This window comes from Schistocerca serialis, chromosome 1 (genome assembly GCF_023864345.2).
Source record: "Schistocerca serialis cubense isolate TAMUIC-IGC-003099 chromosome 1, iqSchSeri2.2, whole genome shotgun sequence".
Classification (NCBI taxonomy): domain Eukaryota; kingdom Metazoa; phylum Arthropoda; class Insecta; order Orthoptera; family Acrididae; genus Schistocerca; species Schistocerca serialis.
In genome coordinates, this window is record NC_064638.1 from 141,996,095 (window position 1) to 142,140,273 (window position 144,179).

Below are 144,179 nucleotides of genomic sequence, written 5' to 3' on the forward strand. Positions count from 1 at the left end.
TTTAGTCCAGCACAATCAGCTATGACATAGCATCAGAGGGCAGTCGCCGAGCACAGATGTGGATGTATCTCTCTGCAGTTCCATAACTTCTCTGGAACAAACGATGTCAACAAACAAATAACATCTCAGCAAGTAACTATTTTTACGAAGTTTATCAGATTTAAAACCGAAATGAATGTTTGTTTAACCAAGAATTACTGGAAACACTCATTCAGTTAAAAGCCTGTAATACTTAGCAGAGGTATGTTTTAAAAAGTTGAATACAGCAAAACAGTTCTACTAGATTATATCACATCATACAACCGGAGAACGCACGTTGCTTTACAGTTTCAACGCTTATTGAGATTTTCGAGCGACACATTTCTCAAATTAACTGACTTCTAACAGTCATTTATTCTCATTAGACTAAGAGTGCAGAATGAAGTCATATTAAAGGTGATTAGAGCCGGAACTCATACCGACACCGCCTGAAAAAAAAATGAAGGGCGCAGAAGGGGAGGAGGAAAAGAAGTTAAACTTCACGGACTAAGATAGTACATGATGTTACTTGAGCGTTGACAATATCGAGTCAAATTTACAAAGAACTTGGCAGTATAAACTTTCTTACGAGTATGACTTTACATTCTCTCTGCCTTGGATACAAACTGATTCGGTTGAGAATGGTGTCACAGATCCATTCCATCGTCCCGAGAGGCAAACTGGCCCACATTTGTTGAGACTGATAACTGAAATCCTCGAAAACGGTTGAGCTGAAGTCCGAGCTGGTCTGAGCTGGTCCCACACGCGTACTATCGGGAACAGATCAGGAGATCTTGCTGGTCGCAGAAGTACCTCAAAACCACGCAGATAATCATAGAGATACGTGCCACGCTTGGACGACCATTCTCCTGTTAAAAATATCACCACAATACTGTCACTTGAGAGGTAACACATGAAGACGCAGTATGTCCGTGACGTACTGCTGTGCCTTCAGAGTTCCCTCAGTCGCTACCAGCCGAGAACTGAAGTCATACCCAACGGCTCCCCACACCATGGGGTCAGGATAACACCTGTGTGCCTCCAAAATATTGGAAGACTGGGATCTCTTCCCAAGTTGCCGCCATACTCACCGACGACTGTCATCTTGGTTAGTGCAGAACCACATGTTATCACTGGACATAATGTCACGCCATTTATCAGCAGCCAATTCTCTGCGATCACCTCATCACTATAAACGCAGCCTTTTATGTTGTGGTGTTAACAGCAGCCTACATACGGGCGTCTTTAATGCAATAAAGGAAATGAGTTTTAAAGAGATTTCTTTAAACACACATCGAATTTGTATGCTGCTATTATTAACATAAAACTTGTTACACGACATTTACATTTGAACGTCCGAGCCTCAAGACGGATGAGACGAAGTAATAAATTTAACAAACGACGTGCGCTCTAGAAAAGGTAAATGATTTGCAAAATGATGATATACATGAGTAGATTCTGGCTGTAATTTTATATTATCAAGTGTTTGCCACATAGTGCTTGTTTCTACAGATTTTGCTCTTTGTACACGGTCACACGTGTATTACTTGTGCTTGATGGAGAAAATACGAAAAAAATTAAACAAAATAGACCCGCTACAACGCCCGATCCTACGTGAGTAAAATGGACGTGATTTGATTAACGTTCCTATGTGAATACAGCCATGTGGCTGTATGCATGCTGGTTGCTTGCCAAAATAATCCTTGTTGTGCGCCATTGTTTCTCTTGCAGGTTTTCATTTTTCTTGCAATACGGAAAGATCAATCATTCTTTTTGAAAATTACGTTAGACCATTGGGCATACAATGATCCTTTTACTATCCGTGTCATTCTGTCCCATACACAAGTGATCAGTTTGAGTTATTGTACAAAATGATGATATTTTGTGTCCAATGAATATGGGGCTTAAAATCATATTAATGTGCAGTGTTAAACGCAAAGGATAGAGCGGATAGGTGGAAAGAGTGCACTGAAGGCCTCTGTGAGGGGGAAGATTTGTCTGAGGCGATAGAAGTAGAAACCGATTTAGAAGAGACACGGATCCACTATTAGAGTAACATTTTAAAAGAGGTTTGGAGGACGTAAGATCAAATAAGGCAGAAGGGACAGATAAAATAAATAGGAACGTCTAAAATGATTGGGGTTCAAATGGTTCAAATGGCTCTGAGCACTATGCGACTTAACTTCTGAGGTCATCAGTCGCCTAGAACTTAGAACTAATTAAACCTAACTAACCTAAGAACATCACACACATCCATTCCCGAGGCAGGATTCGAACCTGCGACCGTAGCGGTCGCCCGGTTCCAGACTGTAGCGCCTAGAAGCGCACGGCCACACCGGCCGGCAAATGATTGGGGAAGTGGCAACAAAACGACTGTTGACATTGGTGTGTCGACTGTAAGAGACTTGAGATATACCATCAGACTTTCGGAAAAACGTCGTCCATACAATTCCGAAGACAGAAAGAAGCGAAAAGTGCGAGAACTGTCGCACAATCAGCTTAACAAATCATGCATCCAAGCTCCTGACAAGAATAATGTACAGAACAATGGAAAACAAAGTTGAGGATCTGATAAATGATGATCACCTTGGTTTTAGGAAAGCCACCAGAGATGCAAAAATGGTTCAAATGGCTCTGAGCACTATGGGACTTAACTTCTGAGGTCATCAGTCCCTTAGAACTTAGAACTACTTAAACCTAACTAACCTAAGAACATCACACACATCCATGCCCGAGGCAGGATTCGAACGCGCGGTTCCAGGCTGTAGCGCCTAGAACCACTCGGCCACTCCGACCGGCCCAGGAGACAGTTCTGACGTTGCGGTTGATAATGGAAGCAAGACTGAAGACAAATCAAGACACGTTCATATGATTTGTAGACCTGTGAAAAGCGTTCGACAGCGTAAAATGGTGCAAGATATTTCAAATTCTAAAAAAAGTATAGGTAAGCTACATAGAGTGACTGGTAGTACGCAATATATACAATGATGAAGACGGATCAGTAAGAGAAGGAAACCGAGGATGAAGTTCTCGTATTAAAAACGGTGTAACAGAGGGATGCAGTCTTTCACCTCTATTGTTCAGTCTGTGGTGTCACCGCCAGACACCACACTTGCTAGGTGGTAGCCTTTAAATCGGCCGCGGTCCATTAGTGTACGTCGGACCCGCGTGTCGCCACTGTCAGTGATTGCAGACCGAGCGCCGCCACATGGCAGGTCTAGAGAGACTTACTAGCACTCGCCCCAGTTGTACAGCCGACTTTGCTAGGAAAGGTTCACTGACAAATACGCTCTCATTTGCCGAGACGATAGTTAGCATAGCCTTCAGCTACGTCATTTGCTACGACCTAGCAAGGCGCCATTACCAGTTAATATTGAGATAGCAAAACATGTACCGTCAAGAGCGATGTACACCAATTATAGATTAAAGTTAAGTATTACATCAACTACGTACTTTATTTGCTACTATTAATTCCCTTAACTGTTCCAGACCTCGCGCCAGCCTGCGTGAGCTTAAGTGCGTGCCTTTCGGCTTCACCTCATAGTGACTTGGCTGTCTTGCCAAGTCACAACACAGTCTATACATCGAAGAAACAAAGACAGAAATAAAAGATCGATTCAAGTGCGGGATGAAAATTCAGAATGATAAGATTCGCTGATGACATTGCTATGCAGAGTGAAAGTGAAGAAGAATTGCAGGATCTATTGAATGAAATGAACATTATAATTGGTACAGAGTATACCGGAGACAGACGAAAATAATGAGAAGCAGCAGAAGTAGAGAACATCAAGAATTGGGAATCACGAAGTAGATGAATTAGAGGAACGCTGTTGCGTAGGCAGCTAAATAACCCATGACGGACGTTGCAAGGAAGACATAAGAAAGCAGACTAGCACTAGCAAAAAGAGCATTCCTGGCCAGGAGAAGTCTACTGACATCAAACATAGGCCGTAAATTGAGGAAGAAACTTCTTAAAATGTAAAAGTTTGGAGCAGAGTATTGTAAGGTAGTGAAACATGGACTGCGGAAAAACGGGAAAGGAAGAAAATAGAAGCATTTGAAAGGTGGTAGAAAGTAGAAAGTTGGCTGATGAAGTAAGGAATGAGGAGGTTTCCGCACAATCGGCGTGGAAAGGAATATATGGAAAACAGTGACAAGGAGAAAGGACAGGATGATAGGACACTTGTTAACATCAAAGAGTAGGCTGCATGGTACTCGAGGAGCTATTGAGGGTAAAAACCACAGAGAAAGACAGAGTTTGGAATATATCCAGCAAATAAACGAGGACGTAAGGTGCCACTGTGGACTGAAAAGGTTGGCACAGGAAAGGAGTTCGTGGTGGGCTGCGTCAAACCAGTCAGAAGCACGATGGCACCAGAGAAAATAGGAGAAAAAGCTTACTTTCTCGTTCTGTAACCACCTTGAATAAAATAAACCTCAAAAGCGGTTTTTTGAGCTGTTTATTAGGTCCAGGCTTGCTTTTTATTACTGTAAAGCTGCTGTACTAGCTCGTACCTCCAATCAGTGACCACGTCGGGCGAGCTGATGAACTTGTCTTATCATATTCTTAAAAATAAGCAAGCTGATGTATTCAGTCACACAAGAGGTAAAACAGAGTAGCAGACCTCATTCGTCCGACCTGTTCTGGTACCTCTTTTAGTTGACAGATTATGAAGTGTGTAGTCCATTTGAGTCGCCGGAGCTGCAACTGTCTCGGCTCTGGCATGGCAGGCACCGCCGTTCGCTTCCCACGCACCGTTCCGTGGTCCTCCGCCGTGAGTCACGGCGCGCAGCCAGGCGGCCAGCCGGTGTTTACAGTGGCGGGCCGGCGGGCCGGGCGTACGGCGGCCACTGCCACGGCCAGGCCATATCCGGAGGCCCGCACGCAGCCGGCAAAGGAGTCGCTCGCCCCATTTGTAGCCGCAAATGCGCCGACACGTAGGCGCGACCGCGCGCTCCCAGATGTGCAGCGCCGGACACCAAGCTGGCTCACTGGTAGCCTAACCACCCAGGCGCGGATCCAGCCAGCAGTTCTTGGGGCGCCACTGTTTGTCACTGTCATCTCCCACCCCCTCCCTCCCATTTTAAATTGCTGTCAGCCTGCAGCGGCGCGGTTCCTTCCGTCCCTTTCGACGAACCTGCACCTACCTGTGAACATTGTCTCAGCAGATCATCAGTAGGGAAGCCGAGCAAAACCTACTGTACTTCGACATGAACCAGACTGCAATTAAAGTCACTAATCTACGTTTCGGGGGAAAGTTTTCACACGAAATGAAAGGTTGGAAATTTTGTCCTTAATTAATATATTCTGAAACTTAGGTGAACAAGTATCACTGCCAAGCCGTGCTAGTCTTAACACAGTCACAATTCCTTTCACTCACGTTAGCAAGTTTATGGTGTTGCATTTCCCGAAAACGTAGTAGCTACAAAAATACGGACTGTTTTTGATTGAGAATGCTCGACAAACATTAAGTCTGTCGGTACCTAATGCAGTCAAAGTTTTTAGCCACCGACCTGCTCAATACGCCACGCGGAATTTATGTCTTTTCTCGTCACAAAATTCACTTAAAACTTCCGAAATTTCCACACACCCATCGGAATAATTATGCCGTCACTTTACAACACTTTTGATGTATGAAACACTGCTAGACCCGCCAACTTATCATTTCCATCGGAACTACTACTACACACGTCCGAACTGTTTCATGGATAGGCTCCGACTCCTCTCTATAATATTCCAAGTCTTCTCTACCAGCAGAGAAAGGCGCTCGAAGAATATTGCTTTCCCATTGGTCAGTTTACTCAACAGCCAATAGCAAAACAACATTCTCCAGCGTCAGTCCGCGCTTTTCATCAACAACCAATCGCAAAATAGTAAACCTAACGACTGCACTTTTTACCGACGTAATTATCTAATATGCTGAAGTTTTGTTTATGCATATAGTTATTTACTATTGTTATTTATACCTGAATTAACTTTCCCTTTACCATAAACTTACTTTACAAATCTATTCTACAAAAATCCCCTTTTTCCACATCTATACTTCTTTGAAATGTTCCCACACTAAATCCCACTACATAACTCGTTAAACAATTATCTTCATATTAACCTTAAACCACACTCACGCATCATTCATACTGCAAAAACACATTTACAACATTTTACATACACAGAAAGACATAATAACACTTTCTGAAAATACTACAACAGTTTATCAAAAACATTCTGTTACTTTAGAGCACTCTAGTGGGCACAATCGAAACTAAATCACAGTCCCCTATCCAATACTGTCCTCTATCGGCTGATACATAAACTACGTGCGCGTCCAGTCTCGCGCCACTATCTGTCACTATCCAGCTCTGAGACACATCTCCCACTTAACCGCCTCCAAGGCAGGATCGGTATACGGCGCTACGGCTCAAGCCCCTACTTTTGATTCGTCGCTGCAGACTGCAAGGTTACTAATAACAAAAGTTAATTACGACTTTTTAATATAATAACAGTAAAATATCTAATTATAATAAATATACAAAATGTTTTAATACTATAGTTGTAACCCTTTGTTCACATTAATGCTTTAACATACTTTCCAAGAAATTGAAATTCAAAGATTTTCAGCATCTGAAAAGAATTCGTACTATAATAGGACATTAAAAATTGAGAAAAAAAGTCCGCAGCCTCTCAAGTATCAGAAACTATTGACTTTGACAGTATTAATAGTAATATTTTCGTTATGTTTTTGTCTGAAAACATTTGGTACTCCCGACTTACTTCTACATCTGCATCTAAATACATACTGCGCAAGCCACTATAAGGTGCGTGGCGGAGGGTACCATATACCACTGCTAGTCATTTCCTTTCCTGTTCCTCTCAGAAATAGAAGGAGCGAGAAACGACTGTTTATATGCCTCCGTACGAGCCCTCATCTCACTTTATCTTCATGGTCGTTACTCGAAATGTACGTTGGCGGCAGTAGAATCGCTCCGCAGTCAGTCTCAAATGGCGCTTCACTAAATTTGTTCAATAATTTTCCTCGAAAACAACGTCGCCTTCCCTCCAGGAATGTCCATTTGAGTTCTTAAAGTATCTCTGTAACACTTACATGTTGTTCGAACCCACCGATAACAAATCTAGCAGCCTGCATCTGAGCTGCTTCGATGTCTGCCTTTAATCCGAGCTTGTGCATATCCCAGACACTGTGGTCTCCTTTACAGATAAGCCACATTTCCCTAAAATCCTCCCAATAAACCGAAGTCCACCATTCTTCTTCCCCACTACAGTCTTTACACGCTCATTCCATTTCATATTGCTTTGAAACGATGAGAGATTGCAGGGCACTCTCACTTCTGATTCAGTGTTATGCCACTTCATGTTCTTAGGGAATATGATCTTTATTGTGATTTGAGTTCATGCATTATGATGAAATGGTGGGCAGTAGTTAATATCCTTGCTTGCGTGCTCTAGGGAAGGAATAACGAGCTTTACCTGCGTTCAGAGCAATAGGGTGCCGATTTAAAAGACTGCAGTAAAAGCACGGCGATGGTGGGTCGAGGGAAGCGCGTTCTTTCTGCGGAATCTGGGTGGAAACACTTCCGGACGGCCGAGTTCCATGGTCTCATTGTGCAGGCACGTTACTTTGCGGTGGTGGGAGGCAGCCGAGTCCAGGTATAGTGACTAGCGCCGAAAAGTCGCCGCTGCAATGGCCAGTACATTGTAGACTGGCAATAAAGTAGGGGATGGGCTCTTGTTAGACAGGAAGCCGACTAACCAACTCTGAGCGTTCAGAGAATTTCAGTTGGCGCCCAGAAGCCCAGACTGTTACAAAACATATTTGTGAAAGCATGAGGCTTTTAGCGAGTTCATGGCCATTCTTTGGAAACTTTGAAATGGACGCAACAGGGGAAACAAGCTTTTTATGGAGGGGTGTGGTCCCATCCTGGTCATGTTGTTAGCAAAAGACACGGTGTAAACTCGCAGGAAAGAGGCTGCGAAGCTGAATCTTTTTTCCTTTCTACCAATTAACTTTAAAGTCTCTGATTGGTCAAATCGGTGTATGCTGAACAAGTGGCGCTCTCCGAACTTGGAATGCCACGCTCCAGCTCGTGAGTGGCTTGTGCTAAAGTGGGCGAAGTCTAAGACGTAAATTGGCTTTTGCTATCGAGCTGAGGAGGAAAGTGGACAGAAAGAGAAGATCACTCTGGTACTGGCGCTTTGCTAGTAAAGCACTGCAGATCTCTACCTAAACGGTGAGACTTGTGTACTTTGCTACTGTACCACTTAGAGCCTGTGCCAGTCTCCTTCTGGACCATCAGAGGTACTACTAATAGCATCAGGCACACAACGAGTGATGTGTGGGTGTACTTATTTGTCTTGAGTCGGCTGTCTAAACATTTGACATATTCCGACACGCATAGTCGTGGCACGGAGTCAAATTGGTTTGGCAGACCACTGGAATCCACCGGGGTTTCAGAGGCTCATACCTGCGTTCCGAATTAACTGAACGCGAGACGGCGTACTTGCATTTTTCGGGCGCGCGCCATTAATAACAGATTGCGGCCGTCCGTGACTTCAGTCGCCGAACGCATCGTGGTGTGCTGCGCTGACCAGCTAGAGGGTAAGGTATTCGCTACTACGACGTAGAGCTCCAATATATGTTTCTCAGCACCGTGTTCTTTCGAACTATATTTTTCTTTTTGGAATGGTAGAATATAGATGCTAGATGGTGGCGTAGTTTTTGTGCCATAACCCAGATTCACGTGTACGAAGTCAGATAAAGTGATTAGTCTTCCGGTTAGTGTCGTGTTTTATCCACAGCTGATCACTTTGTCCACCATAGACCTGATGTTAGTGAAAGTGTTTGTCAAATAAAAATGATTGTATGACCTTTCTTTAGTAATTTTTGCTGTCTTGTGATGTTAAGGATGAGTAAATCTATTGTCATTTAGATCACAACTTATCCCTGAGTTCTGATAAACAATACCTTTCCATTTTATTATTGAAGTCTATATTTGAAACGTAAGTAGAAAGCTTTCGACGTTATGCATAGATATTCAATCGACGTGACTGTGTCAAGCCAGACACTATTAATAGTATATTCCAACATCATAGGTTTGTTTTTTCTACTCATCTGTATTAACTTACGTTTTTCTGCATTTGGAGCTAGCTGCCATTCATCACACCAACAATTCATCTTGTATCCTCATCTCGTATCCTTGTATCCTCGTAAAGTCACTCAACGACGTGATCTCCTAATACACCACAGCATGATCAACAAACAGCCACAGACTGCTTTTTCTCGTATCGCTTGTCTCTTGGTGCCTTATTTGTTTGCATGGATAGCAGAAACTTACGCTGTTGTGTAACTTGGATTAATTACACTTGACTTAAAAATGATGTAACGAGGTGTAATGTTATTAAAATTTCCTGTGATAACCTTGTTTTTGAATGTATTATCCGGAGCCGTAATCGTTAGAAGTTAACGCCGTTGGTGTTACTAACACAGTGATGCAATTGATCGGCAGCCCTTGCTGCGGTGCATACTGCATGATCAATAGAAGAACATGCCTGTTTGTTAATATTAATCTCCGATGCCTGATTAGTTGAAAGGAGTATCGCTCTTCTAAGCTAATACTAGCGTTGAAATACTTACATTACTTTCGACGGTCATGCATCACTTCTTTAGTAGCAGACTAACAATCAGAGATTGTGCTGATCCATGGAAAATTCGGTTTCATCATTAAGATAATTCCATCTTGTTTTCTTACTTGCTAATTATATGGAACAAATAACATTTAATCATTTACCCAAGAGGGAGGAGGAATTGTAAGCCGAAAATTTGAGACCTACGTCTATCATTCAGCTGATTTAGAAACTATAATAGCAATAAATACATCACTTTGGCGACGTGACCAATTCACAGAATATATTACCACAGTGTGTACTAGTGATTATTAGTATTTGACTTAATACTACAATCATTGCGAACACATGTCTGCAGACTGTGTCAAGTAGAGCGTGTAAATGACGGCAATTCAAAGTGGTTCGCAGATGAACGGCCGGATCCCATTGTGCAATGGGCACAATATTTCGGCAAAAGAAGTATTGTGTCCGTTGACCACTGACATCCTGCCGTTCATTTCCGAACTGTTTCGTACTAATGTAGATGCAATGGCAATCACAAAGACAACAAGTTGCGTGTGAAATGTTTATTCATATCTTTACCTAGGTTTCGACAGTTATAAACCTGTCTTCTCAGAAGTAATAACACCCAAAAATAGGATATTTTGCAGCCCGTACACTTCAGTCATATGTGCAGCAAAAAGAAACATCAAAATGACATACAGTGGAAATATAAAATAAACTTACGTGTTACATATTGCATAAAAATAGAAATAAAGTAATAGGACTTAGTCAAGAATAAAATGATCCATAAAATGCTGTGGCATATCCGTTTAAAATGTAAGGTAGACTTATATCATACACACAAACAAACAATATACAGGACAGAAGGGACACAGCTGGGAACTTACTCCCACGTGGCACTGACCTAAGAAGCGTTACCAACAACAAGAGACATCCCATATTTTCATAAAAGTGCATTACAATAACATTACAGACACAGAAACATAATAAAAATTATAAAAACGCAAATAAACTATGCGGATGGTGCGCAGAAAACCCGATACAACTGCTATATAAATGTAAGAACAGCCCGAAACCCATCCAAAAAGTTTCTGTTTTCAAACTGTAGTTTATCAATAAAGAGAAAGGCCACTATACTTGAAATTCTGCTTACAAATCTGAAATTCCTCCAGCAACTCTAGTCTAAAACCCCTCACTTCCCTATGTAAAATAACTTTGTCCACCCTATTTAATAGGAGAGTACGCACATTGTATAACATGCTCGGTCACGAGCCATACCGCCTCCTTTACCCAATAAATGTTCTTTGAAGCTAATTTTGACTGCGCTTCCTGTGTGCCCTGTACAAAGCTAGGGACAATCATTACACCTTATTTTATAGACGGAAGAATAAGAAAATCGTTCGTCATTATACTTTAAGGTGTGAATTAAATTTTTCTCGAGATCGTTGTTAGCTGAAAACGAAACTTGATAACTTGCTGTAGGCAAGCTGAAGAGTCGCCAGTGCAATACAGTTCCTTTCAGTCATTCTGCCTGCGTTGGTGAGGACAGCCTTTCTGACATTTTTTTCTCAGTCAAGTATCTTTCCTTTTCTGTCAGTGGACTCAGAAACCGCGCCAGATTTGCTGTTGACAGTACGAAAGTACGGTCGATGTTTGTAACCGCGCCTTATACTTGGTGCAACGTTCTCTGCGGGCGGTCCTGCCACAAGCACTTCCACGTGGGCTGGCAGGCCCTCACACAAGTAACTATGGAGTACTCCACATTTAACACAGCTCGTTACTTATAAAATTCCTGTCATTTTAGAGCTTAGTTTTTATGCTACTTCATTCTGTGTCATTTATGTGATAATTCTGCAAATTGGTATGTGTAAAAATACAGTGTGATTCAAAAGTAACTGTACACAATTCGTGGGTGTAGTGTATGTGTCAAAATAAGAGTAAATTGTTAAATAATGTTTTATCCCAAATTGATTTACTTCAGAGTTATGCACTAGAGTAGGGATCACAAGAGCAACACAGGCAACACAAAATTAATTCTTTTCAGGAAGCATCAATACGAAAGACCCGAAATTCACCACAACTGCGTATTGTGCATTTACCCCAGAACATGTTTAAAATGATGTCCGTGTAGACGAAGAGAGAGACGTGGTCTACGTCTTACCGTAGTTGGAACGATGCAGGCTCCGTTCATCGCATTATGCACAGTTGCACAGTCATTTTCAGTTCGCCCCTGTACTTGTGCTACATTCTCACTTATAACGCCATACACGAGCTCTTTGAGTCTGCCCCAAAAATAGAAGTCCAGTGGTTTATCACTAGAACGGCAGTTTCTGACATTCCTAAAACGGCGGAAATATTTTCATATTTGACTTAAAGTACTATTTTTAGTGTTTGTTAATCCATACTTTATTTCTAGTAATCACAAGAATTATTTTCAATTATATATATATATATATATATATATATATATATATATATATATATATATATATATATATAAATTACTAATTTATCTGAAAAACAATGTATAATACAAATTTATTGTTGCTATTGCTAACAAGTTTCTTAACTACAGATTTTAATTTATTAACTTTTCATACAACCTTCTAGACCGATTTAGTATATTTGGTCCATTTTACTCTCACATGTGTTTTACAAACAGTTCTGTATTACTTTTCAAAAAAATGGTTCAAATGGCTTTGAGCACCATGGGACTTAACATCTGAGGTCATCAGTCCCCTAGAACTTAGAACTACTTAAACCTAACTAAGGACATCACACACATCCATGGCTGAGGCAGGATTCGAACCTGTGACCGTAGCGGTCTCACGGTTCCAGACTGAAGCGCCTAGAACAGCAAGGCCACACCGGCCGGCCTATTACTTTTCACTCAAGTCATTTTAAGCTGCTAGATGCACTTAGCACAGCTGATTTTGTTTTACGTGCACATCTTCCACATAGGGTTTTGTGGCACTTTACACAGTTTTCGTTGGCCTTGTTGCCTTTGCAGAGGGTGATTTGGCACTTCCTCCGCTTTCTAGGTGATTTCAGTCCAATATCCTCTTCCTTCACCTGATGTTCTTGCTCTTTCGTTCCCTTGAGTTCATTTGCCAGCTGAAGTATGAACCTCTTCCTTTCCATTTTCTTGTTCGTTACTATGTTGTAGATGACCCAAGCATTTATTGCCGCCGTGTCCAGTATGTTGTAGAAGACATGCATAGGCCATCGCCTACATGCAACCTTCGTAGTATATTTACGGGTCATTTGATCAACCTCGTCCACCCTGTAAGTTGTTGCGTTGTAGAACGTTACTGTTTCAGGTTTTTTCTTTCCTCCCTTCCTTATTGCTACTTCAGCACGTAACGTACTCAGAAGAATGAAACTTTTATTCTTCTTTCCTTGGTATACAGTCAAGGTATAGTCTATGTTGCCACTACTGTGCAGTATTGTGGTGGAGTGTATTTCCGCATTCGGCTTCTTGACTTCATTGGGGATTTGACGGCGGATCTTGTTCATTATACCAACTAATGAAATTTTCTTTTCTTTGAGTTTTCTAGCACGTTGACGAGACGTAAAGAAGTTGTCTGTAGTCACATTTCTTCCTTGATTTAGAAATGGCTCCACGAGACGCAGAACGATATACTCTTCAAGTGGTTGTTTCTTTCTATGCGTGTGCTCTTTGCCGAGGTATGGGAAAGCATTACATATATACTTTGTCGTTACATCAACAGTCAACCAGAATTTGAGACCATGTTTGTTTGGTTTGTTGCACATGAACTAAGTAAACCTGCATCTTGTTTTGTTTGGTAACAATTGCTCGTCAATGGTTACATTTTCTCCAGGGCAGTAAGCGTGGTACTGTTTTCAATGAACTTCCCCAAATTTCAGACACAAGACCGAATTTGCTGACTGCCAGGCATTCAGCCCGGGTTGATTTTTCATTAGAATGAAGAAATCTGAGAAGCTCCTGAAATCTGTCCCTTGTCATAATGTCCTTGATAAAAGCAGGTTCCCAAGAGTGCGACCAGAGATCATACACATCCATACCTTTTGTGCACAATACACCCCAAACATACATGGTGGCAATCAGTTTCTTCAGTTCCTCAAGTGACACAGTCTAGTTATTGTTTTTAGCACTTTTCGAGCATTTGATTCTGTGTATTTCTTCATGAGACATATCATTGTTTCCTCTAAAATAGGACGGAAGGCACTGATTACAGAGCTGTCTACTCGTTCGCAAGCGTACACATTCGGACCTCCACTCTTCTTCAGAACATCCACGGCTGACCGCCTTCCAATCTCCCACACGGGTCCATCCCTTGCAATCATCTTTGTAGACGCTTCCAACTGCATCTGCTGTCGTGAAAGAGGTGACGATTAACGTATATCACCATATGAATCATATTCCTCTAATCGCCTCTCTTTCACAATGTCTTCATCTTCACTTGAGTCATGAACATAATCGTCATTTTCATCAGTGAAGTCAATTTCCGATAGAACATCGGAGTTCTCTAAGAGATGTAACACTTCTTCATCAGAAAGTCCACGCTTACGACACACGTTCGAAAACGTGTTTCGCGGACAAAGACTGCCTGAGTGACACAACAAAGGCATTGGCGGACTCGAACGTACACGTGCCAAGTTGCAACAATGAGTAGCAACTGCTCTGCGTTACTGCTCACAGTTGCCACTGTAATGTTATATTCAAAAGAGAAATTACAGTGGGGTCCAATTGACCCCTTCCGTCATTCTATGTATTCAGAATGGAATGACGAAGAAAATTATAATATTTTGTAAATACTAAAACATCTCCAGAAAGAGGAGAAAAAATTAGAAAAGTCATATACTAATTTCACTAACGAAGTAAATAAATTGGATATGACAATGAACTAAAAAATATGTCAGAGGTCATTTTGACCCCTTCCGCCGTTATAGTGTTAAGATCCAGTGATCTGGCGGGCCAAGTAACCGATCCAGCACGGCCTGTCCACTCAAGCAACTCTCTTGCCTCCCGACCGATATGTGCAGGCTTACCGTCGTGCACGTGCCATAAGTTGGTTCGTGTAGTGAGTAGGACACCAAGAAGCAAATCACTCAATTCATGTTCCAAAAACGTCGATAAACTCGGCCAGGGAGGCACCGTGGAATAAAACGCGGTCAGAGTAACTAATTGTCCACTGTACCACACCAAATGTTCACTGCAAAACGATGTTGATATCCTTGTAGTACAGTTAAGCAAGGATTCTCATACGCCCACAAGGCTCTCGTCCGTAAACAGTACACGAGGACCGAACAGTGTATCAACAGCATGGCGTTCGAGTAACCACTGACAAAAAAAATTCAAATGGCTCTGAGCACTATGGGACTTAACTTCTAAGGTCATCAGTCCCCTAGAACTTAAAACTACTTAAACCTAACTAAACTAAGGACATCACACACATCCATGCCCGAGGCAGGATTCGAACCTGCGACCGTAGCAGTCGCACGGTTCCGGACTGCGCGCCTAGAACCGCGAGACCACCGCGGCCGGCTCCACTGACAAAAATTCTGACGCTTAGGGTAGTCAACCAGTGTCAGCTCCTGTACTTTCTGCAGATGATATTGGTGTAATTGCTGTCTCCGAAGCAGGCGCCATACAGTTCATTGAGAAACCTGTCCAGTAGCATTTATACGGCAGGTACCTATGGTCGGCTCTTCATCTACAATTTTCAGAATGTTCTCAACACCCACTCCGCCCAATTGACGCCGACATATCTATGGCCGACCACGAATGTCATGTTGACATAAACGCTTGGCCATAGCCGTGAAAGTCTGATGTTTCGGTACTTTTCTGTCTGGAAATAATTCCATGTAGCGTCGTCTTGCTGTTCGTGCGTTACCTTCTGCTGCGCCGTATAGGAGGTGCCTATGAGCGTATACACCATCGTACCGTACACAACAACTGCAGTCTCTTACCTACGATCGGAATGAATATAAGTAGTAATTCTGGTGCCGCTACATTGCAACAGCGCCATAGAGTACAACGGACCACACCGAAGCCTAGAAAAAGAAGGCATTTTGTGGCAGTGTAGAGGGCTGTACAAAGCAACATCAGTAGATATGAGGGGTAAGACGTCACGCAAGAAGCCTGTACTGGCCCACGATGTAATGCGTACCACAAGTGAATTATGTATCACAACTCGGAAAAAAGTAATTTAAGATAAAACTTTACTTAAGATTTTACTGTTTATTTTGAAGCATACAGTACACTCACGAAGTATGTACAGTTACTTTTGAATCACCCTGTATAAATCTTGTACTAAAGTATTTTCTGAGCATAAGGGATGATGAAGGCCATGAATTGCTCTCACGTTTGTTGCATGCATCTCAATAGCCTTGAAGTCGAAAGGGCTCGAACCGTGAAAATGAGTGCTAAGGTATCATTGTCCATTCCAGTGCACAGTAAAAAACCGCACACAACACAAAATATGCACAAAGAAATGTATTCCTGTTGTTGTAAAAGTACCATTACGAAGTGAAATAAAAATTCAGGGCCAAAGACTGTCAGTGATAAGACTGCAGACCTCTGTGACAGTGAAAAACAATTACAGGGCCTTTTGAATGGAATGAACAATCTGCTGATCACGGAACATGGATTAAGAGTACACCAAAGTAAGATAAATGTACTGAGTGGCAGGAAAAATTGTGTTAGTGTTAAACTAACTCCAAAATTTGAGACCATGTCGAAGAACAAGTGAAAGGATTCCGTTATCTTGCAAGTAAAAAACGCACGAGGGAGGATATAAGACACAAACTAGTTCACGCAAAGAGAGCATTCCTCGCCAAATGAACTCTGCTCACATCAAATAGAGGACTCAATGTGAGAAAGAAAGATGCTCATCTTGTTGCTTGATTTCGTTTAGTGTTACTTACTATCAAAAAGCAATTCCCACAGTCTACATTCGTCATTTACAGGTTGATGAATTTGTTTCTTTGTAGCTTTATGTGTATTTTCATTCTATAATTATTGCTTTTGGCGTCGACCTCTTGATGTAAATAAGAGGAGTGTTGTATTCAATAATAATTTTACCCCCACGGACTTAATAAATAGATCACAGTCAATCAGAAAATCACAAGTTTCTTGATGTTTAAGTTCCAGACTATATAAATATACACAGTAAATTGCATCTGAGAAGAAACAGATTATCCCACGGATATCAACTGTGTTCTAAGCTCAGAGCGATTCTGATTGACGGAGACGTTGAACACGTTTGCTCTTCACAGCATGATTTGCTTCCATGTAACGTAGGTATTTCTGTTCTCAACTGTGTATCCCATCTGTATGATTGTATAAATGCTGGATCCTGTCACTATATCATGATGTGTTACACGTCGACAATAATCATTCAGTTGTGGATAAGCACGTTGCAGGCTTCAAAGGAAAGCTTATAATTGAAAGAGACTTCCTGGAAAACGTTTGTACAACTTACCTCTGGATATTGCTTACACACATCAGATCTGTAGCAGAGAAGCTTAAAAAAATATCTCATGTTCACAGACAAAGTATCAATAACGACTTGGGGTTGGGTAACCTGTCAACCTCTCATGTAAACATTCAATAACATGACACTTTCGCACTTTGGTTTAACAATTAATGTTTTTGGCTACTAATCCCATGTGAAAAACTTAGCACGGTGTGTACATATACTTCAAACTCTGATGGAATTATAATACATCTAGGAAAATCGAATGTGGGAAGTTGTAATCGTAGGTAAAACTACATCAACTGTTGATTCATTTAGAACACATTATCATATTTCTTGAAATGTTTTTAAATAAATTAACTCTGATAATTGAAAAAGAACAAAAAATGAAATTTACCTGACCGTCGTCCAGCGGAAATAATTAGTTTTTCAAGTGAAAATGGGTGGTGACGTGCCGGAAGTATGTGATGCCTTATTTGAAGTGGACGTACTTATTCGTTTTTACATTTATTTACTTTTTTGTTGCACTTAAGTGGCATTTTAATAAATTCACAAATTTACACTGATTAACACGCTGTGCTCGCCTTATATATCTAGGTTTTTCGCCATTTCCCTAAATCGTTTCCAATGAATGCTGGGCTGGTTCCTTTGGAAAGGACGTGGCCAATTTCCATCTCAAGCATAATCCATTCCAGGCCTTAGCTTCGCCTCTAGTGGCCACGTCGTCAGTGGGTCTCTAAACTCCAATCTGCCTTCCTACTAGATAAAGATCGCACTTAAGGCGTACTAAATACTCCGCGATCGTAAATTAGAAACACAAAAGTTGGAATATACTGCAGAGAGTCTTCCGTCTCCATTCATGAGATCAACTTTTCAGTAGGTAAATTCCAGATGACAAGTGGCTGTACCTTGAATTATTCTCTTTCAGCTAACCAACCGTTTCTTGCTGGAAAATGTGAAGCACATTCTAGTGTTGCAATGACGTAATTCTCTTTAGGGCTAATCAATAGTGAACAAGATTTTGAAGATGCACTAAATGTATAACTTCAGTAAGTATGTGACCAACCCACCGGAAATCACAAGATAACTCTGTCATTTTTGACAGATTGCAGAGGTCAGCAATAAATGTTTTATTTCGGTGTTAAGGTCAGAGCTGTCCAAAATATGCATTTGGAATGTTAAAATTGGGGAAATAGGTAGGACATGAAAAAGAGAACGTCATTTTAAATTCAAGGTATTGTGTTAAGAGAGATGGAAATGACTATAATCCTGTAACTGCTGCCTAATGACAGTGCATATTGACAGTATAACCCTGTATTAACAGGTGACGGTGAGCCTGAATTCCTAATCGAAGGTTAGGTTATCAAAAATCAGTACTTTTATTAAGACACTTGAATAAATGTACAATGCATCTGAATAATTCAGGAATAGAAATAAATGAAGTGACCGTGACTTAGGTCATTACATTCGGAGAAATCAACTTGAATAAAACATTTTGAATAATCAGACGTATGTAACTAAAACAAATACCGTTCGGCTTCACCAAGACAGCACTCTGCCGCATTTACAACTAGATGTGATATTAAGCCTCCTGAAAGAAAAATGTTTCGGTGGAGAAGAGAAATCTGCTGCTCGACGGTACAGAAAAACCATTAATGCCCGCGCTGAAACAGGAGTCAGACTCTCTGGGAGAGTATGACGAGAGAGCACTTGCTAGGATACGCTTTATTCCAGAAGTAGGTTTGTAAAACTTTGTAGGATATTCCGATATGAAAGCGGGCAATTCCTCAATTGATGAAAGTTTCTCCCGCCCAAAGAAAAGTTTACGGAATCTGAAAATTTCGGAGATAAATAAACAGAATAAGTTGGATGGGGAAGCACTGTCAATCCCAGCTGAAGTACTTTTACCATTACGACTGCTGACGTCTGGGCTGAAGTCACGTTCTGGAGAAAGGCAGCTGTTTTAGTCACTTGTCAATCAGCTAATATTTCTCACAATGCTCTACTGTAGCATAGGAGGGGCCAGTTACAGTTTTGTCGTTGTCTAAATAATCCGTCAGGGTTACATAATGGGAACCTCAAAAAGCATTGCCACTAATTTCTATGACAAAAAACTTTCTCCGTCTGTTATGGACAAAGCTTAGTATTTTTTTTCCATTGTATTCTTTATAGCTTCGGTTCAGGCAAATGACAAAATTTCATAGTTTCATAGGAGCTCACACTTCTCCGAAGAATTTGCTACAGATTGCGCCTCGACATCGCCAGATTATGTGCTGAAATGTTCTTCTTCGCCCCGTTTTTACCAGACGTAAACAAACGTAACTCCAAATGGACACCTGGTTCTTTCTGGTCGCGTTTTTCGTAAAGATCATAGTACATCGTTTCAGTAGAGATGCCTAGAACATAAACGATCTTCCGAACATTAGTTTTATAATCTTAAATTTCCATACCATGAACTATTTTAACAGTTACAGAGCGCACTGTCTATGTTTATAATACAATACAAAAACTCATTTACCCAGAAACCGTCGTTAGTAAGTTACAGTAGGGAAATCGCAAGAAAGTAATGAAATTAGGTTTCCTTATTATACCTGTAAAGCTCCTGAAACTGGATTGTTTAGTAACAGTACGAAACACTATCTATTTTAAATTTTTTATGCCGACTTCCAAACTGATCTCTTCAGATAGCTGCCGACATTTGAAACGTCCAACAATGTCATTACCAGAATCTTGTTTACGATCGCTGGTTTGGTTTAACAAAATGCTTATTCTTTCATAACAAATTATAATTTCTTGCAATAAGACCTGAGAAAGTGTCGAAATAAAAAGAGAACAAGAAAACTTTGGAAGATATAGAATAAACGTATGTCGTTAACATTCCACTGTACCTACCGAGAAGGTAGCAGTTACTGAAGACGTATTTTTTAAGGTAAAAGAGCGTGTCATACCGTAATAGCAGTTTAGTTGTTATGTTTGTCCTTTATTAATGCAAAATAATATTCATCATTTATTAAAGCATGGTTGAATTTCGAACTCTGATGCCAGAATTTATCGATATATCGTATTTATCACTTAATATCAATTGCGTGTGCATCAACGTTACTGCCTAGGCAGAGCATAAACTCTTGAAGGTCTCTGAATATGTAATGTATATTTGAAAAGGAGAGCACTGTTTAATTCCACATTACTCTAGGTAGATATTACATTGATTCCGAGAAGGAGTATACATTAGCATTACTGCGGAGGCATTGGCAGATCAGTGCCTGGGGTGTTATTCAGTTCACCGTTTAAGCTATTGTGACAGGCCGCCCGTGATCTCATTAGCTTGCAACTTTGTTACGCCTTACAGAGCATTTAGAGTCGGTGATCACATGCATCAAATTTCTCTGAAATGGACCTGCACAATGAAATCTGAGCTGTTTACAATCAAAACTTTTATTATGAAGCGTCGTTTATACCAAAATTTAAGTGACATACGTGAGGTAGTAAGAGAAGGCAGATACTATTACATACACTGAGGTGAAAAAAGTCACGGGATAGAGACATGAACGTATACAGATGGAGGTGGTATCGCGCAAACATGGCATAAAAGGGCAGTGGATTGGCAGAGCTGCCATTTGACCTCATGTGATTCATTTCAAAAGGTTTCCGATGTGATTATGGCCGCATGACGCGAATTAGCAGACTCCGAACACGGAATGGTAGTTGGAACTAGGCACATATGACACTCCATTTCGGATATCGTTAGGGAATTCAGTATTCCGAGATCCACAGTGTCAAGAGTGTCCCGAGAAAACCAAATTTCAGGCATTGCCTCTCATCACGGGCAAGGCAGTGGCGGACGGCCTTCGCTTAACGACTGAGGGCAGCGGCGTTTGCGGGTGGTTGTCAGTGCTAACAGAGAAGTAACACTGCACGTAATAACCGCAGAAACCATTGTCGGACGTACGACGAAAGTATGCACTACGACTGTGGTGCGAAATTTGCCGTTAATGGGTCATGGCAGCAGACGGCCGACGCGAGTGCCTCAGCTAACATTACGACATCGACTAAAGCGCCTACTCCTGAGTTCGCGATCATATATCTGTTGGATCTTTTTTTTGGTCATCGGTCTTCTGACTGGTTTGATGCGGCCCGCCACGAATTCCTCTTCTGTGCCAACCTCTTCATCGCAGAGTAGCACTTGCAATCTACGTCCTCAGTTATTTGCTGGATGTATTCTCGTCTCTGCCTTCCTCTACAGTTTTTGCCCTCTACAGCTCCCTCTAGTACCATGGAAGTCATTCCCTCATGTCTTAACAGATGTACTATCACCCTGCCCCTTCTCCTTATCAGTGTTTTCCACACATTCCTTTCCTCTCCGATTCTGCACATAACCTCTTCATTGCTTACCTCATCAGTCCACTTAATTTTCAACATTCGTCTGTAGCACCATATCTCAAATGCTTCGATTCTCTTCTTTTCCCACAGTCTATGTTTCACTACCAACAATACTGTTCTCCAAATGTACTTTCTAAGAAATTTATTCCTCAGATTAAGGCCAATATTTGATATTAGCAGACTTTTCTTGGCCAGGAATGCCCTTTTTGCCAGTACTAGTCTGCTTTAGATGTCCTTGCTCCGTCCGTCATTGGTTATTTTACTGCCTAGGTAGCAGAATTTTTTAACCTCATCTACTTCGTGAGTATCAATCCTGATGTTATGTTTCTCACTGTTCTCATGTCTACTACTTCTCATTACCATCGTCTTTCTTCGATTTATTCTCAACCCATACTCATTAGACTGTTCATTCCGTTCAGCAGATCATGTAATTCTTCTTCTCTTTCTCTCAAGATAGAAATGTCATCAGCGAATCCTATCATTGATATCGTTTCACCTTGAATTTTAATTCCACTCCCAAACATTTCTTTTTATTTCCATCATTGCTTCCTCGATGTACAGATTGAACAGTAGGGGCGAAAGGCTGCATCCTTGTCTTACACCCTTTTTAATACGAGTACTTCGTTCTTGGTCGTCCACTCTTACAATTCCCTCTTGGCTGTTTTACATATTGTATATGACCCGTCTCTCCGTATACCTTATCCCTAGTTTTTTCAGAGTTTCGAACATCTTGCACGATTTTACATTGTCTTGATTTTTCTTTAGTCTTGCTTCCATTATTAAACGCAACGTCAGAATTGCCTCTCTCGTGCCTTTACCTTTCTTATAGCCAAACTGATCGTCATCTAGCGCATCCTCAATTTTCTTTTACAGCCTTCTGCGTATTATTCTTGTAAACAGCTTGAATGCATGAGCTGTTAATCTGATTGTGCGATAATTCTCGTAATTGTGTGGATGATGCTTTTCCGAAAGTCAGATGGTATGTCGCCAGGCTCACACTTTCTACAGAACAATGTGAACGGTCGTTTGTTGCCACTTCCCCCAATGATTTTAGAAGTTCTGATGAAATGTTGGACCTTACACTACTGGAAATCCATGGTCTGGTCAGATGAGTCTCAGTTTCAGTTGGTAAGAGCTTATGGTAGGGTTCGAGTGTGACACGGACCGCTGGAAGCCATGGACCCAAATTGTCAACAAGACGCTGTGCAAGCTGGTGGTGGCTCCATAATGGTGTGGGCTGTATTTACATGGAATGGATTGGGTCCTCTACACCAACTGAACCGATCATTGACTGGAAATGGGTACGTTCGGCCACTTGGAGACTACTTGCAGCCATTCATGGACTTCGTCTTCCCGAACAACGATGGAATTTTTATCGATGACGGTGTGCCTTGTCACCTGACGGCAACTCTTCGCGATTAGTTTGAGGAACATTCTGAACAGTTCGAGCGAATAATTTCGCCTCCCAGATCACCCGAGATGCATCCCATCGAACATTTGTAAGACATAATCGAGAGGTCAGTTCGTGCACAAAATCCTGCACTGGCAACACTTCAGCATTTATGGGTGGTTGTAGAGGGTGCATTGCTCAATATTTCTACGGAGGGATTCCAACGACTTGTTGAGTCCACGTCACTTCGAGCTGCTGCACTACCACAGGTGAAAGGAGGTCCGACACTATATAAGGAGGTATCCCATGACTTTTGTCACTTCTGTGTAAATATGAGCCGCGCGGATTAGCCGAGCGGTCTTGGGCGCTGCAGTCATGGACTGTGCGGCTGGTCCCGGCGGAGGTTCGAGTCCTCCCTCGGGCATGGGTGTGTGTGTTTGTCCTTAGGATAATTTAGGTTAAGTAATGTGTAAGCTTAGGGATTGCTGACCTTAGCAGTTAAGTCCCATAAGATTTCACACACATTTGAACATTTTTGTAAATATGACTGCTTATGTATCACTGTACTGAATATACGTCGCATACGTTCACAATCTGACAAATTATATACACTAATTTTTGTGAAAATTGCAACATTTGAAAAGAATGGCAGATTGAATTTACACACGCTAGGTCTGCAGAACAGTATATATTAAAAACTTATTACGATTGCAGACATATAGCGTCCCTGTAGACAGAACATCGAGCTCTTTGTATGACCAGCAGACATTTGCAAATTCACATTAAACGTGAAGCAAATGTGTCGTCGTCGTCGTTGTCAAAGGGCGCAGTATGTGCTGCAATTTGTTATAATGAGTAAACACTGCTGTAACAGTGCCCAGATTAGATTAGTTTTTCGTTCCATACATCCGTGCTGAGGAGATCCTCGTGGATGTGGAACATGTCATTTTTCATTTTTTTTAAGCTGAAATAACAATAGTAATAGTATGAGTATATACAATACATCATTCGTTTCTATTAAAAAATTCGTCAATGGAGTAGAAGGAGTGGGCCACTAGTAAGTCTTTCAGGCTCCTTTTAAACTGATCTTTATTTGCAAATAAATTTTTTATGTTTTCTGGCAAATTATTGAAGATGAGCGTTCCTGAGTAGTGGACTCCTTTTTGAACTGAAGTAAGTGCTTTTAAGTCCTTGAGCACATCATTTTTGTTCCTTGTATTGTATGTATGAACTGAGCTGTTTGTTGGAAAAAGAGATATATTATTTAGGACAAATTTCATTAAGGAGTAAATATACTGAGAGGCAGCAGTTAGTATAATCAGTTCTTTGAAGAGGTTTCTACAGGACGTCCGTGAATTTACTCCACAAATAATACGTATTACATGCTTTTGGACTCTGAAAACTTTTGTTTGATTTGAAGAGTTACCCCAAAATATTATACCATATGACATTATGGAATGAAAGTAGGCAAGGTATGCAGTTCCGATCTCTCGCCACACGTCTTCTGCAGTCTAGTGCGGATTGTAGCAGTACACCGGCAGATGTAGCATAAGCTCTCAGCAAACAGTCTCTTTATTTCTGAATCACTTCCGGGAGTTGGTGCCAATGTACTGAATGAGACTCACGTTTGAATCATGGCCCGTTACTTCTGTGCATTTTCTCGTTGGTCTTTAAGAGAGGGCGTAAGTTAAGCTCCGTTTCTAGAACATCGGTTTTTTTGGACTTCATTTGTTTCCTGGAAAAGAAACACAGTAAACGATTCTATACTTTATTCTCTTATTCTTCCATTTCTTAGCAATACTGTGTGGTAAACGGAATACGTTCCTATCGGTATAGTCCTTAGGACCAACTTCTACTTGATGTCTTTTGATGTAGTCTAGTTTGTTCTTATGGTTAATGGATCTGAAATTCTTAACTATTTTGCACATCCCTTTATTTTTAACTCCAAAAACTAAGCAACATGTTACCATGTATATCGTTAGCATCACTTTGAATAATGAGAGTCGCTGCGCATTGACTAGTAGAGGCTGTTACGTTCCGACTGAGCACATGGTCGAAAACTGTTCGTACAGTATGGATGCTGCGGTCACCGACATCGGGGCATTCCGCCGATGACCTACATCTGTCGAAGATATGTACGCTAGTAGGCGGTTGTACCGTGTGCAACCGATTTCGACACCTCGATGCACAGACTTCGGACTACGGTCGGCAGAAATCACATCAGTTTGTTATCTTTGGTCGAATATGGCGAACTTTCCACATACATGACACGTACTGTGAGCAATTTTTAAGTTTGGTACAACAAAAAAGGGGTATATGGCATTGTGAGGATGAGAAATATCGTAACAGGAATGTGTCCAGGAATCTGTGGTCCGAAATCGCTAGTTAATAGGAAATCACAAGTCCTTAACAACTTGAAGTTTAATAACAATTAGCCGAACGGTAACATATTGTAAGATGTCGTGGTCTCCTGACCTTCATTGCTTACATATTCCGCCCTCACAATCATATTCCGCACGTCAAGACGCTTCATTCGAACCCGAACTCGATAAGATAAAGTCAGTGTTGTATGAATTTATGTAAACGATATGCAAATAACAAGTGAAACTTCCCCTTTGAACAATTTATACAAGACTGTGCTTAAACTGACATACAATATTTTTAGCGCAACGCAATCTGACTTTCAAAAATCCCTGCAAAAGAATGGCCCTGAGTAACATTAAACTATACCTTTCAGAAATCACTTACCTCACAAAAATCTTCATTACTCGAACTACTGCAGTACAGCGAGCGCCACTACTGCCAGCTAAATAAAAGATTCAAACTATGGAAGGCACTAACTACTCATAGGGATAGTTAGCAAATGAAAGATATTAATAGAGAACAATCAATGTATTTACCTTGATAGTCGTAATATATATAGCAGTTCATGACAAATTACAAAACTCCGCCATCTCTCTCCCCGCATCCACCACTGCTGGCGGCTCACCTCCAACTGCGCAACGCTATGCGCTGTTAACATCCAGCTGCCTAACACTACAATGGCGAGTATTACAACAATGCAAAGCAGCCACAGACTGCACACAGCACAGCCAGTGATTTTCATACAGAGGTGGCGTTACCAATAAGAAAACCTAAACAGCCTACTTACATAGCCCCCATGCTCCCCACAAAAAATTTTACAAATTGTTTTTGGCAGTGGCCAATAATGATTTGATAAAATTTTTCATAATTACAATAAGAAAGATATCAAATGCACACACTTATTGATACAATGTTGGTCAAAAGCTAAAATTTTCTCACAGTCTATAAAGACAGTCCTGATCGTTCATAACGGTAAAATAGTAGTGTTTTTCTCAAAGTCTGAACAGTAAAAGAGAATGCACACAGAAGTAGTGGATTTCCATGCAGTCTTGAAGAAGTAGTGTCCTTCCATCGGAAAGACAGTGCTGACTCTTGACATGCTGACAGGTAATGGGCCACAACATAGCAAACCCACAGCAGAGTCATTCGACGTTTTGAAGAATATTGGTAGGTAGGTCATCACAGAGCAGACCCACTGTAGTCCTGGTAGAGATTACGGTATTGGTGGGCCACCAGAGGTGCAGACCCACTGCAGTCCTTGTAGAAATAATGGTACTGGTGAGTCAGCAAAGGTGTAGACGCACTGTAGTCCTTGTAGAAATGACCAGCAGCCATCTGCTGCGACTGTGCAGGTGCATAATCACCATCGAAGAGTCTTGCAGAGAAGATAGCAAGTCCATAAACCACCACTTGTGCACGCACAAAGTTTTTGGAATTGTCTTTAGAAGTCTTGCAGACAATATAGCAAGTCCATAAACCACCACTTGTACACTCACGAAGTTTTTGGAATTGTCCTTAGAACCAGCAATGCTGTTATCCAGTCCCTTGCTGAATTATTAACACACGTGCAAACACTAACAGTCCCTACTTCTCACGTATTGTCCATATACTATGACCAACAGAAACGTGTGCAGTGAAATGTAACTTACAAGTTAATAATATGATGAACTGGTGTCAATTACAATTTTATAACATAAGAATACAATAACAAAGGTACAAAATACATCATTAAAAACACAATAATACAGATAACATTTGTAGTACAAGCTTTACAAAAGAATAGAAATAACATATACATCAGTGTTACAGGAACTATGACATAAGTAAATAAATAAAATAATGAGAATAGTTTTCGAAACATTAATTTCATACATGAGAATTGAAACAGAACAGAATTAATAATGTGTAAACATCTTTACAAAGAAAATTACATATTATAAATGCAAATTATTTTTGAGGATAACAGTATTCCTCGTCATTAGTGAGTGTAGCTTAGTACCAGAAAAATTCTACAACATAAATCTTATCAGATACACATATAAATACAGGAAGAACATAAATACACAAGGGTACACAAACATATAGCGGAATAATACAAGGAAAGGACAGGGTTTGTTTTACTGCAGTATTTTGCAAACAAAACTTTCTTTACTTCTCGGAGATCTCCCTTCGTTCTTCATTATTTCCAAAAGTCCTATCTATACCTGCTTTCTGTACTTTTCTCATATAGCCTGTCAGTGCATTTCTTCAAATTCATTGCAACTCATTCTCTTATAGGCTACCCCCTCTTAAGCTAACTTATATCTACTGAGCTCAGATGCTAAACTAAGGGACGAGGCAATGCAACAGCACAAAAGAATTCACACAAACAGCAATGATCAAAAATACAAATGGCAAAGCAAGCAGCATAAATTACTACTAATATAAGGCAATGAGCAACAAACTAGAAAAATAAATCAGTAGTAAACTGGCTTAGCGGAAAAACACAAATTAAAATTCAGTAGCACTATGCCTGGCAAACAGCAGCAGCAAATGAAATAATTTAAACCTAGACCTCAAGCAGAAAAAAATATTACACTAAAAATGGCCATGTCTAATACCTATGTCACATCTTAATACTAGAGTGATGCATCACAATTTATTCTACAAAAGAAATTACCAAGTACTTGAAAATTCTGTATGCAATTCCTGAGAAATGTTTTTGTGCTCATCTGTTTTTTTTTTAAAGTACATCATAAAGTGATTATTTACTGGATCTGTAGACAGAAAATATTTATATTAGTACATCTATAAAATTCTATTTTAACCAATGCTGCTGTGCAGCTAGAAACTAGATATTAAAGAAAATGAGCAAATTTGTACAAAGGAAGGCATGAAACATCATTCATTAGCCATCTGGCATTTCATAAGGTAGTATAGAAAATCTCTCAACTAGAAAGACAGTAGTCATAATCAGGTGTATAGACATAAAAATATTTCTCATCATTTCATTAGGCATTTCAGTAAATCATAAATTAGGAGCTCCACAGTGTAATCATATGTTATCAAGTTCGACCGTGTCGTTTTTCCGATGCTTTCTACAAAGGAATGTCAGAAGTGAGGTTAATGGCCCTTTTTTTTTCTCTCCACCTAATGGCTTTCTTTTGTCAGACGGCTACCTCTCAGCTGGGCGCCCAAAACCATTACGTCAAGGTCACTTACCTTTCTTACTGAAATATTTACGACAGCAGTTTCCGCTACAGTGGCAGTCTCATATAAAAAATTTCACAGGTCGAAAATTTGCGTTACAAATGTGTAGAAACAAAATCCTGTAAATATAACAGTGTCCAAAAAATTTTCGCCAGCATTGTGATACATTCACGCATATACACACATTTCATAACTCTTAAAGTACGATTCTTGGTTTCCAACATCCTTTTCATAAATCAGAGTCCCTAATCATTACTTATTATTCCTTGCTTTATTACACATATACATATCCGTAGACACTTCTTCAATATTTCATCATAATAACTACATAGCATAATCAGATTCCTCATATAGCATCAGCTTATTGATCATAAACATACCTCAGTAGCATAATAGACATCGTCGTCGTAAAAATAACATCATAACACCTCAGTCAAATCTCAAAATCGTCGTAGCTTCCTCCAATAATTTCAAAACTTAAAAAAAATTCTCTGCTCATTTCAATAGTGTCATCTACCTCAAACGTACTTTAAAATTATGCTCCCTTGCCAAATATATCATTCAAAGCTCTCATAGTATCACAATGGTTCCGAAAAAATATGAACAGTTCAAAAGTACAGACAAAATACAGTTTCATAAGTGTGAAGTTATCCAACTGTGTAATTGCGCAAAACATCTGTCACTGACGTAGTAAAAAGAATGTTTGTTTCTCTGTCAAATAATCAGATAGCTGTGTAATTCTGTGTTAGAGAAATATGGTACCGATGTGTAAAGTTGTATAAGCAAATACCATATTAGCTAGGGCTCCTTGTGCTTGTCAAACACATGGTACACAAAGTAGGCGTGTACCCCCCTGAGGATTAATGTAATTATACCCTCAGGTGTTACAGATGTATCACGGAAAATGTATCACGGAAAAACTTCGTATCATTGTACTTCAAATATCTTTCAAATAAATGTTTTAAGTACAAAATTAATCACTGAAATGCGTGTCCTGTAGCGCTAAATGTGCATCTTGTTGTAAGATAATCTCTGTGGAAGTGTCGTAGTTATTTTCCTCCGAAAGCTAAGTTCTGCAGAAGCCAATGTACTTACCTCATGATAAACAAAAGTGAAATGCTTCGTGTAGAGATATCTTAGTTATTACGCTTATTGTTGTGATGATGAAAGTATTGTGCTGTAACGTATTGTTGTGCTATGGAAAAGGCTGTCTCCTTGTAGCTATACCACAAAAGTTACTAATAAAACATGTTTTACTTTCCAGAAGAATTCAGAAAAACTGTGCAGAAATTAAACAGATACACCGCAAAAGCAACAATGTAAATTATGTCACACATTAGTAGTGTCATAATATAACCGTGTAGCTGTCAAAGAAACCAAATACTAAGTCATCTTTAATCTCACAGAAAGTACTTTAAATCCCAAATGTATTTTCAAGTAAACCAAAATGTTGCATGAAAATCTCATTAGCAGTGCCAGTATATGTTCTAAGTATGTGAGCCTTATAGTCGTTACATAATCGTGCAACTAACAAGCAAGAATGTACAAATACAACACTGTGTCATCTGTTCACTATAACAATGCAATCGTAATTTCTGTTTAAAAATGTTCCCTAGGTTCTAGACTGGATATTTAACTTCAAACATTGTTGCATATTAACAGTTTCTTAAGTCTGACAAAGCATACTAGAAATGTGAAGTGAAAAGTTATATGGCAAAGACAAAGTTAAAAAGTAGATTATCTTTCAATAAACGGTTTTACATGTGAAATCTGGTGTAAACCTTTACTCTTCATAGTACTCAGAGTTTGAACTTGAATGCAATTGTCATGCGGTATACGTCGGTAAAGAATACTGGAATTTTTCTCAAGGTTAGCGTCTATGTTATTTTTCTCTGAGCCAGCCGGCGCACGTGGGTGCCTGCGGCGCGAGTCATTGTCTGTCTCTTTGTTGGCGCGCGTTGTTATTGGGATTAGGAGACCTAACTTCTACAAATTCACGTTGTCGAAAGTGCCCTGCTCTGTTTGAATCCCGCCAGTTCTGATGCAATTCAGGTCTGTCGTTACGAATTTATCGTCTGTCGTCATGTCGGTAGATTCCGTAGTTTCTTCCTTGTCCGTCACGTGGTGGAGAGTTTCTCCCTGAATCGTAACTGTGCGCCGAACTGTTGCGTCTGAAGTTATTCTGCCTCCCTTGATAATAATTGTTTTGGTTCCCATATTGTCTGTTTCTCTGATTGTCTCTGTGATAGTCATTACTACGGAAATGCGATCTTTCTCTGTAACTATTATTACTCTGCCAGCGGTTGTCATATGGGTGGTGTCTGTTTTGGTCACGGTTTGCGTTGTAAGAATAGCCTTTTCGTGTCCAGTTATTGTTTCTGTCATCACGGAATTGTGACGTATGTGACCTGTAGTGATTGTTTACCTGTTTTCACATCCGGCGACTGTCTGTGTCAATTTCTAACTCTTGTAGGAGTGCCTGAAAAGCTTCAATGTCGTCTTTGCAACGTCCTGCCAAAATAATATGTCGTAAATGTTCAGGCAATTTGATTAAGCAAATGCGGATGAGTTCTGAGGGGCTGTATGGGTTTGTCAGGTACTGATTCTTGTGCAACATGTCTTCAAAATATTTGACAAGACTGGAAAATTCAGATTGTTCAAAGTGTTTCATCATCATGATGCTATGTTTTACTCGGTCTTGTGTAGCTTGTGACCAATATGCTGAGAGGAACGCATGGTAAAATTCTCCTTCACTGTGACAGTCGTGAATGACCGATCGCATTCTTACAGCTGGTTCATTCTTCAAGTAGCCACACATAAATTCTAACCTGTGCTCCAATGACCAGTTGGGAGGAAAACAATGAGAGAATTGATGGAGCCATGCTTGTGGATGAATGTCGTTGCCAGAATTTTTAAATGTTTTGAATTTACGTGTAGTCATGAACAGCTTATAGTCAAAATCATCATGTCGGCGAGTCGCATATCGGTCGTTGTTACGTCGTGTCAGCGGTTCCATCTCAAAATTCGGTCCACCTTGCCAATTCCTTTCATAATTACCGAAATGCCCTGTGTTATTATTTTGTGGCTTTTCCATATTTCTAAGTTCCTCTTCCCGTGTTGGAGCGCGAGTGTCCTCTGAAATATGTAATTCTTGTATCACCTGCGTCAACTGATCTTGTACTTCCCGGATTTCTCTTTTGTACTGTGTATTGTTTTGATTTTGATTTTGTTTGAATTTTCTTATTTGTTCATACTCTTCTGTGTCAGTGAGGGCTATGGGTCTTGTGTCATTCAGATCATCATCTACCTTTGTAGATAAGTTAGTGACCTGATCCGAAAGTTCGGCTACTTTCTCCGATAGCGAACACATTTCCTCAGTGTGTTTTTCTGAACCAAGTTTCAAAGTGTCCATTTGTGTTGAAATCGAATCTACTGTGTCCTTTAAGTTTTCCTGAGTTTTTGCAAGTTGCGTAACCGAATCGGTAGATGCAACTGAGTCAATTTTAGCCCACAAGGTCTCATGATTTTCATGAACAATGGTTTGCAGTTCTTTTATGGCTGCTTCGTGATTCTGTAATGCATTTTCATGCCGCGAAAAAATAGGTTGAAAATGCTCACAAATTTGTGTTTTTACGTCATTACAGACTTTTTGACATTTCGATTCAATGTTATGTAACTCAGTAGTTAAATCTTCACGTGTTTGTTCAAGCGTGGTGTGAAGATTTTGTTCCATTGCGTCTAACTGTTGCTGTGTTTGTCTCTGGTGTTGTTCCATTGTGGCTAACTTTTGAAGCTTTTGCTGTGTTTGTCTCTGATTTTGTTCCATTGTGTCTAACTTTAGAAGATTCTGTTCTATTGTGTCTAACTTTTGTAGCCTTTGTCCCATTTGTTGCATTAACTGTAATAACAGTGCACTGGTGTCTGAAACATGTTCCTCAGTGCTATTCGGCAACATATTTGAACCGGCAATATTCGCAGTTTGAATAGCAGAAAATGTGTCTTTACTTATTTGAGAAAAGGGTGAGGACGCAAAACCTGAATCTACAGTATTTGCAAGATTGTGTCCTGTCATTTCAGATTCCTGAGGCGAGCTGTTGCCGACCGATCGATCGATAATGCTTCCCTGTTCACTAATTGTTTCACTGTCTACACCATTGTTTGCAGCCCGCTCCATTTCCCTATGTACAATTACCAAATTACTACTTTGAACATTAGTTAATTCATTACTCGGTGGCGCTAACACACTGCTTTCGTTTTCACTGTCATTTCTCAGTTTACTTTGGAGCCTAGTATTACGTTTTTCACACGCCATTATTGTCACAATATTTCACACGATAACACAGAAAAGCACAATTTGAAGAGCAAAAATAAGAGAACACATTAACATAGTAATGAAAATAATATCTCGTTAATTGCAAGCGCAGCAGCGAAATACTTGGTGCAAATTAACATGCATGCCACAACAACAATGAAAGACTGCAACTACAAAGGAGATTCTCTCTACAATTATGCGCTAGCAATAAACAATAGCTACACTAATTACACAAACTACAAGAAAAAATCAGAAGATTCCAGTGAGGTATCCTCGGCTAAGGGTCGACATATGAAACTTCCCCTTTGAACAATTTATACACGACTGTGCTTAAACTGACATAAAATATTTTTAGCGCAACGCAATCTGACTTTCAAAAATCCCTGCAAAAGAATGGCCCTGAGTAACATTAAACTATACCTTTCAGAAATCACTTACCTCACAAAAATCTTCATTACTCGAACTACTGCAGTACAGCGAGCGCCACTACTGCCAGCTAAATAAAAGATTCAAACTACGGAAGGCACTAACTACTCATAGGGATAGTTAGCAAATGAAAGATATTAATAGAGAACAAACAATGTATTTACCTTGATAGTCGTAATATATATAGCAGTTCATGACAAATTACAAAACTCCGCCATCTCTCTCCCCACATCCACCACTGCTGGCGGCTCACCTCCAACTGCGCAACGCTACGCGCTGTTAACATCCAGCTGCCTAACACTACAATGGCGAGTATTACAAAAATGCAAAGCAGCCACAGACTGCACACAGCACAGCCAGTGATTTTCATACAGAGGTGGCGTTACCAATAAGAAAACCTAAACAGCCTACTTACACAAGTGCGCACTGGGGTTGAAATACTCGAGGCTGGCGTACACACATACATTCCAGACACGACAGTCACAGAAGCTTTTACTTCGAGAGAAGCAGACCACACACCGGAAGGCTGGTCCCTTCAGAGGACGAGTCAACCTCGGCCGCCCGTGGAGCAGGCAGCGTGAGCCCGAGTGAAAGGGGGAACGACCCCATGTTCGGCTTAAAAGCAAATTCCACTACATTGTGTGGGAACGTCCAACCTACGCATTCTTTACACATAGCATGTATTTTCAGAGATTTTCACAGGGAAAGAGCAAACGCCAAACGCCGATACTACAGATTTCCGGATTGGTCGCCTTAAACGAAACGGTGTTCTCCCGTTATAGAAGAGCACTGCTGATTGGTAGACGATATTTCTGGCGCCTTGAGCTGAAGGAGTAATGGAAGAGACCGAAAGATATACCCATCCACGTCTGGCGTGGAGAGGCGTCGTTCCGTTGTCGCTCTTGGAGCGAGGAACAAGTCTCTCCTCAGTAATTCACTGCCGAGAACGAATCGAGGTGCGACTCTATACTGAGTCCTTGCGATTAAGCGTTGTTCGCTGTGTTGGCCGACGCACTAGTAGTGCGGAATGAACGGACAGAGTTATAGTTAAACGCCTGCGAGCGAATTTTTGAGTGGCATCGCGGTGGACTGGTTATCTGACCGGTGTACTACGCCAATAGTTAGACTAGGGGCGAATAGGAATACTTGACTTCATCGAGGCGTAGGGAGAGTTTGATTGGCGAAGGTCAATCCAGATAGAAAGAGAGTTATCTTATTTGTCAGCAGCGAGCGGCGCAGACAGCAGTCATCGCAGCTTACGGTATTGTGCGCTACAGCTCTTGCGATCCCCATATTTCCTCCACAACAGTACACTTCACATGCATTTCACACGTGACAGCCTCGACCGTACCTAGCAACATTCTAACGGATAATTATTCGAGCCGAGTAGGTGCGACTCTCAGCCATTCTGCCAAGTCAATAACAATCTTAAACTTTGTATAGAAATTTCATTAGCGAATCCTATCCTTGAGAGGTAACTTCACATTCCAAAAAGAACCAGGATATAACTTGTTCAATTCATAACTAAAAGTGCCTTTGTGATTTCTCAGAATTTTTGCAAAATAAATAATAATTTCCGTTAGTTTCATGTTTTTCTTACACTATCTAGCACTGCTCCAGTACCCAAGTATCCCACTAGCTACGTAAGAAATTTTGTGAATATTTGTGTCATTTCCTTACAGCGGACGACTCAAGAAGATATTTATTGCTGAAAGTTTTTCAGGTATTTCTCTTCAGAACGTTAGGATCGTCTGTCTGACTTCTGTAGTAGTGTGGGGGTGGAAATTGCATCTTGCAGGAGCCACAGGGTAAAGGATACATCTCAGATTAATCCGTTGTGCAGAATAACAGAATAGCAGATCAGCCCCACGCTCACAATATATTACATTACGCATGTTCTGTAGCTGCCTAGCCATTTCACCCTCATTTCTATAGGTAATGCAGCATGTCTTCCGTAATACAGGCAAAATCTGTGTGGGAAATGGGAGGCCTACATTAAAACCTCAAAAAATTATGAGTTCAAGTTTAAGGATAGTTTAGTGGATATTTTGTTTTATTTTTATTTTTTTTATTTTTTTTTTTTAGTTGTGATAGGTTGACGTTAGTTGCTTACGAATTATTATTATTGCTATCGGTGTCTTTTTGAAAGTAGAGTGTACGATGTGGTTTGAAAATGTGGTAGCATTTATTTTCGCTTCTCAGCGCTTTAAGTGTTCAGAGTATTTTATTCTAAAACTTTTGTTTGTTGTTAACACTAATGCTGAATGACAGTTATTCGAGATAACTGACAAATGACTGTCTTGCTGATTTTATTTGAAGTAGTACCAGGAGAAACTTGGTGATTGAAATTTCATGAGAAGATCCTGCCGCAACGAGAAACGCTTTTGTTTCAATGTAGCCAGCCCAATTTAAGTACATGGCCCGTGGCACTCTCTCCCCTATTTCGCAACATTACAAAACGAACGGCCATTCTCCAAACTTTTTCGATGTTTTATACCACTCCTACTTCAGCAATGAGCCAGGAGCCGCGCGGGGTAGCCGAGCGCTCTAATTTAGGCTAGGCGCAAACTGAGACGCGTGTAGCGCTTGTGGCGCGACCCAGCGCAGCGCGCATTTTTGTAACTTCACAGGTTCAAATGAGACCGCGCAAATTGCGACGCGACGCGACTCGGACGCGACACGCGCCTGCGCCAGGTCGCGCGGCGTTGTGGTTGTGGCGCAGTTTCTCGCACCGCGCGTCGTGAGTGCCTCGCTAGTACCGTGGGAAATTTGAGGCGGGGAGCGGGAAAGTAGCCCGGCCATATGCTCACATCGGAACGGCGCATATGAGCAGTGGTAGTATTGCCCATAAGACAAATTTTGCCTTAGTGTATACTAAATTTTATTGCCTTTGCATAGTGTTTCCTTTTTCGCCATTTAAACGCTCCAAATTTCTTCGTTAGTACATTATACTTTTCTGTTATATATATCTGTATAGCTTTGTTTTGTTTTGTTTTTCTTCTGTCAAGAAAAATGCATACTTCAGTAACTGGTGAGCCACTGGCCGCTGGAATTGTATCATATGCCTTCGCTATGTTTTCAGGTCGCAGGAAGGGACAGAGGGTAGTGAATAAGAAAACATGGTATATTATAAAATCATGTCATTAAAAAGCAAGGCAGGAAAGTAAAACAAGGCTATCGTCTCGCTGACTAATATGCTGGCGTATCTGTATGATCTGTTACAAGAATTTAGAAAGGGATAATCTCCACAGGTGTCATCCCTTTATACTCCTGGTAAAAAGCGTCCAAGATCTGAAGTATAGAAGTCTCTCTGTAATTACTTGGATATGGATGTAATAACATACTACGACACACTGTACTACATGCATGTGAACATCACATTTCCACTGCAAGGTAGAAACAGTTGAAAAGCAGCCACAAATAACAATGTTTTAAATGATTCGCCGTGATGAGAAAAAGGATTTCAGTTGTTGCATGCACATTATCAGCATTAATAAACTAATTACACAACAGGCTACACAAACGAAGAAAATAGTCGCTATTATTACTAAAGTAGGAATATCCTAAAAGAGTGTCATGATTAGATATATTTAATTTGTTGAAATGTACTGCTGATAAAGGCAGATCTACTTTCATGACAATGTTTTTCGAACTCCGTCTCACAAGGCACACATGGCTAGCTTGTGCATTCCTGTCGCGCGCATTATCCTTCGCTGCAGGCAATATACGGATCATTGTGTTGTGCGACATATTAATTGTTTACTTTTCTCAACAACAACTATTTTGCAACTTCCTGGTACATTAAAACTGTGTGCCGGACCGAGACTCGAACTCGAGACCTTTGCCTTTCGCGGTAGAGCACTTGCCCGTGAAAGGCAAAGATCGCGAGTTCGAGTCTCGGTCCGGCACACAGTTTTAATGTACCAGGAAGTTTCATATCAGCGCACACTCGGCTGCAGAGCGCAAATCTCATTCTGGGAACAACTATTTTAGTCGCGATCACACATTGTCAATTCGGCAAGCCGTAGGTGAATAACCAGTATGTGGTATGTGCCTATCATTCCGCCTGAAGGAACGCTCGTCATTATTTTAATACTGCTCAGATCAAGAGAAGGAATAAAATCCTCTGGTGAGTTTCCATTCCAGTCGCTCTGTGTTAAAAATATGATGAGTTACGGGGATTCCACCAAAATTCCAAAAGAATTGGCAATCTATTTTTGTGTGAGTTGTTAACCTTTTCTCATTCGAAGAACCATCACCGTTTGTGAGTAACGGCCACATTTCTCTTGGTGACTGGTTTAATTGAACTTCCTTTGTCACAGTGTAATTTGCCAAACTCATCTCACAGCAGCTATTGCGACAGAATTCCGAAACGGAGTGCCTCACTAAACACGTAACTGGCAATTACAGAGCTCAATAGCTTACGAAAAACCTCATAGTGTCGGTTTGCAGTAACATAAAAGAAGAAATTTCATGTTTATTTTCATACTAGGAAACTCTTGTTTCTGTAGCTGTCTATAACTCTTAAAAAACTACAGTCACTGGAGTGAAATAAATAAAAAGGGAAGTACTGATATATAGCCATAGATAAGAAAGTTCCGTGTGTTTAAGAATTGGCGAAACACTCTCCTCCTTGTGTGCTGTCATTCGCCAAACTTTCGTTTCAATGTCTCGAGCGGTTGCGAGTATTTCACTCTCGCGGGCGTGAGATCGGAAGTGAGCGCGCTACATGGGATCCATTTTCTCGAGATCGGAGGCAGATAGAGACGTCCTCCCAAGTCTAAACAAAAATTCAACATATTAGCTAAATTTCATTCACAGCAACATATGGTGTAATACGCACCAAACGCAAAGTCATAGCGATCCCTAATTTTCGTTGCAAACTTTTTGAGTTTTGCGTAGTGTCTTACTAAGACGTGTACATCACAATAAGAATGGTCATTAGCGAGATGGTGGGCACTTCGTCACGAAGCTGACATATAACACTACAAGTAATGCAAAAATCTAACATTGTCAGTGAATAGTTTCTGTAAAATCGTTTGAGGAAGATAACAGGTTGTGCGCGCCTCGGTTCTGTCAGTGCAGATCGTCGCCAGTCGGCGCATGCGAAGTTTGGTGTACACGTCGCAAGATGCACTGGACCTGCGCGACTCGTGCGGCACGTGCGTGTCGCGCTGTAGTGTCGTGTCACGTCACACGTGCTATACGCGTCTCAATTTGCACCTAGCCTAAAAAAAGGCGCCTTTCAAAGGCTCGCACAGCTGCCCCCCCCCCTCCCCCCTGCCACTCCCTTGAGGCTCGAGTCCTACCTTGGGCATGGGTGTGTGTGTTTTCCTTATCGTAAGTTAGTTTAAGTTAGATTAAGTAGTGTGTAAGCCTAAGGACTGACTGTGGTGTCACCGCCAGACACCACACTTGCTAGGTGGTAGTTTTAAATCGGCCGCAGTCCATTAATACATGTCGGACTCGCGTGTCGCCACTGTGTGATCGCAGACCGAGCGCCACCACAAGGCAGGTCTCGAGATACGTACTAGCACTCGCCCCAAGTTGTACGGACGACTTTGCTAGCGACTACACGGACGAAGCATCACTCATTAGCCGAGCAGATAGTTGGATTAAAGTTAAGTATTCCAGCAGCTACGTACTTTTCTTTATAGCATTCATAAGTATCCTGTTTCAGATCATCAAGTCCGCCTGCTTGCTTAATGGCCGCCTCCCTTAAATAATGTGCGTAGTGTTGGCAATCTGTCAACACTACAGATGGCGACGAGGATTAAAAGAGGATTTCGCGTTCATATTGCTCTAATTTATGGCGCCGACGTTACAAACCGCCTTCTTTCTCTTTGATTGATTTACTTGTGTCATGGCTTCGTCACAATCTCCCAATGTACTGTCCGAATTTTATCGCTTGCAGAATCAGCAGACGCAGGCGTTATTGGATGCCCTGGGACAGCTCGTCCAGGGTCAACGTCCACTGCAAAATGATGCGGCCGCCGCCGCTTCACTGCTACCGCAGCCACAACATGCAGTTGCACCGCCGTTTCGCAACTTTGACGCGTCGCAGGAGACATGGACCGAGTGGCCACGCCAGTTTGGATGTCATCTCGCCGCCTACAGAATTCAAGGCAACGACCGGCAGCCTCATTTATTGTCGTGTGTAGGGGTGCAAATGTACCGTGTGATAGTGAAATTATTTCCCCGACGCGACGTAGCAACTCTGTCCTACGAAGAAATTTTGTCGGCATTGGACGCCTATTACAAAGAAACAGTTAATGTAGTTGCAAAAAGGTATACTTTCTTTCGTACAAAACGTACGGCCGGTCAAACTAATAGGGAGTGGGTTGCAACTTTGCAAGGCCTTACAAAGGATTGTGCTTTTGAGTGTGAATGTGGACTCCCTTATTCAGATACAATGGTACGTGATGCAATTGCACAGAACGTTTCTGATGTTCGTATACGGGAGCAAATTTTGAAACTAGTTAATCCCTCCCTTCAGCAAGTGATAGACATATTGGATAGACAGGACATGCTTGACTTTGCACAGGACTCATTTGCAACTTCGCCAGCCGTGTGTAACATTAACCGGCCCGCCGGGCGCGCTGCGCGGACCGATAAACTGCCCTCGCGCACGTCCACGCAGCTGCCGCCACGCTCTAAACCAGGTGTGCCGCGCCAGCATACAAATGCAGTGAAATCATGCCCGCGGTGTGCTACTAGACATTCGCGTGAAAATTGCCTGTCACGCCAAGCTATTTGCTTTTTCTGTAATAAGAAAGGACATGTTCAAAGTGTGTGCCAGAAAAAGCTCAGATCGGACACTCTTAATCATTCCAGGCCCTTTGCTTCGCGCCGGAATTGAACCAAGGACACTCAGGCTCGCGGACCTTCGCCCATGGACATTCATGTAGTTAATTCCACTTCGTCCAGTGCCACTTTCTCTAACAGTGACTGTGTTAGTCCCACAAAAAGTGTGCGTCGACGTCGCCGGAAATCACGTCAATTAGCAAGTGATGCTGTACCTGTATCAGTTCAAATTGCACGAGACAGTCGCTCTTGTCGTCAGCAGGACAATAAACCTTTTGTAGATTTGGACTTTAATGGCAAGGTCATACCATTCCAGCGCGATACCGGAGCTGCAGTTTAATTGCTCAATCATGACACGTACAAACAACTGTGCAAACCTCTGTTGCGTGCCGCAAATGTTCAGTTAAATAGTTATTCAGATCAGAATATCCCTGTGTTAGGACAGTGCACTCTACTTGCAACATACAGGGGACAAACAAAACTTGTGTCATTTTACGTTATTCGTTCTTCTACTGCAGTGAACTTGTTTGGTTTAGATTTATTTCAATTGCTTAACTTGTCTATAGTAAATCAGGTCCTATCACTGAATCAGACTGTGCCTTCAGACAGTGTTTCTCGGCTATGTGAAGGATTTGCAGACATTTTTGCACCGGGCCTTGGTTGCGCTAAGAACTATGAAGCACATTTGGAACTGAAAGTAAACGTGCAACCGAAATTTTTCCGAGCGCGCAATGTTCCCCATGCATTGCGTGATGAGGTCACAAGAACATTAAACGATTTAGAATTACAAGGTGTGAGTGAATGTGCGCAATGCCTCTTCCCTTTCAGCTCCGTTTCATCGCTTACGCCGTACAGGTGTTCCGTTCGTCTGGACGACGGTATGCGAACGCGCCTTTCGCCAGTTGAAATCGGCGTTGCTTTCTAATACTTGCCTTACGCCATTCGATCCCCAGAAACCCCTTTTGTTGATGGAAGATGCATCGGATTTCGGGATCGGTGCTGTGCTTGTGCACAAAGTTGGCTCGCATGATCGCCCTATTGCCTTTGCATCAAAATTGCTCTCGTCTGCGCAAAGAAATTACTCGCAGATAGAGAAAGAAGCTTTGGCTCTCGTGTTTGGTGTTACTAAGTTCCATGATTTCTTGTATGGTCGTCACTTTACCATCATCACAGACCACAAACCTTTGACGTCGCTTTTTCATCCGAACAAGCCTGTACCTCCGCGTACAGCGCAGAAATTAATTCGCTGGTCTATTTTCCTCTCACAGTACCGCTACGATATCTTATATCGGTCCACTGCTAAGCACGGAAACGCCGATGTGTTGTCCCGTTTGCCTGTTGCTGAGGATAGAGCATTCGCTTCTTCCGAACTTGCTTGCATGTTCATTGATGCGGAAACTGATGATGTGGTCGAATCGTTTCCGATTGATTTTCGTCGTGTAGCTACAGCCACAGCTGCTGACCCTGTCCTTGCTACCGTTTTGCGTTTTGTTGCTACGCAATGGCCTTTGTCAAAGTCTCGGATCGAGGATCCGTTGGTTCGCCGATTTTTTGCTCACAAGGAGAGACTTTTTGTTCGACGTGGTGTTTTGTTGTTGCGTTCTGATAATGATCAGTCCAGAGTCGTGGTCCCACGTTCGTTACAGTCCTCTGTTTTACAGCTTCTTCACCAAGGACATTGGGGTATACTGCGAACGAAACAACTTGCTCGTCAGCACTGTACTTGGTTCGGAATCGATGCTGCGATTACGAATATGTGTTCTTCTTGCATGGCGTGTGCCGAACAACAATCTGCACCGCCGCGGAAAGTCTTTGCATAGCCGAAAGCCACTTCCCCTTGGCAACGCTTGCACATCGATTTTGCTGGTCCATTCTGGAATGCTAGATGGTTGGTTGTGGTAGATGCCTTCAGTAATTTTCCTTTTGTTGGCCGGATGTCTTCCACGACGCCCTCTCCCACCATCCAAGCGTTGTCTGCTATCTTTTGCATTGAAGGTCTTCCGCAGACTATTGTTTCCGACAATGGCCCACAATTCATGTCCGCAGAATTTCAGTCATTCTGCCAGGCCAATGGTGTTCAACATCTGACATCCGCGCCGTTTTCGCCTCAGTCAAACGGTGCCGCTGAACGATTGGTCCGGACTTTCAAGTCACAGATGTTGAAGTTGAAAGAGTTGCATTCTCGGGAGGACGCGTTGTTGCTCTTTTTGTCATCGTATCGCTCTCAGCCCCGAGATGATCGCTCGCCGGCTGAGTTGCTCCACGGTCGTCCTCATCGAACCTTGATGTCTTTGCTGCACCCGCCGCCTCAGGTTCCTGTGCAGCGGCAGACTTCTGCTTTTGCTCCAGGCGATGTTGTATTCTATCGCAACTATCGAGGTTCACGGCGTTGGCTCGCAGGGCGCATTCTTCGCTGCCTCGGCCGCGCGATGTATTTGGTTTTGGGGGCCTCTGGTGAGGTGCGTCGGCATCTCAATCAGCTGCGCCTCTGTCGTCGCACGGGTTCTGCCGCTCCCCGTCTGCTTTCAGCGACGGTGCCGTCCGGTCAGCACCCTGGGGACCCATCTACTGACTCGCCTCATCCCCAGGTGTTACCGACGATGCCTTCCATTTTGCCCCATTGCGACGCGCCGCTGCCGCCTCCGCCGCCGCCGCCTGTCCTCCAGCCGGCGCCGCCCACAGTGGACGCTTCGCTGCAGACACCAAGCGCCTCCCTGGGTCACGCGCCGCCGATCGCTTCCCGTGACCAGCTGTCCTCCACCATGGAACTCTTGCCCGCTCCGGACTACATGACGTCTTCGCGCGTCGGATACCCCGACGCAATGAAGGTCGACCCTTCAGCCCCTCCTGTCTCTTTACGGGCGCATACACCGCATGTTGATGTGCACTCTGGACTAGGTTTTCAGGCGTTTCCTAGCTCCCCTCGGACCGAATGGCCGGGTGCGGGTGGCACAGCCTTGCCTGTTGTTAGGCTCCCCACCTCATCGCATACGTCAACATGGGGTCCTCCCCACTGCGGGCGGAAGCCTTATCACACGACCGTTCGCCGATTTGCGGGGGAGGAATGTGGTGTCACCGCCAGACACCACACTTGCTAGGTGGTAGCTTAAATCGGCCGCGGTCCACTTAGTACATGTCGGACCCGCGTGTCGCCACTGTGTGATCGCAGACCGAGCGCCACCACAAGGCAGGTCTCGAGATACGTACTAGCACTCGCCCCAAGTTGTACGGACGACTTTGCTAGCGACTACATGGACGAAGCATCACTCATTAGCCGAGCAGATAAGTTGGATTAAAGTTAAGTATTCCAGCAGCTACGTACTTTTCTTTATAGCATTCATAAGTATCCTGTTTCAGACCATCAAGTCCGCCTGCTTGCTTAATGGCCGCCTCCCTTAAATAATGTGCGTAGTGTTGGCAATCTGTCAACACTACACCGACGACCTCAGCAGTTTGGTCCCATGGGAACTTACCACAAATTTACAAATTTTCAATGTGCCAGGAGAAGGCGGACAAGCGTAATGTAAGCAGTGTCTTTAGTAGACGTGCTGCATTTTCAAAGAGTTCTGCCAGTAAATAAATCGCAGTCTTTAATTCGCTTTCCTCACAACGTTATCTATGTGAGAGCTCCAACGTACGTTATTCGTAACTGTAATCCTTAAGTATCTAGTTGAATTCACAGCGTTTAGATTTGTGTGATTTATCGTGTAAACGAAATTTAGCGGACTCAAGTACTCATGTGGATGACTTCACAGTCTTAGTGTCAACTGCGACTCTTCGCGCCATATGGATATCTTGTCTAAATCATTCTGCAATTGGGTTTGATCATCTGATTTATACGATGGCAAATGACAGCAGCATCTGCAGATAATCTAAGAGGGCTGCTCAGATTATCTCTTAAATCGTTTATGTAGGTAGAGAACAGCAGAAGGCCTATAACACGTTACTGGAGAACGCCAGTTTGGAGCTCTCACATAGATAACGTTGTGAGGAAAGCGAATTAAAGACTGCGATTTATTTACTGGCAGAACTCTTTGAAAATGCAGCACGTCTACTAAAGACACTGCTTACATTACGCTTGTCCGCCCTCTCCTGGCACATTGAAAATTTGTAAATTTGTGGTAAGTTCCCATGGGACCAAACTTCTGTTTTATTCGAGAGCTTTGCTTCAGTTACTACGAACTGTGACCTTTCTGACAAGAAATCACAAATTCAGTCGCACAGCTGAGACGATGCTCCATAGGCATGCAATCTGATAATAAATCGCTTCTGAGGAACGATGTGAAAAGCCTTCTAGATATCTAAAAATATGGAATCAATTTGTCATTCCCTGCCAAAAGCAGTCATTACTTCGTGAGATGTTTGACAAGAACGATATTTTTTGAATCGCATTGACTACTTGTCAGTAAATCGTTTTCTGTCGATGAATTTCATAATGTTCGAACACAGTATAATCGTGTATCCCAAAATGTTACTGCAAATCGACGTTAGCGATATGGGTCTCTAATTCAACGGATTACTCGTATTTCTTTTCATTTGGACTGGTGTGACTTGTGCAGCTTTCCAGTCTTTAGCTACGGATGCAACGTCGGGCGAGCGGTTGTACGTGATTGCTAACTATGGGGCTATTGTATCAGCACACTGTAAGGAACGTGTCTGGTATACAATTCGGACCAGAGGTCTTGTCTTTGCTGAGTGGTTTAAACTGCTTCGCTGCACCGACTATATCTACTTGTAAGTTACTGATGGTGGCAGTTGTTCTTGATTCGCACTCTGGAATATTCACTTCTTCTTTGATGAAGGAATTTAAGAGAACCGTGTTTAGTAACTCTGCTTCACTGGCGATGTCACCATTGTTATCTCGCGGTGAAGGTATTGATTGCGTGTTGCTGCTGGTGTACTTTACACGTATGTCCAGAGTCGCTGTGGGTTTTCTGCTACACTTTGATGTTGAGTTTCGTCGTGAAAACTGTTACAAGAATCTTTCATTGATTGTTCGCTAAATTTTTAGCTTCTGTAAAACTTCGCCAATCTTGGGGATTTTGCGTTCTTTTAAAATTGGCATGCTTTTTTCATTGCTTCTGCAACAGTGTTCTCGCTACAACAACCTTGTGGTCACTAATTCCTGCATCAGTCGTGATGCTCCCTATTTGCTCAGGATTATTTGTTCCTTTCGCAATCATACACACTTCGAGTGTGCTCGTGAACTAACTGTTTGAGATAATTTTCTGAAAAGGCATGGAGTACGATTTAAGACAATGTTTTATATCTGCGACCGACTTTAAACGTGTTTTCGCCAACATGTAAAGGGTAGATTGAAGTTACCACCAACTATAATGTCAAAATTGGGGTATCTATTTCAAATGAGACTGTAGCTTACTTTGAACTGTTCAGCAACTGTGTCAGCTGAGTCAGGGTGCCGGTAAAATGAGGGATTTGTTAATTTATTCCGGTTGCCAAGTATAGCCTCTACCCACACTAACTCACAGGAGCTATGTGCTTCAATTTCACTACAAGGTACACTCCTCCTGACGGCAATAAATACTCCACCACCAACTGTATTTAATCTATTCTTTCTGAACAGGGTTAGATCCTTCATAAAAATTTCGGCTGGACTGTTTCCGGCTTTAGCCAGCTTTCCATACGTATTTGCGTTTCAGTGCTTTCTATTAGCACTTGGAGCTCTGGTATAACATGGTTGGTGACATTGTGACCGCAGGCTAAATGGTGATTCAAAAGCTACGAACCTGCATTGGTGATTGGCCCAATAATTATCTAAATGGGAAGATCTGTTTTTCCTTCCATTGTAGCCAGAGTTGCTATGTTTTGTGGCGTTTTTGGCTGTTGGCCAGTTCATATAGAGTTTCAAACTCTGTAGTCCTTATCTGAGCGCTGGGTAAGTACCATATTACGTAGAAACGGACATTCTTTTCGGCCGAAGGATGAGCCGAAAAGTAGGCTAGAAGAGTTATGAAGCGTTCATAAACGAATGGCACATGATTTGTTTCCTGTATTCTGAATTTCAGGTAGTCTAGATATGGCAGTTGGTCCCAAGATTCTCAAATACAGTAAATATGTAACATCGAAAGTCCTTCTTCCAGTTTTCACAAAGTTTGTGGCGTACCCATCCTAACAGATACATTGCAATCGCCTTTACGCTTTGCGAATGACGTCTTATCTTTTTTAAAAGACTGATTTTTACTATCGCCACGTCTGAGAGATAGTAAACATCGTTTAATTTTTTTAGTCTCTCCTATTTGTATTGTTAGCTGACAATCAGTTTACAAACTTGACGTCAGTGCCCACTTCTCTCACAATAGACACACACACACACACACACACACACACACACACACACACACACACACACAAACTGTATTTCTGTTCCCTTGCGAGAGCCTTTACTTGATGAGCGAATGTCATAGGTTGAGGAACTGCTTGTGGACGAACGTATCCACGCATCTTCTTTGCAGCAAGAACTGCTTCGACCCCTTTGTTTAAAAAATTTGTGAAACAGGAAGATTGTCTTCGGGGCTATTTTGTTTTTGTCCGTGGATAATCCAGGGCCTATAATTATCCTCTGTGAATGGGTATAACAGTTTTGGTGACAACACTCTTCCGCAAAGGATTACGTTCCCACACAGTGACCGTAGGCTATGAATTCACTTATAGCATTCAATATATGTAGCATTAAGTGGCTATACATTATCGGAAAGAGACGATTTGATCTTTTTCAAACATTCTAGAATAAATTGTTTTATTCTAATGTTCTCTCTTGGGCCAAATAGGACCACGCGAGGTCGATCAGTCAACATGTCGCTTTTGATGGTTGGCCTTCCTTTGTCTCCAAATTTGTTTCATCCTTTCAAAATGAAATCTCTTTCTTTCATCAGACCACAGCGTTGCAGTCCGTTTTCTAATTTCCCTCTGTCCAACTTTCCAATCAAATATCTTTTGTCTGAATATTTTCTGTCTGTAACGTCTACCTGATTTATACCGTCTATTTTAAGGTCCTCCTTAATCGCAGCGATCCATTTAAGTGGTAACAAATACAGCCTTATAAAAGACGTACAGAAACCTACTCTAGATTCTTGGAGCAGTTTAGCAGTTTACAATTTTCGTAGATGAAAACTGTGGTGTCACCGCCAGACACCACACTTGCTAGGTGGTAGCCTTTAAATCGGCCGCGGTCTATTGGTATACGTCGGACCCGCGTGTCGCCACTGTCAGTGATTGCAGACCGAGCGCCGCCACACGGCAGGTCTAGAGAGACGTCCTAGCACTCGCCCCAGTTGTACAGCCGACTTTGCTAGCGATGCTACACTGACAAATACGCTCTCATTTGCCGAGACGATAGTTAGCATAGCCTTCAGCTACGTCAATTGCTACGACCTAGCAAGGCGCCATTACCAGTTTATATTGAGATTGTAATTATGTACCGTCAAGAGCGATGTACACCAATTATGGATTAAAGTTAAGTATTCCAGCAGCAACGTACCTTATTGGCTATATTAATTACATTGTCCTGTTCCAGGCCTCACGCCAGTTTGCGTGAGCTTAAACGCCTGCCTTTCGGCTACCGGTCATAGTGGATTGACTGTCTGGCCAGTCCACTACAAAAACACTAGTGATAAGCACTTACTCGTATTTCCTCGCGGGATAGTGACTCCGATACCATTACCTAATTTTTTTACATTCCACTTCTGTGTATCCACGACAGGATGATAGGACATCTGCTAAGACATGAGGGAATGACTTCCATGGTACTAGAGGGAGCTGTAGTGTGCAAAAACTGTAGAGGAAGACTGAGATTGGAATACGTCAAGCAAATAATTGAGGACGTAGGTTGTAGGTTGCAAGTGCTACTCTGAGATGAAGAGGTTAGCACAAGAAAGGAATTCGTGGCGGGCCGCATCAAACCAAACCAGTCAGTAGACTGATGACCAAAAAAAAAAAAAAACACGAGTAAGTGCATGTCACTAGTTGACACTGCGTTCGAAATACGATTATTATTTTTATTTTCTTGTTTTTAATTTATCTACCCATGTCCGTAGAAGACTACTTCACGAATGTTTTACAGTGTTTATTGAAATAACGTTGTTCTTATTCGTCCACTAATTGTACGTCTGGTGAATAAATTGAAAAAAAGAGGAAGGGACAATAAATTTACAACATAATTATTTGAATTTGTTTTCGGCGAAATTCCGGCACTGTATCTTGATTGGCGCGAAATTATGGCAAACGCGTGAAATCATCAGCAGTGTTAATGACGTTTCTTTCTCGAGTGAGTTTCATACGAAGAAATGTCACTTTGTCAAACCTGCTCGTGGTGTTCGTAGCTTCTACGATTAGAACGTTTTTATAGTCGGTATAATGAAAGGGAAAGCATCAAATCCTCCTGAAGAATAAACATAGTAACAAAATATAAGAATTAATAGAAGAATTGATATAAGAATGAAATATAAGGATGTGAGAATTTAAAAAAGATTGTTACCCGAGACAGTATGATGGTCACATATACAGGGTGGCGCACGAAATGTGTAACCATTTTGTTTTTGAATATGAACTTTATTGTCAGTACAATCCGAAAGGAACATATACTACAATGAAGAGCCGCCCATGGAAATTTGTTCTAACTCAGCACATGCTCAATATGTCCACCATTTCGATTCCTAACTTCCTTCAAACGAATACTGAAGTTAGTGATTACCCTAGGGTACATGTCTTCCGTAATTTCACTGCATGCTTGAAGAATAAGTCTTCTGAGCTCCATTAAATCACGTGGACGTTTCAGGAAAATTTTTTCCTTTAGGTACCCCCAAAGAAAAAAGTCATATGGATTGAGGTCTGGACTATTGGGGGGGGGGGGGGGGGCAATTTTGTCCGTCATTGAAGCGACCTGGAAACCTGAGTGAAATGATCCGCATGTCGAAATGCTCGTGTAAAAACTCCAACACAGTGTTTGCAGTATGTGGCCTTACTCCATTTTGCATGAACCACTGCGTGTTGAAGGGCAAGGCAGTAGCAAGAAGCTGTGGAATGAAGCTATTGCGAAGCATGCTCAAATAACGCTGGCTGCTCACAGTTTCTTCAAAGAAAAAGGGTCCAATAAGTACGTGACTGGAAATTGCTGCCCACGCTGTAATCCCCGGAGCATAATGTTGTCGTTCATGAAGCACTTGTGGGTTTTCAGTGGCCCAAAAGCGTACATTTTGTTTGTTAACCACACCGTCTAAATGAAAATGCGCCTCGTCTGAAAACCAAACGTTGGTGAGAGTTTCTTCCCTATCCTCCGCCCAATGAGCAAACTGTAGTCTCTGCTGCTTGTATTCTTCAGTGAGTTTCTGTACACAGGTCATCTTGCGTTGAACGGAGCGTCTGGATATTCCCAGTTGCTCTGCTGCCTTTCTACACGATTTCCCGGGACTTTTCTGTACAGCGACTCGTACTGCTTCAATATTCTCCGCTAACAAACAGGCTTAGGCCGAGGTCGCTTCGCTTCCAATACTGTTCCTTCCTGTGCAAATTTATCGTACAACCTGATGATGGTCTTCTTGCAAGGGACCCATCGTGTATTAAACTGTTGTCGAAAACGCGTCTGAGTCACAACAAGGCTTTTCGTTTCATGAAAAAGTAAGGCAATTGCTGATCCTTGCTGTGTCGTCAGTCTTCCATTGTCAGCCATTGCTGCTTACTAGTCTCCTAGCGGCAGAATCTTGAATTACACGTCATTTCGTAACTCATTTGTTTTTCCAAGCTCTGCTAGTACTGCTGTAGAGATCCCATCGGGATATCTAATGTGCGTCGTAAATTGTGAAAGAAACAATTGGTAACACATTTCGTGCGCCACCCTGTATAATAAATGTATGACACTTATTGTGAAACTAAGCTGTAATGTTATGTATCGCCTATCTCGATAAGGAACGTTCGCGTTGTAACTTCTACGTAGATGGGTAGATAAATGAAAAAAAAAATAAAAAAAAATAAAATATAAACAATCAGTGGATACCGAACAAAGGGCGCAAAAGTGAGAGGTCGCAACCCCAGCCACACTACCACAATTTCAGCTGACTTTATCGGCGTCTAAAAGGCACCGATATTACGTGGAAAACTTTGACCGTCGTTTTCTCAGAAACGGTAGACATGTGTTCGCCTATTTTGATTCATCTTCCACTCACTTATGTTTCTGAGAAATCAAGTTACTGCATTTGCTGTGTTCTCCTCGTTAGTGCTAATTACTGCTGCCTAAACTATTGCGCGCAATTTTTATTACTGCTGCCATTAGAGTGTTTATAATCGCTTTACAGCGCAAGCCACTGTTATTGCCAAGAGTCAGCACTACAGTCACATACCTACAGGTATACATATGCAAATAAAGGTAGACTAACAAGCAACTGGTCTTCCTGCAGAAGCGATATATCGAATGCTGCTACTTACCTGTTAACTGAGCGTAGTCAGAGACGTATTAGTAATTTTCGAGCTAGCAGTCTCTCGAATATATTCGCTGTGGGTTTAAATTCTCTTTCATTCATTGTCTGGTGTCACTCCGGATATCGGCACAAGATTTCAAAATTTTAGATTGTTTAAATCAGTACCAGTAGTATTGAGAGAGAGGATTAACACGACTAGCACAGATCCACACAAAGAGCGTACATATACATACTGTGATCACTTTGACACTGCAGTACGATCTCTGACTTCAAATGACAATAGTGTCTATGTATCGACGAGTTGATGAGTTGATCACAGACGAGGCTATCTGATTTCTTCTCAGTATCCGCATTGTGCGACAATGTTCATTTCCAAGCATGATTGCCCATCAAACGCGCGGCCCCTAACGATATACAGGGTGTTACAAAAAGGTACGGCCAAACATTCAGGAAACATTCCTCACACACAAAGAAAGAAAATATGTTACGTGGACATGTGTCCGAAAACGCTTAATTTCCATGTTAGAGCTCATTTTATTACTTCTCTTCAAATCACACTAATCATGGAATGCAAACACACAGCAACAGAACGTACCAGCGTGGCTTCAAACACTTTGTTACAAGAAATGTTCAAACTGTCCTCCGTTAGCGAGGATACATGCATCCACCCTCCGTCGCATGGAATCCCTGATGCGCTGATGCAGCCCTGGACAATGGCGTATTGTATCACAGCCGTTCACAATACGAGCACGAGGAATCTTTGCATTTGGTACCGGGGTTGAGTAGACAAGAGTTTTCAAATGCCCCCATAAATGAAAGTCAAGAGGGTTGAGGTCAGGAGAGCGTGGAGGCCATGGAATTGGTCCGCCTCTACCAATCCATCGGTCACCGAATCTGTTGTTGAGAAGCGTACGAACACTTCGACTGAAATGTAAAGGAGCTCCATCGTGCATGAGCCACATGTTGTGTCGTACTTGTAAAGGCACATGTTCTAGCAGCACAGGTAGAGTATCCCGTATGAAATCATGATAACGTGCTTCAAGTACAGTACATATTGACGAAGCTAAAATGAGCTCTAACATGGAAATTAAGCGTTTCCGGACACATGTCCACATAACATCTTTTCTTTATTTGTGTGTGAGGAATGTTTCCTGAAAGTTTGGCCGTACCTTTTTGTAACACCCGGTAAATCGGTCGTGCGTCTCTTAAGCCGACCGGACATCTCCGGTGGCGCGAATTGCGGTAAATTTTTAGTGTGTTGCCAGGGGAACATAGTTCATCGTTTTCGGTTCTGAATAGGAATGAGTGAAAGCGTTGCAGTTTCGAGTGCGGAAATTCTCACACAGCGAATAATTCCTTGATCATGTTGTGTGGAAAGTTGTTTGAAATTTTTTGGACTTCGGATAACAGGAATTGTGTAGAATATCATAGACTCAACGGTTGAAACTCCTCAAGAATGGTGCGGTTGGCAATTTTCTTTTACTGTTGTACTGCGCTCATTGTCACAAGGGAACATCTATAAGAAAGAGCACATGGTATGATAGTGCCAAGTTTCCATCGAGAAGAGCATCATTTTAGTTTCTTTTTGAATAGGAGACTGAACCTTACAAGCGACAGCTTCTGAAACACAATCGTCCACGAACACTGTGTGCGACTGTTACGGTTTCGGTGGAGAAGTCTGTGACGCCTTAGTCACGAACGAGAGTGTTACAATCGGCGGACAAAACAAGGTTGTCTAGACAGATGAATGTCATGTATGTACTAAGATATCGTCACGTAGAAGATGCTGTAATTAGATGAATGACGAACACTAACTTCACTTAACGAATTCAGCACTTGCATATACAAGAGCGTGGAGCGAACTGCCTCCGGCCAGAACACATACATTATATATACAGCCACAGAACATTCCAGTACAATGATGCTTGACATTTGTGAATGCTTCTAGAATGCACTCGAACCGAATATAGAAATTTAAATTGTACAGTCCAGACGAGTTTTGAACTCACGACCCTCCATTCAACAGTTTAGTATCATAACCACTACAGCATGGTGCTACTTACAAGGAAACCTCCCCATCGCACACCCCTCAGATTTAGCTATAAGTTGGCGCAGTGGATAGGCCTTGAAAAACTGACCACAGATCAATCGAGAAAACAGGAAGAAGTTGTGGGGAACTATGAAAAAAATAAGCAAAATATACAAACTGAGTAGTCCATGTGCAAGATGGGCAACATCAGAGATAGTGTTAGCCCAGGAGCGCCGTGGTCCCGTGGTTAGCGTGAGCAGCTTCTTCACAATTGATACACCGCTCCCAACGCCGTTTCCACTTCCGGAAGCAATCTACGTACGCCTGTTGCCCGATCGCGCGAAGCGCCGTCCGCGAGTTCTCTTTTATCTGGTCTATCGATGCAAATCATCGTTCTTTCAACGGGGTCTTTAAGTTTGGAAGTGAAAAAAAAATAGTCTGCAGTGGCCACGTCTGGATGAGGAAGCACAGTGATTTCGCTTTTTGTGGAACAGCCACGTACCGACACGAATGAATGTGTGGGTGCGTTATCGTGATGCAAGAGCCATGAGTTGTCTCGCCACATTTGCTTCTCACATTTTCTCGCAAGCGTCGCAACACATCGATTAACAGTTTGTCCCTGCGGCACGAATTCATTATGAACTAACCCTTCAAAGTCGAAATATCAGCATGCTTTTGATATTTGACCTGACCTGACGAGCTTTTTTTGGTCTTAGAGAACCTTTCCCGAGCCATTGTGAAGACTGAACCTTAGTCTCAACATCATAACGGTAGACCCATGTCTCATCAGTTATGTTCTCTTAAAGAACATCACGTTCTCATTTGCGCGACAAAAGCTCTTCACAGATTACGAGGACAAGGTCTTTCCGGTCTTGAGCCTTTGGACAAACTTGGCGGCAACACGATGCATTCCAAGTTGCTGTGTCAGGATTTCATGACGTCATCCAACTGCACGAACAGTCTCATCGACGTTCCCAGCATGAGCGTCGTTGATAGACTTCGAAGGGTGTCCTGAACGAGGATCACCTTTAACTTCCGTTCGACCATTTTAAAACTCTCTGAACCATTCGTAACACCGAGTACGGCGTAACCACTCACCACCGTAGGCTTCCTGCATCATTTGGCGTGTCTCTGTAAAGGTTTTCTTGAATTTCACACAAAATTTAATGCAGACAGATTGCTCCTCTAACTCTGCCATCTCGAAATTCGCAAACTGTGCTACACAACATGTAAGTAGGCTGTTTAGGTTTTTATATTGGTAACGCCACTTAGCGCTCTGTATGAAAATCACTGGCTGTGCTGTGTGCATCTGTGGCTGACTGGCATTGTTGGAATATTCGCTATTGTAGTGTTGGGCAGTTGGATGTGAATAGCGCGTAGCGTTGCGCAGTTGGAGGTGAGCCGCCAGCAGTGATGGATGTGGAGAGAGAGATGGCGGAGTTTTGAGAGCGGATGATCTGGACGTGTGTCCATCAGAGACAGTAAATTTGTAAGACTGGATGTCATGAACTGCTATATATATTATGACTTTTCAACACTATTAAGGTAAATAAATTGTTTGTTGTTCATCAAAATCTTTCATTTACTAACTATGCCTATCAGTAGTTAGTGCCTTCCGTAGTTTGAATCTTTTATTTAGCTGGCAGTATTGGCGCACGCTGTATTGCAGTAGTTTGAGTAACGAAGAGTTTTGTGAGGTAAGTGATTCATGAAAGGTATAGGTTATTGTTAGTCAGGGCCATTCTTTTGTAGGGCCTTTTTGAAAGTCAGGTTGTGTTGAGATAAAAATATTGTGTGTCAGTTTACGCACAGTCATTTAAAATTTTTCTAAGGGGACGATTCAAACATTCTACGCAATACGGCATTTCGCTCCAACACACCATTGGAGCAAAATTACAAATGTTCCGGAATTTTTTGAACAGACCTCGTATGAGGTCCTGATTTCTAGCAACAACTGGTGATGTCTTCTGATTCGCACACAGATCGAAAGAGATCCCACACGAATACAACCAGATTCTGTTTTAGCGCTTTGGATTGCAGCATGTTGAGGGTTCTCACCATATTGCACTCTCATAGTGTAGCTGTAACCATTTGCGTTGCGTGAGATATATGATCTGTGGCATACAATTTATAGTTTCAGCAACATGTATCTTTGTCGCTATTACAGTTTCACAAAGTGTAGTTTCAATAACGTAATGATAACTTAAATCTATGACTAGCTGCGTAAGTAATTCACATTTAGTGTTCCTTTGATCACTGCATGTAAATGACACTTTTTAGTCGTTTCCATTTCATATGAGATCTACGATAACTGATTTGGAAAATATGAATTGTTTATAGCTATACCTGCTCAGGGAGCTATATGTCATTCTTTCGTGAGTATTGGCTCAAAGTCAGTAAATTATTGTCATGAACCAATTCCTTGTAAACCAGGGAGCAATAATGTCTGCTGATTCATACTGATGAGCATAACAAGTTTTTTCTGAACTGTTCTTCAATAATAAACAGTATGTAAGTGGTCAGATTTGCATTGTATCGCCTTACTGTAATAAATTTAGTCACGATGGCAAGACCTTCATGTCCTCTATGTCACACTACACCTAACCAACCAACAGAAGTTCGATATAGGTAGTATGTTATTGAATGACTCTCATTAACGGATGGTCTGTATCCACGATTCATAACTGTGAAACACATGTGGTTTTGTTGGCCCGTGGGTTTTCTGTGAGATACTTGGTTTTATTTTCCTGCCATGGGGGCCTACTGGACGGCTCTCGCAACCAAATCTCCTGCTCTTTCCGTTTTTCTAAAACAAATACTATCCTAAGGATTACAGTAGAGTTTAGAACTCTTGAAATCCTCTGTACCTCCATTGCTCTGATCCGACCCATCTTTCCCCTTGCCAATATCATCTAAATTTACCCTCTCCCAAATATTTAACGGTGGCTGCTAATTCTTGATATCCACATAGTTCATTTAGCATTCGCATCCGGATTGACACTTGTGCTAGAATCTTTTACCCGCTTGACAATTTGCCTCGCCGTCCATACCAGCCACCTACTTATTCTACTCGTCTCATACCAACCAAACCTCGTTTATTTCGTATTTTGTGGTCTTGAAACTATGACGCACCTTTATGGACGCATACTTCCAACTCTACAACTATGTGATCGCCGCACCCTCACACAATAAAATTTCAATCATATCCTACTAGCCGACAACGAAATACGTCCTGACATAGACCTGAACCGTATCATCTTCATCTTTGCCTAGGTGTGGTGTGTCGTCTTCTGGATCCTTGGCTTTGCTCTGCCGCGATTGGTCCGTTTGCTTTTAGATTTCGGAGGGCGCTGCGTTCTGTAGGGAGACCTGCTGACGACGAGAGTATCGAGTGCTGCTGCCGGAGTGAGACGGGGAGTTTAGTTTCCGGTTGTGTGGCAGCGCAATGTTGCGGGAAGGGTGGTATAGCTTCCTGTGAACGCACGTGATTGCTACGAGCGTGTGTACTCGGGACGGCGGCAGTCGTTCTGGACGGGCTGTGTGATAAGGAAGCTCGGCGTGGCAACTGTTGACGCGGCGTGTCCGCGTTGCTATGGCGGAATTGGGGCGATTGACGTAACTCGAATTGGTGCTGGTTGCAACCTGTCGCCGAAGGCTTGTCTGCCTTTTGGACTAACGGTGAGAATTTCTTGACTTGATGTGTCTCACTCAATTTCTGCCCGTGTCGTCGGGTGTGTTTTGCTCTAAGGTCGTGTACCATGAGACTCAGGCGTGCCCGAAATCCCGATTCAATGATCAGCTGTTACACTGTCAAGTGTAACTATCACTAGGAAAGAGTGTTAACTCTCTGTGCCTTAATAACTCAATCTAAAATATTATCTGCGGTTGAAATTTTATTCTGACCCAAGTGCAATAACGATCTTGTATTTAACAATTTGTTGAGTGGTATTATTATTTAGTACTGGCCGTCACATTTACTAAGTCGAAGATTTACAAAGGCCAGTGGGTGTCATTAACAGTTCCTGCCTAGATAGGCGTTATATTTTGAACTATGTGTTTCAATGTTCAGTAATTTTTATTTTATGTGTTATAGAGAGTTGCTGTCATGCCCTATGTGGACGATTCGCCACGTTGGTGAAGTTTCTAGTTGTTCTGCTGGTCTGTGCCATATTGCTAAAGCAGGCAGTCCTAGCACAGCTGACTGTAAATTTTTCCTAGTGGTGAGGAGCACGGGCTGGTTTTAAGAGCTAACTCACTAGCTTCAACCATTCTCAAATATTTATTACTACTGATATTCAGGCCCTTCAGGCCGAGTGGCGACGTCACTACCCCTTTTTGGTTATTAATTTTACCTTGTTAGCTTGTTTCATTAAAAAAACCTTTGGTATATGAATTTGTCTTTTGGTCTTTACTGCTCCTTTGGACGAAGTAAATTAACTGTTGGTTTTGCATTCTTGTAGCATTATCAAGACAGAATTTGTCGTTATATTTGATTGGCCCCTCTCGCCGAATGATTAAAGTCATTCCTTTCAGTAACTTATTGTATTGGTCAATAATTAATCAAAAGTGTTGGGTCCTTCAGACCATGATTATCTCCTTATGTTGAATCTTAAGGTTGTCATTCTGGCATTACAGTTGTGAATGTTCAGCGGCCCTTCAGGCCCGGAGTTTAAAAACTTTTATTGTGTTTTGAGATATATATATATATATATATATATATATATATATACCCCAGTGAACAAGTGTATTTTAATGTTTAATAAAATTAAATTGTGTTTGAAACTGTAACCTCATTTGGGTCAACGCTTTCACTCCCTGTAGCCTTTGAGCTCTGCTTACCCTACGTTTTGGTTAAGTTTTCCCATACCACGACGTATCAGGACCCACAATACCACTATAATATACCCTTAACTTCAATAAAGCGTTACACTCTCTCCCGAGAGTTGGTAATAACACTGGAGAAATACGTGACTTTGGACGTTTTAATTTTTTATGTGTATGCAGTAATTTCTTCCATTACAAGGATTCGATCATAATATGCCGGGTCACACGGGACCGTTTTGCCGTCATCATGTCGACGAGATATCGCCTCTACGAAAATGAAGAGTAACATAGAACTCTCATGTGTGAAGCTAGAAATGGAACTCTATAATCTGTATAGCATGACAACAGCATAGGGTTAGGAGTAACATTGCTCTTTACACTGTGTTGAGACGTTCCGTAGTTCATAAAATTACTTTTGTATTCAAATTTATTTGGTTGAGTCATTTCTACAAGCACTGAGGTGCTCACACAAAATCGGAGAGGGAAGTTCATATATTGTCTCACAGATAAAGTGTTATCTCTAGGTCTGCCGAGAGCAGTCGTAATATGTCTTAAATTTTTCACGTCGAACACTTGAAACTCAGGCAGTGGTACCACGTACACATTTGCAATCTGTCTTGTATTCTGGATGTTTAGCGACAGCACCAACAATCACCCAGTGAAAGCGTCTGTGCTGACGTGTGGAATCAGGTGCCATTCGTCCGAGCAGTCGAAGAGCCACTCATGATTCATGCAGGCGACGTCCTGGAAACAGTTTGCAAACATCAGTCACTGAGTTTGGTAACAAGGCTATTAATCATGCTAAGAAGGTTAGATAAACAAACTCTACTGGAAATATTTTGAATGACTCGTAGAGATCATATAAAAATTTAACTGAAAAACTTTGCTCCAACTAGATACCAAGAAAATATCGTATAACCTCTGTGTGCACCTCAAGACAGGTAGTTCGTCAATTTACTTAGAAACCATCGTTGAGTGCAAAGAGCAGTTGTTTCCGAGAGGGCGTTTAAGCTAATAATTACCTTTTGCTACACTTTATATTATATTGTAGTACATAATTCGCCGGTCCTTTAACGTATTCAATAATATACTACCATACAGGGATAGTCGCATGTTAATAACCTGTAGAGCGCAGTCCTATTGCCAGACATAAAAGGTATGATGAAAGGTTAAGAGCGAAGTGTGTAGTCTTTATTCATATATTTCAGCGTTGCGGTAACTGAGGTGGAAATACTCTGACAGAATACATTTGTCTAGGTAACACATTTTAATGACTGATATTGTAAGCTGGTGCATTAATAACCGGTGAAATACAATCGTGCAAACGTGCATGGATTATGTTCTGCGGGTACTGAATGTCAGTTTGAGGGATGCACTAGTATACCTGTTGCAGTTGGTCGGTCAATGCAGAGACGGCCAGTGAGGCGTTGAAAATGGAGTTTTCGTCATCTTACAGGCATTCTTGACAGTAGTGGAACAAAGGGGGTACTTTTTATTCAAAATAGCTACTGGGTTTTCCGCACCCCTATGATGTTACACTCCCTCCATCCCCTGGAAATTGCGGAATATTTAGGCGGAAAATGGGTCAAATTGGCTTCCTCTGCTAACCTAACTTCCTCTCCTCCCGTCCCCCCTCACTCCACAATGATGTCACGCCTGGAAATATCGGAAACTGTCTGTATTTGTCCGGAGAAAAAGGTTATGTTAATGTACTTTATTTAATTTTGGTGGTATATGGTAATTCTGTGAGGACGTAAGGCAGGATATAGTATTTTTATTCATTTATTGCTTAATCAGGCTCCCTCTGGTAACCTAACTCAAAGACATGTGTTCACCTCGACATGCGGGGACCAACTGAGCTGGTTCGCACTACATCCACCAGAAGGAGCTGATGCCCTGCACCCTCCCCCCTCCTCCCCCACTCCTTCCACTCCTAGGAGGTCGTCCACTCCCCGCTATCACCCCTCCCCTGGAAATGGTAGGAAATGGGCAATTGTTCAGCTGCCAGAGAGGCAGGTTAAGTTAGTGTACTTTATTTGTTTTTGGTGGGAAACTGAAGTAAGATCGCTCCTAATTACACATCTATATGCATAGTGCTACACAACAAGTGCTTAAAATCGCACCACATCCCAAAATTGTTGAAGTCACACAACTGGTGTTATCCTCTTGGAAAAAGGTTCACAATACCACTTGAAACTAGTAGAAGGCGGACTCAGAATACGAGTAAATAGTTACGCTACATAGGACTCTCCCTTCACCTACAAGTCGAAATAAATCTCTCTGCTCCAATTGTGAATTGGCAGCAAAAAGACTCAGTTTAAGACGATAACTGAAACAACCCCCTACACTGCTATACGTATAGGAATTATGGAGTGTTTAAAAAAAAAAGAGAGAACTGCAGTGATGTTAAAAAATAGGACACACATACCTAATACTGATAATAACACCTGTAATCATGCAGCCAAAGACTGTGTCCATACCTCCCCGCATGTGCGTTGGAAGGCGAAGACAATGTTGAAGCATAAGAAGAAGAAGAAGAGTATAGTGTTAGCACAGATGAGGAAATCGGAACAATTACAATCTAACAGTTCGTGAAATATTTGAAAACCCACAACAGATCGTGAAAAGAAAACATAGAGAGAAAGCAGATCGCATGTCTAAAATATTCTCCTAGAATTCGAAGCACTGCCCTACGGACGAGAAAAATGGCTGGAATTATCGATGAATTTTCGATGTCCTACAACTGCTAGCCTGGAGATGCTCTTAGCCACAGTGGTAAGTGAGGGACATCATCTCATCTATGCAAAAGTGCCTGTATGAACAAAGAAGACATCATGTGACTCTCGGACGTCAGGGAACTTTCAGCAGATGCCTTGTTCCGCCTCTGTCTTGTTCAAACCGGTATGTAGATACTATTATACCAGAAAGGAAATATTGTGACTCTGTGACGTCGTGAAACGCCCTGTGAATGGAGCACCCTTATTGGTTCTTACTTAATTTGGCCACCAAAACCATACTGGTGTGGGAGCGCAGTCTGTCACTTTCTACAGATGGAAAAATTACGAGAATTTGAGTGGAAAACGTTTTTGTATAGATCGAAAAAAATACAAGTCATATTGCAGTGACAGTTAAAGCCTTCAAAAGTGGTCTACAGATCATGAGAACGGAAACTATGGCCAAACACACTTAGTCAATTACATTGCTCTGCTACTGTCGAGAAAAGCTTGAGTTTTTCGGCATGAAACCGATCATCACCACAAATGATTGTTCTACCATGTCATTTCGCTACGTCGCTGTAGTAAACGCAATTCACATCATGCACAACACAAAGTCATCACTTTCGCATCCTCCATATAGCTATCGACCGTCAGGCACACCTACATATACCTCCAAGACATACAGTTCCCAAAAACAGAAGCATATGCGCCGCATATAGTCGAAGCGCTATAGATCCCTCACGTGGTCAGTCGGTCATCCACCTTGGCCAACGGTCACTAGACAACTGGGGCTGGTTCCTCCGGCACAGAGGCGTCCGTTAACAGTACCGTTTACGGCCGGGTCTGCTCGATGCCGTGGTTTCTGCAAGGGGTTTTGACCATCTCCAGACTCGGGGATTGCAAGAAAATTTACGTTCAGAGCTCTGTCGATGAGAAATGCTTCATCCGTCGAGAATTAATACCCATCTCGAGATCGATATGAGCTGCAGTATTCGATTTTACACCCCAAAAACGATTATATTTGCGACACTTTTATGCTGAAACCATCGAGCAGCATACGAAGTTTCCAGAATTTCATGTATTTTCACATGTTTCGCCGGAATATCATTTCATTTACGCTACTGTTCTCAATGTCAACCGGACAGTAGTAAGCTATCGATCACCTGTACAGCATAATTATGAAGATAAAGAGTGGAAAGTATATCTTTAGAGAGCCGAAACTTTAACGTGGGTCGTGCTGCAAACCATTGAGTAGTTAGAAACTTATCTCGTCTGCGAAGATGTTTATTTGAAAACTCGAAAATAGAGGAAATTGCTAGTTCCACTCGTATATTTTAACCATCAGCGATGTCAATGATATAAGTGATTCCAGATCATCCTTGTACTTTACAGAGCCAGATAAGCTTTTAATAATCACAATCCAGTGGCGGACACTTCAAGAAAGGCGTTACGCAATACGGAGAGGTTTATTATCGAAATTACGAGAGAGCACATTCCGGGAAGAGATGGGCAACATATTACTACCGCCCACATATATCTCGCGTAATGATCACAACGAAAAGATCCGAGAAATTAGAGCAAATACGGAGACTTACAAGCAGTCGTTCTTCCCACGCACAATTCGTGAATGGAACAGGGAAGGGGGGATCAGATAGTGGTACAATAAGTACCCTCCGCCACACACCGTAAGGTGGCTCGCGGAGTATAGATGTAGATGTAGATGTAGATATGTATTTCTCATGTCTACAGAATCAGAAAATGTCTTTTCCACCGATGTTTCACCATCTCTATGCAAACAACACATCACAATCAGTGTTCTCTCAACAAAATAAAGACGGGAAATGTGTAAAATGGCAGTACACCTCACAGTCGAACAAGAGGCTTCTGTTTCCGGTCTGCAGAACTCAGTCACAGATGGACAAAAGATTCGATTCAATAACAGAACGCTTCCTGCAAGCCGTTAAATGTATTTCTTGGAATGACTAGCCCCAATGGAACCATAGCGAAGTACCTAACAGATGAGGAACTAAACGACCAACAGCTGTGTGCTCTCAGACGTTCTGGTTGAGCCGGCGTAGTCTGAAAGTGGTCGTCAACTACTTAAAGTTAGGCTAACGTAGGAAAAGCATTAGGCTGGTCAAAACTACTCTTTGATGCTTATCACTGCTGATACCTCTTCTCTTCCTTATAACAACACCTGCCGGAAATCTTTAGCACTGAAATATGGTCTCCTTTGCGTAACCCCATTCGTTAGATTTGGTATTATGCGCTAAACGAGTGTTATTACTTGTTAAGGTTTTCCAGAACAGTTTCTCTATAGTCTGCGTGGTAAATTTCTCAAGTTCAGCTCTTTCAGTGCTGAAAAACCATGTCTTCTACATGGGGATGAGAATGTGATCGGCGTAGGAATGATAGGTAACAAAAGCAAGAAAGCATCTAAAGACTCTTGATCAAACCATATAAGCTGGAAGTGGCCTATATTAAAAATGCTTATTTTCTTAGAATTTCAAACATCCATTCACCACTTCATCGGAAATCCGCCCTGCTGGCAGCGACTGTATCACAGACTGTTCCCACTTCTGGAGGAATGCGATACGAAGATCCTTGATATTGGTCATATGTTAGTGGAAGAAACTGTGAGAAACCATACTAGAAAATATAAAACTCTTAGACCTTTCAGGGGTACCGGTATAGGGGTGAATGAAGGCCAGAAATAGCATGTCACGTGTAAGTGGATGGAATGTCGAATGTGAATAGCATGCTAGAAAAAGTGATAACTCTGTCTGCCGTAGTAACAGCTGAGCTGTTAAATTGCACCACTTGTAAAATGTGGTAGCAGGAAAGCATCTAAAGACACGCAATCAAACTATATAGGTTGGAAATGGCTGACGATAGAATTACTATTCTGATGGAGCAGCTGTCAGGAATACTGCAGTATCTACCAGCTCGTACAATTGTTTTTCCTACAACTTATTTTCTTAGAACTTCAAACACCTAATCACCACCTCATCGGAAATATACTGTCCTGGCAGTGGCTGTGTTGCGGAGTCTTCCCGCCACTGTAGGAATGTGATAGGAAGATTCCTCCGTTACAAAGAATCTAGTTTTAAGGTCCGATTTAAAACTATGGAAATGGATTGTTCGAGTTTGATCCTGTCTAAATGCTAACGATGTGGAAGAACATTTCAAAAATCGTTATGGGTTGTATATAGTGTGCAGGACCGTAGTTTTATTGGAAAATTTGTTACTTATAGAAGGAGGTAACCTACCTAACTTCACTGTACTTACATAGCCCAGACAGTCGTTTGGAACCTATGTTACACGCGATTGATTACTGGGTATTTTTTTGTTCGTAGGCGAATTTCATTTCGTAACTAGAGTGGAGTCTATAAGCATGTATATGAGACGGAAGAGTCTAGTTTTAATGGAACATTTGTTAATGGCGGGAGGAAGTACCACACATAGTATCACTGTACTTAAATAGGCCTGACAGACGTTTGGAGGTTAAGTTACACGCATCTCATTCCTCTGGGTCATTGGGTATTTCTTTTGCTTCCTAAGCAAATTACATTTCGTATGGACGTATATAGCAAGGAAGACCGTAGTGTTATCGGCACATTTGTTAATGGTGGGAAGGAGTACAACACACAGCATAACTGTACTTAAATAGCCCTGTCAGACGTTTGGTAACTATGTTACGCACATCTGATTCCATTCCTTGGCTTGATGGGCTGTATTTTCATCGTAAGCAGATTATATTTCGAAATCAGGATGGATGTATATGGACGAATATGGCTTGGCATGGAAGATTCTAGTTTTAATGGAACATCTGTTAATGATTGGAGGGACTGACTGACGTTTGGAGACAATCCGACAGTATTTCACTAATAACATTTTTTGTATGCTTTGAATTCCACATTTATTGCATGCAACACTTGTCGGAGTAGGTACACCATCTTGCAATGAACTTTCGTTGATCCTGAGTGACCGAAATCATGACCAGCACATCTCCATATCACTGTTCCCACTATCTCAAGCAAAACAATAACACAGATCTACTCTCGCTCCACTGCAGCACATGCCACTTCCTGCAGACCATGTGTGTTCACGGCACTTCGTTGCTTTATAAATATGTCCTGTGACGATCCTTGAGCTGTTAATTTTAACGTAGCAACACCAAGCACAGTGGGAATTGATGCAATGATACTGCTGCTGTCGTGGACAGTAATGCTGAGACAGAATGTGTCGCACAGCTGTCTGCTGCCCCTCGTTGTACATGCCAGTTTGCTGCGCACTGTACTTGAATGTACCATACTATACATTCTCAATTTGCACCATTGTCAGCTGCTATCCCAACATTAACATGCAAAGGAGAGGATTTCTTGGCTGACCGCATCAGATTATCAGAGGACTGATGACTCAAACAGATTATAATAGAAAGGTTCTAGCTCTCTCTCTCTGTGAGACGTATTTCGTGATGCACCTGTTGATGAATTTTATGCTTCGATTTGAAATTTCTTTCCCGAGATAATGTTGCAGCAAACGTAAAATCCGTGTTGGTCGTATACTGAAGAGTTGCACCTGAATCCCACTGCTGGAGTATTCTAGTTGTGACGTTCTCGTTAAATCGATCGAATATCCGCTTATTTATTGTCTGGTATTTGTCATATTAAGTCTGTCCTTTAAAGATATCGGTGTCCCACAATATTATCCCTTTCCGGGGCATTGTTGCTGCCTTCTGTGTCAACAGCAGGGACCAAGCCAGACTGGGCCAAAAATCTCTCATTCGAAGTTACAAAGGAGGGGACAGAGAGGGATTGGACAACTGATGGTCCATTCCAAGCTACCATTTTCGCTGCTCCCTAGTACTAAAAGGAACCAGAAACGAGTGCTGTTCTGCTTGTTACTACTGTGTAGACGTACATCAGAAATAATTTCTTGGATTTATAAATTCTTTGAATTACGAAGGCTGACCCACATTCAAGAATGATCGTCCAATAAATTGAATCAAATTATCTTATCTTGTAAAATAAAATGTGCTTGTTTATTTGATAATCATTTGCACAACACCCCTTTTTAGACGATAATACTACATTTTCTTTTGCCTCTGAAGCAATAATGCCTGTCAAGAATAACTCAAAGAAAAAAATAAAATGGATTTTAATTGTATCGTTATTCGATAGCATAGAAAAATAATAAGATTTGCGACCGCAATTTTTGCTGTGGTGTATAGGGTGGAACCATTACCGACCACGCAATACCATTGGTAGAAAATTTGAACTGCACCCAAAGCACCAAAGAGTACTTATGCTTTTCAGTCCTCCTGTTTCGCGTTGTCTGAGTCATGATCACAGAGGGATGCGACACTGACACATACGTGAATAAAACGGCAGAGCGTTCTTTTTGGACCATGCAGTTCACCAACAGCACAGTGGCACTCGTACACCATTGTTGAGCGCCTTAAACATGTACCTGTAGACACAAAATCGGTGATGAGAGTGTTAGGCACCTGCAGGCAGGCAACGCTGCTGTTCCTGCGTCTGCTTGTAGGCCATCCAGAATCGGAGTGGTGTCAAAGGGGTTGCCTGTCTGCAGGCACCTAAGACTTCATCACAGGTCGTCTCTGTTCAGCTACACTTTTAAAAGTGCTGAACAAAGGCGGAAGGGTGGCACAGAGGGTATTGCCAAACTGGGTGATCTTAGAAGAATACTTGTCATTATTTCATGCATTTGTCAGCGTCGCACACCACAGTGATCACGGCACAGGAGGACGAGAAACAGAGGGAATGAAAAGACATAACCACTCTCTGCTGCCTCTGATCCCGTTCTAATTTCGTCGAATGATTTTCAACCGACTCTAGTAGTCCCTCTCCATACACTATAACAAAATCTATGATCGTACTGCCAACTGTCGTTGTGTGGGAATCTACGCCTATATCTAAGGGGTGGTTTCACTGACGTCCTTTATGTCAGCCCCTAAGGCTTCTTAGTGTCCATTCTGAGCGGCGGTGTGTGAAATGTTTTCCACGGGCGCTCATAAGAAAACAGTGTGGTTTTTAACGATGGGCATGGCTGTCTTGACCTCCATCGCAGTGGCGTGAAAGGAAGGGGTGAAGTATGGGCAAGAAGGGGTAATACGTCGACGGTGGTCCATACCCCATTCATACAAGGAAAATTCCTAGTGAAAATTGCAATTTGAAGCATAGCAGACTGATGTTGACTTTTTCTGGAGCAGTCCGATAATCCTTAAGAAGACTGCTTATTACTTGCAGAGTTGCTTAGCTTAGAAGGGGACCGTACGAACATCCCCTCGCCGATTTGATACACTTGACAGGATGTGTAGGGCATTACTAGGACATATATAAACAAGAAGGCGCAACTTTTAACCGTTTTCTAGAAAATCGAGTTTGACAATTTTAGGCGTGCTTGTATTGTTGCTAGTAATCTGGGACTCCGCAGCAGAGCGAGTAAGCTTTTTAGTTTCATAAGCACAAGGTCTGTGAATCGAATCTCACTGACAGTACTTTTCTTTCAGTCCCACTTAATTCTTACGAGAGCTAATCGTGGCATTCCGTGAAAATGGCTGAGAACCGTTTACAAATGCAAGCCAAATTTGTTCTGCAATTGACATGTTAAAAGTAATGCACGTGAAAAATTCTTCGTTCATTACAAATGCTGTATACCGCAGTAATTACTGCTTTGCGTGTTTCGATGACCAGTATCATCGTAATTGGAGCAGTGCTCCACAGGTTACACATTGTACGCGTCACAAATGTGGATAATAATATAAATAAAAAGACTGCACTGATTTGATTCAAAGTTCTTGTGTATCCTTTTTCTGTTTTCAATCTCCCTACAAAATTTTTCCAATCTTTAATCGCGACTACTTGCACAATTACAATAAAACTTTTCTTAGAATTATGTGGGTTAGAATTACGTGGGGACGAAGGAAAAAGAACAAGTGGGGCGGGAGGAGATTCGAACCATGTACCTCTGGCTTCCGAAACTAAGCGCTTACACGCTAGGCGTTTTTTCTTTTTTTTAAAAAAAAATAGTCAACTGACTACACCATGATACAACGAATTTTCATTTGTGTTAGGTATTTAGGTGGTGCTGTAAGTCCGGAATATATACAAGAGAATCGTATAGGAATATCTCACATAGTGGATTATAATGTAAGAGGCATAAAAGTAGATGCATCCGCTGGGAATCGAACCTGGGCCGCCAGTGTGACAAGCTAGCATTTTACCCCTATTTTTCTTTTTTCTTTCTTATAGCGGGAGGAGAGAACAGACACAGACATTTTCAAGCTGGATGGAGTCAAGATGGGCAGGGGTCGGTTCCCGAGGCCAGTCACTGAGCTGGCTCCTAACATGACACTGCCCGTATTTTTAATATTTATTTTTTTATTTTTCTTTGAAACCTTACAACAGGCTAGTCAAAAAGGAACGAACCAAAGTCGACTTTAACCCTACATGGCTTCCGTCACTGAAAAGAGAGAGAAAAAAAAATCATTTCCAATCGTTGCGTGCAACAATTTCTTGTTTAGTTTTTATTAATTAAAAAACAAGACAAACAGGGCCACAAAAATTAACTGTAAAAATACACCTGAAGAGAGACCGGGGCGAAAATACCACAAAGACCCATTAATTCACACTTTTATTTAGTTTTTACCCAAAGCAGGGCAACAGGAATGAAACATCCGAACAGAAAAGAGATTCCACACATCATCCAATTCCTCGACAATTAAATACAAAGAACAGCATTTTCGCAGAAAGCGCATGATAGCGTGGCATCCATTGCCATGTCCAGTGAGCCATAACATTATACTGGTAAAAGGAAGAAGGGTCAGAATCATACCACCTCTCCACCGCGCAATGAGTATAATGCCCAACAAGCCACATAATTTTACTGTTCTTCGTACTAGGAAAGAACGATAGATCGGTACGCTGGAGAATCTCACCGAAGATTGCCGTTTCCGTCGTCCTGGCAAGAAAGGCCAATTGACGGCGAAGCCAACTCTAATATCTGTGTCCGCAGGCGAACAACCGATGATGTAATGTAGTTGTTTCGTGGCAACGACCGCGTAGGTCAAGCTCACTAAGGCCAATGTGAAAAAGTCGAACGTTGGTGGGGATGAGATTATGAATGACTTGGAACCATGAGGACGTTGGACCAACCAACCTCCCAATTTGTCTCTGGAGACAGGGACTCCAAGGAGGTAACGCGATTTGGAAACAAAGTGGAGCTGTAAGTGATTGGGGGACGCGAAGACACGTTAAAATAGTGTTTCGAAGAAGTAAACCAGAACCTTTGGTCCGCACATCAGGCAGGCCAAAACATCATAGCGCACCCGAAAAATAGAGTTTCGTCAGATAATCTTGACCGATAATCGTTGTAACTTTCGGGATATCGTCGCAGGAAGGGGAAAATTTGTGCAACAAAATAGGACTTGAAACTTCCTGGCAGATTAAAACTGTGTGCCGGACCGAGACTCGAACTCGGGACCTTTGCGCTTCGCGGGCAAGTGCTCTACCATCTGAGCTACCCAAGCACGATTCACGCCCCGTCCTCACAGCTTTACTTCTGCTAGAATCTCGTCTCCTACCTCCAAGCTCGAGTCTCGGTCCGGCACACAGTTATCTGCCAGGAAGTTTCATATCAGCGCACACTCCGCTGCAGAGTGAAATCTCATTCTGAAAATAGGACTTACTCAACACATAAGTTTGCAAGGTCTGAACCGTAATAAGTAACGAGAGGGAACAACCCTTGTGTTCAAGGATCGCTCTTTCAATCCTGTCCGTGATGAACTCCCAGTTTAACGCAGCCAGCTTCATCGAACAACGATCAATAATAACACCCAACCATCTATAACGTGCGACCGCCACAGCCTGTGAAATCTTAACCGCATCAAATCCATGGAAACTGAGTAACCGAGATTTCCGACCGTTAACCTGCCCTGCTATAAGATGAGAAAACGCTCCCATAACGTCTTTGAGCAGCGATATGTAGTCATCATAAGTACGAAGAGGTATCAAAACGTTACTAATATACGCGCGGACGATAAACCTTTCTCCCAAAAAGGGAGAAATCGAGCCACTATGGACCGCAATAAGGATTCCATAAATAGCACTCTCCTGTAGGATGCCTCGACGCACTTCTATTGGGGGGATAAGAAGACCATTCACGTCAATAGACGCCTAAATACCAGTAATTAGGTAGGTGAACATATATCGTGCAGCACCATTAAAACCAACAGCAGTCGAGACCCGTAACAGAAAATCGTGACTAACTTGATGAAAAGCATTTTTAAAATTAATAAAAAGTGAAGATCACTACACAGGAATAGTGGTAGCAACCGAGATGAGATCACGACATTCAGCAACGGGAGTCAGTAGAGTACAATACTACAGCTTGAGTATTAGGGGCTTCACAAAATATACAAGCACGCCTAAAATTTTCAAACTTGATTTTCCTATTCACTTACGGTCAAGTGCTAGTCATGCACTACACATCCTGTCAATGTGAATCAAATCGGTGATGGGGAGCTCGTACGGTCCCCTTGTTAGACTAGAGCGGCGAAGAAGTGGTAACAGATGAGTAACTATACTGGTATAATTGTATGACCAATTGGGGAAGCCATGAAACACAAGAACGACAGCGAATACATCACCTGCATACAGCTACCCAGTCTTTACCAGTGACGCTATAATCCTCTGGACTCATATGCACATAGTGTGTAGCTGGTGCTATGAAAGTAGAACAGACAACTGGAACAGCCATAATGGTCGAATGACTCCTATAAGGACGGACTGTAGCAATGGATATTTGGTGCATCAAACTCGGAAGTGCCCCAAAGATTAAAAGTTAAAAGATTATTGACGGGTTATTGATATAGGATTAAGACCTCGAAGACAAAGTTTAAGGATCAGCAGGTCACTCACATAAGACCTGTTTCTCCTAGAACATACCGTTTTTGTATGAAATGATGTAGCTGAGACCTATAAAGACGATTGGTAGTCTTGATACGTAAGCAGTCGTAGAATAAAATGCAATTTGGCCAAGACTATTTTGGTCCTGGTACGCAACGAACTCGTAGTCTCTTCTTTTCGTTTTTGTTATTGTCGGTTACATACAGGATTGCAGTACGGACTACAGATTAAGCTCACTGCCAGTATTATATGATACTGAAAATGAGGGGGCGACAGAGGAGACTCTTATTGAATAAAAGAAAAGAAGGAAGATGATGGTTTGCTGCCCCGTCGATGACGAGGTCATTAGAGACCGAGCACAAGCTCCAATTGATCAAAGACTGACAACGAACTAGGCCGTGTCCTGTCAAAGTACCATACCGGCATTTGTCCTGAGTAACTAGGGAAATTACGGAAACCCTAAACCTGGATGGCTAGAGGGACATCTGAAACACCATCCTCTAAAATATGAGTACAGTGCCTCGTCCCTGCGCCACTTAGCTCGTCTGTACCAATTGGTTTCGATTTTTTAACAGAACACATCCGAACTGTAGGACTTTCACTGCATTGATGCCCTTGAGAGAGAAGTATTTGCCTCAACAATTTGGCTGAGGTCTGCTGTGAGAGCAGTGGAGATGCAGACTTCCGTTATAGACAGAAGTATGAGGGCTGTGGTCATAGGTCTTATGACCGTTGGAGAGTGCTGAAAGAGAATAATCTATATGCGTGTAGGTACAAGACACTAGCGCTAGCACCGTCTGGTTTCGCTCCTCGTGTGGAATCTGTGTAGTGAGCTGTTCATCATAACGCTACTGAAGCTGTCTTTCTTTCTCTCTCAACACACACACTCACACACACACACACAGACACACACACACACACACACACACACACAGACACACACAGCATCTGAGGCATAATATGTTACACGTTCCACTGTAATTCAAGAGAATGTGAAGATCAAACAGTCTGAAAGCACAGTACTGCGACATTCGCATGTGGCATAAATCCAGCAGAAACCTTCAGACTGTGGTAAAACCTATGTTCACCATCACAGTAGCGAGTCCTTTAAGATTAAAAGCAGGCATGTGCGGTGTTAGGAAAGTAGGACAGAAATGGTGGGATGTTGAAGTTATGGATCTCGGATGGCTCCACTGGCATTCCCGACGGCAGACAGAGTTGGGATTAGGTCCACTTGAGGTAAGCAGTTTTAACATAGGATGAAAATTGATCTGAATGTTTCGCGCCAACAGCTTAACGCTGTATATAATGAAGTCTCGATAGTTCATATGCTGTGAGTTATGCAGTCTCAAGATATGTACACAGTTTGTCAGTTTAGTACAGTGGTGTGCAAGACTTAAAGAGTAGCTTTGGTATCATTTCCAAGTAACATACCTCCATGAAACTCTGAGCATACATAGAAGGAACTGCTACACCATAATACAGAAGGTAACTACATGAAATCGCAATCAGTTGAACAGAAATCGCCTTTCATTTGAAGACAATAATTATACTGAATCACCATGATTACAATGGTCCCCTGGACATTATAAAAGGAGGGGCATGCTTATTAACGGGCCATGTAATCACCACAAACGGGAATGTTTGCTCTGCAACGTGCTCCCGTCCTGGCGACTAGTTTGGTACGTAGTTGCTGTGCCATTCCGCCATGGGCGCTGCTGACAACCGATCGGCGTTCGTTGATGATTGTGAACGTGCTGCAGTATATGTTCCCAACGCATGCAATACGTACTCGATGGGGAACGAGCAGGCCAGTGCATTCGCTGAATGTCCGCTCGTTGTTAGATCCCCTCCACCTGACTTGTTCGATGCGGTCGTGCATTGTCATCTATAAAACTGAAAGGGCCGAATGGACGCCTGAAAGGACACACATGAAGGAGTACAGTGTCACGATAACGTTGGCCGGTGACAGTACCGTGCTGAACGGTTTGGAGCACACTGGTCCTGTGCAACATTATGGCTTCCCATACTATGACACCTGGACGTTCAAAACGATCATGTCCGGTTGCATTAAGCGCTTCCTCCTCTTGGCAAATGAGGATGCAACATGCACCCAAGAACACTGTCGAACATGATGTTTTTGGTGGTCCAGGCGTTAAAGTGTGGGGATGCATAATGTCACATGGGCGCATTGACCTCAAGAGCTTTGCACAATGGACACTCAAGGATCAACGTTTTTGTGACACTGTACTTCTCCACGTTTGTGCCTTTTCAGGGGTGCATTCGGCTCTGACTTCAGTTTTGTGGCTGACATGCGCGACCACTTAGAACAGAGCTGGTGGATGAGCTCTTGAAATGGGAGGATATTCTTTAAATATGCTGGTCCCCCCCCCCCCCCCCCCAACTTAAATCCGATAGTATGTGTGGGACTCGTAGGAACGACCTACTGCTGCACGTCCACATGCCAAACGACCGTCCATGAATTGTCAACCGCGCTAGTAGAGGAACTGAACGCCCCATCACAAGCACACCCTCCCAACCTTGTAGCCAGTGTGGGAGAACGTTGAGGGAATCCACTGCCATCCGTGGCGACCACCCACCCTATCGAGAATCTTTTACCGCCTACTCCATTGCCCAGGGAAACAACACGAATCGCGGTGACTTCGTGTCACTTGTCTGTTTCAATGCGTATTTCAGTTATCTTCTCTACTCCCCTGTAGCAGTTCTTTCTACGTGTGATCCAAGTTTCATCGGCTTAAGTTTTGCGTACCAGTATATTTGACTTATTGTGTCAGACCTTTAACGTAAAATGAGCAGATTATGATAGGATTTTAAAATTATAAATTCAACAAATGATTGTCTGAAATATGAAGGTAATAACTCTTCTCTAAAGAATAGATACCATTGATGACCGTGCAGCTTCTCTAGAATAAACGATAATTTATTAAAACCTTCAGCGGCCGACGGGTGTTGTAGATATAAGCGGATCCGGGGTTCGGGTCCCGGTCGGGGCACACATTTTCAGCTGTCCCCATCGAGGTATATCAACAACATCTGTCGGCAGCTGAGGGTTTCAGTTAATTGTAATTTATTCTAGAGAAGCTGCACGGTCATCAATGGTATATGTTCTTTCAAGAACAGTTACTATCTTCATACGTACAGGGTGTTACAAAAAGGTACGTCCAAACTTTCAGGAAACATTCCTCACACACAAAGAAAGAAAATATGTTATGTGGACATGTGTCCGGAAACGCTTACTTTCCATGTTAGAGCTCATTTTATTACTTCTCTTCAAATCACATTAATCATGGAATGGAAACACACAGCAACAGAACGTACCAGCGCGACTTCAAACACTTTGTTACAGGAAATGTTCCAAATGTCCTCCGTTAGCGAGGGTACATGGATCCACCCTCCGTCGCATGGAATCCCTGATGCGCTGATGCAGCCCTGGACAATGGCGTATTGTATCACAGCCGTCCACAATACGAGCACGAGAAGTCTCTGCATTTGGTACCGGGGTTGAGTAGACAAGAGCTTTCAAATGCCCCCATAAATGATAGTCAAGAGGGTTGAGGTCAGGAGAGCGTGGAGGCCCTGGAATTGGTCCGCCTCTACCAATCCATCGGTCACCGTATCTGTTGTTGAGAAGCGTACTAACACTTCGACTGAAATGTGCAGGAGCTCCATCGTGCATGAACCACATGTTGTGTTGTACTTGTAAAGGCACATGTTCTAGCAGCACAGGTAGAGTATCCCGTATGAAATCACGATAACGTGCTCCATTGAGCGTAGGTGGAAGAACATGGGGCCCAATCAAGACATCACCAACAATGCCTGCCCAAACGTTCACAGAAAATGACGTGATTGCACAATTGCGTACGGATTCTCGTCACCCCACACATGTTTGTTGTGAAAATTTAGAATTTGATCACGTTGGAATGAAGCCTCATCCGTAAAGAGAACATTTGCACTGAAATGAGGATTGACTCATTGTTGGATGAACCATTCGCAGAAGTGTACCCGTGGAGGCCAATCAGCTGCTGATAGTGCCTGCACACGCTGTACATGGTACGGAAACAACTGGTTCTCCCGTAGCACTCTCCATACAGTGACGTGGTCAACGTTACCTTGTACAGCAGCAACTTCTCTGACGCTGACATTAGGGTTATCGTCAACTGCACGAAGAATTGCCTCGTCCATTGCAGGTGTCCTCGTCGTTCTAGGTCTTCCCCAGTCGCGAGTCATAGGCTGGAATGTTACGTGCTCCCTAAGACGCCGATCAATTGCTTCGAACGTCTTCCTGTCGGGACACCTTCGTTCTGGAAATCTGTCTCGATATAAAAGTACCGCGCCACGGCTATTGCCCCGTGCTAATCCATACATCAAATGGGCAGCTGTCAACTCCGCATTTGTAAACATTGCACTGACTGCAAAACCACGTTCGTGATGAACACTAATCTGTTGATGCTACGTACTGATGTGCTTGATGCTAGTACTGTAGAACAATGAGTCGCATGTCAACACAAGCACCGAAGTCAAAATTACCTTCCTTCAATTGGTCCAACTGGTGGTGAATCGAGGAAGTACAGTACATACTGACGGAACTAAAATGAGCTCTAACATGGAAATTAAGCGTTTCCGGACACATGTCCACTTAACATCTTTTCTTTATTTGTGTGTGAGGAATGTCTCCTGGAAGTTTGGCCGTACCTTTTTGTAACACCCTATATATATATATATATATATATATATATATATATATATATATATATATATATATTGAATGGGGACGACTGTTTTCAGCTGCAGCGGGAAACTAAATGCAATCAGCGGCGACAAGCGAAATTGTTTACCGCAGTGGGATTCGAACCCGCGATCTCCAGTTTACTTCTTTTTAATTTTATTTTACCGAGACTCAATTTCGCGACCTTTGCTTCCGCGTAGGCATGCTCTACCACCGTTTTTTATTTTTTTTAATTGAAAGGAACCTTCCCGGCACCCAAAGGTAGGGGTCCCAGCCCGAGCCCTGGCCACCATGTCCCCTTCTCACCGTTTCCAGGAACCAAGGAATGCGTGGGGAACATGCAGTAGAGGGAAAATGAACGTAGTTTGTTTATTTATTTTGCTTTGTTTTCTATCTTTATTTCCTTATTTTCTTCTGTAATACCACCGAGAATGAAACCGGTGTCACATGAGAAGGAGGGCGCAGCAAGATGTCAGACCTATTGATACTATCGACGTATAGTTTATCCGAGAAGAAGATTCCGGTTACCAGTGACTATTCGGTTCTAAGTGTGGATGAAGCGAGAATCAACTCTTCATAACAGGAAAACCGGGATCAACTGTTCATAACAGGAACACCCCAGTTCTGGGGTGCGTTAAATAAGACACTGCAGAGGACACTGGAGAAAAACTCTCTGTATTTTGGTTTGCGAACAACCGCACATTGGCGTTCATTAAGAAACTGCTAAACGTCAAGAATACTTACTCGCCATCAGCAACATGTAGTGTGCTGTATGTCCACATATCCACCTCACAAAATTCGTCTTCGCTTGCGGGAAGTATCCCCCCTCCCGGAAAGAGAAGCAGTTGAGTAGGTATCTGATGAGGAGTCGCACGGGTAATTACGGACAACTTCTGTCGCACCAAGAGACAGACACCTCTCAACGATATGCACACCAGTCGGTGTTCGTCTGTGTCCATAACATCGCAGTCGACACACAACGGGGTGTCTGCGAGGTTTATCCTGTGATGGCGTGACCGGCATACTTGCTTCCCATTGGCAGTAAGGTACCGAACTGGACATCAGTGTCAAGATAAGGAGCGCACACCGCTCGCCCAACGGCACGCCAGCCGACGTGGGGAAGCTTTCCCTCAACCACAATCGGTGACCTGTGCTGCTAAAGCGAACCATAGGTCACGCCGGCATTACCACAGCACGGACGTAGTTCAGTCCAAGGAAAAAGTGGCGGACGTAAATCAGTAGTAGGCTGGTAAGACACATGGGACTAAGGTCATGTGAGAGCCAATGAAAAGGGCTACCACACTGTCAGGCGCATTATACAGACCTAAATCACCCCTGCACCGCGGGAGGGTGACGGTATCGTACCTTATCTTGAACAGCAAGCCGCAGCAAACAAACGAACCCAATGCCGCTAGCATGCGGCGGGCCATTGCTGGCGGAATAGAAAGTGTCTGTGCTACGTGGAGGATACGTGACGCCAAATATACATTTACGTATTGTGTGCGTTGCAGAAGATCGAGTGCTCGTAAACTGTGGTCTAAGAGCCCAGCTCGTAGTTGGGAAAGTAGACGTCGGGAGCTGAGGGCAATTGTCCGCAGCAGATCACTTGCGAAACCGAGTCCTAAGCATCCGGGAGTATCAGCTACACACAAAGGAGTAGCACTATCCGCAGAAAGTCCCGCACCTACAGCCATGACACTCGATATGCTAACGTTAAGGCAGCTACCAGAAGCTTGTCCATGCCAATGACTCGCTGACCTCAGCACCGCTAAGAAGAACGATGGTGATACAAGATCAGTGCAGCTGAATACATGGTCACCGAGAGATATCTCAAAGGGGCGTTGACGGAGGCCGCATTTCATCGGTTCCATGGTGAATGCGTACGACAGTGCACAGAGCGGGCAGCCTTGACACACTGATCGGCGGATCGATATGGGAGGAGTAACACGGCTATTGTAGAGTACACGAGACGTAGCGCCACGACGGAGACGTATTACGACGTCGACGATAGAATCAGGGTAGCCCATATTGCGGTGCACCCTTTCCAGGAGGTCGTGATTGGTACTGTCGAACGCCTTGGCTGAAGTCAAGAGCTGCCAAAGGTCCAGGCATACGACGAGCGTGAGTAAGAGCGATTGTGTCCCGATAGCGGTACAGGGCAGTGCAGAAGTTATTGGTACCCCCCAAAGAAGTTTGATCGGGGAAAACCACGTACTGCGCTGTCCATTTAAGACTCGCAGCCAACAGCCGGGTAAAGATCTTTGTGTAGCTGTTGAGTAGCGTTAAGGGCGGTAATCGCATATCCGCGAGGTACCCTGAGGCTTGTGTATGGGAATGAGAAAACCATCGAGGGAACGGTCTGGCATCGCAAGAAGTGACAAATTTCCATCCACACTGGCGGAGGTAGGGGACGAAATGTCCGATAAAACTCCAGAGGGAGGTTATCAGGACCAGGCGACTTGTTCGTAGAACCCGCCTGGATAGCATCGTGGACAACGTTCTCCGTGGTGTTAGCAATCAGATCCTTCGCGGCATCTTACTAAGCAGGTGGGGTAACCACTGTGCCATCAGGGACACAGCGTTAGCGCAACTGCACGGACTATCATGGGCGATCCACACCGAGCGCCACCTGTCCGCAATACCTGTCCATTATACTCCTTCTGCTTAATGTCCCGCTGCAGCTGACAGCAGTCATCCACCTTGAATTTACACAATATATACAAGATATACTGTTATGAAGTCGGAAAAATGCTTTTGAAATACCTTGTATTTTGAAGCGGAAAGGCGTGAGCCATTAGGTGTAAACGGAATAAAATTAATTGTGAAAGAAATTAAAAAAATAAATAAATACACTACTGGCCATTAAAATTGCTACACCACGAAGATGACGTGCTACAGACGCGAAATTTAACCGACAGGAAGAAGATGCTGTGACATGCAAATGATTGCTTTTTAGAGCATTCACACAAGGTTGGCGCCGATGGCGACACCTACAACGTGCTGACATGAGGAAAGTTTCCAATCAATTTCTCATACACAAACAGCAGTTGACCGGCGTTTCCTGGTGAAACGTTGTTGTGATGCCTCGTGTAAGAAGGAGAAATACGTACCATCATGTTTCCGACTTTGATAAAGGTCGGATTTGTGCCTATCACGATTGCGGTTTAACGTATCGCGACCTTGCTGCTCGTGTTGGTCGAGATCCAATGACTGTTAGCACAATATGGAATCGGTGGGTTCAGGAGGGTAATACGGAACGGCGTGCTGTATCCCGACGGCCTCATATCCCTAGCACTCGAGATGAGAGGCATCTTATCCTCATGGCTGTAACGGATCGTGCAGCCACGTCTCCATCCCTGAGTCAATAGATGGGGACGTTTGCAATACAGCAACCATCTGCACGAACAGTTCGACGACGTTTGCAGCAGTATGGACTATCAACTCGGAGACCATGGCTGCGGTTACTCTTGACGCTACATCAGAGACAGGAGCGCCTACGATGGTGCACCCAACGACGAACCTGGGTGCACAAATGGCAAAACGTCATTTTTTCGGATGAATCCAGGTTCTGTTTACAGCATCGTGATGGTCGCATCCGTGTTAGGCGACATCGCGGTGAAGGCACATTGGAAGCGTGTATTCGTCATCGCCATACTGGCGTATCAACCGGCGTGATAGTATGGGGTGCCATCGGTTACACGTCTCGGTCACCTCTTGTTCGCACTGACGGCACTTTGAACAGCGGACGTTACATTTCAGATGTGTTAGGACCCGTGGCTCTACCCTTCACTCGATTCCTGCGAAAAACTACATTTCAGCAGGATAATGCACGACCGCATGTTGTAGGTCCTGTACGGGCCTTTCTGGATACAGAAAATGTTCGACTGCTGCCCTGGCCAGCACATTCTCCAGATTTCTCACCAATTGAGAACGTCTGGTCAATGGTGGCCGAGCAACTGGCTCCTCACAATACGCCAGTGACTTCTCTTGATGAACTGTGCTACCGTGTTGAAGCAGCATGGGCTGTACACGCCATCCAAGTTCTATTTGACTCAATGCCTAGGCGTGTCAAGGCCTTTATTACGCCCAGAGGTGTTTGTTCTGGGTACTGATTTCTCAGGATCTATGCAGCCAAATTGCGTGAAAATGTAATCACATGTCAGTTCTAGTATAATATATTTGTCGAATGTATACCCGTTTATCATCTGAATTTCTTCTTGGTGTAGCAATTTTAATTGCCAGTAGTGTAAAATTTAATTAATTTTCTAGTAGAACTGTATCAGTGGGACTGTTTTCCAAATGCTATTGCAGTATGTCCATACATCCAATGAAAATGGATCACGTTAGGAGTACAAGTAAGGTGTAGGTTCAACAGTAGAACCAACCAATAGTTTCGAGAACAGTGGGTGTCACCGCGGTTCGAGGCACAGGTCATCGAGGCCGGGAGGCGGCGTCAGACACAGTGGCAGCGGCAGCGGGCTGTCGTCGTCCCGCAGCCCCAGCAGCGGGCCGGCAGTCAGCGTGAGCAGTGACGAGACGGGCGGCAGCGCCCTCTGGGGACCGCAGTCCGGCTCCTCCGGCAGCTGCGCCGAGGAGACGGCATCGAGCGCGCGCGTCAGCTCGGCGATGTAGCGGATGGCGAGCCTCAGCGTCGCGATCTTGGTGACCTTGTCGCCGGCCTGCTCCTGCAGCTCCTGGGGGTGGCCGGGCGGCAGCGCGCGCCGCAGCGCCTCGAACGCGGCGTTGATCTCTCGCATGCGCTCGCGCTCCCGGGCGTTGGCCGTCCTGCGGCGGTACCTGCTGAGCGGCTGCGCCTGGCGCCGCGCCCTCCTGCCGCCCCCGCCGCCCCTCCTGCCGGCGCCGCCCTCGCACGGCTGCGACGGCTCTTCCCGCTCGTCTCCGCCGCCCCCTGCTACCGCACACTCGTCGACGACGTACTCGGTGATCTGCGGCCTGAGCAGCGAGCGCGGCCTCAGAGAGTATCTCCCTTTCCGCCCCTCTCCGACCGCTGCCTCCTCGGCAACCGAATCGGAACCCGACAGTCCGTTCACCAGTTCTTTCCCCTCGCTGCAGGTGGTCTCCGGGCAGATGAGGTTTTCTGGGGGGTTGTTGTTCGAGTCCAGACTCGACGGCGTCTCCACGCGGATTAAACTGTCCATGTCACTGCCAGTGGTGCAGGGCGGCATGGCGGCGGTGGCTCCCGCAGAGCCCTCTGTCGTCGAATGCTGTCCTCCCTGTCTCCATCGGAACTCGTCTACCAGAACTCGCGGTCCCCCAGTGAAGAATCACATCTGAAACAAAACAGACGTAAATCCTATTTACAGCGCACGCGGAACACAAAGAAATAACTTCGTGTGCTGGGAGATTGCGAGTGGTAAGCTCAGTCATCTAATCCGATACGACCCTGCCGAAGGAACATCTGAAACTGAACATTATAGCAGAGGTTGAAAATACCGCTTCAGTTGCAAGCGTGAGTAAAACACGACTGGTTTCGGGCCCTTACATGCCCATTATTAGATTTTATACTGAAAAGAAACAAGTGACCGGAGCTAATAGCAGTTTTCACACGCAGTAGTACATATAAGTATTATATGTTTTTAATGCTTTATCCTATGACTACTGGCCATTATTGTGCGACATTATCTGTGTCCTCAGTCAAATTTAAACGCAGCCAAAACCTCTCAGACAAACAGAAGGTAAACGATGACAAAGTTAGCGTAAGGAGGGATATGCGTGAATTCCAAAGGTAAACGATGCCAAAGTTAGCGTAAGGAGGGCTATGCGCGAATTCCAAAGTAAAATTCTATGTATCGACTTGACAGAAAATCTTAGGAAGTTCTGGTCTTAAGTTAAATCAGGAAGTTGATCGAAACAGCATATCCAGACACTCTGGGACGATAATGGCATTGAAACAGAGGATGACACGCGTAAAGTTGAAATACTAAACACCTTTTTCCAAAGCTGTTTCACAGAGGAAGACCGTACTGCAGTTCCCTCTCTAAATCCTCGCACGAACTAAAAAAATGGCTGACATCGAAATAAATGTCCAAGGAATAGAAAGCAACTGAAGTCACTCAACAGAGGAAAGTCCACTGGACCTGGTGGGATACCAGTTCGATTCTACACAGAGTACGCGAAGGAACTTGCCCCCCTTCTAACAGCCGTGTACCGCAAGTCTCTAGAGGAACGGAAGGTTCCAAATGATTGGAAAAGAGCACAGGTAGTTCCAGTTTTCAAAAAGGGTCGTCGAGCAGATGCGCAAAACTATAGGCCTATATCTCTAACATCGATCTGTTGTAGAATTTTAGAACATGTTTTTTGCTCGCGTATCATGTCATTTCTGGAAACCCAGAATCTACTCTCTAGGAATCAACATGGATTCCGGAAACAGCGATCGTGTGAGACCCAACTCGCTTTATTTGGTCATGAGACCCAGAGGATATTAGATACAGGCTCCCAGGTAGGTGCCATTTTCCTTGACTTCCGGAAGGCGTTGTCGCCTGATAAACAAAGTAAGAGCCTACAGAATATCAGACCAGCTGTGTGGCTATTGAACAGTTTTTAGCAAACAGAACACAGCATGTTGTTCTCAATGGAGAGGCGTCTACAGATGTTAAAGTAATGTCTGGCGTGCCACAGGGGAGTATTTTGGAACTATTGCTTTTCACAATGTATATAAATGACCTAGTAGATAGTGTCGGAAGTTCCATGCGGCTTTTCGCGGATGATGCTGTAGTATACAGAGAAGTTGTACCATTAGAAAATTGCAGCAAAATGCAGGAAGATCTACAGCGGAGAGGCACTTGGCGCAGTGAGTGGCAACTGACCCTTAACATAGACAAAGTTAATGTATTGCGAATACATAGAAAGAATGATCCTTTATTGTACGGTTATATGGTAGCTGAACAAACACTGGTAGCAGTTACTTCTGTAAAATATTTGGGAGTATGCGTACGGAATGATTTGAAGTGGAATGATCATATAAAATTAATTGTTGGTAAGGCGGGTGCCAGGTTGAGGTTCATTGGGAGAGTCCTTAGAAAATGTAGTCCATCAACAAAGGAGGTGGCTTACAAAACACTCGTTCGATCTATACTTGAGTATTGCTCATCAGTGTAGGATCCGTACCAGATCCGGTTGACAGAGGAGATAGAGAAGATCCAAAGAAGAGCGGCACGTTTCGTCACAGGGTTATTTGGTCAGCGTGATAGCGTTACGGAGATGTTTAGCAGAAGTGGCAGACTATGCAAGAGAGGCGCTCTGCATCGCGGTGTAGCTTGCTGTCCAGGTTGCGAGAGGGTGCGTTTCTGGATGAGGTATCGAATATATTGCCTCCCCCTACTTATACCTCCCGAGGAGATCACGAATAAAATATTAGAGAGATTCGAGGGTGCACGGAGGCTTTCCGGCAGTCGTTCTTCCCGCAAACCATACGCGACTGGAACAGGAAAGGGAGGTAATGACAGTGGCACATAATGTGCCCTCCGCCACACGCAGTTGGGTGGCTTGCGGAGTATAAATGTAGATGTAGATGTAGAAATTAAAATTCGCCTGTCTTTCATGACGTAAAATTTGTCTCAGGTCTTGTCTTATGTAAGTCTCGTTGAGTCGTCGGCTTTTAGATGGCAGGTTTTAGACTGATCCTAGTTTTGATGTGTTCATTCAATTCTACTGCTGCTACTAGCTATTAATTGGCTTACTAGTTTGTTACAGTGTGGACTGTGTGGTTTTGCCGCCTTCCATTTTGTGCAGCAGCGAGATGGTCTATAGGAGCTCGCATATGTATGTTCTTTTTCTCGTAACTGTGGCGCCTTAATCCTTGTCGCCATATATATCCCCACTAAATTAAAAACTCGCATGCCACTCGTGGAAAGGGAAATATTTCCATAGTGTTTTAAGATTTATACATAAATTATCATAAATTATATGTCTCCGACTTCGTGTTTGTTTTACTACAGTTCTGTGCTGTCCCTGTTCAATACGTTGATAATGTAATCTTGACGCTTTTCATGTAACTTTTCTATGTCCTTTTGAATGTAAACCACTAATTCAAATTTTGAACAGCTGGGGTAGTTGGCCACACTACGAAAATATCATCGACGTACCTCCAAAAAACAGTTGGTTTACAAACCGCTGATTCAAGTGCTCTCTCCTCAAAAAAACACTTGGTTTAAGAATCATGAAAGAAGGTTGTATACATGGAAGAACCCTGGAGATACTAAAAGGTATCAGATAGATTATATAATGGTAAGACAGAGATTTAGGAACCAGGTTTTAAATTGTAAGATATTTCCAGGGGCAGATGTGGACTCTGACCACAATCTATTGGTTATGACTTGTAGATTAAAACTGAAGAAACTGCAAAAAGGTGGGAATTTAAGGAGATGGGACCTGGATAAACTGAAAGAACCAGAGGTTGTACAGAGTTTCCGGGAGAGCATAAGGGAACAATTGACAGGAATGGGGGAAAGAAATACAGTAGAAGAAGAAAGGGTAGCTTTGAGGGATGAAGTAGCGAAGGCAGCAGAGGATCAAGTAGGTAAAAAGACGAGGGCTAGTAGAAATCCTTGGGTAACAGAAGAAACGTTGAATTTAATTGATGAAAGGAGAAAATATAAAAATGCAGTAAATGAAGCAGGCAAAAAGGAATACAAACGTCTCAAAAATGAGATCGACAGGAAGTGCAAAATGGCTAAGCAGGGATGGCTAGAGGACAAATGTAAGGATGTAGAGGCCTATCTCACTAGGGGTAAGATAGATACTGCCTACAGGAAAATTAAAGAGTCCTTTGGAGATAAGAGGACGACTTGTATGAATATCAAGAGCTCAGATGGAAACCCAGTTCTAAGCAAAGAAGGGAAAGCAGAAAGGTGGAAGGAGTATATAGAGGGTCTATACAAAGGCGATGTACTTGAGGACAACATTAGGGAAATGGAAGAGGATGTAGATGAACATGAAATGGGAGATATGATACTGCGTGAAGAGTTTGACAGAGCACTGAAAGACCTGAGTCGAAACAAGCCCCCGGAGTAGACAACATTCCATTGGAACTACTGACGGCCTTGGGAGAGCCAGTCCTGACAAAACTCTACTCTCTGGTGAGCAAGATGTATGAAACAGGCGAAATACCCTCAGACTTCAAGAAGAATATAATAATTCCAATCCCAAAGAAAGCAGGTGTTGACAGATGTGAAAATTACCGAACTATCAGTTTAATAAGTCACAGCTGCAAAATACTAACACGAATTCTTTACAGACGAATGGAAAAACTAGTAGGAGCCAACCTCGGGGAAGATCAGGTTGGATTCCGTAGAAACACTGGAACACGTGAGGCAATACTGACCTTACGACTTATCTTAGAAGAAAGATTAAGGAAAGGCAAACCTACGTTTCTAGCATTTGTAGACTTAGAGAAAGCTTTTGACAATGTTGACTGGAATACTCTCTTTCAAATTCTAAAGGTGGCAGGGGTAAATTACAGGGAGCGAAAGGCTATTTACAATTTGTACAGAAACCAGATGGCAGTTATAAGAGTCGAGGGACATGAAAGGGAAGCAGTGGTTGGGAAGGGTGTAAGACAGGGCTGTAGCCTCTCCCCGATGTTGTTCAATCTGTATATTGAGCAAGCAGTAAAGGAAACAAAAGAAAAATTCGGAGTAGGTATTAAAATTCATGGAGAAGAAATAAGAACTTTGAGGTTCGCCGATGACATTGTAATTCTGTCAGAGACAGCAAAGGACTTGGAAGAGCAGTTGAATGGAATGGACAGTGTCTTGAAAGGAGGGTATAAGATGAACATCAACAAAAGCAAAACAAGGATAATGGAATGTTGTTTAATTAAGTCGGGTGATGCCGAGGGAATTAGATTAGGAAATGAGGCACTTAAAGTAGTAAAGGAGTTTTGCTATTTGGGGAGCAAAATAACTGATGATGATCGAAGTAGAGAGGATATAAAATGTAGGCTGGCAATGGCAAGGAAAGCGTTTCTGAAGAAGAGAAATTTGTTAACATCCAGTATTGATTTAAGTGTCAGGAAGTCATTTCTGAAAGTATTCGTATGGAGTGTAGCCATGTAAGGAAGTGAAACATGGACAATAAATAGTTTGGACAAGAAGAGAATAGAAGCTTTCGAAATGTGGTGCTACAGAAGAATGCTGAAGATTAGATGGGTAGATCACATAACTAATGAGGAAATATTGAATAGGATTGGGGAGAAGAGAAGTCTGTGGCACAACTTGACCAGAAGAAGGGATCGGTTGGTAGGACATGTTCTGAGGCATCAAGGGATCACCAATTTAGTATTGGAGGGCAGCGTGGAGGGTAAAAATCGTAGAGGGAGACCAAGAGATGAATACACTAAGCAGATTCAGAAGGATGTAGGTTGCAGTAGGTACTGGGAGATGAAAAAACTTGCACAGGATAGAGTGGCATGGAGAGCTGCATCAAACCAGTCTCAGGACTGAAGACCACAACAACAACAACTCCTCAAAATCCTCCATAAAAAGGTTAGCCACCAGAGGAGACAGAGGGCTGGCCATGGCGACACCGTCAGGCTGTTCAAAATATTCCTGGTTAAACCTAAAATAAGTTGAGGAAAGAGCATGTCGAAACAAAACATGATGTCCGATTCATACTGTTGACCAATTAGAATCTAGGAATCAGCAAGAGGTACTTTTGTGAAAATGGAAACTACATCAAAACTCACTAGAAGATTCCATATATGATGTGAACATTTGCCACCAAATGGTCTCAGGGAAGAAGCTATGAGAATATTCGATTTACTATGGAACTAGAGAAAGATGGCTGCCTTCCATGCCTGGATGTATTGGTTAAACGGAAGAGTGACGACTGAGTGGGACATTTCGTTTATCGCAAACCCACTCTCACTGATTCGTATTTGCATTCTTCAAGTTGCCATCGCCCAGCCCAGACCACGAGTGTATTTAAAACCCTTCTGCACAGGGCACTTACGGTGTTGGATACAGAGAATTTGCCTAAGGAACTTGCACATTTGAGGACGGTGTTCAGAGACAATATGTACTCGACCCGGCAAATTAACAGGTCTTTTCAACTAGAGCCAGGAACCGGGAAGTGGATAAATAGGAGAACGCGCCAGCCAAGTCCCTAGCTTTTCTTCCTTTCATTCGAAATATCTCCAAGATAGCGAGGATTCTTAATAATTTTCATGTGAAAGTGGTTTTCCGTCCACCTTCTAAGATTTCGGATTTGCTGGGATCGGTGAAGGATGATTTGTTACTGCGGAAGGCGGGAATTTACAAAATACCGTGTCAATGTGTTATGGCCTGTATGGGACAGACAACGCGTACAGTGGGAGAGCGTTGTACAGAACTTCAACGTTGCACTCGCCTACTGCAACCCAGCAAGTCTGCAGTTGCGGAACATCGTATTACTAACGGACATTCAATGGAGTACGACAAAACTTCGATTTTGGCCACAGCAATAACTTTTTGTGACTCCATTATCAAAGAATCCGTTGAAATACGCATTGCGGAAAATCTAATGAACCGTGACAGCGGTTACCAATTGAATAGCGCATGGAATCCCGTGATCTCCGAAATTTGCTCGAGAAAAAGACGCCAGAAGACTTCGATAGCTGCGGCCAGCGACAATACCGACGGCAGCTGAGTACTGCAGTTCCACCAGCGAAGGCGCTGTCGCTGGGCGGTGTGACCATTCTGTCTCCGCGACTGCAACGCATGCGGTGCAGCACTATCAGCGCACTATACAAGAGGGAGCGGAGAACGTCTTTGTCAGTCCTCGTTCGATTCACCTGAAGATGGCTGGCAGTTGTTCAGCCGAAATATTGTGCAATGAAATTTACGATGACCGGCTGCAAGCCCGAAATCTTTTTGAACAGTTGATTCGCAGAGAAAATTTCAGATTTTACTACTGTAGTCTGTTGGTGATCCTATTCACTCTATTTACATATTGGCTGATGCTGTGTATGTGTACGTAGTTACAGTCACAGCCAACCATGCCCTCTGGGTGCTCCACATCTTTTGTCAGGTAGTGCAATTTCATGCGGTCTACACATTGTTTAATGCGTTGTCATGTCCAGATGCTACTATTTAACCGTGAGTCTATTGAGAATTCAAAGCGTTGTTACCAGGATAACTAGGAAATAGAGAATGTCCCAGGAGGAATGGTCAATATTCAGGAATATGACGGGAACACTCTTTCGAAGAAAAAACTGTATGTGAACATACGCCCTATTCCTAATTGTTTCCAAGATAGAACACATTTTAATGAATAGGAATGGACCCAAAATTGAACCCTTTGGGATTCCCGTTGTGATTTTTTTTTCACTAGTACAATTAATTGGCCACAATATCGCAGACATTATGCAGTAGATTTCTGATTACGGTGCTGGATGAAATCCGAGAAATTGATAAATGAAAGGTGCATAAACGAGTTGAACTGTTTGGTTGCGCTATGGACGTTGCTGACCTCATTGAGGAACGTGCAGAGGCATTCAGACATGCAACATATGTTTTATAAAGAGTGTAAAAATGAACTGGAGATGACGCTGGGGTATTCGAGCATTTGTTGTCAACTGCACAATACCTCTAATGTTATGCATATCGTAATGCTTAGAGCTGAATGTGCATTTTTCAACTGACGCTTTGTGAAACTTTTTTTTTTTTGTAATGTTTACTGACTGTTGTACATGTGTACATATGTAAACCTGACAATGTGCTGAATAATACATACAATAAATAAAAATGTATGTTAAACGTGCTCTATTACGAAAACCATTCGGAATAAGGCGTATGTCTATATGAAGATTTTTGCTTCAAATGAGCGTTTCTGTCGTATCCCTTAATGTTAACCATTCCTCGTTGGGCACCCTGTGTAAGATGATGCTGAGTGATCACTGTGAAGAACACAGAGATGCCGTGTACTCGTGTGGACAATGTTATCAGCACCTGACAGAGTTTGAAAGGGGACCCATTTGGCGGGCTGGTCGAATCGTGTTATTTTCAAATTTTTGGGGCATCAGAAGTGACATTGGCCTGATGTTGGACAGCATGGGAATTTGAGGGCAGGCATGCCCGTCTAGCAGGTTCCTATCGAAAACGACGCAGCATCACAAGGAAAAATCGGCGTATTGTGTGCATCGTAATACCTTTACATGGCTGCCCGCCATCTGAGAACATGTAATGGATTGTCTGCAATATTTTGTGTCATTCCGCACCCTTGGTGGGAGACTGGCAGCAGCCCAGCTAGGAAATTCCTCCTCATGCGTAGGGTGCCGATAACACAACAACACAAACGGCTACGTTTGCAGCGGTGACATGACGGGGAAGCATTCAGTGCTGATGAACGACATCGTGTTCAGTGAGATATCATGCTTCTGCAGTGCCTGAGATGACCGTCATCGATGAACATGGTGGCGACTTGAGGATACATTCTTCCAATGATTTCGAGAGTCACAGCTGTATTATTCTTGGCTTCATGGTGGAGGACGCGTTGGGTATGGCATCAGGTCACGGCTGGTAGCGGCTGAAGGAACTACGACAGCACAACAGCAGATCGCGGACACATTGTGCTTACTCTGTTACCTCTCATGCCACAATATCGTTGTGCCATTTTTCAACAGGATAATGCTCTTATACATTTGGGACGTGTCTGCACGAACTGTCTGCGTGATATTGAGGTAATCCTGTTGCCTGCAAGATCTACAGGTGTGCCCTAACAGATCATGTGCGCGATCAGCTCCGACGTCAACACCATCCCAGTCCCAGATTCGATGCACAGAGGATGAATTGGAAGAGTCGTAGGCCATCTTGTCTCAGGAGAGGATACGACGGCTTTATGAGATTCTTCCAAACCAAATGAGTGCATATATCCAGGCCAGAGGCTGCAATGTCATACCGATAAACAGGCTTAGACTGACAAGTTCTTTGTAAATTTTACTCGATATTGTAATTATCAAAATGACATCACACACCCTCTCAACCTGTGAAGTTCCCTCGTGCCTTTCTGGGTGGTTCACTTTTTTTGTCTAGCAAAGTAGTAGTGTCTTTTAACACTGCACTATTATTATTTACTACCCTTTCATGGCTATCGCAGGATGTGGAGGGGCCGGCCGGAGTGGCCGTGTGGTTCTAGGCGCTACAGTCTGCAGCCGAGCGACCGCTACCGTCGCAGGTTCAAATCCAGCCTCGGGCATGGATGTGTGTGCTGTCCTTAGGTTAGTTAGGTTTAATTAGTTCTAAGTTCTAGGCGACTGATGACCCCATAAGTTAAGACGCATAGTGCTCAGAGCCATTTGAACCAATTCTGATGTGGATGGAGTGAGAGACCACATTTCACAGCAATCCTTAGCGCAAAATTAGAACAAAAATATGCCTCAAATTTACACTACACTAAAGGCAGATTCGAAATGAGAACCGTTAATGAATTGAACTAGTTCAAAGAACGTTATCAACCGCACACTTTGTAACCGTCCCCAAAACTAAGATATGAGTAATTTTCCTATCAAAGACGCATCCATTCCCATTCGGTAAATTGTTATTACTTACAATTTCTGTAAAGTATAACCGTCCGAGCTGGTAAATTAAATGTCGATTGCATTGTTGTTCAATTTACCTTAGATTGATCCTGCACAATGACTGTCGTTAGTGGACAAATAATGTTGTCTGCAATTACCTGTATTTTTTAAACGGTGCATAAACCCATGACCGTGGTAAAATCGACATAGTTACTCAACTTGTAACGGAAGATTTTTCCAAGTCACTGCTGTATGGCTTAAAAAGCACGTGTCTAGTACCGGCGCGTACTTCTCAGTATTAACCATTATTAACCAGTGACCCTTCTCCGAAATGACTTGCTACTCGTTGCCGCGCCAGGACCTTGTTACCGATCCAAACTAAAACTGGGCACACAGCACTGAATGACCATGTAGAGCAGCAACGAGAAAGCATAAGATTCGATTACTTACACTATGTGATCAAAAGTATCCGGACACCCCCAAAAACATACGTTTTTCATATTAGGTGCATTGTGCTGCCACCTATTGCCAGGTACTCCATATCAGCCACCTCAGTAGTCATTAGACATCGTGAGAGACCAGAATGGCGCGCTCCGCCGAAGTCACGGACTTCGAACGTGGTCAGGTGATTGGGTGTCACTTGTGTCATACGTCTGTACGCGAAATTTCCACACTCCTAAACATCACTAGGTCTACTGTTTCCGATGTGATAGTGAAGTGGAAACGTGAAGGGACACGTACAGCACAAAATCGTACAGGTCGACCTTGTCTATTGACTGACAGAGACCGCCGACAGTTGAAGAGGGCCGTAATGTGTAATAGGCAGATATATATCCAGACCACTGGAAGTACTATGACAGTTAGGCGGGAGGTGAGAAAACTTGCATTTCATGGTCGAGCGGCTGCTCATTAGCCACACATCACGCCAGTAAATGCCAAACGATGCCTCGCTTGGCATAAGGAGCGTAAACATTGGACGATTGAACAGTGGAAAAACGATGTTTGGAGTGAAGAATCACGGTACACAATGTGGTGATCCGATGGCAGGGTGTGGGTATGTCGAATGGCCGCTGAACGTCATCTGCCAGCGTGTGTAGTGCCAACAGTAAAATTCGGAGGCGGTGGTGTTATGGTGTGGTCGTATTTTTCATGGATGGGTCTTGCATCCCTTGTTGCTCTGCGTGGCACCACTATCACAGCACGGGCCTACAATGAAGTCTTAAGCACTTTCTTGCTTGCCACTGTTTAAGAGCAATTCGTGAATGGCGATTGCATCTTTCAACACGATCGAACGAGCACTTTTTCATAATGCACGGCCTATGGTGGACTGGTTACATGACAATAACACTCCTGTAATGGACTGGCCTGCACATTGTCCTCACCTGAATCCTATAGAACACCTTTGGGATGTTTTGAAAAGCCGACTTCGTGCCAGGCCTCACCGACTGACATCGATACCTCTCCTCAGTCCGGCACTCCGTGAAGAATGGGCTACCATTCGCCAAGAAAAATTCCAGCACCTGACTGAACGTATGCCTGCGAGAGTGGAAGCTGTCATCAAGGCTAAGGTTGGGCCAACACCATACTGAATTCCAGTATTACCGATGGAGACCGCCACGAAATTGTAAGTCATTTTCAGCCAGGTGTCCGGATACTTTTGATCACATAGTGTAGATACGCCTATCGCTTTTTCGTCTTCTTTCACAATTCAGTCACCGGAAGAATTCCCGAGGCATATCACAGAAGTGAAATAGTGGCGACGCCGATGTCGCTGTTTCTGTGTAGCAGCCAACAGGATTTTATTTGTAGCGTCATGCCGTGAAAAGGCATGCAGACTTGCTCTTTGTTTACGAAGTAATACTCTGCAAGCTGCCACTGCCTGGCAAAATGGCTGCCACAAGATGAAAGTTAATTTACAGAACAATTTTCAAAGCCGTAACGTATGCCTTGTTGTTTCTCCTCTATTTGCACCATTTAGATATAGAGAATGTACAAAACAATGTTATTCAAGAGGAAAACATCACGTATGTGGCAAGTGCCCACGTATTTGTTTCGGTAGTACTGGTTCAAAAAATGGCTCTGAGCACTATGGGACTTAACATCTCAGGTCATCAGTCCCCTAGAACTACTTAAACCTAACTAACCTAAGGACATCACACACATCCATGCCCGATGCAGGATTCGAACCTGCGACCGTAGCAGTCACGCGGTTCCAGACGGAAGCGCCTAGAACTACTAGGCCACCGCGGCCGGCTCGGTAGTACTCTCTGTTTTAGTTGGTCACAAGTGGGCCACACAGCATGTATCGACTAAGAGTGAATTAATTTCTTCCACATTCGCTACAATTAGGCGACATGGTGTAGAGGTTGAAACAAGCGTGGGAGATCGGCGATTCAGACACCTCTCCACTCATACACAAATAGTTTACTGCAAAAGCCGCGGTTAGTCCTCTGAAAAGGACACTGATGACTTCCGTCCCTGTTGTGGTGAGGCGGAATTTAGCGACAGGTACACGAGGATTCTTACCGCCTCAGCGTGTGCGAGTAAGACGATAAGAAAATGGTAGACTAGGTATAAACTTATTGAATTCCGAATTTGCTTTCTTATTTAAATTTGTTGTTTTGGCAATTTTTGTACATAATTTTTTCTTCTGTTTGTTTCTCGTCCTCAGGAACAGAGTAGCACTGCGCCGACTGCAGCATCTTTGTCGCTGACGACAGAGATATTTCGTCGTCCACCGCCACACAATAAGCGACGGCAGCTGGGAGATGGTCATGCAGGCGTCTGCTGCCGATTTCTGGCCTAAATTGAATTACTCATGAAAAATATTGTAACTGAAAAATAAACGAATATCGTTCTGTTAATTAACTAACATCTAATGGCATTACGTGTCAGTATGTCGATCCAATTCTTACTTTCAAGAACTGTTACGCACTTGAGTCTAACAGAGTCCACAAGGAGTAAAAATTAATTGTTTGACTTGTCGTTCAAGAAGCACACTTTGGTTAGTCATTTACAATATCTAACAGAAAGTTAATCGAACTGTGTTGATTGAGAAGTACTGTGATGAATTAAAAATAGTTTGAGACCGATGATTTACGCTAATATTACAGTTCAGCCAGAGATTAATAACGGCTTTATAGTCTTTATCATTGACAGTTTTCGATAAAATTAACGTTTTTGACAGTGTGGTTGAAAGAGCTTTTGCTGAAGTTAGAGCTTTTCAACGTTCGAATCTGCTAACAGCTTATCAGAAAACTAGTTGCGGCTTACACACTGGGTAACACAAATCTGAACACGGTCAAGAAAGATTAAATCAAATATTTAGTTGAGCCCGGGTCTGGTAACTGAAAATCGAACTTTTGCTGTACTTAGACATCTGAACCAGGCGGTGTAACGCCGCACTACCCTTCCCCAATCCAAGCTGATACCCCGTCTCTTATGACCCGGTCGTCGGCGTTACGTTAAACCCCAACTTTCCTCATTCACAATCGAGGGACCTGAGTCAGACACTCAGCTGCACCTATTCTTTCAGAGTTGCAACACAACACGAATCTTGTTTATGGGAGGATTTTTGTAGTGCTTATAAGTTACGCGCAGGAAGAAAACACATACTCAGATATAAATTGATTAGTGATACGTGCTTCGATGGGCCAACCTGACGAGCAAGATTTTCAAAGAGCATGTGTTCGATATGAAATCCATATCTGCCACGCATTTTAAACATGTCACACATGACGAACATAATACATTCCGTTTTGGTGTTTTTCTTGTAGATCCATCGAAGAGTGTCAGTGCAATTAGAAAACTTTTTTTGATAGGGCCTATTGTAGTATGTTTCCGAATAGACAGAATATTAAGTAACATGTGGAAAATCTCTGGGGAATGAACAGACTATATTTAATCAGTTTTTTGTACTGTCTTAGTTACAAACACTTTTTTGTTGTTGCAAGTTTGTTCGTTTCTGACACTTCGTTTTCAAATTTCCAGCATGGTTCTACTGATAGTTTTTCTTCTCAACTGTTTTCTTCTGATGGTAACTGAAAAACTCATGATAGCAACAATTAGCCCTAATACAAGTATCTACACGCTATATCTTACTCACTCCCACATACCAGGTGTCTGCTTTATACGCTGAAATCGTTCTTGAACACGCTGAAGAAGAATGCCAACATTCACAATACGTCCTGAATACACTACGTCCTTTAAATGCCCCCAAAAAATCCAGTGGATTGAGATCAGGATATGGAGCCAGTGAAGACTTTGCTGTCCCATGACTTACTCTTTTATTTGGGAAATGGTGATTTAAAATGGTTCTTGGTTGCAAAAAATGAGATGGCGCTCCATTGTGCACCAACCTCATGTTCAGACATAAGTGTAGTGGAAGGTATTTGAGCAAAACATTTAAACAAGCCATTAAAAATTCACTGTATGATGCTTTTGTCACTATTCCATGGAAAAGAGAACGTCCTGTTAATCTGTCTCCAGTTATATACGCCCATACATTAAAGCTAAGCTGTAGTGGAAAACAAAACGACAGAAATGAAGGTATCATCTCAAAAGAAAAAAAGTGTATGGAACTAAACAAATAGAAAAGAACATTGACCATATGTGTATGAGAAATCTTTAGATTCTTCTTACGTCGTCTATCCGTTCACCGGAGGTTTCTCACTCATTAGTTAACACCCTGTATGTACAGAAAATACCTCAGGAACAATTTTCCTTACGAAGTCTTGTTGTCCGTAACGTATCTGTTGTTTGTACCTGCTGGAATACCACTGCGTGACTCCGCGAGATCCATTCATAGATTGTGTTCCCTGCTTAATCTTGTCTTACATACCTCACTTCACCATTCATGAATTATTGTTAAGTTTCTTGTAATCTTTTTCTAGTGGTCACTTTCCTATTGGCAGAGCTCTCCCGGAAATCTGGATGGGGATAAATCGATAATCTCTTTCCAACGGAGAAATCATCATGATACCTTTTAATCACAGGCCACATCTTCAACAAACTAGCATCCTGCCCATCCCCGGTAGAACAAGAATTGAAAGGAAAACGATGCACGTTCACGCTTGGCGATAACGACTTTGCCAAAAACTGTGACTGCAGGTAATTGGCACAATAAAAGTTGTCCTATGGGTGCGTCGCTCAGTTTTATCACATAGCGGATTTGCCCGGAATGCTTCATATGGACCTGACTGTCAATTTTTTTTTCTGCCAACGACAGCGGCCCAGCATTTGTAGAGTCAAAATTGTGTGGTGAAGCAAAACGTTCGAGTTTCTGTTGGTAGTGCCAAGCACCGATTACGTCAGCATTTCCCCTCACACGTGTGGGCCCACCGCAAAGATCAGTCTTGTCATTTAGATTTTTGTTCATCATTTTCAGCAACTGTTTTCGATGAACGCTGATGTGAAGAAATAGATTTTTTAACGCAAGTACGTCCTGTTTCTTCACAACGGAAATCTTATTATTCCATTCCCTCCGTCACCACCTAGTGCAAGGGGGCTTCTTCTTTTGTGTCCATATACTTGCTTCACACAGTCAAAGAGGAAGACTGGGCGTGCTGAAAGCTCAAAAAGTAGTAAAACTTCTTTACACAGTAAAAGTAAAATTATGTTCTGGTACAATACTATTTCAAAAGAACTATTTCAAAATGTACCAAAAATTGTGAATAAAATGTAATATGAAAGAAAAATATCAGCACTCGATATTGGCATTCTAATATCGGTGTATCGATTTATGGTATGAGAAAACTTCCCCGACATACACTGAAGAGCCAAAGAAAGCGGCACACTTGCATAATATCGCGTAGGGCCCCCGCGAGCACTCAGAACTGCCGCAACACGACGTAGCATGGACTCGACCGATGTCTGAAGTAGTGCTGGAGGGAATTGACACCATGAATGCTGCAGGGCTGTCAATAAATTCGGAAGGGTACGAGGGGCTGGTCATCTCTTCTGAACAGCACGTTGCAAGGCATCCCAGACATGCTCAACAATGTTCATGTCTGGAGAGTTTGGTGGCCAGCGGACGTGTTTAAACTCAGAAGAGTGTTACTGGAGCCACTCTGTAGCAATTCTGGACGTATGGGGTGTCGCATTGTCATGCTGGAATTGTCCAAGTCCGTCGGGATGCACAATGGACATGAATGGATGCAGGTGATCTGACAGGATGCTTACGTACATGTCACCTATCAGAGTCGTATCTAGAGGCAACAGGGGTCCCATATCAATCCACTTGCACACGCTCCACATCATTACAGAACCTCCACCACGTTGAACAGTCCCCTGCCGACATGCAGAGTCCATGGACTCAATGAGATTGTCTCCATACCGTACACGTCCATCTGCTCGATACAATTTGAAACGAGACTCGTCCGACATCAACAGCCCAACGCCGGAGTTGACGGACCCAGGCGAGAACTAAAGCTTTGTGTCGTGCAGTGAGCCCATATCGATGATGCTTCGATGAATGGTTCGCACGCTGACACTTGTTGTTGGCACAGCATTGAAGTGTGCAGCAATTTCCGGAAGGGTTCCACTTTTGTCACATTGAACGATTCGCTTCAGTCGTCACTGGTCCTGTTCTTGCAGTATCTTTTTCCGGCCGCAGCGATGTCGGACATTTGATGCACTCCGGATTTCTGATATTCATGATACACTCGTGAAATGGTCGTACGGGAAAATCCCCACTTCATCGTTGCCTGGAAGATGCTGTGTTTCATCGCTCGTGCGCCGACTATAACACCACGTTGAAACTCACTTTAATCTTGATAACCTGCCATTGCAGCAGCAGCAACTAATCTAACAAATACGCCAGACACTTGTTGCCTTATATAGGCGTTGCCGACCGCAGCGTTGTATTCTGCCTGTTTACATATCTATGTATTTGAGTACGCATGCCTGTACCAGTTTCTTTGGCACTTCAGTGTATATCGATACCTTTTGGAAGTACTTTAGATATATTGATATTTTATCCACGGCCCTAGTTCTGACGCATTGTATGTGTTCTGTCTTTAAGGGACTGAGGATGTCAAAGGAGCCTTAATGTGATCACTACGCCGGAAACATAGCGTGTCTACCGATGTAGGACCTAAGTCATAGTTACGCTGTTACAATAAAAAACTGCTGCTTCTTAAAGTTATCCAACAGTAACTGAACGTTATAAATGTTTATCAATATTTTTGTCTATAGCTCCACGTTTTGAGATGCCAAAATCTTTTCAAGTTTGTGGTTACTGGATTTTACGTAGGTTAGTGGTTAGAAAATTTAAAAAGGGAAATGGATAGGTTAAAGTTAGATATAGTGGGAATTAGTGAAGTTCGGTGGCAGGATGAACAAGACTTCTGGTCAGGTGAATACAGGGTTATAAATACACAATCAAATAGGGGTAAAGCAGGAGTAGGTTTAATAATGAATAAAAATGGCTCTGGGCACCATGGGACTTAACATCTGAGGTCATCAGTCCCCTAGAAATTAGAACTACTTAAACCTAACTAACCTAAGGACATCACACACATCCATGCCCGAGGCAGGATTCGAACCTGCGACCGTAGCAGTCGCGCGGTTCTTGAATGAGCGCCTAGAACCGCTAGACCACCGCGGCCGGCAATGAATAAAAAATAGGAATGCGTGTAAGCTACTACAAACAGCACAGTGAACGCACTATTCTGGCCAAGATAGACACTAAGCCCACGCCTACCACAGTAGTACAAGTTTATATGCCAACTAGCTCCGCAGATGACGAAGAGATGGATAAAATGTTATGATGAGATAAAAGAAATTATTCAGATAGTGACGAGAGCCGAAAATTTAATAGTCATGGATGACTGGAACCTGACAGTAGGAAAAGGAAGAGAAGGAAACGTAGTAGGTGAATATGAAATGAGAGTAGGGAATGAAAGAGGAAGTCGCCTGGTAGAATTTTGCACAGAGCATAACTTAATCATAACTAACACTTGGTTCAAGAATCATGAAAGAAGGTTGTATACATGGAAGAAACCTGGAGATGCTGGATGGTATCAGATAGATTATATAATGGTAAGACAGAGATTCAGGAACTAGGTTTTAAATTATAAGACATTTCCAGGGGCAGATGTGGACTCTGGTCACAATCTATTGTTCATGAACTGTAGATTAAAACTGAAGAAACCTGCAGAAAGGTGGTAAATTGAGGAGATGGGACCTGGATAAACTGAATGAACCAGAGGTTGTAGAGAGCTTCAGGGAGAGCATTAGGGAACGATTGACACGAATGGGGGAAAGAAGTACTGTAGGAGAAGAATGGTTAGCTTTGAGAGACGAATTAGTGAGGGTAGCAGAGGATCAAGTAGGTAAAAAGACGAGGGCTAATAGAAATCCTTGGGTAACAGAAGAAGTATTGAATTTAATTTAGGAGAGGAGAAAATACAAAAATGCAGTAAATGAAACAGGCAAAAAGGAATACAAACGTCTCAAAAATGAGATCGACAGGAAGTGCAAAATGGCTAAGCAGGGATGGCTAGGGGACAAATGTAAGGATGTAGAGGCTTACCTCACTAGGGGTAAGATAGATACTGCCTATAGGAAAATTAAAGAGTCCTTTGGAGAAAAGAGAACCACTTGTGTGAATGTCAAGAGCTCAGATGGAAACCCAGTTCTAAGCAAAGAAGGGAAAGCAGAAAGGTGGAAGGAGTATATAGAGGGTCTATACAAGGGCGATGTACTTGAGGACAATATTGTGGAAATGGAAGAGGATGTAGATGAAGATGAAACAGGAGATATGATAATGCGTGAAGTATTTGACAGAGCACTGAAAGTCCTAAGTCAAAACAAGGCCCCAGGAGTAGACAACATCCCATTAGAACTAATGACAGCCTTGGGAGTGCCAGGTCCTGACAAAACTCTACCATCTTGTGAGCAAGATGTATGAGACAGGCGAAATACCCTCAGACTTCAAGACGAATATAATAATTCCAATCCCCAACATACAGGTGTTGACAGATGTGAAGATTACCGAACTATCAGTTTAATAAGCACGGCTGCAAAATAATAACACGAATTTTTTACAGACGAATGGAAAAACTGGTAGAAGCCGACCTCGGGGAAGATCAGTTTGGATTCCATAGAAATGTTGGAACACATGAGGCAATACTGACCCTACCACTTATCGTAGAAAATAGATTAAGGAAATGCAAACCTACGTTTCTAGCATTTGTAGACTTAGAGAAAGATTTTGACAATGTTGACTGGAATACTCTCATTCAAATTCTGAAGGTGGCAGGGCTAAAATACAGGGAGCGAATGGCTATTTACAACTTGTACAGAAACCAGATGGCAGTTATAAGAGTCGAGGGACATGAAAGGGAAGCAGTGGTTGGGAAGGGAGTGAGACAGGGTTGTAGCCTATCCCCGGTGTTATTCAATCTGTATATTGAGCAAGCAGTAAAGGAAACAAAAGAAAATTCGGAGTAGGAATTAAAATCCATGGAGAAGAAGTAAGAACTTCGAGGTTCACCGATGACATTGTAATTCTGTCAGAGACAGCAAAGGACCTGGAAGAGCAGCTGAACGGAATGGACAATGTCTTGAAAGGAGGATATAAGATGAACATCAACAGAAGCAAAACGAGGATAATGGAATGTAGTCGAATTAAATCGGGTGATGCTGCAGGAATTAGATTAGGAAATGAGAGGCTTAAAGTAGTAAACGAGTTTTGCTAATTGGGCAGCAAAATATCTGATGATGGTCGGAGAGCATATAAAATGTAGACTGGGAATGGTAAGGAAAGCGTTTCTGAAGAAGAGAAATTTGTTGACATCGAGTATTGATTTAAGTTTCAAGAAGTCGTTTCTGAAAGTATTTGTATGGAGTGTAGCCATGTATGGAAGTGAAATGTGGACGATAAATAGTTTGTACAAGAAGAGAATAGAAGCTTTCGAAATGTAGTGCTACAGAAGAATGCTGAAGGTTAGATGGGTAGAGCACATAACTAGTGAGGAGGTATTGAACAGAATTGGACAGAAGAGAAATTTGTGGCACAACTTGACTAGAAGAAGGGATCGGCTGGTAGGACATATTCTGAGGCATCAAGGGCTCACCAATTTAGTTCTGGAGGGCAGCGTGGAGCGTAAAAATCGTAGAGGGAGACCAAGAGATGAATACACTAAACAGATTCAGAAGGATGTAGGTTGCAGTAGGTACTGGGAGATGAAGTAGCTTGCACAGGATAGAGCAGCATGGAGAGGTGCATCAAGCCAGTCCCTGGACTGAAGACCACAACAACAACAACAGTGTTTGTGATGCATGACCGATGTGGTATATATATATATATATATATATATATATATATATATATATATATATACGCTAAATAAATAAAGTTTGTGGCAGTAATCATCTGACTATTGTACCAGTGGCTCTGATATAGTACGTCTGGTGGAAACAATAAATGACTAACTATATGTCTTTTATTCAATTACCTTACCTAATCTCCAGGTATTTCAGTGTGATATATCAGCTAATGGAAGGGTAGAAGTTACTAAGGCGGAATATTCAGATGTGTTCCTTAGAGGCAGATTTTTACAGTAGCGACGGGCTTTGCCAGAGTCGAAAGAGCTGTGAAGAGAATAAAATTTTATTTCATTTAAACCTAAAATAATGCTATATATCGAAAAACCTAACTAAGACAATCATTATGAGCCTTACACTGCCGTTAGAGCGTCATGGTCTCTTTAATCTTGTTTCCAGTAAGAGTTTCACAAGATTTGCAAAGACCTACAAAATTACTTTATGATGTCTCTCAGCATCACACTGAATAGCCAGTTTGTACAGTCTTGCTTTCCCATCAGCAGCTTGTCGAATTTCGCAGCGGTGCTCTCAGCGTGTACACGTGATCTACATCTACATCTACATACATACTCTGTAATCCACCATACAGTGCGTGGCGGTGGGTACCTCTTAGCCTGTTCCACTCCCAAACAGAAAGAGGGAAAAATGACTGCCTATATGTCTCTGTACGAGCCCTACTCTCTCTTATCTTATCTTTGTGGTCTTTCCGCGAAATATAAGTTGGCGGCAGTAAAATTTTACTGCAGTCAGCCTCAAATGCTGGTTCTCTAAATTTCCTCAGTAGCGATCATGAAAAGAACGCCTCCTTTCCTCCAGAGTCTCCCACCCGAGTTCCTGAAGCTTTCCGTAACACTCGCGTGATGATCAAACCTACCACCAACAAATCTAGCAGCCCGCCTCTGAATTGCTTCTATGTCCTCCCTCAATCCGACCTGATAGGAATCCCAAACGCTCGAGCAGTACTCAAGAATAGGTCGTATTAGTGTTTTATAATCGGTCTCCTTTACAGATGAACCACATCTTCCCAAAATTCTACCAATGAACCGAGGACGACTAATCGCCTTCCCCACAACTGCCATTACATGCTTGTCCCACATCATATCGCTCTGCAATGTTACGCCCAAATATTTAATCGACGTGACTGTGTCAAGCGCAACACTACTAATGGAGTATTCAAACATTACGGGATTCTTTTTCCTATTCATCTGCATTAATTTACTTTTATCTATATTTAGACTTAGCTGCCATTCTTTACACCAGTCACAAATCCTGTCCAAGTCATGTTGTATCCTCCTACAGTCACTCGACGACGACACCTTCCCGTACACCACAGCATCATCAGCAAACAGCCGCACATTGCTATCCACACTTTCCAAAAGATCATTTATGTAGATAGAAAACAACAGCGGACCTACCACACTTCCCTGGGGCACTCCAGATGATACCCTCACCTCCGATGAACACTCACCATCGAGGGCAACGTACTGGGTTCTATTACTTAAGAAGTCTTCGAGCCACTCACATATTTGGGAACCAATCCCATATGCTCGTACCTTAGTTAGGAGTCTGCAGTGGGGCACCGAGTCAAACGCTTTCCGGAAGTCAAGGAATATGGGATCCGTCTGATACCCTTCATCCATAGTTCGCAATATATCATGTGAAAAGAGGGCGAGTTGCGTTTCGCAGGAGCGATGATTTCTAAAGCCGTGCTGATGCATGGATAGCAACTTCTCTGTCTCAAGGAAATTCATTATATTAAAACTGATAATATGTTCGAGAATTCTGCAACAAACCGATGTTAAGGATATTGGTCTGTAATTTTGAGGATCCGTCCTTCTACCCTTCTTGTATACAGGCGTCACCTGCGCTTTTTTCCAGTCGTTTGGGACTTTACGTTGGGCGAGAGATTCGCGACAAATGCAATCTAAGTAAGGAGCCAACGCAGTAGAGTACTCTCTGTAAAACCGAATTGGAATATCAGGACCTGGCGATTTATTTATTTTCAACCCATTCAGCTGCTTCCCAACCCCAGGGATTTCTATCACTATGTCCTCCATACGGGGATCTGTACGAGACTCAAACGGCGGTATGTTTGTACGATCCTCCTGCGTGAAAGATTTCTCAAATGCTAAATTTAAAATTTCAGCTTTCGTTTTGTTGTCTTTCGTTGCCAGGCCAGACTGATCGGCGAGTGACTGGATGGAAGCCTTCGACCCGCTTACCGATTTTACGTAAGACCAGAATTTCCTTGGGTTTTCAGCAAGATCTTTTGCTAAGGTATGACGGTGGTAGTGGTTGTATGCTTCGCGCGTCGCTCTTTTTACAGCAGCACGAATCTCTACTAACTTTTGCCTGTCCTCACTCTCCCGATCTTTCTTGTACCGCGCGTGCAACTGTCTTTGCTTCCTGAGCATTCTCCGAATTGCGCTGTTAAACCACGGTGGGTCTTTTCCGTCCGTAACCCACTTTTTCGGCACATACTTCTCCAATGCGTGATTTACAATGAGTTTAAAATTTGCCCATAATAAGACGTTAGATGTTTCTTATAGCACTCGGACTTTAATGCCAAATTATTATATTTTCGTCAGAACAACAAAAAATTTTGAAACTAATTTATTTCTTTGTTGACGTCATAATTTTAGTATACATGAATGATAACAACTCTTTTCGAATCTCTAATATTTTAGAAAATTTCTAGAGCGCTTCCAGAAACAATGTTGCTTGTGATTTGGCTGTTCAGATACAGAATCACAACATTAGGGGTACAACAATAATTTTAATCTGTCAAATTTCAGCCGTATAGTTTAGGTGTGGTTGTGTGAATAAAAGGCATGAAGGAATTCCCTCATCTGGCAACACTTCACGCGAATAGAAAACCTCAACAAATAAAGAAAAGGCCCTGGCTCAAATCCAAAAACAAAGATGTACTACTTTTTTTAGTTTTGTTTATTTCAGATCATAAATATTATTGTAAGTAATATTAAATGTGTCGTATCCAATACAAACAAAATAATGAGAGGAGCTAGAACGTAAGAAGCATGAAAATGATGAGATTGATGTGAATTTATTTCGTTAATTCGTTAGTTATTCCAATTTAAAATAACAGCAAGAGAAAACACAAGTAACAGTATAAGACGATTTATTAGATGAAGTATTATATTTTAGATAAAATTATGAGGTCAGATTGTTCAACTTAATAAAATAAATGGCAGTTTGCATCTCTTGTGCCATGAGTACAGTTCTCAACTGTGTGTTCACTTGAAAGTGTGCAATATTTTTACGATTCTTCGTTTAATACGAATCACCGATTTGATATAAAAGGTAAAAAAAAAAATTGTCGAACCCTTTTTAAATTAACAATCGTCTTCATAGAACAATATTTCTATTGTTTACGGTCGATGATACATATAAATAATCTATGAATGAGAAGCAGTAATGAATGAGAAGTAGTAATGAGGTGTGAAGCTTCACATGGGTGGAGGGGGGGGGGGGGGGGATTTCAGCTCTTAATAGTCTTGTGTTTCATGTCCTTACACGTTAGTATCATAAAGACATGTCTGCAAAAAATTTACTTCCTTCGAGTACTCACTTCATTTTCTGCAGGTCACATCCAGCTTGAAGTAAACGAACTAGTCTTCCCAATGTATTTGGCCGCTTCGGTACAGCAGTCAGGCTGTCTAAATGTCACCTTACGCCTTGTTAATAAACACCTTTGTTAATTTGCTTTACTGTATGACGTTCGGAAGTGATTTCTATGCAGCATGTATTTCAAAGAACCGACATTTCTCAGTAAAAATTTCCAATCTTTATTTCTTGTTAATTGGCCGCTGCATTAACAAGGAGGATTTAAATCGGCAGCACTTAGAACGGGAAGAAGTTCTTCGCGATACTATTTTTCGCGATTTCTCAACACTTCATTGACTGGTCCTTACTCTCCCTTATCTTGTGACACACAAACCCGAGTAGTGAATCCGTTTGCAAAAGCTGCATATTTATGATGCCTTCCTACACCTTACATGCTAATTGGAAATAGAATTCCGAATAAATCGTGATGCCACTCGCTTGGAAAATGCTACTCGGCACTATGAACGTCGAGTAATACGTACAAATACTTACATGCTTACAGATTCAGTCCATTTCTGTGTCCAACTTCGCTAACTTGTGCACGTCTTATCCACACCGTTTTCACTGTCAGATGGATATCGCACCCCTTAACGCAAGTAGATTACATTGCCTTCATTAAAGATGCGAATGACTAGTTGTTCGTATTTTTCTGTAGTGGATTAATTCATGCTGTTGTGGATTAATTCCTTTAGCCTCATCTTAGGCGGGTCCCCATAGACTGCTGTTTTGCTTTTACTCTCCTTTGGGAGAGCGTGTTAATTTCTGCATCCACATAGATAATCCGCAAGCCATTAGGCAGTGCATGGCGGTGGAAACTTCGTAGCAATATTACAGTTTAATTTTCGCATTCCTTTCGCATATTGATCGATGGAAAATGACTATCCACCTACCTCTGTACGCTCTCATCCCCCTTATCTTATTTCATCTCTACGGTAGATACACGATGGTGCCAGCATAATAATCGCACTACACTTTTGTTTTTAAATGTAGGTTCTCTGCATTTATCCGAAAGACTTTCAAGAGAATTAAATCGACTTTCTTTCGAGAATTTCCATGTAAGGACACCGACCATTTCTGATTCTCCTTCGCATGGGCTGTAGCGGCCTGTTACGAACCCAGCAACGCATTTCTGAATTGTCATGGCTGCTTGATGAGGACTGCAAACACTGGAATAATACCCTATAACTGTTCGCATTGGCGTCTTCTACGCAATTTTCTTTACTGATGCACTGCGCTTTCCCTGAATCCTTCCAAGAAATGATTATTCTCCCTACTATCTGTTCATGATTAGAATTGCGGGCAAGCGCAGTGCATCTGTAAAAGTGTTACCTGTAAGACGAAATTCTTATTACCGGAAGACACAGAGAAATAAGAAATCTAAGAATGGGTTACCTACAGCTCTACTATAAAATTTACTGTACCCTTATATCCTGAAATTTGAAATGTTAATATTAGATACAGCAATATAGATCTGTTCCAATAGTTTAATATTGCTAACTATCCAGGTAAATGTATACATTTTTCTCGAAAACTCCAGTACACATACAGCGTACTGCAATACCAACTGTTATCTTGCAGATAAACACAGCATTTGTGATACAGAGAGGCGGACAGTGGAAGGAGGCATGTTGGGAATAGTGATAACACACAGAAAGTTAAGTAAATGATCAAGAGAAAGACAGGTGCAGAGCGTGTCACAGTGATATTTGTTCGAAGTGAGCTGGGCTTGTAAGATTTTTGCCGGATGCTCGGGATTAAAAAATGCTATAGTGTAGTGCGCTACGGAAGACGGATAGATGACATCCAGAGACCGTCAAGTCATATTCGATTGCGTAGCGCTGATGATCGCAAAATTTGGAAACAGCACACACCTCAATCCAGCTGCAAAAATATAAAAAAAGTGACTAAAACAGATTGATGTGTTAGTGATAATACGAATAACATTCAAAAAATATTGGCGGATGATCAACATGAACAACCACACGAGATTGTTTGTGTAAAAGTAGTGAATGAAGAGACAGGATTTTTACATGTGAATGCTTGGCTGCGGGATGCTTTTGAGTTCAGTGTGAAGCTCAAGAACTGCCTGTCGGCAGTTGTAGGATTACTATACACCTACCATGTTCGATTTATACAAACAAGCGTGGAAATGGTCACGAATATATAGTAAAATGTTATGAATTCGGCTTCTTCAACACCTGAGACTTAATGGTGACACTTCGCAATATTTATCAAGCATATTTCTGGAAGATGATACCATATCAGTCGTTCATAGAATAACACGCTGTCGGCTCTGAAGTGAGAGGCTTAAACATTGAACTGCTAGTTTTCAACAAGCGCTTGTATGAACAGGAAGTGTGGAGAACAAAAACAAATCATGTTTTCAAACAACTGTTTACTTTATTACATCATTATCTTATTTGCTCCGGGCAACATGAACTTTTAGAAACCCTCTCTTAGATAAGACGTGAATCATTCAGAAAATCAAAAATTCTGACTCCTTTCACTATATATGCCTCCTTGGTGACAATTGTAATCATCTGTATTGCTAATCAAACTTCGTAGTAAGAAATTGCACTTTATTTTGCTTTTACATTGAAGGGAAATTCTTTGTAGAATGTTTCCATATGATTGGAATGCGAAAGTAATTGATCCGCGAATATTATTCGACAGCAGAAGGCCACCTGCCAGCAATGGGTTTCATCTTCTCTCTTCCTTTCATTCCGTACCTAACTCAAATACAAATATTGGTCAAAGCGTTCCGCACGAGTCAGTAACACATCTGACATTTCGCCAGCAGGCCGGAAGAGAATAGTGAAAAGTCACATCTACTTGACTTCAGTTAGAGGATATATGGAAGCAGCTTCTGTAGAAAATAAGCCCATTTGTATGGTTTTTTTTTTAGGAGATCTGCACAGGACCGAGAAAGGTAGCTATATGTCACTACACCAGTCCCAGCCTGTCCATCCAAACTCTAGTTTTACATGCTTTCTCTAAATCATGTAAGACAGAAACAGCCAGAGTAGCTCTAAAAAATACAGGAGCGATTCATCATTCATTCTTGTCTAATACGAGCTTGTGTTTCGTCTCGGTGACTAACACACTTTAATACGCCTTCATTCCTTCCGTTTGTGATAGCAATAGCAGTTTTCAGTTGCCTGCCCGAAACGGTTCCGCCGACCTTGTGACCGAGCGGTTCTAGGCGCGTCACTCCAGAACCGCGCTGCTGTCAGGGTCGCAGGTTCGAATCCTGCCTCGGGCATGGCTGTGTGTGATGTCCTTAGGTTAGCTGGGTTTAAGTAGTTCTAAGTCTAGGGGACTGATGACCTCAGATGTTAAGTCTCAGTGATTGGAGCCATTTTTGAACCATTTGAATTTGAAACGTTTCCAGGGTATTTGATGTTATCGTAAATCCTATGCTGATCTAAGAAATTTTGGTTTCTGACTTCCTCCCAAGGACTGCGTGCAGATTCTTACAGTATGAATATGCTCTCGACACATAAAATGAGCATAAACTGCCAGTATGACCATTAAGGTCGGCCAGCGCTGTGTGTCGATTGCTATCAGGAGTGTGGTTACAATCTCGCTGTTCGATGGACCAGTGAACTTTTCAGACTGCCCGTGTCCAGTATACGTCATTTGCTAAGAACGTGAAAATTTCATGCATTCCAATATGTCTGACTACCAACAGGAGTCATTCATATGAATTTAACATTTGTTAAGCTATGCAGGAGTGTCGCAAACAGCCTGATATGCTTGTGAGCGTGTTGCAGTGTACGCTGTGATGGGAAATAATTATTAAGGAAAAATGTCCTACTTTGCACCGTTTCCGAGTTAATTAACACTGAAGTTAGCCAGTCAGCCGTAGCGCGCGCAGATTCAAGCGGCCCGCCAGACACAATATGTGTCAGTTGTTCTCGCAGAGCACATGACAGCACACGAGACTGCTCTGCCTTTGGTTCGGGATCGATCCTGACTACCATCTTAAATCCAGTTTTTCTGTGCTCTCTTGTTCGGTTTTAGCTAAGCAAACAGAGAACACGTTTGGCGACACCGTTTTTAGTGGGACGCTTGAATTTGATAGCGCAACGGTATGACTGGTTAACTTGAATTGTAATTAACTCGGAAACGGCACAACAAATCTAGAGTTTTTCGTAAGTTATTTCTCAAAAATACGTACACTGCAAAACACTTACAAGCTTTTCAGACTGTTTCTGACCACCCTGTATAATATTAAGAGTACGTAGATATAACGAACATAATATATGAAGAATCCTGTTGGTACATGTCCCAAACAATTGTGACTCTGGACAGGCAATATGGAAAACTGAGTTCGTAAATAAATACCTAAAATAATTTTACTCATTTTGACGCTGGATATCCATATACTTGAATGAATTGAAACAACTTCACGAAGTCTTTTAAAGCAGGAAATGCTGTTGTACAGATGTCCTCTCCTAAGCCTCCCCCCCCCCCCCCCAATCTTCCTTGTAATGTTTGGTTGATAACGTTACACATGAAAGACTAGTGCACGGGCAAAGAAATCTATTTTGGACACTTTAAAAGTAAAAACGTTCGTGATATGCTACAATACTTTAATGTGAGAGAAATCAAGCACTCGACTACATAACTCAATAGTACAAACAGTGACACAGTGAGGTTGTCTTGATTAGTTCTTATCTTTGTATGACTGAGTGTACGGAAAATTTCGCTCCAGGATTTGTGACCGAATATATATATGCTTCGTATTATTATCGAGTAGCGTATGTGAGACACTGCTTAACATGCCTTTAAATGCGGCAAATACATACTGCGAATTTTTCTTTTTTTATAATTCAGAAAGCTCACTGAAATATAAAACACAGACAACAGCCCAAGTGAGTTCTCAGTACTACTGAGATTACTTGAAAAATATGATCGGTGCAGATTCGGAGATTTCTTCTACGTCTTGAGGGAGAAAGGAACAAGTATAAATTTGAGGAGGTGCTTTTTAAGTAAATGTCTGAAGTTATTTTTCCGTTGAGGTACTTTTCCTTATATTCGTACGCTTTACTTACGTTCCTTCTCAACCAACAATCTGTAAAATCATTTTACTTGAGATACCTTCCTGATGCATTACTGACTTTTTATCCTAAGACTTTAGTAAGACTCTTCAAAATTTGTCATAATAACGATTCTTTCGTCTACTTTCACATTAGTAGAAGTGCTTCCCTTCAGAGAGATGCACCTGAACAACCTTATCAGAAATTAAAAAAAAAAAAAGTACATTTGTCGGTAAATTCACTTAAAGATGTGGATTACACACTTAATTTATATTATTTTAATTCTAATACTGATTCAGTGAAGCATCAATTCCTGCCGTAGTGGTCCGACAGAAGTAAACAGCACGACTCTTACGTGAGAGTTCTTGTTATACGCAACGGAAGGAGATGTGAAATCGATTCATAATTTTTTACGGTGAGTAACTCCCTACGCGTAGTTGCGTGAAGTGAAACACTTATTGCTAATTAAGATGATATAATTCTCTATGGATTCGTCAAAATGTGTGTCTAATTTACAGTTATTCAGCAGTTTTTGACGAAAAGGATCGGTGATCATGAGTCCGTAGTTTTTCATATTAAAATTTCGTCTGTAGTTTTCATTCTAATATAAGTTAATTTTTTTATTATAACTCTATTTAACTGTTAATCTAATTTTTAATATCTTTTTAGTATCAAAAATATTTTCGTACATTTACACACACTGGAAACTTAACTTTATTCTGTGTTTTACAGAGAGATGTTAAAGGTTCATTGAGCAACTAGGGTATTTGTGCGTTGTAAACGACGTTTTCTTTAAGAGTAAATGCAACATCGTTAGAAAAACGATACTACAGTGTAAATACTGTACAATACAGATGAAATGAGAAACTTGTGTTATAAAAGAACACTTACCTTAAAATGATTTCGCTGACTGCCCTGGCCACTAATACACATGAAATGTGACAGTAAGTGGCGGAATGACCGCGGTACAGTTCAGATATTTTTGGTGCGTTCTTGTCGGCTACAGTACAAATTCGATTCAGACTGGTCGCTGATCAGTTACTATGGCGGATTGATTTTGTTAACAAGTACTCTTGGCAGCGACATTACAGTAAAGCACGTCATACACAACTCTTATAACGGATATTGAGCAGGCTGTGGAAGACTGTACTTTCCAATGTCAATCATATATTTTTGACTGCTGAGTACTGACACAGAGCAAGCGTTCCGTAGAAGTTATTATTTGCATGGTTTCTAGTTTTCAGATTATACGAAAAAATTTTTTTTCACCATGAATGTCAATAAATCCTTCGTTTGAGGTCTCATCACATCATTTTGGAGTGAAAAAGAGTTGAGCCAAATGAGATCCACAGTTCGCTGACGCAGGAACCTGTAATCCGATTGTCAGTATGATTAAGCGGGTGTCATGTCGATGATTCCGTATTATTGAAACGTAAGTGGCCGTGTACGAGAGTTCGTGTTCTAACCACGCATAGAAGTCTCCAAGTGGCACCTGCGGCCCTCCGCAACGCGACGCACGGGCGCTCCTGCGACGTCTGCAGCACGTGTGGCCGTGGCGCCTGCCCCAGCGGCACTGCCGGCCGGCCGGCCCGCCGCACGCGCCGGCGTCTGCCCGGTCCAGGGAGGCGCGCCTCCCCACCCTGTCCAGCGGTAGAAGAGGCAGCGCCTCCAGCCAGCTGGAGCTACCAGCTACCAGCCGCTGGGCACGAGCCGCGCAGGCTTCGCCGCCGTTAACTGTTACCGTTACGAGACTGTTAACCGCACATAGACGACCACTCCGCAAAATTTATCGCTCTTGCGTTGTATTTGATTTTCAGCGTTTCTTAACTTGGCAGAAAAAACACCGAATACTCATTTCCTCGTCGCTTTTCCGTAGTACGCTCATAACTACGTTTTCCAATCTTTGACGTATCAACTGAGACCACGTAACAACTTCAGTTTCTCTTGTTTCTTTGTCGTTTCCAATGTTTTTCAGTAGTCCTTCATTTTCTACCGGATTTGTCTTTTCATTTCTAGCGTCCATCTTGTCCCTGATTTCTTGTACTTTCGCCTTCTCTTATTTCTACCGTTTCTATCCAACAATTATCGTTTTAAAATGTCAGTGGTATTCATTATGGCAACAACTGTCATACTTATAATCAATAATATTTTGTGAAGTTATCAGCGAGGGATTTCGTTATTTATATTTCACGCGTTGCTGTACTTTATACTTTTCTCTTACTTTCTTCTGAAGCCTTAAGGTGGGTAGGACATCAAACGGGCCGACTTGGAGCAGGAGAGGCAACACAGGACATTTTAATTTCCTGTGTCTATACTTTTACAAATAAATTCATTAAACTTTGTCAGCATCACCAGGAAGGATTCAGGATTCACACCCATTGCAGTGGAAGTTCGAAAACATAACAAAATAAATTTTTTTACGTGCGAAATTTCATCATTTTTTTTCTCTTACTAATGGCTGCATTTGTTGCTATAAGTACACTTTTCTTCATAAGTTAGAGAGATTCTTCGATGAATTTTGCACAGCATACATACCATACTCATAGCTGTATGAAACTCCAGAATTTATTTAATTTATGAAAAAGGAAATGAGCTGTTATATTTTAAACTTCATGTTTAGAAAAAACACAAATTTTATAGTTTATTACCTCAATTTCTACCACAGTTTTTAATAGATTTGGAAAATTCCAGAGTTTCATACACCTGTAAGTATGGTTTGTATGCTGTGCAAAATTCATCGAAGAATCTCTCTTACTCATGAAGAAAAGTGTACCTACAGCAACAAATGCTGCCATTAGTAAGTGAAAAAAATGAAGAAATTTCACATGTAAAAAAAAAAAAATATTTCGTTAGTTTTCGAACTTCCACTGTTAAGAGTGTGAATTCGGAATCCTTCCTGGTCATGCTGACAAAGTTTTATGAATGTATTTTTAAAAGTATAGACAGTCGAAATTAAAATGTTCGGACCGTTTGACGTCCTACCCCCCTTAACTCAAGTTAGGTATGTGTTTTTACCGTCATCATTCAAAGAACTTAAGGTAATGAAGTAAGTTTTTTTCCTTACTGGAACGCAATATCCAGCACAGAGAAAATCTGCACGATAGAGGAACAGAAACGCTTTCCCTGTCACAGATACATCCGCTGATTCAGGTGCCCGTAACGGTTTTATGCTATCCGCAATGCCTTCAAAACCCACAAATTATTATTAAAAATGAACAGGACCTTTTCGTAGAAAATTTAATCTAGTTAAATTCTGTACTGGGCAACGGCCTTGCCGCAGTGGATACACCGGTTCCCGTGAGACCACCGAAGTTAAGCGCTGTCGGCGTGGCCGGCACTTGGATGGGTGACCATCAAGGCCGCCGTGTGCTGTTGCCATTTTTCTGGGTGCACTCAGCCTCGTGATGCTAATTGAGGGGCAACGATCGGGAGAGCGGTGTGTTGACCACACGCCCCTTCCATCCGCATCCTCACCTGAGGATGACACTGCGGTCAGAAGGTCTCGATGGGTCACTTGGGGCCTGAAGACGGAGTGATTAAATTCTGTACTGGCATACGTTGCATTTTCTTCTTGAATAATAGAGTAACTATGGCCTCAAGCGAAAACGTATCCCAGTGCAAAATTTAACTGCTATAAACTTCCTGCAAAAAGAATCTATTCATTTTTTTCTGAGGGACTAATACACTGAAGCGCCAAAGAAACTACTATAGACTTGCATATTCAAATTCAGAGATATGCAAAGAGGCAGAATACGGCGCTGCGGTCGGAAACAACTATATAAGACAACAAGTGTCTGGCGCAGTTGCTAGGTCGGTTACTGCTACTACAGCGACAGGGTATCAAGATTTAAGGGGAGGTTTACTACCTTTTGGTTCAAAAAATCTATTTTTTTTAATTGCATTTTTGGATCCATAAAAGTGTTTAGAATCCACCCCTGAAACGGTTTTTCCGAATACGGAACGGAAATGTTTGTTATTCGTGGTTGAACAAAAAAATGCACCTGCCTGAAATTGGCCTTTTTCAATCACCTGTTTTTTTCTTTCGGAAGACGAGTTATTGTACCGGTGCTTGGGAGGAAACGGAAGTTTGAACGCGTGTGTCTGGGAGTTAGCTCCCAAGCATTTGCATTCTCGTGCAAAGACTGTGGAGAATGCGACTTTCCTGCCAGTGAGCAGCTTCAACGAAGGGTATTCATAAATTATGAAGACCATGGCAACGATGGATGTCGCCCTGGGACTCTATTCGACGCATTTCGCCAAGCATTCGGACGACCACCGCATTCAAGCTGCCGAAAACCGCTTGTCACCGGCTGTACGAGCGGCTCTGGAGCAGCGCAGGATGGCCCAGATCAACCAGAACGCCCTCTGTGAGGAGTAGGAAGGACTAGTTCATGGACCCGGAATAACATATTGAACGCAAGAACGCGTTTTTCTCGAAATGTATTTATAGAGCGGTATGGTAACTTCAAATCTACTGAACCGATTGGCATGATTCTTTGTTTCCGACGAAGTTATCTAAATTGTCTAGGAGTTGTACCACTTTTATTCCGATCCATCAAATATAAATACTTTTACTTGGGCGACGAAGTCGAAAAATCGATGAAAAAAACATTTTTTCAAATGGTCGCCATTTTGTTTCCTATGGTCCAAATAACTTAAGCGAGGTAGAGCTCCTAAAGAATCTTATATACTTATCTAACGTCAACTCAATTTTGATTTCAGACGAGCCGGCTGACCTGTGGCAAACCGCGCGTGGAGGTCTACATCGAAATTTTGTTCCGTTCTGACGGAACTTCCGCCTTTGCTCTTCGACAAATGGTTCAAATGGCTCTGAGCACTATGGGACTTAACGTCTGAGGTTATCAGTCCCCTAGACGTAGAATTACTTAAACCTAACTAACCTAAGGACATCACACACAGCCATGCCCGAGGCAGGATTCGAACCTGCGACCGTAGCGGTCGCGCGGAGCGAGACTGCAGCGCCTATAACCGCTCGCCCATAGCGGCCGGCTCGTAGGGTCTTGCTTCGCTGTGTTATACAGGGTGCATCATAATTAATGGCGTAAACGAATACAGTTGAAAATACATGTTACTGGAAGCAAAAAAGTTTCAGTAAACATACGGTCGAAAATACATACCTTAGGAGCTACGAGAAATTTTCCATCTTCGATACTGTGAAAGAAATCTCTTTTACTGCATGTTCTTTGCTTTCCATATTTTGAGAACTACTAGTATGGACCAAAGCAAGGAAAAAATGTCCAGTAAACATGTGCTCTAAAATGCATTCATTAAGAGCTATGAGCACTTGTTCATCTTTGTACTTTTAAGGCATGCGCTTTACAGCATATGTTTGCTGGTCATTTTTTTCTTATTTTGGTCCAAAATATGGTAAGCAAAGAGCTTGCAGTAGAAGAAATTTGTTTCACAGTATCGAAGATGAAAAATTGCTCGTAGCTCTTAAGGTATGCATTTTCCATCCTATGTTTACTGACGCTTTTTTGCTTCTAATATTGTATACTTTCAACTGTATGCGTTTACGCCATTAATTATGATGTACCATGTATACGAATGTTATGAACGGCAGTATTGTATCCAAATCTCTATGTTCGACGTCAACGTGTCTGCCTACATCACACTAAAGCGTATTGTGAGGCCATTCGTCTATGGGTAATAGGCAGTTGACACCATGTGAGTTATGTCGGGACGTGAAATCACATTTAATAATATATTATCGGAGAACCCCACACAGGCTGCGCGCCGGCCGCTGTGGCCGAGCGGTTCTAGGCGCTACAGTCTGGAACTGCGCCACCACTACGGTCGCAGGTTCGAATCCTGCCTCGGGCATGGATGTGTGTGATGTCCTTAGGTTAGTTAGGTTTAAGTATTTCTAAGTCCAGGGGACTGATGACGTCAGATATTAAGTGCCATAGTGCTTAGACCCCTTTTTGAACAGGGTGCTCCGTTCTTCATATTGATGTCTTCTGCAAGGAACAATGCAATTTCCGGAGTTTTGGCAGTCAGCACAGTTGCTGACAGAGAAGCGGGCGAGATAATCGGCGAAGACTATTATCCATCTATTCCCATTGTTGACTTCGGGAAGCTCCCCTAGAGGCCGATTCCAGTTCGTTGGGATGGCGATGCTGCCGGTGGGGTTGGTACTGTATACTCTGGAGGTAACTGCGCCACGTTATCCTACCGCTGGCATTCCCTGCAGTGGCTCACAACCATGGCCAGTGATACCTTTGTCTGATTCTGTTTAGAGTCTTATGTTCCTTTTAGTTGGAATCCTCCTTTGGCCGGTTTCTCCTTCTTCAAGGCTTCTGTGGTTTCATCAGTGCTGTATCTCCCCTCTGGAATCCCATTTAAACCTAGAACACTAAAGAGGGGAAAATGTTACAGTGTTACTAAACTGCCGTAAATTTTACTACACCACAATTTATTCCAAGGAAGTCATACTTTATAGTTTATTCACTACTTAAATTACAGTTATAAGGTCTGCAGTGGTATTTCACATAAAAAGTAAGTACAAAAGTCCTGTTTTACACTATACAGAGAATACCAGATTGGTGGTAAATGCGTATTGGTACAAACTTCAGCTGTAAATTTTACAAGGGTTTAATAATCAAGGGTTACCGCAATGATGACTGAGATTTCATCCACTACACTTTGTCCCGCCAATGGATTCCCTGAAAGCAGTCGGCGTCCTTGTGTCCACTTTATCACTGTGACGTCGCACTCCTGAATTCTCGGTGCCCGCGTAGCTAGTCATCTCGACGGATCCGTTGGGCTAGTGAACAAGTGTAGATTCTGGTGGTCCGTCACAATGGTGAACGGATTGAAAATAAATATGTCCGGAACTTGTTGATGACCCAAACAACTGCAAGGCACTCTTTCTCTAGTGTACTTCATCTCCAACCTGGAGAGTACTCTGAACGTGTCTTGCTACAGAAGCCTTCACGGTTTGCCGGTGGTTTGAGCATACGCCGAGAAAGTTTGGCACATCGCAAATGTGCTGAGCAGTCGGAAAACCTGTGACTGCTCTTATTTTCTCTGGATGAGGGTAAACTTCATCGCCATTAACTAAATGACCCAAGATTTTGATTTCCTGGCCGACGAAGAGGCACTTTTTAGTATTTAGACGGAGGCCACAGTCTGAAAACACTTCAACACGTATCTCTGCAGCTTATGTAGTCTTCAAATGTCTCAAACAACACAACAGTATCATGCAGATGCCAAAGGGGTGGAAGCAGAAGCTGGTATCGGAGAAGGTTGACTATCATATACTTACGTCCGAAGGTAGCTGGAGAGATACACAATCCAAACGGCGTAGTTTTCAACACACAGAGATCGTCATGAGCTATGAAATCTGTCTTCCTCTGGTCGCGAGAAGATAGACCTGACAGTAGCTTGTCTGCATGCCCATAGTTGAGAAATACTTTGCTCCTTTCAAGCAGTGTAGGGTGTCGTCAATGCGCGACAATGGACAGAAATCCTTCTCGTGATTTTATTCAGTCGTCGGTAGCCCGCGCAGAAACGATATCTGTCGTCCTTCTTCTTCACAAGGACTACAAGAGGGAACCGAGGACTCTCTGAACGTCTAACAGTGTCATCTTACAGCAGCTTCTCCACACCCTCCGGGATTAACCGTACTTCAGCCGGCGACAACATCTACACTACTGCCCATTAAAACTTCTATAACAAGAAGAAATGTAGATGAAAAACGGGTATTCATTGGACAAATATATTGCACTAGAACTGACATGTGATTTCTCGGGATCTATGCACACATAGATCCTGAGAAATCAGTACCAAGAACAACCATCTCTGGCCTTAATAACGGCCTTGATACGCCTGGGCATTGAGTCAAACAGAGCTTGGATGGCGTGTACAGGTACAGCTGCCCATGCAGCTTCAACACGATACCACAGTTCACCAAGAGTAGTGACTGGTGTATTGTGACGTACCAGTTACTCGGCCACCATTGACCAGACGTTTTCAATTGGTGAGAGATCTGGAGAATGTGCTGACCATGGCAGCAGTCGAACGTTTTCTGTATCCAGAAAGGCCCGTACAGGACCTGCAACATGCGGTCGTGCATTATCCTGCTGAAATGTAGGGTTTCGCAGGGATCGAATGAAGGGTAGAGCCACGGGTCGTAACACATCTGACATGTAACGTCCACTGTTCAAAGTGCCGTCAATGCGAACAAGAGGTGACCTAGACGTGTAACCAATGGCACCCCATACCATCACACCGGGTGATACGCCAGTATGGCGATGACGAATACACGCTTCCAATGTGCGTTCACCGCGATGTCGCCAAACACGGATGCGACCACCATGATGCTGTAAACAGAACCTGGATTCATCGAAAAAAATGACGTTTTGCCATTCGTGCACCCAGGTTCGTCGTTGAGTACACCATCGCAGGCGCTCTTGTCTGTGATGCAGCGTCGAGGGTAACCGCAGCCATGGTCTCCGAGCTGATAGTCCGTGCTGCTGCAAACGTCGTCGAACTGTTCGTGCAAATGGTTGTTGTCTTGCAAACGTTCCATCTTTTGACTCAGGGATCAAGACGTGCTTGCACGATCCGTTACAGCCATGCGGATAAGATGCCTGTCATCTCGACTGCTAATGATACGTGGCCGTTGGGATCCAGCACGGCGTTCCGTATTACCCTCCTGAACCCATCGATTCCATATTCTGCTAACAGTCATTGGATCTCAACCAACGCGAGCAACAATGTCGTGATGCGATAAACCTCAATCGCGATAGGCTACAATCCGACCTTTATAAAAGTCGGAAACGTGATGGTACGCATTTCTCCTCCTTACACGAGGCATCATAACAACGTTTCACCAGGCAACGGCGGTCAACTGCAGCTTGTGTATGAGAAATCGGTTGGAAGCTTTCCTCATGTCAGCACGTTGTAGGTGTCGCCACCGGTGCCAACCCTGCGTGAATGCTCTGAAAAGCTAATCATTTGCGTATCACAGCATCTTCTTCCTGCTGGTTAAATTTCGCGTCTGTAGCATGTCATCTTCGTGGTGTACTAATTTTAATGGCCGGTAGTGTAGATGTATACCTTTTTGTGAGGCTGAGTAGGTTTTTGCAACGAAAAAAGGCTTCACAGTTGAACAGTTTAACTTAACGTATGGAGTGACGACTGCATCTTGTCTCCTTAATGAGGGTGAGGTGCCGCGCTTGATTAGCCGAGCGGTCTGAGGCGCTGAAGTCATGGACTGTGCGGCTGGTCCCGGCTGAGGTTCGAGTCCTCCCTCGGGCATGAGTGTGTGTGTTTGTCCTTAGGATAATTTAGGTTAACTAGTGTGTAAGCTTAGGGACTGATGACCTGAGCAGTTAAGTCCCATAAGATTTCACACACATTTGAACATTTTTGAGGGTGAGATGACAACGTCTTCAACGGCGTACAAATGCCCAGATTTTTATTACGTGTGCTTGGTGGAACAGACTCGTCATTCTGGCGCTCTGATCTTCCACAGTCTGTAACTGCTTGCGATGCCTCCAAGAAGGTCAATCCGAGAATAAAACTATGATTACATTCTATTGAAAAGATAAATCAGAAGGGATGTGCTCTGTCACTGATTTTTATTCTTGCAAAAGATGTTGCTTTCGGTTGGTCGTGTTTTCCGTTTGGAACTTTCAGCACAATCTGTTTCGCGTCATGGAACATAGTCTTCTTTAGCTAATGTCAATATGTAGCCGAAAGGACAGAAACCACATATTCATGTTATTTATTTACCTCGAAGGGCAATGAGTCCATCACCTTCAGGACAGACGGACAATTACGTTCGACTTCCTCTCAAAGTAGCAGACGTGGAGTACATGGACGGGGACACTGAATAGATGGTGCTACGTGGGAATGTGGATCGGCGGGGAGGTGTGTCGAGATAGTCCGTGCTGCTGCATTAAACACTGTGTCCGGGTGGTGCAGTGGTTAACGCAACTGCCCAGTAAGCACGAGATCCTGCATTCGAATCCCGTTCCGGCACGCGATTTCACTTGTCGACGCTGATTCCGCATACATTCCTGCCTTTCTCCTTCCTCGCCTTAAATTTACAAAACAATAAAGGAGGACCCTGCTGGGTCGACTAGCTCCCGAACAGATTGTCCGTCGATGTTGAAGTCAGATTTCCTGAACTCTTGGTGACTGTCGTCTATGGAGGGTTTTCATCTGTGGCGCCCTCACCTCCATGGATGTTCGCCCCGCGTAGTTTCTCCGAATTCGGTGGCTAAACGAGTGGTTAGTGTCCCACCTACGGCGACCGGGAACGTCTACAGCATGTGTGGGAGCGACCTCGTTCAGGGTATGCGCTATGGGCTTCGTCCCACAGGTCGACTAAGATAGTACACAGTTGACTGGCGTGAATACGACTGTTGTGGTGGTTGACGTCTTGCGGAGGATTAAGTCGTCAAGCAAAACAGCCCGTGGCGTTGTTCCCCTTCCTCCAAACGCCCGTTTTTCTGATGGGCGTTGAACTTGGCGGAGGATTGGTGCCTAAGATCGATACACTTCTTCGACATTCTCTGTTACCTCCTGATGCATGGGATCGATAGCAAAGACATCTCTTGTGTGCTCGGTTCGACATTTCTGGCTCCAACACACTGGTGTATCTCTTCTATTAGTACATGGCGTGTGAGAGAGGCGAGCTGATGGTGTTCTTCCACAATTTCCGAGATTCATTGTCACCAGTTGAAGAATTCCTCTCTTTTTCTGACATCCGTCCTTGGTACAAGTCTTTTGCCACTCCTTTAATCAAGTGCGAGATTTTCTTCTGCTTCTGTCATATTCGTTTCACGATGTGGCATTGTTCCAAAACATTATGTGCGACTGTCGTTTCCCCATGACGTAGGCCCTGTTCTTCAATTGTTATTCCTCTAAGTAGTCTTCCTTTTGACTATCAATGGCAAATGGTTCAAATGGCTCTGAGCACTATGGGACTTAACATCTATGGTCATCAGTCCCCTAGAACTTAGAACTACTTAAACCTAACTAACCTAAGGACATCACACACATCCATGCCCGAGGCAGGATTCGAACCTGCGACCGTAGCAGTCGCGCGGCTCCGGACTGAGCGCCTAGAACCGCTAGACCACCGCGGCCGGCCTTTTGACTATCGCCAAACGTTTGCTTCAGTTCAGCCTGGAATTTGGTCCACCTAACACCTGCTGGGCTGTGCCGTACAAGTAATAAAAGTGCATATATTCCCAATAGATCATGCCTTCCCACATTATATTTATCTTGACCACCCTAAATAACTGTTTGTCCAGATGCAAATTAAAAAATGTTTCAAGCAAATGACCTTTAGCCGTCAGGGGATATCAATTAGCATGATTGCCTTCGTTGTAGCTTTGATTTTTACTGACGATGGTTGACGGAATGACGGGTGTGCATTCTACTTATGTTTACATTTGTCATCTCTCAGCGTCAGCACGTGGATGTGTTCCATTACCCCGAGTACCAGTTCTAAGCCCTGGGAGCGACAACGTCAACGTCAATGTTGTGTTTCAGTGAATGGTACACTACGATACATTTTGAATAGGTATTTAGGGGAGGAAATGAATTACCGTATATATATATATATATATATATATATACATATCCGCAGTCAACGTCTGCGGATATTGTATCACAGACACAGTACCTAACCCACGCAAAGAAGTAAACAACCATGCATGAGTAGCGGCTATTAGACGGAAGGAGTCCGACAGGCGATCAGTTCCAGTCATTTTTCCAGGAAGGAGGTCTGTAGTTCAACCATGCCTAGACGGTCAATACCGCGGTTCGATCGCATCAACATTATTAATTTGTGCCAGGAAGGGCTCTCAACAGGGGAAGTGTCCACGTGTCTCGGAGTGAACAGAAGCGATATTGTTCGAACATGTAGAAGATACAGAGAGATAGGAACTGTCGATGAGTTGCCTATCTGAGGCCGACCAAGGGCTACTACTTCGGTAGATAAACCACTACCAACGGATTATGGGTCGGAGGAACCCTGACAGCAACGCCACCATGTTGAATAACGCTTTTTGTACAGCCACGGTACGTCGTGTTATGACTCAAACTGTGCGCAATGGGATGCATGTTGCACAACTTCACTCCTGACGTCGATAGCGAGGTCCATCTTTGCAACCACGACACCACGCAGCGCGGTACAGATCGGCTCTACAATATGCCGAATGGACCGCTCAGGATCGGCCTCGCGTTCTCTTCACCGATGAGTTTCCATATGTCTTCAGCTAGACAATCGTCGGAGACGTGTTTGGAGGCAACCCGATCAGGATGAACGCCTTAGACACACTATTCAGCGAGTGCAGCAAGGTGGAGGTTCCCTACTGTTTTGGGGTGGCATTGTCTGGGGCCGACGTACGCCCCTGGTGGTCATGGAAGGCGCTGTAACGGCTGTACGACACGTGAATGCCATCTTCCGACCAATAGTGCAACCATATCGGCAGCATATTGGCAAGGCATTCGTCTTCATGGACGACAATTCGCGCCACCATCGTACACATCTTGTGACTGACTTCCTTCAGGATAACGACATCGCTCGACCAGAGTGGCCAGCGTGTTCTCCAGACATGAACCCTATCGAACATGCCTGGCATAGATTGAAAAGGGCTGTTTATGGACGACGTGACCCACCAACCACTCAGAGGGATCTACGGCGAATCGCCGTTGAGGAGTGGGACAATCTGGACCAACAGCGCCTTGATGAACTTGTGGATAGTATGCCAGGACGAATACAGACATGCATCAGTGCAAGAGAACGTGCTGCTGGGTATTAGAGGTATCAGTGTATACAGCAATCTGGACCACCACATCTGAAGGTCTCGCTGTATGGTAGTACAACATGCAATGTGCTGTTTTCATAAGCAATAAAAAGGGCGGAAATTCTGTTTATGTTGATATCTATTCCAGTTTTCTGTGCAGGTTCCGGAACTGTCGGAACCGAGGTGATGCAAATCTTTTTAGGCGCCGGTTTTTACATTGTCTAGCTGGAGCCTCTGTGATATACATGTAATGAAGCAGCCTGCATCTCCACCAAACAACATCTCGTCGAAACCATAATCAAGTCCACATCGAAGGCAGGGTCATCAGAGGAGTGCTGAAAGCACTGAAAGCACATTTATTAATTACAGCAACGCTCAGTCAGAACGCGCTGATCTCCTGGAAGGATGATGATGATGATGATGAGGTCCTATACCGCAAGAAGCGTAGGGAACGATGTGGGAGACCCGCACGGCCGACTAGGCAAGGTCCTAGCGGAGGTGGTTTGCCATTGCCTTCCTGGAAGGAAACTCCCGTTTTTTGTTCAAACATTAATAATTCCAGAATGCTATTACTTACAGAAACATCAAATATCCCATAATGTAAAAACATCACACACAGAAGAACCTTCCAGAAATGAAAAATACTAAATAACAGATAATTGCAGGCAGTCGAGTTTGAATTGGCGACCATGGTAAACCACACCGCGATCACCGCAACGCGTGGCACAGTGAACAGAGTGAAGTTCCTGGGGACCGAATACGTGCGCAAAACCATAGCAGAGTCAGTGTCTGTAGCCAAAGCTCAAACATCAGGGAATCACAACGACCAGTTTGAATGGCAAACTAACAGAAAAGACAAGGTCTATTAAGCAAAGGTCAATACGCGTGGTAAATTTGACGATGGTGCCCTCCACTACGCGCATCTCCACACCGTTGTCCGGCACGGATACAACAAATTTTATTTGCATTTGCGTATTCCTTTTACACCCTATTACACTTTCTTTCTGCCTTTCTTTCTCGGGTCTTTGTCCCGCTCCAACTCGTGGTCGGCTTTGTTATGACGGATTTGGCAGTGTTAATGGCATAGGGTGGCCGGATGCCCTTCCTGCCGCCACCCCGAACCCCCCAGGACGGAAGTAGTGCACCCCAGCTGTCTGCGTCTAGTGTAAGTCATGAAGTAGTGCGAACGTTTCCATATGTCTGTGAGTCGTGTAACTGAGGCGGAACTTGGGGACCAGCCCGCTTTTCACCTAGCAGGATGTGGGAAACCGCCTAAAAACCACATCCAGGCTGGCCGGCACACCAGCCCTCGTCGTTAATCCGCCAGGCGGATTCGATCCGGGGCCGGGGCGCCTACCCGACTCCAGGAAGCAGCGCATTAGCGCTCTCTGCTACCGATGGCGGGTTTACAGCCTGTTACACTATACCTTACGAAAGTGAATGTTAGCAAGCTGTACTGTCCATGCTGCAAATGGAATCTCGTAGGTCTTTATTCAGTACCAATAGACACCCAATGCGAGCATCTGATTATTCAGTACGGAATATTTGTAGCTTTAGCGTCACGCAAGCCCTTTGGATATTTTATATTGCTGTACGGGGACGTGATGGAGTTCTTACGTTGAGATATGAAATAAAGAATTATATTTTGCAGGAATACTTACTTTCATCATTTAGTTTTTTTGTGTGCGTGTGTCTGTACATTGCTACATTTCAGCTGAATTTTCTTAAGTTTTCAGTTTTATTTTCTGCTTTTGAAACACATTTTCAAAATTAGAATAGTTTCAGTAATTATATTTTAGAGTGAACCATTGTTACGTCTGATGTGTTGGCAGAAGAGCCAACACCGTGTTGCTAGAGGAGGCCGAAATGCACGCGTTTAAGCTCATGCAGACTGGCGTGAGGTCTGGAACATTTAAAGGAGTTGAGTCTACTAAATAAAGTACAGAGTTGCTTGAATACTTAACTTTAATCCATAATTGGAGAACATCGCTCTTGATGATACATAATTACAATCTGAATATAAACTGGTAATGGCGCCTTGCTAGGTCGTAGCAAATGACGTAGCTGACGGCTATGCTAACTATCGTCTCGGCAAATGAGAGCGTAGTTGTCAGTGTAGCATCACTAGCAAAGTCTGCTGTACAACTAGGGCGAGTGCTAGGACGTCTCTTTAGACCTGCCGTGTGGTGGCGCTCGGTCTGCAATCACTGACAGTGGCGACACGCGGGTCCGACGTATACTAACGGACCGCGGCCGATTTAAAGGCTACCACCTAGCAAGTGTGGTGTCTGGCGGTGACGCCACAATGTCTATTAGCCAAAATCACTGAGTTAACGGAGAACGATATCTGATACTTCGCTTGCTCATTTAATACAAGGTACATTCAAGTTCTAAGGCTTCCGATGTTTTTTTTTCTAATTAACTACTCACCCGAAATCGATGAAACTGGCGTTACTTCTCGACGTAATCGCCCTGCAGACGTACACATTTTTCACAACGCTGACGCCATGATTCCATGGCAGCGGCGAAGGCTTCTTTAGGAGTCTGTTTTGACCACTGGAAAATCGCTGAGGCAATAGCAGCACGGCTGGTGAATGTGCGGCCACAGAGAGTGTCTTTCATTGTTGGAAAAAGCCAAAAGTTACTAGGAGCCAGGTCAGGTGAGTAGGGAGCATGAGGAATCACTTCAAAGTTGTTATCACGAAGAAACTGTTGCGTAACGTTAGCTCGATGTGCGGGTGCGTTGTCTTGCCGAAAGAGCACACGCGCAGCCCTTCCCGGACGCTTTTGTTGCAGTGCAGGAAGGAATTTGTTCTTCAAAACATTTTCGTAGGATGCACCTGTTACCGTAGTGCCCTTTGTAACGCAATGGGTAAGGATTACGCCCTCGCTGTCCCAGAACATGGACACCATCATTTTTTCAGCACTGGCGGTTACCCGAAATTTTTTTGCTGGCGGTGAATCTGTGTGCTTCCATTGAGCTGACTGGCGTTTTGTTTCTGGATTGAAAAATGGCATCCACGTCTCATTGTCACAACCGACGAAAAGAAAGTCCCAGTCATGCTGTCGTTGTGCGTCAACATTGCTTGGCAACATGCCACACGGGCAGCCATGTGGTCGTCCGTCAGCATTCGTGGCACCCACCTGGATGACACTTTTCGCATTTTCAGGTCGTCATGCAGGATTGTGTGCACATAACCCACAGAAATGCCAACTCTGGAGGCGATGTGTTCAACAGTCATTCGGCGATCCCCCAAAACAATTCTCTCCACTTTCTAGATCATGTCGTCAGGCCGGCTTGTGCGAGCCCGAGGTTGTTTCGGTTTGTTGTCACACGATGATCTGCCTTCATTAAACTGTCGCACCCACGAACGCACTTTCGACACATCCATAACTCCATCACCACATGTCTCCTTCAACTGTCGATGAATTTCAATTGCTTTCACACCACACAAATTCAGAAAACGAATGATTGCACGCTGTTCAAATAAGGAAAACGTCGCCATTTTAAGTATTTAAAACAGTTCTCATTCTCGCCGCTGGCGGTAAAATTCCATGTGCTGTATGGTGCTGCCATCTCTGGGACGTATTGACAATGAACGCGGCCTCATTTTAAAACAATGCGCATGTTTCTATCTCTTTCCAGCCCAGAGAAAAAAAAACGGAGGCCTTAGAACTTGAATGCACCTCGTATGTTGTGTGTTGTGTCATATCGCAAAGCTGCTTGGTGAAGGATAGATCACCATATAACTCTAGGCTTTCTAGCCTTCTTAGTGTTTCGTGATATGAACGTTGTTCTTTTTTTACCTCTACACGTACGTGAAGACTGCATAGAGCGTACAGTTACCCTATAATGTGCGTGGTGCCGACATCCTACGGAAGTAAGTAACGTGGCACTATCGTTTACGCAGGTTTGATCAGTAGCGCAACTTCTACGAACTCTGCCGCTCTACCGGATCCACTGCAACGGAATGTGGGCTCTACACCGCCTCGTACCAGCAAATTCCGAACTGGAATGCGACGCCTCGGTTTCTCGGACGCTGCCGTGGCACGCTTAATTTACGTCACTGCGCTTAGGTGGCGCTGTTTGCGGCGCGCTTGACGAGATAGGCAATTTAGCATAAGAGTCCTGCGGGCTGGTTTACAGTCTCATTTCCGAGCTTAATTATCTGTAATTATCCACTAGCAGCTCCCAACAGACGAGTAACTAATGCACAACCAGCAGACAAAATACAGAGGCATGTTAGCCGGCGTGATGGCAATCTCCTTAAGCGTAGATAATGTCAGAAAATATCAACTGTGTTCCGCATTGAGGATCGTCTTCATCTTCTCCGGTAGCAAAAAATCAGCCGTGGTGAGTGAATGCTAATGAGTTACGTCGTGCGACAAAATGCATAGCTCGAAACATTCCTTCTAGTTAGTTTGGTACGGAAACAAAACAGAAGTAAAACCGAAATGTTAAAATTGTGGTGTGCGTACTGTAAGACCTTCGGTACACACACCATCAGATTATTTGACTTGTCACTCTAGCGAAGTAGGCGAGTGTCAGCAATATGTCTCGTGGTCTTATCGTGGCGTGTTTATCTTCTGCCGTTAGGTCAGATGATAGAAATGCCACTTGCACGCTTAGAGTAGCAGATTGACGGTGACCAACTTTAAACAGAACTTGATTAATTTTCACACACATTTATTAAAATAATAACAAGCATAAACCTTAACTTGATTCTGGATGCTATTTACAATTGACAGTCTGAAGTTCTTTTGGTCTTGGTACGTTAATCTTATTCTCACATATATCTGATACTTGACAAAGTGTCTATACATTTCTCTTCATGGCTATGTACAGGAATACGATAATCTTATTAGGCGCAGACTGAAACTTGACTATAGACTGGTACAGACTAATGCCGACTGGTACAGACTAATGCAGATTAATGGAGACTAAGGCAGACTGACTAAGCGGAGGTCTGTACACTCGTTATAATACCTCGAGCGTTCATGTATCACTGGGCGAGTGTGATCCGCGAGGAGAAAAGGTTCTACGTTAGCAGCGATCTCATTGACTGCGTTACATATTAATACGCGGATCGGTGGAAGCAGAATTTGGTCCGTCTCTAAGACAGTGCCATCTCGTAGTGCGGAGACGGACGAGCGCTGCGCCTGCGCTGTTGTGCTTAGCGGGGCGCGCTCTAGTGGGAAAGTTATGTACGCACTGACTACGCGGAACTATGTACACAACAAAAATCTGCAGTTAAAATTATTTGAAGTGCGAAGGCACCACAGCTACCGTTTGACAAGCGCACAAGCCCATTAATTTGTTATAGTGTAGTAAGTCTGAATAAGGTTTATGACTTGAGATAATATTTTAAGGCTGTTTTTATAGTCCGACTCGCTTCAGCTGCCGTGATTACAGGGCTAAAATTAGAACCCTATGGAAATATTTAATCCCTCCCTCTCTCCACCTCCACACCCTCCATCTCCTTCATCAGGGCAATTTCCAACGCCTCCCCCTCCCGGATGACGAACTTCGCCGTGACATATACCCTTCCTTCCAACTATAACCCGGCCTTGTTCCCCCCCCCCCCTCCCCAGGGCCCCCTTCTCCTCTTTCTTCCTTCTCCCAGAGCGGATTTTCCTCCATCCCCCCCCTCCCCTGAGACCCTGCACCCCATACTTGCCTCTCTCCTTCCCACATCCCTCCCTACCTGGCCCTCTTCCGAGCGCCCCCCATTCCCCTCCCCCATCTCTTCCCCTCCCTCCCTTCTTCAGGTCTCCCTCATCTCCTTGAACCTGGCAGATCCTCTGTATTGCTCATCATCAGTGTGCCACGTCAGTGTTGTGTTTCGTGCTGTTTCTCGTGTGCGTCAAGAGGTGTGATTTTAATTGTGTACTGCCTTGAGGTTCGCCGTCAGTGTTACGCTGTGTGCTATGCCATCCGTCAACACCTTTATGCTCCAGTCATACTGTGCCTTGTGTTCTTTTAATCGTCGCAGTGTGTGGCTTTTTGTGTGTGCTACTTTTAAACAGTTTTTTATCTCCATTTTACAGTCACCCCGTTTTTTTTTTTTGTATATTTGCCTTCCGTGATGTTCTCCCTTTTTATATCTATGTTCGCCTTCTTCTCTCCTTTGCTGTTTGTAAATGTCTTCTCTTGTTTTGTTCTATGTCTTTCGGTTGAAGAGCAGCGCATATGCTGCTGCCAGCCCGCCCCGATGGGGAATTGAAATACAATAAAGAAAAAAAAAAAAAAAAGAAAAAAGAAAAAAAAAAAAAATATTTAACCACCAGCACAAAACTAATAAATGAGGCATTAGAACATGCATCTGAATTTGTGAATAACGTTCCATGCCTCCGGGCATGACTAAACCCAAATTTTACTGACGTTCTTCAATTCACCAAATAAGAAGATGCTTGGAAATGTAAATATCGTGGACTCACTGGTCTTATGAACCACCCCTTGAACAGTTTTTGAAAGTCATCCATTAAAGGTCATACGAAAAATGAGAGATACTCATTGGTGAGATACAGTTTGGGGTCAGAGCAGGTTTAGATTAAAAAAATGGTTCAAATGGCTCTGAGCATTATGGGACTTAACATCTGAGGTCATAATTCCCTTAGAACCAACAACTACTTAAACCTAACTAACCTAAGGACATCACATAGCCATGCCCGAGGCAGCATTCGAACCTGCAATTGTAGCGGTCGCGAGGTTCCACACTGAAGCGCCTAGAACCGCTCGACCACAACGGCCGGCTTTAGATAAAAGAGAATCAATAACTACAGTACAAGCAGCCGGCCGAAGTGGCCATGCGGTTAAAGGCGCTGCAGTCTGGAACCGCAAGACCGCTACGGTCGCAGGTTCGAATCCTGCCTCGGGCATGGATGTTTGTGATGTCCTTAGGTTAATTAGGTTTAACTAGTTCTAAGTTCTAGGGGACTAATGACCTCAGCAGTTGAGTCCCATAGTGATCAGAGCCATTTGAACCATACAGTACAAGTTCTAGTAAACAACCACTGTGATCAGGATAAAAATTCACAATTTATGGAAATTCTCAAAAAAATTGATATTGACCAGAAAGATAGCCACTGCGTGGATAATTTATAATTAGAAAGCGCAGGTTAAATTTGATGATGTCATCGATTTGGTTAATATCATAGGTGTAATATCACTGGGTTACAGATAGTAATTTTCCAAGACTTTGCTTTTTAATAAGTACAATCGAAAGAAGGAAGCGTTCTTTCAGTTTGTACTCAGAGAATATTGTTGGTAGTTGGTGATACAGAAAATGACATAAAATTTTATGGAGTATTCATTAATAACATTTGCTGATGATACAGTATTGATTGCTAACAACTTAGATCATCTTCAACAACTCGTCAGCGTAGTAGCAGATTAGGTTTAGGTATGAATATTAGCACCAAATAGACGCTTTTAATGATTGTCCACAGTCCGATTCCTTTACAAATTTAAATCTACGATTCAGTGGTTCCTAAATAAAATGGATTGACGGGTTTAGATACCTTGGAACGTGGCTCTGTGTTAATCGGAGATCAGCCATAGGCATGAAATGTTGCATAGATAACGTCCGCAACGTTTTCATAAAATTAAAGAATATTCTCACAAGCAAGGAAGATCGAGACCTTTTAAAGATGGATACACTGGGGAATCCTTATAATGCAGTGCACAGCAAGGGTAAGTAACACCAAAGTATTGCAAAGAATGCAGAAACAGTGATAAATGTTAAGAACATCTAAAAAGGAGAAAAACTGCATACATAGGATATATCTCATACTTATCCAGTTGATAATAAAAAGAAGATTGAAGTTAGAAGAAGAAAATGATGAAAAAGAGCATCTTGCTTAGATATCGTAAAGCAGTGGTCTGGAGTGGTTGCTTTCGTATAAATTGACTAATGTTCCGGATTAAGTACTATAAAGTCTCAAAAAAAGAGAATCACTCCAAAGGCGATAAAAACTGTTTTCATTTGCAATTGAAACTGTTGTGAACACTGATTACCTTTACTTTAAATGAAATTATATTCACTGACTTAAATAGAACGAATAAAATCGAGGTCCAGGCCAGAAAGTCGTTGTTGCTCAGCGGAACGCTTGGTGACAAATGATTGTGTATGTACTTAATGTTCGTAGAAAAGAAATTATTTTGTAACATGTCGATCGGAGTTCGGTTTAAGATGCAGGCTCGAATTTTTAAGACTAATAAAATAAGGAAAGACAGAGAGCTTACGGCGCTCGATCATTGCGTAAACGAACAAGTCGCTTCCAACCTAATTCAAACGACCAGAAATTAATTGGACATTTCAGTTAATACAAAATGAAAACAACTTTGAAATATAGTGGCCCAATTATTGTTGGCAAAAAGATACATCAAGTACATTTACATGCATATCATGGAGATGCCAGAAGAAGAAAAAGAAGACAGCTAAGTCTCGCATTTTTTCAGACAGAACAGCTGCAACCAAGATTGGTATAATATCACTGGGTTACAGATATTAATTTTCCAAGACTTTGGTTTTTAATAAGTACAACCAAAGGAATAGTTTTTTTTTCGTTGAATGTACACTCCAAGAAGGAAAAAAAAGCGATGCACCTCGAAGGAGTTATCCGAATAGGACGGAAATCAATAGGTGTGATGTGCATGGACGGACAAACAAACGCCTACAATTTCAGAGAAGTTGGATGATTTATTCAAGAGACAGTGCTTCACAAATTGAACACGTCACTAACCCATTGGTTCACTTCTGGCCCTTATGCAAGTAGTTATTTGGCTTAGCATTGATTGATAGCGCTGTTGGATGTCCTTCCGAGGTATATCACGGCAAATTCTGTCCAACTGACGGGTTAATTCGTCGAAATCCCGAACTGGTACCAGGGCCCTGCCCATAATGCTCCCAAAATTCTCAACTGGGGAGAGATATGGCGTCTTTACTGGCCAAGGTACGATTTCGCAAGCATTAAGATAAGTAGTAGAAACTCTCACTGTGGGCTGGCGGGCATTATCTTGCTGAAATGTAAGCCCAGAATGACTTTCCATGAAGGGCAACAAAATGGGGCGTAGAATATCGCTGACTACCGCTGTACTACAAGAATGCCGCAGATGACAACCAAATGGATCCTGCTATGAAATGTGATGGCTTCGGGGCTCTTGCGGGACTACAGCCAGATTGGTATCCGACCTCCGTCTGGGGCGTCGCCAGACACGTTTTCGGCCTGGAACCTCATTGCCTGAAGTTGAATTGTCTTCGGTGATGAATTTTGCTTCAAACTGAGTCCCGATGAACGGCGAATGCGTGACCACACAGCAGTGAAATACCAACTGGACCGTCGCCCGCCATACGGACATATAACCAGGAGTTCAAATTGATCAAATGGCTCTGAGCACTATGGGACTTAACATCTGAGGTCATCAGTTCCCTAGAACTTAGAACTATTTAAACCTAATTAACCTAAGGACATCACACACATCCATGCCCGAAGCAGGATTCGAAACTGCGACCGCAGCGGTCTCGCGATTCCAGACTGAAGCGCCTAGAACCGCTCGGTCACAACGGCCGGCCTAACCAGGAGTGATGGTCTTGTATATAATTGCCTTTCACAGTAGGCCCGTTTTGGTTGTCATTCGTGACGTTCTTTTTTTCAGCAAGATACTGTCCGCTCTCATACAAAGAGAGTTTCCACTACTTCTCTTCGTGGTTGCCAAACCCTATCTTGGGCAGCAACATCGCCAGATCCCTCCCCAGTTGAGAATGTTTGGAGCATTATTGGCTGCACCCTCCAACCGATGATTTAACACGCCAATTGGACAGAACCTGGCACGATGTACCTCAAGACGACATCCAGCAACTCAATCAATGCTAAGCCGAGTAACATCTTGCATAACCGCCAGAGGTGGGCCAATGCCTTATTTGCTTGCTGTACCTGTGAAGCTCTTCTCTTAAATAAGTCATCCGATATTTCTGAAATTTTAATCATTTTTCTATCTGGACATGTAAATCACACGCACTGATTCAAATTCCACTCAGATTATTCTTCCGTGGTGCGTCGGCTTTTCGTCTTAGAGTGTATGATCATCATCAGAATTTATTTCCATGCTGCGGGATTGCTTTAATAAATTAGACCTTCACATCTTGACAATACTTACCATGTTTGGCTTTAATTTTTAATAAACCTATACCAATATTCTCTTCCAGCAATATATAGGTAGCATTTACCATTAGTGAGGTATAGTTTTATGTAACTGAGCAGTGCACGGCTCGTGTTCATGCCCTTTATTGTTTGTCATCTTCTATTACTCAACTGCCGCCTCGTTTTATTATTCCATTTACTGGCATCACTAACTTCCTGCCTTACTTGCCCATGAGCGGCATCAGCAGCGCATATCGACAAGCGCACTGTCGTACGATCTCTGAAGCGACCGATAGTGTTTCCGGGTCGTCATATGTCTGACTAGCCAGTTGGAGACGGATCAACAGTGCAGTCGAGACGCAGCAGTAGTGAAGTCGGGGACGGAGCGCCGGTGAGGTGCGGACAGCCAGTGGTCGCCGACTGCTGGCGACACTCATGAACTGTCCAACGGAGGGAGATTGGAGCGGGACGACCGTTGGTTGGTCGTTAGGTTGGTCCTCTCATCGGCCGACGTATATTTGGTCCTTCACCGTTTGGAGGTCGTCGTTGGCTGATGGGACATTCTCGCGAGCAACAATGTGTGTTTTCAATTTGGCATGTTTTAGCCACCCTCTGGTGGAGTTTAACTGTACTTGGTTATTTTGAATTGAAGTGCAGCAGCGGAATCTTCTGCCTTGTGGCCGTTAACTTCCGGTAACCTGCCCTGGCCATTGACGTAAGTTCAGTGTATGTTCCTCATCGTGTTGTCGCTGTCCAGCACGGTGTGTAGTTTGACAGTTCAATGTATAATTGGTTGTGGGCGCCAATACCCTCTACGTTGTTCCATTGAACTCCGTGTTGTGTGCTGGTCGGATGAAGCGGAGGTTTTCTTGCCGGTGGGTACGTTGACTGTATGTCGGTTGGGTTGTCGTCGGATCAACAATGGTTGGGCCGACTGCCTGTCTCACCTAAGAGAGAGTTAGTATTGGAATTCCAGGCCGACCCTCGGAACTTCTGAGCGCCATTGGCTGTACCGTCTTTTCTTGTTTGTTGTTATTGTTCAAAAATGGCTCTGAGCACTATGGGACTCAACTGCTGTGGTCATATGTCCCCTAGAACTTAGAACTACTTAAACCTAACTAACCTAAGGACATCACACACATCCATGCCCGAGGCAGGATTCGAACCTACGACCGTAGCGGTCGTGCGGTTCCAGATTGTAGCGCCTTTAACCGCTCGGCCATCCGGCCGGCTGTTGTTATTGTTTGTACTTGTATGGCTTGTATGGATTTTTAGATTAAGGTTGTTTTGCCCTTAAGGCGTCAGATGGTTTGGGCCTTCAGCCTAGTTTAAGAACTGTTTTACATAAAGCCTTTAGCATCTTTAAAATTAATGTTATTGAGTCTTAAGTGTTGGGCCTTCAGCCGATTTTGAATTTAAGTTGTTTTGCTCTTAAAGTGACAGGTTCTTGGGGCCTTAAGCTGATTATGAATTAAAGTTGTTCTGCTCATAAGGTGTTAGATGGTTTGGGCCCTCAGCCTCATTTAAGAACTGTTTTACGTAAAGCCTTTGGCATTTTTAAAATTAATGTTATTGAGTCTTAAGTGTTGGGCCTTTAGCCGATTTCAATTTAAGTTGTTTGCTCTTAAAGTGTCAGATGCTTTGGACCTTCAGCCTAATTAAGGAACTGTTTTAAGATAATGCTTTGCCTTTTAAATTTCTGATTTTGGTTGAGCTTTAAGTTATTGGCTTTCGGCCGTTTTTAAATTAAAGTGGTCTTTCCCTTAAGGCATGAGACTGTAAGGCGCATTCAGCTGCTAATTATGTTCCAAAACTAAAGCTGTGTTTTTTTTTTAATTTCTTGGCTCTTGTAATGTTTGATCAAATAAAAGGTTGTATGTTCGAGTGTAACTGACAGGCAGTTATTTTGTCCCATTTCCACAACTTAAACTACCTGTCCTGTCCTGCGGGTTTAGAAGGGCGTCTCAGTAACTCTCTCGTAAAAATTAAGCACCAAAGATGCAATTCGGAATTATACCTTCTACAGCTAGGAAGACGCGTCTAACGGCTCCATTCCCTAGGTTTACAGACAGCTGTGTTTGCAGCTTAACATTGCGTTCCACTGCACCGATAATTGTAAGTTCTAAACTGACAAGGTAATTTCATTAAGTCTAATGAATAAATTTATGGACATAACATTGGCAGTACTCCAGTATTAGCACTATTATAATTGGTAAGTTTCTCTTTACAAGAGTTAACAGCAGCTTGATCTAGATTTTCCTGTCACTCATTACCAATGTTGACGTCAGTACAAAACTTGTCTCTAATGTAACGCAACAGGACAACAGAACTGACATCTTTGCCCTCACCCTATCCCACGACCGACATTTGAAGGTGATGAAAAATATTATTTAAAGGCAAGAAAACATTTTATTAGCTTTGTAATTACACCCTGGATACGAAAAAAAAACAAAACATTTACTGTAAGAAAAAAACACACAGAAGTTACACACAAGCCAAGGCCGTTAACTGTATGTTGACAGCAGAGTCGTGGTGCAGCACATAAATATAGACGTCAAGGAAGTTTTTCTTTTCTTTTAACACTTCCTCCAAAAGAAAAAATCATGAAATTATTGCTTTGTCTCTTGCATGCCAATTTTTGAACATAGAAAATTAAATCGAACTCGTTCAAGAGGTTTCGTCAAAATATCTGCCAACTGGTTGTGTCCATCAATGTGTTCCAAGAAAATCTCACCGTTCAGATATCTTTCACGAACATAGAAATGTCGGACCTCTATATGTTTAGAACGTCGATGATATTCTGGATTTTTTGCCAACTTCAATGCACTAGCATTGTCAATGTAAAGAACTGGAGGCTGCCCTGACATTTCCACTAATTCTGATAGCAGACGACGTAACCAAACTAACTCTTTTCCTCCTTCACTAGCTGCAATTATTTCCGCCTCGGTTGTGGATGTGGCCACTACTTTCTGCAACTGACTTGTCCATGACACTGCACCACCTGAGTACTTTGCAAGAATTCCAGTTGTTGAGCGCCTTGTCCGGTTATCACCTGCGAAATCTGCATCAGCGTAAATCTTTAACTCTTCTTTTTTATTATATACAATTCCAAAATTTAAGGTCCCTTTCAAATACCGGAAAATGCGCTTTACTCTATTCCAGTCTTCAGTGGTTGGTTTCTCCATAGCTCGAGCAGCTTTATTGACTGCAAAAGTGATGTCTGGACGAGTTACTGTTGAAAGGTACATGAGACAACCAATTGCTTCACGGTAGGGTACAGATGACGAAACTTCTTCGTTTTGATTATTGTCCTCACGTCCAATAGGAGTTGAGATTGTATTGCATTCTGCCATTCGAAATCTTTGCAGAATTTCTTCTGCGTATTTCTCTTGACTTATCATTATTGCTCCATCTTCATATTGCTTTATTTTTATGCCAAGAAAATTGTCAAGACTGCCAGTTGTTATTTCGAATTCATGTTGAAATCAACCATAAAAACAGCAATTTCTTTCTTGTTACTGCCGACAATCAGGCCATCATCAACGTAGATTGCCACATAAAGGCTATTTCCATTTTGTCTACGATAAAATAGGCATGGGTCTGCATCACTGTTTGAAAAACCAGCTTTCTTCATGAACTCAACAAAACGTTTGTTCCAGCAACGTGGCGCTTGCTTCAACCCATAAAGACCTTTTTTTAAGAAACATACTCGGCCTGTACCATCTTCGAAACCTTCTGGTTGTTCCATGTATACTTCATCTTCAAGTATTCCATTCAAAAAAGCTGTCTTTACATCGAATTGTTCTAGCAGCATTTTCTTTGAAGCAGCTACAGCCAACAGAGTTCGTATGGTGTCATAACGTGCCACAGGACTAAAGGCGTCTTCATAATCAATTACTGCTTTCTGAATACAGCCTTTTGCAACCAATCTGGCTTTAAAGCGTGTACCTCCATTGACTGCGACCTTTCGCCGTAGAACCCAGCGGTTTTGCAATACTTTGGCATTCTTCGGACGGTCAACCAGCACCCAGGTATTGTTTTCCTTAAGTGATTGAAGTTCTTCACTAATAGCTTGCATCCATTCTTCCTTCTCGTTTGACTGCAATATTTCTGAAAAACAGTTTGGATCTTTGTATCCAAGTGCATCAACTTTTGTTGCCATACAAAATTCCCCACTTTCCATCCAGGTTGGTTTTCTTCGTTATCTTTTATTCTTCTGTTTCTCTTCTTTAGAAGATTCAGCAGCTTCTGCTTTTAGAAATTCTGTTAATTCTTTATTTTCTTCAGATTCACTCGACTCTTGACTTTCTCTAGAATCGAGAGTGCCAATTTTTTTCTTGAGTTTGGCTTCCTCCAGAAGTGTACAGCCTAGGAGATTTGCATTGGTCATCTTTAGATGAATTCGGATCATTAAATTCTTCCCGAGGGACTTCAAATTCAACATGATCACTATGTAAATCACAAACAATTTCTGGCTTAAATTTTACATCGTGACTCAACACCACTTTTCTTTTAGATGGAATCCAAACTCTGAACCCATCTTTGTCATTAACATATCCAACAAGTCGTCCAAACACTGCCTTATCATCAAACTTGGAACGGAATTGTTTGTTAATGTGAACATAGCAGCCTGTACCTAAAATTCTGAGATGATCAAGTCGTCCTACTGGTCGATTAAACCATAGTTCATAAGGGGTTTTATTTTCAACTGAAGATTTTCCAGTACGATTTATTAGGTAGACTGCTGTGTTACATGCCTCTGCCCACAACCCTTTAGGTAATTTACTCGGATTTAGCATTGACCGGGCAGCTTCAACAATGGTTCTATTTTCCCGTTCAGCCACACCATTTTGTTCAGGAGTGTAAGGAGGAGGAATCAGTAGCTCTATTCCCCTGTCTGCAAGCAGTTCACTGACATTCTTATTGTTAAATTCTTTGCCACCATCACATCTAAATTGTTTGACAACATGTCCATTAGTTCGTGCTTCATTTAAAAACTGCTTAAGCACAGTACACACTTCACTTTTGTGTCTTAAAAAGAAAATTCGACGAAATTTACTAAAATCGTCTTTGAAACATACATAATAATGCTTGCCTCCAAAAGATTTCGTGCTCATTGGTCCATTTACATCCGCGTGGATTAATTCACCAGTACTGGTAGCGCGTATTGTTCGTGTTTTGAATGGCAGCTTATGCATCTTTCCAACCGCACAGCCGTCACAAAATTTACTCTTGGCATCTTCCACATTAATGTTCATTCCTTTTAAAATATTCTTCACATGTTGTTTATTCTGATGACCAAACCTTTCATGGTACACTTGCTATAAGACTTGCTGCCTTTGCGTCGTCCTTGAGCCATTCCACATACGCTTCTTTTTGTTCACTTGTCGCATCTTGCGGCAACTCTACACGTTCACGTGTACCGTTAATAATATCTTCTAGTCCATATGCACGTAGCACCATAGAAATATGCCATTTCCATTTAGCCCAGTCGTCAGGTCCTTCAAGCTTATCAATGCTGACCTTATAATCGCTGCTAGCAGTCATGTTTCTTTACAGACATACGCTCATTTCAAATATTGTTTTAATTAAACTGTGTTGTTTGCCTTTACACGTGTACTGGGCCCATAACCTGATGAAAAATATTATTTAAAGGCAAGAAAACATTTTATTAGCTTTGTAATTACACCCTGGATACGAAAAAAAAACATTTACTGTAAGAAAAAAAATCACACGGAAGTTACACACAAGCCAAGAATAAAGATATTGACAGCAGAGTCGTGGAGCAGCACATAAATATAGACGTCAAGGAATTTTTTCTTTTCTTTTAACAGAAGGCATAATGAAGTCGCTTTAGTTTGCTGAGTTAGACATAATGGGGCATCATCTTCAGCAATCTCAACCACACTAGCTGTTAGATTCGGACTGTGACAATTCATTTCAGAAGTTCAGTTTTGCACTTGATTATTGCCCTAGTGAGTATTGTTTACATTTGACTGACTACGATTTTTTAATTTAGGATTCTACCGATTGCTATAATTATTACGCCACTGATTTCCCCCTTTAAGAAAGTATCTGATATTGTACCTACCATCATAGCCTTCTTCTTTCATTTAGGTTCATTTGACTCTGTTTCCCTTGCGTACGGTTATTCATCAGACGTCCTAAAGAACCCATAACACATCGCAGTGTGACATCAGTTTATCCCAGTATTGTGTTTTGTTCAGATACTTCTAGAAGTATTTACGTGAACTGCCTTGTTGGCTAAGGAAGGGCTTAGGATTTAAAACTTACTTCACGGGGCTTTCCTGTACCCAGGTAGACCAGTATTTGAATAACAAAGGTTATTCAAATTGTTCGTAAGACTGACAACACTAGGCAGTTTCTGCCAGCCATAGCGCTGCTTCGCACTATATAAATCCTGTAGTAAACTATTTTTTTGCAAATAAGACCATATTTTAGGTAAAACACCATTAAATGATTTTATGAAAAGGATTGGGTGTGAGCTGTTTTTATCTGGTGAAGGGACTTGGAACTGCCTGTGCTTCGGCAGACTTTCCTCTAAAGCACAGATGATAATGTAGGAACTGTCCCCATCCCCTGTGATGCACAGTTACGTCACAGCTGCTATGTATCTCATCAAACTGACTTTGAATGCATTAGTGACAACTTGCGGCGTATCATACACAATTCTTTTAACTGTGGACAACACCCTCCTTATATAATTAATTTTTGCAACAACGTTGTTGCCCAATGCAGTGAGGTCCTTAATTAGTATAGTTCTAATTTCACAAAATCTAGACTGAATTAGTTCCCTTGAAGCATCTCGTTCTCATTATGCTCCGCTACTAAACTGTTGTATAGCAGCATCCAGATTTTCATTAATCTGTGCACCTTTCTCAAATGTCCATTTCATAAATTCATCAGAAAAGTTCCAACTCTGCACACCTAATTTTTCTGGTTTACCTCCTGTTCAGCAGCTACGTTATTTAATCTCTCAGTTAGCTGCTGAACAGTTCATTTTAGGTTATATTGTTCCGATTGTATCGAAACCACTTCATCTGATAGTTTTTATAGCATCGGGAATTGCCTGGTAAGAAACCTTGAATTCCAAAATTTCGTGTGTTAGTACATACTGTGCGGACGAAAAGCGTCGTGTTTGGAATAAATGGGGTTTAGTTTGAAAATAAAGGAGTCCTGAGTAGACTGAGAGGCATCCTGTTTTAATGATGAGCCACTGACATTTGTGCTCATCATTGCGTCTATTCTTTGGTACAGCACCAAAAACGGATCTACAGTGTGACTAATTTGTGGAATGAACTCCTCACCCGCAGTCTGCGATTCGATCTTGCAAACTGAAGGCTCTTCATTATCAGTTACCAGATGATCAAATTTCTCGGCCATCATCATGTAGTACATGAACACTGTTTTCTTTAGATCCCATATTCATAGTTTTACTTAGGTTTATAATGCCGCATACGACTAAATCGTTTTAATAAATTTCATATAACCATTTTAAACAGCAGTATAAAAGTAATCCTGACTCAATAAATGAATTTTCAACAAGAAATTATCGATCTTAAGAAACAACATGGTAGTGCTATTCCATATTGACCACACTGTGAACAAAGTCAGCAATCATATTGACACTAATTTCATGAATAACGTAATAAATTAGCAAATTTGAACTCTATATTTGAAATAATTATGGACCGTGCACTATCTACCTGATCGGCAGAGTTTTATAACATGTATAGGCAGAGGAATAAACGATGATAGCCTTATCTTGCGTGCAGCGGCGTATTTTAGATCATCGGTAAAAATATCCGTATTTCAAAATTTTATTTGGGTACTTTTCTGAATTTTTTAAAACTGCCCTTGCTTTGTATTTGGTGCTTACTTACCTCATTCCTCCAAGTCACGTTGCTCATTGAGAACACATGTGAACCTGAAAAATGAAAATACAATTTGTAGTTGTGTGATGATAAAATTTGTACATACAGGAAAAATCAACAAAATTACGTTTATGTCCTGATGAAGTATCGCCATTTGTAGTGGTTCCTTTCAACAAGAAATTATCGATCTTAAGAAACAACATGGTAGTGCTATTCCATATTGACCACACTGTGAACAAAGTCAACTAATTAATTTTCCAGATAGTAAGTACCATAAAGTCTCAAACAAATAGACCCACTCCAAAGGCGACAAAAAAAGGGGAAGTGCAACTGTTCCATTTGTAACTGTAACTGTTGTAAATGCTAATTATTTTACTTTAAAAGATGTATACACATTCAGTTTAATAGAATGAATAAAAATGAGAGTCAGGCCAAAAAGTCGTTGACGGTTAATGAAACGTTTGGAGACGAATGACCGAGTATGTACTTAATGTTCATCGAAAGGAAACTGTTTTATAAAAAGTTTATCAGCCCTCGAATTAAGATGCAGGTTCGAATTTTTAAGAATAATAAAATAACGAACGATAGAGCACTTAAGGCTCTCGGTCACTGTGTCACGAGACAAATCGCTTCAAACTTAATTTAAATGGCCAGAAATTAATTGCAAATTTTTATTAAAGTAGGAGAACTGAGAAGCTTATCGTTTTAAAAAACGAAAACAACTTTGCAACATAATGGTCCAAAAATTATTGGCAAAAAGATATATCGAGTGCTGTACACTTACATGCATATTATGGACGTGTCAGAAGAAGAAGCAGAAGAAGACAACCTAGTGTCGCAATTTACTCAGACAAAACAGTGACAATTATCGGAGAACTAAGACTGGTCTAACATCATGAGTGGCAGACATAAATTTTCCAGGACTTTGCTTTTTCATAAGTACAACTACAAGAAGTAGTACTTCACAGTTCATTAAATGTAACTGGCGCATACTCATACACATTTTAACTGAAACAATATTAAGAATAGTTATGTGGCAGTCCATAAAGAAGGAATATCACTAACGTTATATTTACATCTCCCTCCAGGACAATTCAGTCAGGTACAAGAGTTTACCCTTGTGGCTGTATCAAAAGATATGTTACAGGACAAGATAACCAAGAGCACATGAACTGCTACATACTGCAGTTCATAGAATATAGATGCAACGTGTGGTCAGCGACATCCATTAATGAATAGGCAGAAAAAGAAGAACAGAAATTGCGCACGGTAGTTACTAATAAAACTGCGCACAGCACACTGCACACTGCACGAAGTCGCACATACCCTCTTAAGATCTAAAAGAAAACGACGAATTGCTAAGAACAAATAAAATCTGATATTCTTAGTAAAAAATACAGGCACTTCGTTTCATAACATCGCTTATTTAACTGTTTTGAATCGGTGTCATTAAGGATAGCAGTAATCGTAGTCCGGCATAACCGGAAATGCTGTACGTCAGCCCAAAACAGATAAAAATCTACAACTGCCTCTGTACAATTTCTAGTCAACACTCGTCAGAAAAATATAGCTGCGTGCAGTCGCCATATCTGTAGTTCCATGACCACTGGTCTATCATCCACGAGATTTGAAGACGGATGGCGGCTCGGAAGTTCTTAGTTGACGAGAATATGAAAGACTTTTTACCAACAAATAGTAGTAAAAATATTTTCCTCCGCTGGCCGCCCTTCTCCCATCACTCATCAAGAATTTCGAATTAATATTTTTCCTCTCTTATACAGGGTGTCCCAGCTATCTTGTCCACCCAAAATATCTCTGGAACAATAACAGCTATTGGAAAACGACTTTCACCGGTGTCAATGTAGGGCTGGGGCCCATGAATGTACATATTTGGAAACATTCTAAAACGAAAGCATATGTGTTTTTTAACACAAACTTATGTTTTTTTAAATGGACCTCCTATATTTTTTCTTCAGCGATCCATAGCATGACAAAGCACATACACAATGACGTTGATTGCATCGCAATATTCCCATTACATCCCGAGATATTGAGACGCGAAGTTGACGCTTGAAACACCCGACATGCGCTGCTAGCGCACGTCCAGAGGCTTAGGCGTGAACCCCATGCTGCCCGTAATCGCGATGTGATTGACAAGTAAGTGTCCCTCTTGATAAGTATGGAGGTGTGATTACGCATGTCAATCACATCGCGATTACGGGCAGCATGGGGTTCACGCCTGAGCCTCAGGACGTGCGCTAGCAGCGCATGTCGGGTGTTTCAAGCGTCAACTTCGCGTCTCAATATCTCGGGATGTAATGGGAATATTGCGATGCAATCAACGCCATTGTGTATGTGCTTTGTCATGCTATGGATTGCTGAAGAAAAAATATAGGAGGTCCATTTAAAAAAACATAAGTTTGTGTTAAAAAACACATATGCTTTCGTTTTAGAATGTTTCCAAATATGTACATTCATGGGCCCCAGCCCTACATTGACACCGGTGAAAGTCGTTTTCCAATAGCTGTTATTGTTCCAGAGATATTTTGGGTGGACAAGATAGCTGGGACACCCTGTATATTAGCACTTCGACAGGGAAGATAAAAAACTCTATGTAACTGGACAGTTATAGTATAAAAGTAAAATGTTAACTTTTCGGAAACAGTTGAATCCACCCAAAGACAACAAGGTGCCGGACCATACGGATTACCAGTTAGATTTTTGCATTTAATACGAAATCAACTGATCAGTCTTACAGAGAATCACACACAGAGGAAAAGTGCTACATGTATCGAAAACTGCACGACTCAGTCTTGTTTGAAAAAATAATAAAGGGATGCATACACTTACAACCCCTCACCGCTAGTGTCTGTGTGTTGGAGCATCCTCAAACATATTCTAAGTTCGAACGCTATGAAACAGTTTCTTCCTCCTCCCCCTCCTCCTCCTCCTCCTCCTCGAGTGAATGCAGTGACGTACAGGTAGCACCCTAACAATAAGTAGTAATCTATAGGAAAAATGTGGCCGAGAAGGGCGGTCTTCTTTAAAGCAATCGTCTGCAGAAATGCTACACTTCGAAACTTAACGCTGTAAAACAGTACCTTTAGCTGATTTCCTATATTTGTGGTGTCTGCTTACTTGATTTCGTTACCTAATTTTATATTATCATTGTACTGTGTTTATTTGGTCATGTTTTATGAATTATTTTTTGTTAGAAGTATCGTCACTGATTTTTATTCTTGAAACGTATGTGTAATGCGTAGTTTCATTTCTTTCATGTATTAAGAAGTAGATTTCGTCTCACTGATTACAAAACATTGTGCACATGTTACAGATACATTGCGATGTCAAAGTTTTATAGACTGGCAGTCGCACTTAGGCGCGTGTAAGTCTATAATTAGACGAAAGTGGTGATTCAGTGACAATGTGTCTGCAGTTTGTGTGCTAGTAAGCGTAAGCATCAACGGTCGCTGTCTTTCTCGATAACACTTTCACGTATGTGTAAGAGCGTCGTCATGTTTTATAGTTCAACTTTTTAGCCACTGTTCCAACTGCCAAACTACAAGAGGATGCAGTAGCGTATCCGGAATAGTTTCGACGAATATATTTGTATTTTAGATAATGAGTTATTCAGTCAGTTAATCAGTATAGTTGCTCTTAAGATAGTGTACATATTTTGGACTGTTGCCGAAACTGAAACTGATTGTGAATTCTAACAGGTGCCCATGTGGAAGGAAACAAATTAAGAACAAAATATTATTCAACTTTTCGAAACTTCCAGTCAGACTGTGCGTGGACCGAATTTGGCAACGTGGGTTAGTTGCCTGGATAGGTCAGTGGTTAAGGACACTGTCCACAAGCGCACTAATCCAATTTCCAATACCGGATTAGTATAAAGTTTTGTGCTCTCGGGAAGTCTGAGAATAGCGTCTGCTCTACTGTAGAGAGAAATACTAATTCATCTTTTTATTGGGATGTGCAAATATCTCTACTGGTAACTCTCAGGATACAGCACAGAGGTGCAAAATATAGTAAACGACAGTGCTACATGTAAGCGTAGGCTTCCGCGGCCGTTGTCTTCTTCAATAAAATTCTTCAGGGTATCAGACCGCATCGTCTTAATTTAAAATGCGATAACGTTTCGGCCAGCGTTACAGCTAGCCTTCATCAGGGCCTTACGTTAACTGCTAAATGAACACACTTGGTAGCTGCACGAGAAAACCGTGTCGTTACTTGATTGGCTGTGAAAGGAGCAGGAGGAGGGGTGAAAGGTATGCTTTATTGGTGTTTCCTTTATTATCTGTCATTGGCTGAAACAGCTGTTTTCTATTGGTCTTTATATTAATCCACCCCATTCGAGGAGACGGACGAATAGCGAACAGGTGAGGGCTGTGACGTCACACTGTTTCCATGCTGTCCAGGAGCCGGCTGCGGCGTGCCATTGCTTTGTGTGCTCGCGACCACTACTGCGGCTCTCCGCGTGTCTGCATGGGCCGCCACGGCTCTGCCGCCGCTCCGTAGCCCTGCTATTGCAGGCAGCCAAGACCTCGGAAGCTTGTACCCGTCCTCTCTATTCATGTTGGCGGGTCTTTTGGCTATTTCTATCGCCTCTCTAATCTTTCTTTTGAAAGTGAGAGGCTGTTTCTGTGGTGTCACCGGCAGACACCACACTTGCTAGGTGGTAGCTTAAATCGGCTGCGGTCCATTTAGTACATGTCGGACCCGCGAGTCGCCACTGTGTGATTGCAGACCTAGCGCCACCACAAGGCAGGTCTCGAGATACGATAGAGCACTCGCCCCAGTTGTACGACGACATTGCTAGCGACCATACGGACAAAGCCTTCCTCTCATTTGCCGAGAGACAGTTAGAATAGCCTTCTGCTAAGTCCATGGCTACGACCTAGCAAGGCGCCATTAGCCTTACCTAGTTTGAGAGTTATCGTATAAATGTCTCAAGAAGAACGCTGTATTCATCAAAGAATAAAAGTTAAGTATAAAGCAGCTACGTACTTTTCTTGCTACCATTCAATAGTTATCCTGTTCCAGACTTGACGCCAGTCAGCGTTTGTGTACGCGTGCCTTTCTTTTGGCTCCCTTCCCAGTGTGGCGTAGCAAGCTTGTTACGCCACAACAGTTTCGCCAGGACGCGGGCTTCTTGAAAAAATATTGGTT

At 42.6% G+C, this 144,179-nt stretch overlaps 1 protein-coding gene across 1 annotated transcript; it reads right to left on the minus strand.

Annotated features, from left to right (window-relative positions):
* Positions 1–57,681: 57,681 nt before the first annotated feature.
* LOC126456747 (transcription factor 15-like) lies at positions 57,682–109,740 on the minus strand. The gene is made up of 3 exons (XM_050092536.1): positions 109,070–109,740; positions 79,054–79,959; positions 57,682–58,016 (listed from the first exon to the last, which is right to left on the minus strand). The coding sequence occupies exon 2, from the start codon at positions 79,852–79,854 to the stop codon at positions 79,078–79,080; it is 777 nt and encodes a 258-aa protein (XP_049948493.1). The 5' UTR covers positions 79,855–79,959; positions 109,070–109,740; the 3' UTR covers positions 57,682–58,016; positions 79,054–79,077.
* Between the last annotated feature and the right edge of the window lie 34,439 nt (positions 109,741–144,179).

Bases quoted from the DNA above. Each gene is read 5' to 3' on its own strand.
- LOC126456747 (XM_050092536.1), bottom strand. From the start codon at position 79,854: ATGCCGCCCTGCACCACTGGCAGTGACATGGACAGTTTAATCCGCGTG.